At 40.8% G+C, this 141,894-nt stretch overlaps 1 protein-coding gene across 5 annotated transcripts; it reads left to right on the forward strand.

Moving 5' to 3' along the window:
• The first annotated feature begins 5,647 nt into the window (after window positions 1–5,647).
• RNF38 (ring finger protein 38) lies at window positions 5,648–116,664 on the forward strand. 5 transcript variants are annotated; one of them, XM_062018063.1, is made up of 12 exons: window positions 5,648–6,399; window positions 57,873–57,943; window positions 81,948–82,141; window positions 88,827–89,040; window positions 95,528–95,695; window positions 98,754–98,924; window positions 100,676–100,837; window positions 103,454–103,560; window positions 105,153–105,237; window positions 106,268–106,389; window positions 107,277–107,376; window positions 112,913–116,664. In XM_062018063.1, exons 1-12 carry the CDS (start codon window positions 5,904–5,906, stop codon window positions 112,973–112,975), a joined length of 1,953 nt encoding a protein of 650 aa, XP_061874047.1. In that variant the 5' UTR covers window positions 5,648–5,903; the 3' UTR covers window positions 112,976–116,664. The 5 variants fall into 5 exon arrangements, with proteins under 5 accessions (XP_061874047.1, XP_061874050.1, XP_061874049.1 ...); XM_062018064.1 differs by lacking the exons at window positions 5,648–6,399; window positions 57,873–57,943 and adding exons at window positions 64,371–64,460; window positions 65,383–65,449; XM_062018066.1 differs by lacking the exon at window positions 57,873–57,943 and having other exon boundaries at window positions 6,270–6,399.
• The last annotated feature ends 25,230 nt before the right edge of the window (window positions 116,665–141,894 follow it).

The following is a 141,894-nucleotide window of genomic DNA, read 5'->3' on the forward strand; positions in this document are numbered from 1 at the left end:
CACCACCACTTGTAGAACCTGAATTGCAGTAGGAGCTAGAGGTTTGAAGTTGGTGTCATGTGAGCTCCTGCCAAGATACTTTCCTGCAGAAACGCAGTAAAGCAAGATGTAGTGAGTTGTTTGTCCCAGTCGGACCTGAGCTGAGGACAGCTAAGAGTTTTCTACCAGGGAAACTCTAATTACTCATCTGTTACATCAGGGAAAGTGTCCCTGTCTTGCAAACCTAATAATGGCTGTACCTGTAGTTCCTTGATACTATTTTCTGGACACTGTTACAGCCTAGGATGGATAGGTTTGACAGGAGAAAGATAAGTGCTTATTGTAGGTTTTTTGACCTATCTTTTTGACAGATGGCAGTGTAACTTCACTGTGCCCCTAAAACATGTGTGACTCCTACCTGGACTGTGATGCACTTCAAAATTTCCCTTTATGTGCTTACAACATTGCAGAACCTTTTTTTCCACCCTCACTTTCTCTTTTCTTCAGCTCATTATCAGAGTTATAACATTGCATTTACAATACACAGCCTGAGATCACTGCCAGGACGAAGATTTTGATGTGCTGGTGATGTCAACTAATGTCTAGCCCCATAAGTTCATTGGGCTGATGTTGTTTTTCATGTCTTTTCTTCCTCTTTTGAGATATCTTATCTCAGTTTCTATTAAGGTAGGGATGCAAGAGTCTCAACAAATTACTTTTACTTTCCATTATCTTTGTCCCTAAAAGTTTCTGTCTCCATCATTTTGAACACTTTGAACATTTTGTGTCATGCTTGAGCATTTTATTTGTTTAGCTATCATATACACAGAAGTGACATTACATTTTGACTACTCCTTCAGGTCCAAGAAAACTATGTGTCTTTTTTTACTGCTTAACTTTCCACTGTCCCTCTATATTGAAACAATACCTTGTTGCTGTCATAAAACAGCATGAAGTGTTTTAAATTCCCTTTTTGAACTGTTACATCTATCCCTCAGTTGCTTTATAGACAAACTGAAGGAATGAAGTTTACTTCTGAGCACTAGGATACACAGAACATGTGGAGACAGATAGAAACTCTGCTTTCAGAAACTGTGCTTGTTTGAACAAGTCATAACTGTAGATCTCAAAATAACAACTTGCCATGGAACTGCTATCCACAAATCAAAAGTTCTGAGTTTCCAACACATCGTTGAGATATAGTATACAGTTCTACCATGTATGAGATATGGTAAATTAGTTCTACCTCTATTCATCTTTCCATGTTGTTCTTCCTTTTTCTTCTGCGTATTTAGATTGCACAGCTCTTCAGGACTATGGACATGTTTGTACAGCACAATGGGGTCTTTTAGCAGACTGAGTTTTCTTTAGGCTGTCACACTGCAAAGCAAGAGAATCCATAAGGTTTGACATTCTTTTATCTTTGTGGTCTATCATTTCCCCATTGCACCACCTCACTTATGCCACTCTGAGTGCTTAAGTGTTTCTTTTCTGTGTATTTTTAAAGTCTATTAAGAGTGACACACCAGTACTGATAAGATAGGAGGTAACAAGTGTGTCATGCAAGAGCTGTCAACATCTCAGTCAGTTGTCCTCATGTTCAGACAAAGCCCTTCTCATTTCACATACATTCCTTCCTCCTGTTTGTGTAGAAATACATAAGTTACTGTGCATATTCTCCTGCTATGAAGTTACAAATATGAATGCTTTTTTCCAGAGAGATATATTCCATCTTCTGCCTTTTGCACTGGGATATTGCCAACCTCAATGAAGAATGGGAAATCCCTGTAGATCCAGTCCTTAACCAGATGCTAAGTCCAGTAACTTCTGTATCTAGTAGGAGTCCTGTATCCACTAACTCCTACAGCAGAAATATAGCAACGGGCAGGATTGGCCTCATGGCAACTTGGGTTATCCCTACAGACAGTGAAAGATGCAGTGGTCATGTAGTTAGTACCAATGGAAATATTTTGTATGCCACCTCTACTGTTGTACACAATGACAAGAATTTTAAGTCCTGTTGATTTCAACATTTCTTTCTCAACTACTTAAAAGATAAATCAATGTCTGCAGGAACATCTACAGGTGAATATGTTTATTCTCCTGTGGAGTAAAGGAAACACTTTTAAAATGTGCCTATTGGCTTTCCTTTGAGAGAGGTGTCCTTAAAAAAAATCTGATGTGACTGCTGAATTAGTTTTTTCACCTAACCACCATCTTGTCAATCTTAGTTACAGCAGATCTTTTCTATATGTGCCTCTCATCATCAGGCACTCTGGCAGTACTAAGGGGTACAAAACAGAGATTAGCATCTGAAGTGGTGTTCAAGGCTTTGTGTGAGCTACATCTGTGATGGGAATCCTTCATTGTCTCTGTTTTTATGTAACCACTTCAGCTGTTACCAGCTTTTAAGGGAAGTCTTGAGCACAGTGGATAACTTGTTCAATTTTTAGTGAAAAAACGTACCTAATACCGGTGTTTTCAACACTTGGCCACTTTTATATGCTCAGCTTTGAGAATCATACCATATGACTGATTCTTGCAGACCATTTGGAGATACGGAAATCTAGACTCAAATGTTGTGTTGGTGTTTAGGCAGCATTAGTTATGAAGTTGGAAGAAACAAGCACTCGTAGTCTGCATCAGTATAAGATATTATTGTAGTGATTGTTCTGACTTAAGTCAGTAGCTTTCTGATTGCTGTACTTGGAAGTCTGTAACCTTTAAAACAATGTCACAACAGAGAAAGAGAAAAAAAATCAGTTGTTAAAACTTTTCATTATATCTGTTTGACATCAACAATGAGTCTAACTCTGGACATCCATCAGTACTTTTCTCTTTAGAAAAATGAGTTAAGATATTGATACTGTAAAAGCCAGTCTGAGTAAACTCTGCAAGACTCAGTTTAGAGTTTTAGAAAGCAGGCATTCTTTTATTCAAAGATGCAGCAACGGAGACACACAGGGATATTTTCTCTGAAGTGGAGACACACAGGGATATTTTCTCTGAAGTGCTCTGTCTTATCACACTAAAATAGCTATCTTTATTGTTGTGATGTACATATTCATTGTATTTCTCATAAAATATATGCATATTCATTTTAGTTCCAGTAATTATTTACATACTCCACACCCCTTGCTCCACAATTTGAGTTGGGGGTCTTTTGAGAGGGTTTGGTGGTTGTTTTGGAGTGTCTGCTGTTTGTCCCTGAGGTCTAATCCACATGGTTTGCCTTAAAAGGAATTGTTTTTCACAAAGACCTTGTTCACTGCTGATATATCTTTTTCCAACCTATGACCTATCCCTTCCTTTTATCTTCCCTTCCTTCTGTCTTCTGGGTTAGATTGTTAGTAGTTATTTAAGTCTTCCTACTGACTACTAGGCTCCACCATCCACACCTGTGTGATCTACATAAGCATCTTGCCTCACTTTCGCTTAACTCAAGGTCTACATGATATTCTCTACTGTTTCATTCTTGTATCAATACCAGTTGTTCTAAACCTTAGCCGGCAAATCTTGTCTATAAGTACATGAAGAACTTAAGCAGACATGAAGGTAGCATTCTGTACACTACCAAAATCTTGACTGGTTTCCAGGTGTGGTAATGACTCTAGTAAGGTAATGAGCTAAAGGTAATACATCTTCTTGTTCCACATGGGTTAAAAGACATTTGGAGTTAAAAAGATATCGGAGAAAAAAAAATCTGAATCTAGCTCTTGTAATAATGTCTTTAAAAGTCTGTCAAAATGAAGTTGCTTCTAAACAGGAAGTTCAGCTCCAGAAGTAAATGTAATGCACCAGAACTATCAGGTTATGTATCTGCAAGAGTGCTGACCAATGCTGCACAGAAAAGGCATTCCTCAACTTTCAGATAGCCTGTAGTCTGGAGTGCATTTTGAGATTAAAAGTTGAACTTCATACTGCAACAATATTTTTTCTTTGCTTATTTCTAGAAGACAATCTAGGTGCAAAAATGTTAGAAAGATTGTCTTAGTTGGAGGCCTGATGCTATCTATTATTACACTTTTTCCTCTGGTGTAAAATCCTTCAGTATTCAAGTCTTCAAAGTTTTGAGGGCTCACAAAAAAAAATAAAGTCAGTGCCACAATGCAGCGTTACATAATATCTTCAGTATTAGAGTAGTTTTAGAGTAACTTTACCCTAGAAAGTTGAGTGAAAAACGAACAATCATAAAGCAATAGTGTCTCTGCTCATCTATTTGTGCCATCTGTCTATTGCTCCAGGAAGAATCTAAGAGATGCAGACAGGGCAGAAAAGTGAAGCAGAAGATGTGAAAGGGGAAAGTACTTCAGGACCTTGTGTTCCACAAGACAGAAACTGTTGAAGTTGTTTCCTGATTCAGGGATGGAGATATGCACTGTTAGCTTTGTTGAGTTTAAGCAAACTAATTGAGAAAGACTTTAAATGGCGTTATGTAATTGCAGGGACACAGAATGATGTCAGCTGCAGGCTACAAATTCCAGAGATGCCAGTATCATGGCCACATTTTCCCATCTTTGGTGAGAATCTCAATCAAATTACATGAAGGAGCGAGGGAAAAGGGTGGCACAGTAGTGTAAGGCTGGCAAAAACAGGACTTAGGGAAGCCTTTCCCCACTGACAACAATAACAAGCAAAACGAATTCTGTCTGCACATTTAGATCTCACAAAATTGTTATTCCACTGATGACAATAAGTGCAGCCCTCTAATTCTGCTGTGTTTTTTCTTTGGCAATGTATACATCCATTTTCATATTATTTACTCTTCCTGAAAACTAAACTCAGCTGGATTGGCTCTGTTCACCTTAACACTGACACACACGCACACATGCACAAAGACACTGACACTCATTTAAGAGAAACCCTTAGCTGCATTCCATTTTCTCATGCGCGTCGATGAGCTTGAATAACGCTTACCTGTCAACAACGCAATAAACCGTCGTTCCTGTGACAAACTACAGAATTTATCGACATTTCTGTTTTTTATGTCAACAGTCAAGCGCAGGCTTCTCCACGAGCGGCCGTTACCACGCGTGCCCCGATGACGCCTTTCGAGCTGCGGGCAGTCGGGGGCGGCTCCGCGAGCTCCCGCAGGTGCCCGTGCGACCCGGGCCCGCCCGAGCGCGCCCTCTCCTGGCCACCGCTGTGACACGTCCGGGCCAAGCGCAGCCCTCGCAATCACTCGGCCATCGGATCGATCGCGGCCTTGCCTTTGCTAGCTCTCCCGGGCGCTAACCCCTCCCGCAGCGCCCTGCCGCCTAAGTAGGCGCGCGCAGAGCAGAGGGAGCCGGCTCGCCAGGGGGCCGACGAGGCCTCTGCACACCACAAACGAGAAGGGCCAATGGCTGCGCCTGTGCCGAAGCGGCCCGTAGAGACGGAACGCAGGAGGAGGCGAAGATGATTCCGTGCTCTGCACGCAGGGTCTGTTTGGGCGAGCTATGGCCCGCCGGGCCAGCTGGTCGCGGTTCGGGCTCCACTTTTCCTCCCCGCCCGTCCGAAGAGGCAACGGGGGCATCGCTACAATAAAGGGCGGCTGTCTGCCTCGCGTTTTGTGCTCTCCGCTGGTCGTCGCGCCTTGCGGCAGCGCGGTTGCGAGTGGGCTTGGCCCTGCGGGAGGCAAGCAGCCTTGGGGAGGTGCGGGGCTGCTGGCCGCACGCCGAGCGCTCCCGCCCGCTGGGGCTGGAACGGGGCGGAGGGAGGAAGCAGGTAGTGAGACTTCCTCCTCGGCAGGGAGTTCGGCAGCGGCGGTAGCTTCTCCTCTGGAGCAGCCAAGCGCAGCTTGACACCGGCCCCCTCCCCCCGCCCCGTCGTCGTCGTCGTCCATGCCGCCCACGTGCCCCCGCTAGTGCTGACGGCTCCTCTGTCTCCGCAGCAGGGCTGCTCTCGGGACGGAGGACACCACCGACTGCCCGGAGCAGGTAGCGATGCCAGTCGCCCCCCGCTCAGCGCCCTGCCAGGTGCAGTCTGACACTTGCTTCTTCGCCGCCACCCGCCGGCGGGACGGCGGCGCGGCTCTGCGCGGAGAGGAGAGCGGCGGCGAGCGACCCCAGCCCCTCCGCCAGGCCAGCGAGGCGGGCCGGCACGGCAGATGGGTGGCTTCTTCCGCCTTCCCCTTCCTGCCTGCCTTCTCCTCCGCCCCTCCGCCGCCCCCCGCCTCCTCCGTTGCCTCCTCCCCAGGTGCCGCCGCCTCTGCCTTCCTCTCGGCTGCCTGCCTCTTCCCAGCACCCCTTCGGACCCACGCTCGCTCCCGCCCCGGCTTCCCCGGACTCGCCATGAGCGGCGGTGCCGCTCGCTTACCGCCGCCGCCGCCCCACCACGGGCCGAGCCTGCCGGAGCCAGGAGCGCGCAGCCAGGGCAGGGGTAGCCCCGCCGGCCACAGCGCACCGCGCGCCGCCCCGGGCGCCAGAGGCCCGCCACCAGGTGAGCGGGAAAGGGGCACCGGGAAGAGGGAGTAGTTCCGGGCGTTCCCCCCGTTGCCGAGCAGCGCACCAGCTCGGAGCGGGCCTTGAAGTTGTCCTCCGCGGCGCCCGGACTCGCAGCCGCCACGGGAGGTCCGTTCTCGGGTGGAGGCAGGGGGACGGGATGGAGGAGAAACTCCCGCCGGTCACAGCAGAGCGAGGCAAGTCGTGGCATCTGCCGTCAGGCCATTTGTCGGCCGGCCAGCTACAAAGTGCCCGGGCATCTCTGTGCGTTGGTGGCCGGCGTGACGGTGGCTTTTTGTCCGCCGGTCGGGATGCGGCATTGTGAAGCGCGGGTGGCCCGGGGTACTGAGGCTGGTGGCAGTCATACCACTGCCAGTGCTACCCAGCCCTGCCCCCCATCTGTTGGCCGCCGGTGCAGCTGGAGGGGTTTCTCTGGGTCGGGCGTTGGGGCCCTGGTGACCGCATTTTATACGAGCCTCTGGTGTGCCGGGTTGGGCCTGGCCGGCCTCCCTTCTTCCTGCAGCCGCTGCCGGCCTACAGCCTGCCCTCAGGCTCAGCGGCGCGCCGCGCTCCTGAGAGGGGCGAGGGGTGGAAATGTGTGTGCCTGTGGTGAATGGCGTGTCCGTGTCGCTGGATCAGGCGCCGCCCCTTGCAGGCTGCCAGTATCTGTGAGAATCCATGGCTCACAGTGGCAGGTCACCTGAAGTTCTGGTGCGTAGCTCTAAATGCTTTCAAAGTCAGGCTGCCTCTGTGGGAACCGCGGTTGAGTGCTTTCGGGCCCGCTGTGCCTTGATTAACAGTTGCCACTGTCTTGAGTTTCCTGTTAGAAAGAGCCCGCAGCAGGCTTTTTCTGGGGAACTGGTTTTCAGGATGTGGTTCATTTGTCTTGGAGCTACAATGTTTTCAGGACTCTCGGACCTGAAGTTCCAACATCTGGGATGATATGCTTGTCAGACTTGAGAACTGCTTCTGAGACTGCCCTGGAGTTTCCCACATGCTTCAAATTGAACAACTGCCTGTGTGGTTTCAGGACTGGGTCCTTAAGTGTTTTCTTAAACTGCTGTTTGTGAATGGCAGCAAGAATGAAACTGTTTGTTTATTATGAAGTTAGTAATTACAAAGTGGTATGGGAGAAAATTAAAAATGAGACATAATTGACATCATTCTTTGGGCCTGAAGGGTGAAAAAATGAGTTACCTAATTAGTCTTTTCTTAGACTGTATTTTTAGTGGTGCACATGTTATGAGGACTTACTTGGAAGATTTACAGGAGTCTGCTGTATGGGTGTTTGTGCTGATGAAAATCTTGCTCTGAAAAGAAGATTTTATAGACATTTTCTCTTCAAGTTTGTGGTTGATAGCATATTAAAGGGTTACTGTACAGAAAGCTGAGGAAGAACTTGAATTTTTGCCTTTGAATTGTAGAGCATAGCTTAAAAATAGCTTTTACTCTGTGCTGAGACCACAGAGGACATGGGACATGTCAGTCTGATGTCTAGCTATTTGGGCCTTCTTAATATAGGACAACAGAACTTAGAACCTTTGTCATATAATGAATATATGTCTTTGTCTCAACTTGTAAGTTTTGTCATAGTTACTCTTCTGATTCTCTGTCCCATCCAACTGGGGAGGAGTGAGTGAGCAGCAGTTGGCTTAGTTAAGAGAGTGCACCCTCAGCAAGTTAGCTGATGACACCAAACTGAGAAGACTGGCTGATTCCCCAGAAGGCTGTGCTGCCATTCTGCAGGATCTCGGCTGGCTTGAGAGTTGGGCAGAGAGGAACCTGAGGAGGTTCAACAAGGAAAAGTGCAGAGTCCTGCGTCTGGGAAGGAACAACCCTATGCACCAGTACAGGCTGCTGGAGAGCAGCTCTCTGGAGACAGACATGGGAGACTTGATTGGCAATAAACTAAACATGAGCGAGCAATGTGCCCTTATGTCTAACAAGGCCAGTGGCATTCTGGGATGCATCAAGAAGAGTGTGCCCTGGTGAGGTCTCATCTGGACTCCTGTGTCCAGTTTTAGGCTCGTCAGCTCAAGAGGGACAGAGAACTTCTGGAGACAGTCCAGTACAGGGCAATCAAGATGATCAGGGGACTGAAGCATCTTCCTTATGAGGAATGGCTGTGGGAACTGGGACTGTTTAGTCTAGAAAAGGGAGACTGAGGGGGAATCTCATTAATATTTGTAAGTGTATAAAATGTGGATGGCAGGAGGTTAGGGCATGCCTTTTTTCTATGGTATCTAGGAACAGGACAAGGGGTAATGGGATGAAGCTGGAACACAAAAAGTTCCATTTAAACGTAAGAAAAAACTGTTTTACTGTGAGGATGAGGGAGCCCTGGCACAGGTTGCCCAGGGAAGTTGTGGAGTCTCCTTCTCTGGAGGTCTTCAAAACCTGCTTGGAGATGTTGCTGTTTGACATGATCTACGTGGACCTGCTTTGGCAGGAGGGTTGGACTAGATGATCTCTAAAGATCCCTTCCAGCCCCTACCATTCTATGATTCTGTGATAAACCATGACAGTTATGATCTTAATACATACAATGTTTTCATGTAATATGATTTCTGATTCTTCCTCTAAATTTGAGATAACATCATAAATCTGTATTGCAAGAATATTTTCCTCTTATATATTTTATTTGCCTCTACTTTTACAAGTCCCCACAATATATGCACCACTAAAAATATTAAATGAGAGAAAGAAAAAATACTAAAAATAAGACTAATTAGCTAACTTATTTCTTTACCCTTCAAGCCCAAAGCACTATGTCTTATTTTTCATTTTCTCCCATACCACTTCATAATTACTAACTTCATATATACATAAACAGTTTAATTCTTGCTGCCATTCACAAACAGCAGCTTAGGAAAACATTTAAGGCACCAATCCTGAAACCACACAGGCAGTCATTTAATTTGAAGTGTGTGGGAAACTCCAGGGCAGTCTTGGAAGCAGCTCTCAAGTTTGACAGTTAATGTATTGAAAAAATTTACAAACAAATCCAGGAGATTTTTAGATTGAGAATGAGAAATGTGTTAGGGCTTTTTCTCCAAAGGGAAAGACTGTTATTCTAACTTTGTGAAAATCCACCTGTTTAATTCATAAATTTGCCACCAGAGTTGAAAAAATGATACTCCAAACTCTGGCATCAGGGCTAAACTTCGATAGTTTTTCTGAGCATTCTCTTAGTTGTGCTCTTGAAAACAGTGATCTCTGTTGGTGATCCTGATCTATCAACTTTTGTTTAAAAAATGAGTTCTGATCTGGTCTTCAAACAGTAGGAGTTAGTGAAGTTGCTGTAATTTACAGACAATGTTTATTACTTCTTTTCCACAGCAGAAAAACATTTAGTGGTGTCTAGTTCTGGAGGGGTTTTTTTGTTGCTGTTATTTCTTTTGTATTTTTCTCCCAAACAGTGTGTGTCAACAGAAGGGAAAGTCTCTGTTTATGGCTCTCAAATTAGCGAAAGAATATTGGATGAAAAAATGCCACACTGGAGAGCAGATTCTTAGTTTCATTCAAGAAATTGAATCTGATATCAAGAGGCACTTCATCTTCCATACTTTGCCTCTACTGGGGTACATGCATCTCCATAGTGAAAAAGAGCTCACCCAGAGGCATGTTTTTCAGCTAGAAAAAGTGTGTCCTGAGTGGAAATTCTTAGACCCTTTCAGCTTCACTTTTTTTTGTAAGGTCTATATTAACATGTCCATATTTTGCATCATTTGGAAAGAAAAAACAGCTTCTGAAAGTTGTGTTGTACTTAAGATAATGACGTGATGTCTATAGCTGGTGAAAGCAGCTTTTCTCTTGAACATCTTTCTTTTGCATGTCAGCTTTTTGGATATCATCTGGTAAACTTTGCTAAATTTAAGTAATATTGCTTGCCCTACTTATGTTACAGTCCTTAGAATAAACTTTAAAATCATTGTTCAAGCTTCCCATGAAGCTAAGTGCTATCAGAAAATAGCATTAAAAGAAGTAATGAGAGGTGCTTATTTAGGCAGATAACTAGGCATCTGCTAAGTAATTTTTTTAGAAGCTGAAGCTGCTGATGAAGGGATCAATGCTAGTTGTCAAATATATGCATAACTCTAGAATGTGAGGGGATGGACTTGCTTGTAAAGGTAGTACTGATGTGTTAATATAAGTGGATTTGAAAGTTATTTTAATTCATAGTGATTCTGGTTAATGCTGTATATGCTAAACAGTTGTAATACAAGTACTAAAATTCCTTCATATCAACACATGTAAGCTTTTGTTCATTTAGCAATTGTGCATAGGCATACCATCTATACATGATATGTGTGGTTTTGTTTTCAAACTGGAAAGCAATTACTGTGCCTTTAGTGTGAGTGAGTGTCATGCTTAATGCTGGCGTGCCTGAAGATGTTAGGTTTTTCTGGTGTATGTCACAGTGATGCTTTCACAGCTTTACAACCATGTAAAATAAAACAAGATGGAAAGTAAGAGCAAGTGAAGCACATTCAGTATGTAGATAATTTTTAAGAGTTACAATTGTTTCTGAGAGATTAAAACCAAACAAACAAAATCAAAACCAGTAACTGGTATTGCAGTACCTTTTTACTTGAATTTGGTTAAAGGGCAATGTCCATAAAGTGGCTTTGTGCTACTTCTTGGTTAGAATTACCACAGTATTGTAAGGTGGTTACTGAACATGTTTGTTGAGTAGAACTGATCTGTCTTGGACACAAGGATTGTAAATACTTTCAGTATCTCAGAATTATTTATAATAATGTTGGTATGTTGTTTTTATTAGTTTTGAATTATAAGCGAATATAAATGCTTTGTTTTTTACATAAAGTAGTTGTATGATGGATGGAATGTTTATTTCAATAAGTTATAACAGAAATGATTTCCGTATTTATGGGATTAATGTGGGAATTAAATCCTAATATACTTCCTTAACAATTATTTTCAGATAATGTACATTCATTCTAAGTCCTTCTTTGTGACTATGACTTTATTTTTTATTTCAGTTTGGTGCATTAGTGTGTAGTGCTTGTGCTTATATACACAAGACACAATTTCATGGCTTGAAATTGTTCTATGCCATAAATGTACTGTGCAGTTATTTTGGACGTTTGTTTTCTAGATGTCAGCACACAGCAGCTAAAGCAAATGCTAGCAAATGTTGGTATTTCCCCTCAATGTAAGTATTTAAAGATAGCGTGAGACGGAGATAGTTTTATTTTGTTCTATTCCTTAAAATACATTTAATATGCACATCTCTTAATTGTAGTTTTTGCAGTATTAACAAGTTAATCCTTGCTCATACTGGAATATTTCAAATGTAAACTATTCAGGAGCAGACGAATGACAAACCTGCAAAGCAAATTTTGTTCTCTCTGGTTCACCTATGCTTCCAGATGGGTATAAAAACTGAGAAGTCAACATTCTTCTTAAAGTGGGTTGAGAAGTGTGTTTGTCTTGTTTCAAAAAAGTTTAAGAGAGAAATTCCTTTAAAGAATATTAATAAACATGATTGTCAACATTGTAAATTCTTGGAAAAGCTGTGCTCAATTAAAAAAGGTGCTTTTTTTCTTGTCCTTCTATATTTAGTTTTACTGCTTAGACAGCTGTTTTTTAACTACAGATTATCCTGGCAAAATGAAATTCACACATGCACAGAATTGGTGTTGGACTAGATGATCTTTTGAGGTCCCTTCCAACCCTTAAGATTCTGTGATTCTGTCCCATATTTTTTCCCTGAGAAACCCACTTTAAATCTTTTTGAATCAATAGCACTGCAGGGTTTTCTTCTTGCACCTCAAGTTTTTTAAATGGTCTTTCATGTACCGTCTGCTGCATATCAGAGGTTCAGATGGAGATGTGTCATCTAAACGTAAGAGCTGTCAATTTTAAAGTGATGCAAGATGTGGGTGGGTAACAAGGTAGAATACCAGTGTCAGAGACCATCTTATGAGATTTGTAGTGAGAGCTCCCATTGCACGAATATTCTAATATGATGGTGTTACTTTCTCTCACCTTTGTTTCTCTGGGTTTTGTTTGTTTTGTTGTAAGGGGTTTCTTTTAGTGCTGGGATTTTTTTAAACACCTTCTGACTGCACTCTTCTATACTTTTTCTGAACTATTTTTTTTTTCCTTCGTGTATGTGAGGTACAGTAAATAGCTGATTGTTAGAATTCCCCGAATGAAGAAAATATTCTCCATTCATGTAGGGAAAAATAGTGGTGTTTTTGTGCTCTGACTTAAGAAACTTCCTGAAGGAAGCTTTCTTTTGATGTGTAATGTAGAGAAAAGAATGCATATTTCACTTGATTTTGGGAAAGATGCAGGAAGTGTTTTTTGAAATAGTAAGTCATAGGCATTTTCATAAGTATGTTAAGCAAGCACAATATACAGCAATATTGTTTTCTGAGCTTCCCAAATGCACACACATGCTACAAATGTTCATTCTCAAAACACTCTTCCCTAGATGTTTCTCAATTGAGAGCCTGACATCCCAGCTCTAAGCTCCTGGTTGCTATTCCCAATTGAGCTTCTGCATCCTCCTTCTCATGCAAGCCCTTTGTAGCCATGATGTGTGAAAAAGTAGCATCTTTATCAATCTGTTTGTTGGTGGTAAAATGTGTCAAGATATTTCTTTAATTTCTCTTGTAATGACTAGAGTTCTGCATCCACACAGGTACTCTGTGTTCTTTACTGCATTGTCATATCAGCAGGTGTGGTTTTATTGGACATGGGCTGTGACAGTAACCAGCCATCAGTGGAACACTGTAGTATTACGGAGCTTACAATGCTTAGCATTTCAGAGCTTACAACGCTAAGTGTTTAGGCTTGCTCATTGGCTTCTGGGAAAATCCCAAATAAGGTCTTGAGAAGGCTGTGCTGTCATTCAGCGGGATCTTGAAGAGCTTGAGAGCTGGGCAGAGAGGAACCTCATGAGGTTCAACAAGGGCAAGTGCAGAGTCCTGCATCTGGGAAGGAACAACACCATGCACCAGTACAGGCTGGGGATTGGCCTGCTGGAGAGCAGCTCTGCAAAGAGCTGTACCTGGGAGTACTGGTTGATAATAAGCTAAACATGAGCCAGCAATGTGCCCTCGTGGCCAAGAAGGTCAATGGCATCCTGGGATGCATTAAGAAGAGTGTGTCCAGCAGGTGAAGGGAAGTTCTGCTCACCTTCTACTCTGCCCTGCTGATGCCTCATCTGGAGTCCTCTGTCCAGTTTTGGGCTCCTCAGCTCAAGAAGGACAGAAAACTTCTGGAGAGAGTCCAGTGCATGGCCATCAAGATGATCAGGGGACATCTTTTAATATAAGGAAAGGCTGTGGGAACTGGGGTTGTTTAGTCTAGAAAAGAGGAGACTGAAGGGGCATCTCATTAATATTTATAAGTATATAAATAGCGGATATCAGGAGGTTGGGGCATCCCTTTTTTCTATGGTATCTAGCAACAGGACCAAGGGTAATGAGATAAAGCTGAAACACAAAAAGTTTCACTTAAACGTAAGAAAAACCTATTTTACTATGAGGGTGAGGGAGCCCTGGCACAGGCTGCCCAGGGAGGATGTGGATTCTTCTTCTTTGAAGGTCTTCAAGACCCACCTGGACACATTCCTATGCGACCTGATCTATGTGGACCTGCTTTGGCACCGGAGTTGGACTAGATGATCTCCAAAGGCCCCTTCAAACTTCTACCATTCTATGATTAAAAGGAAATATACTCCATTACTTTAATTGAAAAAAAAAAAAAAACCCAAACCACCCAGAAAAGTTCACTGAAGTATTTCATTGAATTTCTGTTCTTTTGTATAATGCACACAACTGTAGCACAAGGGTATGCAGCCACTATCTAAAAGGACATTACTTACCCTGGTAAAGGGTTTTTGATTATGAGTAAGGGAACTGTGCTTCTTCCTGTAATACTACTGATTTGTGCTCCAGCAGAAAAAAAAAATTGCAAGGAGGACAGGAGGAAAGTTTTTAATTATATTATGTATATATTTTCTGTGAGTCTGTATATTAAGGAGTAAAGTGATAATTTTGTGTATGTTATTAAAATACTTCATAATCTACACACCTTGCAGATAGTCTGTTGGGTAGACTACCATTAAATAGTTTAAAAATTACTAAAAGCTATACACAGTATTTGTTCACATTACTTCTGTTTGTATGAGAGCCTGGGGAGTGGTTATTAAACTACAAAGTGTGGTTAATAATATTAACTGTGTTTGTAGAACAGTTTCATCTGTTGGAAAACATGGAACAGCTTTATGATAAGACCTGTAGCAAAGAACTGCAACATATAAAAACACTTGCTGCTTGTTTCTTCAACAAAACAGAAAGTTATAGCTTTTCTGTTTTGTTGCTTTGTACCTGGCATATGTTTGAATTGCAAAATGAAAACATTAAAGATTTACATTTACTGTCTGCTTGGGTTCTTGCTCTGTAAAGATTTGCATTTTTGGCACATGAATACTTCTACTTTCATTAAGAGCATGTGCAAGTGTTTGCAGGATTTGAATAGTGGTGGCCTTCTTTCTCCACCTAAAGGTAGACATAAGTTATTTTTCACTTTTCCTTAAAAGCATGTTTATCTGCCTGTTTTTAGTGTGTCCAGGCTTTCTATATAGGTCTTATGCATGGCATCACTTTTTTTCTTGTTTGTAGGTTGATGTGGCAGCAAACCAAGCGGAAGTAAGCAGTAGCTTTTGAGGAAAAAAAATCATGCAGATTTATTAGTAGGTTACCAAGCCTTTTGGTTCAGAAACACTGGGAGTTTATAATCCTTGTTGTTTGTGTGTATTTTTGATCAAGATAACATAAAGTGTTCGTGGTATCTGAAAATTGCATTTGCACATGATTTCGGTGGCTGTATACCTCTGGATACAGACTTCTGTGCAGTTTCATAAATTGCTTATGATTTTTGGAGGCTTGGAGTGAAAGGTACGTTCAAACTTAAGTTTGTGGTTGTGCATGTGAAGTAGTAAAGCAGCAAACTGTGGTACATACTTCAGTGACATAACTCAGGAAAGTGGTAAGCAAGATGTATTTGCCATATTGTTCTTCATAAATGTCTGTTGAGTGGGACTGAAAACGTGAGGGAGGCACACCTGTATAAATGTTTATTTCTTCCTTAAAACTTAATTTCATTTTTATAACATTGGCAATCTCTTGCATCCATGGGGTCTTTCCCTTGCTGACTGGGTAATATTTTGTTTGGTCATCCTTGATGTTAAGCCTTGATGATAAGTTTTACATATTTAATAGAATTAAATATGTAAAAATTCTTGCTTAAAGCAATAATCAACAATAGTTTTGGATTAATGAAATGTTAAACGGTTTTATTTGTCTCTTCCTAATTTTAAATTAGTCTAAGGGTGGGAAAATTAGGTGATCCTGAGTGACACTGAGTTTCATGGTTGAGTCAGCTACATACGCTGGAGTTCCCAGAAGAAAATATTTAGTCAGTCTGTAAACTCATAGTATGCTGTTTAGCTCATAGTCTTGGAAAAAAGGTTATTGATTAATCTCTTGTTTTTTTGGTGGAGTGGGGAGAAAGGAAGGAGGGAATAGAAAAAATCTTATTTATCCTGCTTTTATGCAGCAGGATAAAAAAAAGTGCTAATAATGAAGAACTTGAACATTATTGAGGAAGAATAGCTTAAAAGGTTTGTTATATTTTTGTCTGCTTTTCTTATAGAGGCACAAAAGGGTTTAGGAAAGAGCTATGAAACTGTTAAATATGGTAAAAATTATATTATAACATTGATGAGACTGATATATTGTGTCTTTTGCTTAGCTTTTGGAGACACGTCACATTTTTAATTCACCCAGAAAACTTCCAAAATGTTGTGGGGGTTTTGTGTCATTGGAGGCTTTTTCCACTCAGCAGAGAGAAAGTAACTTCAGGACTAACAAAGATGCAGCCATATAATTGGTTTGTCAACAGTGGTGTTCAAACTTCTTTCTGGTAAAATCTGCTTATCAACTGGCAAATCAGTGGGTCACTTATAAAATTGCTTTACTTTGTTTTTTGTAAATGCAGTACATATATTTTTATGTGTATTTTTACAAGAATATTTAAGAAGGATTACCTCTGTCTAAGACCTGTCTTGTGGTCAACCTTCCAGTAGTTGTAATATTCAGAGAAAGCAGTCACATCCATCACAAGAACAGAGGCAGCATTGGTATGTATTTTCATATAAGGGCAGAGGTCAGTGTGGTTGTAGGCATAAACAGAGACTAATAAACTTTCCCTATCTGTGAAACCACATCTCAGTAAGAACATGGGAGTTTTATGAGTAAGGAGGAGAGGGAAGTAGTTTGTACTCTTGTACTTATAAGAAAGTGTAGCTTTCCAAGTAGTATTTGCTTTGCATACCATGAAATATTTAGGAACTCATGTAAGGATCAGTTGGCATTGCTCTAGGTGACCCATCTTGTGTTAAGTCCTGTGGTGGAAAGTGAACCATTTTGAGCCTTTCCAAAGTACAGTGTCTTATCCAAGACAATCAGTGTTTTTCAAAGAAAATTTTACAAATGTTTGAAGGGATCAATTTTTCACTGGAATTAGTGGCTGTAGGATCTTTTATTGAACTCTTAGGTAGCTGGTCCCTTCAAGAATTTTTTGCCAAGATGTTGCACAGTCTATAGCTGCCAGTCAACACTAGCTGCCTCCATTGCTAGGAGTGTTTCAGTATTGGACAGTCTGTTTCATTGTATTGAGTGTGAGGCTCTAGGACCTTTGTAGCAAAACCAATGAGAAAGGTGAAATCAGGACATCATAAGCTGATTTGGTTTCTGTGTTTTGGGGATTTTTGGGGTGTTTGACAGGGATTGGTCGCAGATAAGAACAACTTTGGTCTTTTCAGACTTCATAAAGCATTTGGTTTGGTATGTGAGTGTTTTGTTTAGTTCATGAAGCTCTCAACTGGGTATCCACCCCTTTAGTAGCTATCTAGAAACAGTGTAGGGAATGTCCTAAAACCTGTGTTTCTAAGGTCATAGGTTCATGCATCTAGAATAGCAGAAAAAGCTACCCATTATCACCTGACTTTGGACCACCTTGCTCCAAAGCTGGATGAACTGATGCAATTTAACTGTAGCATTAAGTGTTAAATGAGGTAAATGCCTTGTCCTGGTTCACTGTGTACTTGGAGAAAAAGTGAATAACTTGGTATTCCAGGAAAAAAAGGTCTTCTTTTCAGTTATGTGAAGCTTAACAGCAATGCAAAGGGAAAGAAAAATTTCACAAATACAGTGGTGCCAATGTGCGTGAACTTTACTTTCATTTATATGATTTGGTGTGTTCAGGAGTCAATAGCTTGCTTCCCACTCTGTACCTGCAAATTTGAGTAATCCTTACTGTTCAAGGGGCTGAAGCTAGAGACCTCTCATTTTGAGCGTAGTGATCCTTCCTGCCTAACTCCCGGTAATGTTTCAAAGCATAAGCTTACAGGCTAGTTGATGCCACCCTCAGCTGCTGAACGTGATTTTTACCAGGGTCTGCTGTATGGTTTCCTCCTGCAACCCCAGTACTGTCCTGTGCTTACGTGTTTGGTGCTTTTTGCCTTGTGTTTGAACACTCTGATAAGATATAAACTGTGTTCAAGGTATATGATGAATATTAGATAGCTTTTCTTTCTTACCAAGTAAAAAGCAAAAAACCTGAATTGCCCTTTTCACACTAAAGCATGTTATCATTTCACAGAAGTGTATTAACCCTGTCTTACAGCTTACAGTTCATTAAAAACCATTTTAGCATCACAGTTATTTTCAACTTAGAGTTCATTCTCACAAGCTTTGTAGTATGGTTGCCAGAATTGGAGAGAAATAATTTCCTGCAAAAACTGGGAGAGTTTGCCATGCTAAGATGCTGCTTCTGTTATGAAAATAATGTAGAAAACATTGGCAGTTAGACAGATTAGGATCTGTATCTAAAAATCCAGAGCATAGCTTAGTCATTTGACTCTAGGAGAGCTAACATTAAATGGCTTACTGAAAAAAGCTGCTGATAGATAGTACTTGAGTTATAAAATCAGAATTGTACTTCTCATTCTCAGAGTAGCTCTTGAAAGGAGATCTAATCATGGAACTATTAGAAACATTAAGCAGTCTTCCAGTCTTTCTGATGTCTTCTGAGAGACTGCCTGTATTGCAAACACTTTATTTGCTGCTCTGCATTGGGTTCTTGTTAAAGGATACATTGCACCATTGGTGGAAGTGGGAATCTTTTAATATAAGACAGTTCCCAGGCTGAGGAGGTGTTTTCTCCAGTGCATTTTTCCCCAATGTTTAATATTGGCTGTACACAGTCTTGGATTGTTTCCTTGTGTCATGTTTTAGGCCCATCTATGGACAAAAGACTGTGATTAGACTTAAGTACTACAGATTTCGAACTCCCAAAGGGCAGAGAGGGCTTAATTGCTGATTATGATCCCGGACAAAGCAGACAAGGCTACTCATCTTGGGGAAGAAAACAGAAAATAATTTAATCCACCACCAACTAAAACACAACAATAAAACCCAAAAACATAACAAACAGAAAACAACACCGAGTCATAGAATCATAGAATGATAGGGGTTTGAAGGGACCTTTAGAAATCATCTAGTTCAACACCCGTACAGAAGCAAGTAAACCTAGATCAGGTCACAAAAGAATGCATCCAGGCAGGTCTTGAAGACCTCCAGAGAAGGAGACTCCACAACCCCTCTGGGCAGCCTGTGCCACTGCTCCATCATTCTCACAGTGAAATAGTTTTTTCTTACGTTTAAATGGAACTTTTTGAGTTGCAGCTACATCCCATTACCCCTTGTCCTGTTCCTAGGTACCATAGAAAAAAGGGATGTCCCAACCTCCTGACATCCATATTTTATATACTTACAAGGATTAATGAGATCCCCCCTTAATCTTCTCCTCTGTAGATTAAACAACCCCAGTTCCCACATCCTTTCCTAATAAGGAAGACGTTCCAGGCCCTTAATCATTTTGATGGCCTTGCACTGGACTGTCTCCAGAAGTTTTCTGTCCCTCTTGAGCTGGGGAGCCCAAAACTGGACACAGGACTCCAGGTGAGGTTTCACCAAGTGGAGAGTAGAGTGGGAGCAGAACCTCCGTCGACCTGCTGGCCACACTCTTCTTGATGCATCCCAGGATGCCATCGGCCTTCTTGGCCACAAGGGCACATTGCTGGCTCGTGTTTAGTTTATTGTTAACCAGGACTCCCAGGTCTCTCTCTGCAGAGCTGCTCTCCAGAGGGTCAGTCCACAGCCTGGACTGGTGTATGGGGTTGTTCCTTCCCAGGTGCAGGACTCTGCACTTGCCCTTGTTGAACCTCATCAGGTTCCTCTATGCCCAGCTCTCAAGCTGGTCAAGATTCCACTGAATGACAGCACAGCCTTCTGGGGAATCAGCCAGTCCTCCCAGTTAGTGTCATCATGAACTTGCTGAGGGTACACTCTGTCACCTCATCCAGCTCCATCAACACTCATGAATGCATCCTATCAGGACCCAGCAAGTCTTAAACCTCTTCCTCATCCACCCAGGGCAAGTCCTCCCTTGTCGAGGCCATCCCACTATCTTTGCTGGGCTGGGTTTCCCAAGGGCTGGCTTTGGCTCTAAAGACCGAATCAAACAAGGTATTCAGTAGTTCAGCCATCTCTGCATCCTCTGTCACCAGGGCACCCTCTGTGTTCAGCAATGGGCCCACATTCCCCCTAATCTTCCTTCTGCTGATGATGTACCTGAAAACCCCATTCTTGTTTTCTTTAACTTTCCTGCCTAGGTTTAATAATAAAAGCCTTCCTGGCTGCGCCTCTGCATGCTCTGGTAAAGTTCCTATACTCCTCCTAGGAAATCAGGCCCTCTCATAGATGGCTGCTTTCTCCCTGAGTTGTCCCAGCAGATCTTTGTTCATTCATAGAGGCCTCCTGCCTCCTTTTCCCACTTTTCTTCGTGTGGGGACACATTGATCCTGAGCTTGGAACAGTGGTATAATTATGAAGAGCACAACCAGCCGTGTAAGATACCTGCCCCTCACCTTTCCCCTCTTCCTGGGCACAGAGCCCTGATTCTGATGTCTTTATCACCTCCCCCCATGAATTGTTCAGGGAGGTAGGGAATGGGAGTTCCAGTCATTCTCTTCCTGATGGCTCCTGATGCTTGTCTCTCCTCCTTACCAATCCTCCCTGCTCTAGCACAGGGTTCCTCACACACCCGGCAACCTTGCACAAACCGTGCCAATGTGCATTCATCCCAAGGGCTGCAGCTCTTTTCCACCACCTGTGTGGGTCTCTGCAGCCCGCAGGCTCTCCAGCACAGCTGGTGCCATGGCCACCTTCTCACATGGTCTCCTGCCCATCTGGGCATACTTACCCGGAGCTGCTGATGGCTCTTAGTCCTGCCATTGCCCTGCATGGGTTCCAGGGGCACAGCCTGCGTTCTCACCACAAGTTGGAGAGAAGTCTCGGGTCTGTCACTCCTCCTTCCTTCCTCCTCTGACTGTGGGGTCCACATGATCACCTCCATCTTGCACTACTCTTACAGCTCCTTTTAAGCACTTCAAATTCACATCCTTAAATAGTGGTTGCAGAGGCACCAGATTGGCCCAGCTGGGCTGGAGGTCGGTCTGAACCGAAGAGCTGGCAGGAGGGGAAAGAACTGTACCAGGTCTGCGCTGCAGCCAAGCAAAACCAAGCAAAAGCAGCTCCTCGCAAAACCATGACACCATGGTACTCAAATCCTAACTCCTAATAATGTTCCCCTACATTCCAACTCTTAACCATCAATCACCTTGGGGCGTCTTGAGGAGGAAGAGAAACAAAAACATTTACAGAGGATGTATATAATATTTTGTTTACTGCTTCTATCTGAACTTCTCCAGTCCTAGGTTTATCTGCTGTTCTTTCCTGTAGTTTAAGTTTCCAAGTATCTGAGCACAGAAGGGTCTGTCATGAACTGTCAAGCAATCTAAAGAAAATGCAGAGTATTCTAGTCCTTTCCTGCTAGAAGTCAACATACGACGATTGGTTATGTTCCAGGAAAATCATAGGCTTGGTACCCACTTTCTGAACCAGGAAATAACATGCTATACTTTATTAATTTGTAGGGCAGGATCTTTTTACTTGCATTGCTGTTGTGCTTGGAGAAGCTGTATTTTGCAAAGTGCTGCAGATGGATAGTGCAAAAAGAAAAACTGGTAATCAAACAGACTACTTTCAGAGTGTGGAGAAAGTGTCATACAGGTTCTATCTGATGTGGTTCCAGGAGGTTTCTTTTGCCCTGTTGAGGTACTTAGCAGTCTGTGATAGGGCTTCTAGGACTGTGGAAAACTACCTCTGCACAGTGAGTTACATAATGTCTGTTAATTTGTTTCCTATACTGAGGGAGACTGCTGTCCGTCCTTGTCCTGCTGGTGATGCCCTGTTCTTGCAGCTTTACTTAGGCCACACAGAAGTACAGAAGCACTTTTCCAAAACCTGAAAACTTTTTACAACTGGACTTCAAATCGTGGAAGGTGAACAGTGGTTTTAGAACAAGTTATTTTTATATTGCCAGATACAAGTTAGTGTTAGGGTAGTCTAGATTGTTCTTGGTTGTTACTCGTGGTTATCAGTAGATGCTTAACAGTGGATCTAAGGCACAAACTAAGTAGTTTTTCTTATCATGTTACCCAAGCTTCAGGAAGTTCTGGCAAGAGGTTTTTTGAGCTGGAAACTGTATCGGGCACATTGTGTTCAATGGACTGGACTTTTTTTGAGGCACAATGAGGAAGTTCTCTTAAGAGTCCAGGTCTGCAAATTGTCTTCCTGCCCCAATTACTGTTCTGTGACTTTAATTACATGCTCTTAATGCAGTTTTCAAGGTACTAGCTAACTGAGTGTATGGCGTTTTCAGTCTTGTTCTGTAAGTCCTTTTCTGCAAATTCTGAATGTTCATCTCTTAATTCTATGAGAAACTTTGCAAAGATACTGTTTCCATTTAAGGTGAGGAAAGAAAAGGAAGCTTTTGGTCCATGAGTATAGCTGAGATTGTTTTTTCTTTTGTAGTTGCTGGCAATCTGTCACTTTATTTGCCCCTCACTTGTTATTGTTAAATCCTGTTAAATTATGTTATTCTGTCCTTAATTTGACCCCAAGTTGGGTATGTTACTGATCTTAATAAACTAGAAAGTAAGGCTTGCTCTGAAACTTTTAAGACCTTGTGTAGTATTACAGAACCATGCAAGACAGATGAGGATAAGCACTCCTTAGTTGATCAGCCTCACTTCAGCACATTTGCATGTCTGTGTAGAATTGGCTGGATCATGTGTTTTCTTTACTGGCAGTGTGCTACTTTGCCTGCTTCTGCACAGAGCATGTCCTGAGGAGGTTCTGGAAATATGGAGGAAATACCCTGGCAAGAGAGATGGATGTCTGCAGCAGAGGTAGCTGCCTCTGACTTCGCTCATACTTCTATCTTCTTGCTTCTGTTTCTATCTCTGCTTTTATTTATGAACTTATTTAAACCATTTTTATTCTTTAAAATGGTAAGTAAATAGATTTCTGGTCAAAAGCCTTGGGTTTAATTGCTATGAATAATTAGGAAACTTTTATAGTAACCCCTCACTGCTTCTTCAACATGATTTATAAATCTACTGATCCCTCCTTTCCCTGCTTTCTGGGAATGTGTCCACTCCACATTCCACTGCTGAGGTTGCCTTTTCTCCATGTTTTTCTTAGATAGATCCTAGTAAATAAGCTTACTGTCAAGCCAGAGTGTAATTTCACTAGTTTGATGGAGGTTGGAAGATCTTAAAATTCCTGCTCAAATCTAGTGGTTTGCTGTGAGGCATGCTTCCAGCTGTATTCCAATTTTTGTTTGTTTTTTTTACACCTAATTGTGAAGTTTGGGTTCTGTCCACTAGCTAAATCAACCTACTGCTTCCTTGAAGTTAGCAATACCAAAAGATATATCTCAAGTGTGCTGGCCTTTCTGTCTTTTAAACAAAGATTTTTTTTTTTTTCCATATGGTAATATAATTACCCTGACAGCTGTGTAAACTTATATAATAAAGTTTAAACAACAGTATGGAGGAACAATCTCCTGAATGGCTTAATAGCACACCATAGGCAGTCTCCCAGCTCCAGCAACTTTGTTTTTCAGAGGAAAACTATGTTCAGACCATGTTTTTGTGAATAAAATGACTTCTCACTGAAGCAGTGTCACAAAAGAAGGATGTACTCAGCCCTTGTGGGCTTCTGCAGTAGTGGAAATGCTGGAGATAGAATTAATGTCTTGCAGCTACAGTTGGGCTGATGGGAAGAAAAGGCAAAAGTATTCACCCTGGGGAGCTGCTGTACTTAATCAATATAGTAGTCATGCCCTTCATGTTTCCCAAAGAAACTTTCACTGGAGTTCCAAGTTCTGACACCTGCTTGCTGTCCAACATAAGAACTGTGTGAATATTTGAGTCTTCTGATAGTGTCCTCTCTGGATAACATTAATACTTTCTATTAAAAAGATTATCGTTAGCATGCTTGTTGGCCTAGGATACTGGATGGATGTTTAACTTCAAGTTACCAGTCTTGTATTATCTAGCAGTATGCCTCCAAGTAGTCAGTCAGTAATGCTCAGGCTGAAGGGAAGATGAGTGAAAGACAATTTTTTTTAAAGTAATGCAGTGAGAGAAATGGACATGTTGCTACTTGTGTTGGATGGGATCTAGTCTATAGTGGCAAAGAATTCTGGCACATGTGGGGTTAAGAGAGAAAGAAATATAGAAGAAATAAGAAAATATAACAGTTTGTCCTGGTTTCGCAAGGAGCAGCTTTTGCTTAGTAACGGGGAGCGGGTTGCAGCGAAGACCCAGTAAAGAGTTTGTGGACTCTCCCCCGGCTCCTGGGTTCACACCCACCTCCGGCCCGGCTGGGCCAATCTGGCGCCTCTGTGATCACTATTTAGGGGACGGGAATTGGAAGTGCTTGCAGGAGGTGTAAGAGTGATACAAGATGGAGGCGCCCACGCGGACCCTACAGTCAGAGAAGGAGGAAGAAAGATGACTTGCGGAATCAAACTCTATAACTCAAAGAGTTATAAAGAAGGTATGTTTATTCGGCGCCGGGCGCACGGGGGATCGCTCCACCACAAACGTGCGCACCCGACTCGGCAACTTGCTTGGCTTATATTTGTTACAAAGTTACAAAATCATATAATGAGATTATCCTCCTAGACAAAGACACAACCTGTCCCGATTTTCACATGTAAATTAGGTCTTTTCTTCCTTTCATTTGCATGATGTCTCCCGGTGATGGCCGGTGATGGTCTTTGGGGCCTTGGGAGATAAAGGCTGATAAGTCCTGAGGCTTTCTCACCCTTGATCTTCAGATATCTCTTGGCCCCTCGCAGAACCGGTTTCTGCCTTCAAGGAAATTGGAGGACTCCGGAGGTATTGTGTGGGAGATAAGCGTGACCTTTTACAGCTTGTGTGAATTTTGTCCTGTCTGAGAAATAAGCTTTATACTATTGCGATAAGTTAGGATAAGGTTTATTAGCACATGTTATTATAAAGCTCTACATCAATCCCCCCTTTTTCTATAAAATTAGTAAATTCTTTTACTATTGATACAGTGATTCCTTATTAAGGATTTTACTAAAGTACTTATTTGAATCAGGCTTGTCTTAGCTGGTGTTCTTTCCACTTAAGAGCATGCATCTCCGGTGCTGACAACAAAAGAAACATCTGATACAGATGCCAAATAGCACAATGATAACAATTATCAGACTTATTACCACAAAAGTTCTTTCAACCCAGCAAAGTTATGTAACCATGAAGTTAATTTACTTCATAACTCTTGTCACTTCTCACGCTTTTGCTGTTCTTGTGGGAAATGCCTTTGGCCAACCTGAGAAGGTGTCAGTTAGCACTAACAGGTCCCTTCTCTCTGCCAATTTGACCCATCTCTGGTTTAGGAGCGTTCTTTGGATTAGTTTGGAGGCAAAGATCGCATTGGCAAGTTACTTGTTTTACAGTACTATATAAATTCCTGGCTATAATTTGCCTGATTAGATGCCTGTGCAGAGCCTCTGCCCCCCCCAGTGTTCCTTTTTGTTCTTCGCTCACTAAAGACCATAGTAAGTAAATGGGAATGACTAATTTTCCTTGTGGGGTAACAGCCCACAATCCTTCCTCATTATATGTGCCCTCTAGATCTGTGATCAATTTCTTATCCTTTTTAGTATAGTTAGGCTTACCTTCCAGGGAGATTTGTCCATCTGGAATCAAGGCTCCCTCAAACCTTACCTTTCCTTTTGCAGCCTGTTTTGCCTCTCTGTTCGCCAACTCATTTCCTCTTTCCAACTCGGAGCTTACTTTTTGGTGCACCCTCATGCATAATAGCCACTTTCTCAGGGAGTTGTATGGCATCAAGTCCACCTGTAAACCAGCTTTCCATATTGTCCAGAGGGGTCTCCTTCAGGTCCAGGTGACTTGAATATACTGCTTCGGTGGTCTCTAAGCAATCATGCTGCACTGATTCTCCTGAGTTTCTGCTAAGAAATGAAGCTGGACTGATAATGTTAGTGACCACAATTTCCACATAATCCTGTTCCACTATTATGGCTTGATATTTTAGGAATCTTTTAGGGAGAGAGAGAGCAAGTGTCCCCCTTTTGCTTCTAAAACTGCCGATACCGTGTGAGACACCAGCACTGTCGTCTTCCAGCCCAGAGTAAATTTCTGGGCTTCTTGAATGTTTATTACAATGGCTGCAACTGCCCCCAAACATTCAGGCCAGCCTTTTGCTGCTGCATCCAGCTGTTTGGAAAAATAAGCAACTGCCCAACGATATGGGCCCAAATCCTGAGAAGAAAAAAATGGTTTACTCACATCTGGAAGTCCTAAGGCTGGGGCAGACATCAGAGCCTTCTTTATCTGATCAAAGGTCCATGCAGCTTCTTCATTCCATTGTAGATTCATCATCACATAAAGGGCATCCAGGTGAGACAGGCATCCTTTATTTTTGTTCACATACTTCAGGAGTTTTCCTTCTTCAGATGGGGCTTCCCATGGTTCGAGATCTTTGGCTAGCTGGTTGCCAAATATGGTGGGGCTATTTTTGAATCCTTCAGGCAGCACCGTCCAAGTAAGCTGAGTTTAAGCTGAGTTTTAGGTACACTTTTAGAACTTTCCCATTCAAATGCAAATACTTTCTCGCTGGCTTCATGGAGAGGGAGGCAAAAGAAGGCATCCTTTAAATCTAAAACAGTAAACCAAGTTAAGTCAGGTGTTAGCATAGTTAACAGGGTGTAAAAGTTTGCTACCTCGGGGTAGAGGTCCTCAGTTATTCTATTGACTGTCCGCAAACCTTGGACTATCTGATAAGACCCATGCAGCTTGCGGACTGGTAATATGGGAGTGTTAAAGCTGGACTCACACTCTCTTAAAAGTCCTAACTGTAAGAATTTTTCTATTATTGGTTTAATCCCCTCCCTGTCCTCCCTCCTCAAGGGATACTGTTTAGTCCTTACCGGCTGTTGTCCTTTAAGTTTTACCTCCACTGCTAGGGCATTCTTTGCCCTTCTGGGTACATCTGTGGCCCATACTCCTGGATGTACTTGGTTCATGATGTCTTCGTTAATGTTTCCTTCTGTATCGATATTAGTAACAGGCTCATAATTTGTATATAATTTTGATCATTCACCTCCAAGCTAATGTGACCATTTTCAATTTAATCGTGGCTTGCAACTGCTCCAGTAAGTCTCTTCCCAAAAGAGCTTTTGGGGCATTGGGCATATACAAAAACCTGTGAATTTTACTTGCTTTCCCCAATTTGTACTTTAAGGACTCAAAAGTATGACTTTTCACATTGAACAGTGGCTCCCATCACCATAACATAATCATTACTTTGCGGTAACAGTTTAAGGCCGAAACATTTAAGACCGAAAATGTCGCCCCTGTATCTATTAGAAATTCTACTTGTTTTTCATTTTTCCCCAGCTTTAGTGTAACCAGCGGATTTGCTAGGGTAGACTCCCCAGGTCCCCGTCAATCGTCCTCCTTTAAGTGGGCTATTGCAGGTGGGCTATCGCAGGTCTCCCTCTTCGTCCGTCATAGCTCCCCTTGAACCCCTTAGGGCATTCTTTTTTCCAGTGTCCCTTTTTTACAGTACGCACACTGATCCCTATCCAGTCTCAGTGGCTCTCTTCTTTGTGGTCTCTGTTCCAGAGCTGCCACAGTTGCTATAATTCTTTGTTCCATTCTCCTGTCCTTGTCACTTTCCCTATTCCCAAAGACCTTCCATGCTTCTTCGATTAACCTTTCTATATCCCGCACGTCTGCCCCTCTTAATTTTTGCAGTTTTCTTTGGATATCATCACATGACTGGCCTATGAACAAGGATATTAGCTGTTGCTGGCCTACTTCGGCCGACGGGTCCAGAGGAGTATATTTACGTATAGCAAGTCTTACTCTATCTAGAAATTCTGAAGGGGTTTCAGAAGGGCCTTGTCTTGTGGCATATGACATTGACCAATTTTCCAACCCATATTTTATCCACTGTTGATATTGTTGCAACTGCTGATAATCGTCATGATCATTTGGATCCCACCCTGGGTCTGTCAAAGGTATACACTGATCAACTGTCCGTCCCACTAATGTCCCTTCCGTAATTTGGGCCTGTACTTGTGTTTTCAATACCAACAGCCTTTCTGTTTTGGTTAGTGCATCCAACATAGCATCTATGTCTCCCCAGTCTGGATCTAAAGTTTTAATAATCATATCAAACCTTTTAGCAATGCCTATAGGGTCCTCTCGGTAATCTCTTACTGTTTTCTTCCAGGAATCTAAGTCATTAATGGTAAAAGGAACCTTTATTTTTGCAGGCCCCTTTGGGCTCATCTCCTGTCTCAGCGGGGCTTGAATTATTGGATCCACTTTACTCAGAGTCCTTGATGTAATGGGGCTGAAACCAGGGCCCTGTGGCTCATTTTTCACTGTTCCTTTGTCTGGTATCGGTGGTGTTCCCATATTTACAGTCCTGTCTGGTCCCACAGAAGGGCCAGGACCCATTGCAGGGCCAGGTAAAGTTCCTCTGTCATTCATATTTATACTCATTGTTGGAGGAGGGCCCTGGTTGCCAGTAGGCATGCCCATATTCACTGTCCCCTGAGGACCCATATATTCCATTCTCATTTTCTCTTTTATTACTTCTGTCCCCCTTTCATTAGGAGGGGGCATGGAGAAAAGCCTTCTAGGCTTTCTAAATCATTTGCCTGATACACCTTATCTCTATTGGTGCAGCGTTGTCCAACACTACAGGACGAACAGCACCTTTTTAGTCTTCCCCTGTTTTCTTGTTCTAGAGCTGGTACCAGGGGATCTTGGGGAGGAGTTAGCCCACAATCCTGCTGCCACTCTGGGTAATTTCTCAGAGTGAAAAAACATATCTACATAAGAAGCCTCATCCCATTTTCCTTCCCTCCTTAAAAACAACATTAACTGTAGGAGGGTATTATAATTCAGAGTTCCATTTTGAGGCCACTTCTCCCCATCGTCTAATTTATAGAGCGGCCACCATTGGTTGCAGTATTTTATAAGTGGTTTTTTTACTTTCTGTACCCCTAGTCCCCACAAGATCTTTCCAATGTGCCAATATGCATCCTAATGGGCTTTTCTCGGCTCTCACACTCTGAGTGCTTCCCATTATTTTTCTATATTCTCAAGTTACTCTTTGTAACTCTTTCTCCGAAATGTTTCTCAAAATAGGTAATCCTTACCCCCAGCCACAAAACACGGTTGTAATCTCAGCTATGTGTTCTTCACACTCTGGACACCAGCACCAATGCTTATCGTAGTCACCACCCCTTCCAATGCTGGGGATGGGAATTGGAAGTGCTTGCAGGAGGTGTAAGAGTGATACAAGATGGAGGCGCCCACGCGGACCCTACAGTCAGAGAAGGAGGAAGAAAGAAGAAGCAATAGACCAGAGACCCCTCTGCAAGCCGTAGCGACAATGCAGACTGTACCCCTGCAACCTATGGAGACCCATGGCAGGACTGAGAGCCACCAGCAGCTCCGTGTGAGTGAGCCCGGACGGGCGAGGGACTGTGTGGGGAGACGGCCATGGCCCAGGCCGTGCTGGAGAGCCTGCACGCCGCAGAACAGCCCCACACGAGAGGCAGAGAGGAGCTGCAGCCTTTGGGATAAATGCACATCGGAGCAGCCCGTGCAGGGCTGCCGTGTGTGTGAGGTACCCCATGGACTTGCAGGGAGGACTGGTGTGGAGCCCACTTGCCCCGAGGAGGGACAAACGGCAGAAGCTATCAGGAATAGACTGACTGAAACCCCCACTCCCTGCCCCCCTGAGCCGTTCAGGGTCGGAGGAGGTAAAAACATTGGGATCAGGGCTCTGAGCCCAGGAAGAGGGGAGGTGTGGCAAGAAGGTGTTCTTAAAAAGGCTGGTTGGGCTCTTCATTGTTATACTACTCTGTATTGTTTTATTTTGGTTATGTTTTGGGTTTTGGGGTAATGTTTTAGTTGATGTTGCATTAAATTATTTCCTGGTTTCTTCCCCAAGCCTAGTAGCCTGGTCTGTTTTGTCCTGAACCTTAAGTGGTTATTAAGCATTCCCTGCCCTTTGGCAATTCTCTCTTCGGTACTTGAGGCTAATCGTGGTCTTTTGTTCCCTGATGGGCCTAAAACATGACACAGTTAAAGGATAGTGTGATATTGAACCACTGCTGTGTGCTTAAAACGTGAACTTACAAGAATGCTAAAGAAGCTTCTGCGCTGTGGTTTTGATTTTACTATAGCCATAGAAATATAGCTTTCCTGTTTCTTGGTTCTGTGTAACAGCTCCTTTGTATTAAGGCAGTTGGCCCTGTAAACTCTTACCTTTTAAAACATCTTGTGTAACTTCGGAAAATGTAAGTTAAGTATTGTGATGTGCGATTATCCCAGAAATTTTTATAATCTGTTCTGATATTTGTTACATAATATTATTTAGTAATGTAAGTGTTACTGTGTGTATCTCACGGCAGATGCACTTTGTGCTTTTTCTAGTTCCTTCTGTATCAAAGCTCTTTCTGGATAACTTTTCTAAGAACTTTTGCAAAGTTACTCTCCTTAGCTTACTTTGCTTTTTCTACTGATTTGTCTGTCCTGTAATTTTCATATATATTCTTCCCTAATCACTGAATACTATTAGCTAAACATATTGCTCTTGTTTCCAACGTAATTTTTTCTGTAGCAGGTTAATTTTGTTTGTCTGTGCCTTTCATGTAATTAAACTCTGTCCTAACTGCTGAGTTCTCAGCTTTTCATAGAATGGTAGGAGTTGGACGGTACTTTTAGAGATCATCTAGTCTAACCCCCCTGCAAAAGCAGGTCGACGTAGATCAGGTCGCATAGGAACATGTCCAGGCGGGTCTTGAAGAGCTCCAAGGAGGGAGACTCCACATCCTCCCTGGGCAGCCTGTGCCAGTACTTCCTCACACTCACAGTAAAATAGTTTTTATTTGTGTTTAAATGGAACTCTTTGTGTTCACGCTTTATCCCATTACCCCTTGTCCTGTTACTAGATACCATAGAAAAAAGGAATGCCCCAACCTCCTGACAGGTTTTCTTTTTGAAACTTGTCTTTTCCTCCTGTCCAAGGAGATACGGGATGTCACATGTGGTACAGGTCAAGTCGGCATTGACAATGTTTGTACCGACTGCAAAATCTTCTGTGCAATTATGTTATTTGTACTGTCTGTTGTGTTACAAAACCATGTTTAAAAACCAGAAAAGCTGTTAACTGCTGTCTTGGTTTCAGTTTTGATACAGCCTTCTTAAAATGGCAGTTCTTGTATGTGTGTGGTATTGTTTAGTATTGGAGTAAAACACTGTTACAAGGTGCTAGGTACTAAAAACTTGCCTGCCAGCTTATCTTGTAAGAAGTGCAGGCAAAAATGTGACAGCACAGGGAAACCCTGCGGGGAGTTAACTGCAGAGGTAGTCTGTCTAGATTAATAGCAATTTCCCCTGCTTTCTCAGAGACTTTGGGGAAGTGCTGGATGGTTAACCTGTCCCCACACAAGAGAGGAATGAGGCAGAAACATTTTGCTTGGTTGTTTGTCAGAAGATGGGCTGTGCCTGCATAAGTATCACTGTCATGATGCTGTAGGCTAACAGACGTAATTGCAGTTAAGTGAATAATGTGTGCCAGTACAGCTGGCACTCCGTATTGCAAGAGTGGAACTAGTATACAGTATACAAAGTCCATTGACCCTTTTCTTCTGACTTACTTGATTGGTATACCCTTTTATAGATTTTATTTCCTTTAGAATGTCCAACTTGAATGACAACTCTTGACCTACTTATGAAAGCATCACTCCAGGAAGGCAATGCTATAGTATTTGGCCTATGTGATGGTTTTGGTGGATTGGGCACTTTGCTTTCTCTGAACTAGGTATGAATTGGATTGCCTTGGATTGTAAGCTTGAGAGTCTAAATAGGAAACACGTCATGAACTTTCACAAAACAGCAAGACATTTTGCATTCTCTTTCCCTTCTGTGAAAACTCAGTGATTTTAGTGACACTACAAAGTTCCTCATGGAATGAAGTTTCAAATTGTTACAAGAGGTGTATATTGAAGTGTGTTACTCGAGCCTGGAAAACAGGGCCAGAAGTTGCCATGTAATGAGATACAGCTTTGCAGAAGGTGCTATTGTGAGAAAGGCATGTTCTTTGTGGTGACTACCACTACTGAAGAAGCTAAGGAATTTGGGAGTAGTTATTTTGGTGGAGGAGTCAGAAAAACACTCTAGGAACAGAAATTAGGAAGTTCAAGTTGAAAGATAATGGTGAAAGGGTGGGATAAAAGGGTCCATTTGAACATGTTCTATCTGAAAGAGGATAACAATGGTAACAATGAACAACCCATGCTTTGAGAACTAATGTGTGAATTGTCCTTGAGCAGCTCTGGACTGTGAGTAAAGAAGAAAGAATGCCTACATGATACCAAGTTCAAGCAAGGAGGAGGCTGAAGCAGTATGTGAAACCGCAAGGCTTATCGCAGAAAAGTGCATCTGGCTTTTAGAGAAAGGACCAATTAGAAGTAGTATATACATGCTAGCTTTGCTGCTGATTATAAAAGTCTGATGCTTGTTAGTAAGATTTGAGTTGAGTCCCTGCCCAAGCAGGGACTGGGACAGCGCTTGAATGCAGATCGCTTAAACGCGGATCACCTAAACATGGAAAGGTTCCTGAATCTGCATCCCGGCACAGACATTTTGCAAAGGAGGCAGAACAGGGACAATTGACTCTTAAAGGCAAATTATGGGCAAATTACAGCAAGTGACAGATGATCTGAGAACACTGGACAGGAGTTGGTACTGCGAGGCAAGTGGTATGCAGGAGCTGGATGTGAGGTCACGGCTCACCTCCTCTAAGGAGGAGCTGGATGTGAGGTCATGGCTCACCCCCCCCAGCACCCAGGAATACTAGTTGAGGGATGGAGACTGACGTGGTGGTGCAGTTATTGGCTAGCATACTCTCTAAGAGAGTTGTGGCAGCCAGCAGGAAGAAACTCCATGAGTTGATTAAATGGGCAAAAGAGAGAGGATGCAAGATATACCCTTGATCTTTAGTCCAGAAGAATGGAGAGAGATGGGAAAACTTCTCAGGGAAGCCACTATTAGTGGTAATAAGGACAATAGTAAGATCAGTAGAGATTTAGGTTTCGTTTGGAGAGACGTGATAAATACTTTAAAAGAAATGCAAGCAGAACAGCGTGTGGCTATGGCTGCAGCCCAGGTGTTAGCTGCTACACTGAAGCCGAAAGAGACAGGGGAACGGACAAACTCCTGCAGGAAGTATTAAAGAAACTGGGGAGACTAGAGACCATAGAGACACAGCCCGTCGCCGTGGAAAGCCAGCCCGGTGCGTGGGCCGTCGCTGAGCTCCTCTACACAGGAGTTTTTACAAAGTCAAGGAGGCGAAAAGGCCCTGGAGCAGAGCCCCCGCGGGAGAGCTGTTTCCCAGTCGAGTCCAGCCCGCCGAGTTACCCCTGGATCGAGTTGCAGAGGGCGCGAATGGGGAATGCCGGAGTCGGGGGGGGGGGGGGGGGGGGGGGGGGGGGTGCGCCGCAGGATGATCAGGGGAGAGTGTGGGGGTGTGGCCCCGTATTAGAATGGGCACCATTGGGCACGCGAGGGGAGACAAAGAAAAAGAAAACGCCGGAGAGAGTAATACCGACTGCATTGCCGGCACGGAGTGAGCCAGACCACCACCTGGACTCATTAGTGAAGGATTTTTTTTGATCAGGAGTAAAAATGGATTTTGTCATACCGTTGATGCTTCCAATGATTGTGGTAAATGGTTTTAGGCAATTTCAACAACCCAAGCAAAACATGTGGGTTACACTGGCCAAAGCAATCAATCAGTCTACAATATGTTTATCAATGGCCACTCCAGTTAATCCTTTTTCTATCTGTTTGGTGGGAGTTCCATCAGATGTGGCACAACGACCTGTACCAAATGCATTAAAAACAAATCCCTTAGTTAGGGGTAATGGCAAAGTTGACAACTGGGATTTGATCATTTCATGGTTGCCAACAATGACAACAGAGCCACAGGAGTTAGAAATATTGGGATCTATAAACATGGATTTTTGTGTTATGTTTAATTTTAAAAGTAATACCAAAAAAAATTTAGACAGAATGTGGATCCCATCCTGGGCGTGTATAAGAACACAACATCTTGGTGCAATTATACTTCACCAAAAAGATCCAGGTCTAGTCTTGTGCCTATTCAGTTACCAAAGGGAATTTTTCTGATCTGTGGGGACCAGGCATGGCCTGGAATACCCTTGAGATCACAAAGGGGACCATGCAGTTTGGGACAACTGCCGATCTTGATGCCTAATCACACAATGATTTGGAAACATCATCATCCAAAACGATTTGTGCGTGCATTTACTAGCGAATGTGATGACCATGTTACCCTTTGGTCTCCCTCAGCAATAATAGCAACTAGTATATTTGCTCCTGGTGTGTATGAGTATCTGCTTTATTAACTCAGCTACACAAATTAGGATGCTGGCTTAGCAAACAAAGTAATGAAACCTTAACAACAGCAGAAGGCTTGATTAAGTGATGTAAGTTATATTAGACATGCAACCCTGCAAAATAGAGCTGCTATAGATTTTTGACTTTTAGCTCATGGCTATGGTTGTGAAAGGCATGTGTTGTATGAATTTCTCAGATCATTTGAAGTCGATACATGCTAGTATCCGACAGTTAAAAGACAGTGTTTTCAAAGTTCAAGAAGATAATGGAGTTTTTTTTTAAGAAATGGTTGACAGATTTATTTGGAGCAATCCCAAGATGGCTCCAAGGACTTACAAGGGAAGGCCTACGCATCTTAGTTGTAACTGTAATAATTTTGCTTGTTAGTTGTGCTTTATTTCAGTGTATCAAAGGAAGCTTACGCAAGATTGCTGACCAGACATGGGTTGCTCAAAAAGGAAAAGGGGGAATTGTGGAAGAATTTTTATCTTAAAGAGGACACGACTTGGTAACAATGAACAACCCATGCTTTGAGAACTAATGTGCGGATTGTCCTTGAGCAGCTCTGGACTGTGAGAAAAGAAGAAAGAATGCCTACATGATAACAAGCTCAAGCAAGGAGGAGGCTGAAGCAGCATGTGAAACCACAAGGCTTATCACAGAAAAGCGCATCTGGCTTTTCAAGAAAGGACCAATTAGAAGTAGTATAAACATACTAGCTTTGCTGCTGATTATAAAAGTCTGATGCTTGTTAGTAAGATTTGAGTTATGACCTAACCATATTGGTGTCCGTCATTTCTCCAGTGGTGCTCTCTCCTACAGTGTTCATTTCAAAGCATGTTTCTTGCTTCTCAGTTAAATATTGTTCATTAATTTCAGGGATGTAGTTAAGGGCATCCCTTTTTTCTATTGTAGCTAGCAACTGGACAAGGGTTATTGGGATGAAGCTGGAACACAAAAAATTTCTGTTTAAACACAAGGAAAAACGATTTCACTGTGAGGGTGACAGAGCAGTAGAACAGGCTGCCCCAGAGGGGTTGTGCAGTCTCCGTCCTTGAAGGTCTCCAAGACCCGCCTGAACATGTTCCTATTCGACCTGATCTGTGTGGACCTGCTTCTGCAGGGGAGTTAGACTAGATGATCTCTAAAAGTCCCTTCCAACCCTACCATTCTATGATTCTGTGATTCTATGATATAGTATATGTGTATATATATGTATGTGTGTATATACTTACTCTTGGTGGATAAGGAAGAGATTAAAGACTTGTTGGCCAAGCTTAACCCTCAGAAGTCAATGGCTCCAAATGGGATGCATCTGAGAGTGCTGAGGGTACTGGCTGATATGATTGCTAAGCCGCTCTCCGACATTTTCAAACAACCATGGAGGACAGGCAAGGTGCCTGAGGACTGCAGAAAGGCCAATGTCACTCCAGTCTTCAAAAAGGGCAAGAAGGATGACCCAGGAAACTACAGGCTGGTCAGCCTCACCTCCATTCCTGGAACAACTCATTCTCAATGTTGTTAATAAACATATGAAAGAAAAGATAGTTATTAGGGGCAGTCAACATGGATTTGCCAAGGGAAAATCCTGTTTGACCAACCTGATAGCCTTCTATGAGGGTGTAACTGGCTGGCTAGATGAGAGGAAAGCAGTAGATGTGATCTAGCTTGACTTCAGCAAGGTGTTTGACACCATAACATCCTCATCAGAAAGCTCAGGCAGTGTGGCTTGGATGAGTGGACAGTGAGGTGGATCAAGAACTGACTGAATGACAGAGCCCAGAGAGTGGTGATCAAAGGCACAGAATGGAGTTGGAGGCCTGTGGCCAGTGAAGTTCCACAGATGTCAGTTCTGGGGCTGTTCTTATTCAACATCTTCATCAACGACCTGGATGGGGGGACAGAGTGTACCCCCAGCAAGTTCACTTGATGACACTAAACTGGGAGGACTGGCTGATTCCCCAGAAGGCTGTGCTGCCATTCTGCAGGATCTCGACTCACTTGAGAGTTGGGCAGAGAGGAACCTGATGAGGTTCAACAAGGAAACGTGCAGAGTCCTGCGTCTGGGAAGGAACAACCCAATGCACCAGTACAGGCATTGCATTGACCTGCTGAAGAGCAGCTCTGCAGAGAGAGACCTGAGATGAGATCTTGGTTGACAATAAACTACCCATGAGCCAGCAATGTGTCCTCGTGGCTAAGAAGGCCAATGGCATCCTGGGATGCATCAAGAAGAGTGTGGCCAGCAGGTCAAGGGAGGTTCTGCTTCCCTTCTTCTCTGCTCTTGGTGAGGCCTCATCTGGAGTCCTGTGTCCAATTTTGGGCTCCCCAGCTGAAGAAGGAGAGAAAACTTCTGGAAACAGTCCACTGCAGGGCCACTAAGGTAATCAGGGGACTGGAGCATCTTCCTTAAGAGGAAAAGCTCTGGGAAGTGGGGCTGTTTAGTCTAGAAAAGAGGAGACTGACGGCAGATCTCATTAACATATGTAAATAAATGACCGATTTCAGGAGGTTGAGGCATCCCTTTTTTCTGTGGTATCTAGTAACAGGACCAAGGGTAATGAGATGAAGCTGGAACGCTAAAAGGTCCATTTAAACATAAGAAAAATTTATTTTACTGTGAGGGTGAGGGGAGTGCTGGCACAGGCTGCCCAGGGAGGGTGTGGATTCTCCTAACTTGAAGGTCTTCAAGACCCGCCTGGATGTATTCCTGTGTGATGTGATCTACGTGGACCTGCTTCTGCAGGGATGTTGGATTAGATGATCTCTAGAGTTTTCTTTGAACTCCTACCATTCTATGATAATTTGGTTCTGTGAGATATATATTTAGTATAACTCCCATTATACATTTGTAGAAAATGAACTGGAAGCACCTAGTGTAGTGGATTTCATAATTACCACTTAAATATCCAAATGCATTGTTAATTATGCTTTTCCTGAAACTATTACTGTTTTTCTCATAAATCTTGCATACTACTAGGTCTTTCTTATATGCCTTCTTTTCTATGGTCTGTCACTGGTGCTTAAAAATCTATTTACCTTTCAATTATTTAATTATTTTTAAAATTTTAATTTATTCACCACTGAAGGAAAACTACATCACTTGTAACTATCTGGGTTATAGTCAATGTTTTGTGAACATAAGATTTTGGAGAGCTGTTCTTTGGACTTTTCCCTTGAAATCATAAAGCAGTTGTCAGTTAAAGCAGAGACTGTAACACATGACTTTCCCTTACCTTTGAAGTGCTTTAAGATACCAAGATATGGAATATCTGGCTTCTTTACATATAAAGCAAATGACTACAATGTTATATACTAGATCCTCTGCATATAGTCTGTAGTTGCTACACTAAGACTAATCATTTTTTATGATTCGGAAAATATCTCCTTTAAGATTGTCAGTATTTTTTACTTTTTACTTTTTTTTTTTTAAACAGATTTTTACTACAGATTTTTTTTTTTTTTCCTGTCCCTGGACCATTTTATTGTTTGTACAGTTTTGATCTAGAGAGGTTTTTTTTTGCTTAATTTATTCAATAAATTTTTAAAGTATTATTTTTGTGGGTTTGCAGGAACATTCTGAAAATATTCTGGACCTAAAAGTCTTTCATGTTAAGCAATGGACTGCGTGTATTACATTCTTCTGTGATATATATTCCCACCCCCATTTCTGTTAAAGCATTTGTATCTTGGACATGTATTTAGTTATGAATTTAAACTTCCCCCCCAAAAAAATGTCAAGCTCTGTTCTTATCTGGAATTTAAATAAAAACAGTCACCTCTTCACAGACAAGAAATACTGTTTTGTGACTGTCTCTTGTAACATATCCAATGAATTTTATGAAGGAATATGAGAGGTATGACTTCTTTTCAATGGCTGGGTTTGTCATCCTGTTAATAACTTTTTCTTTTGAGGAAAAGCATAATCTCATTGTTACTAGGCAAATGTAGCCTAACTCTGGAAAAACTCCCATCTCCATGGAGAGACAATGAGTGATGCAAGGTTTCCTACAACGAGAGTGAGAACTACTTCTCTGGGACCAGAAACCTCTAAGGTGGCTTAGAAACCATCTAGCTTTATTGCAAAAACATCTTCTTTTGTTATGACAGTCTCTTTGAAGGCAGGGTGTGATATGCTTACTTTTGACTTCTGGGTTGTTAAGAACTAAGTTTTTCTTTGTATATATATATATATATGATATTGGCACACTTAAGAATTTTATGTATGCAGAGGTTTTTTCCCGTTCCTTATTTTTGCTCTTAAGTAACAGGAACATACTTAGATAGTAGTTACTGTGTTTGTTTGCTGCTAATCAGGGCTCTGGATCGGTTGGGCAGGGGGATGTTGGGGTTTTATGGAGGATTTTATTAATATGGAGTTTGTGAATATGGAGGAGCCTCAGGGCAGTCCTGCAGGTGGCCACAGAGACACGGTGTTGTGGTCCAGACTCCTGGAAAACCTGGCTGAGTGTCCACCAAGGAGCAGAGGATTACTATGGTGGGAGATCAAACCAAACAATTTTTTGCCAATCAACAGATTCCAATTTAAATAACACTGAATGAGATTTTTTTTCTAATCTGCTCTACTTCTAACCTTCAAATCATCCTTTTTGTTTCCCTGTCCTTATTGCTTTTCTGCTTTTTATGTGTTTAAATGGCAGTCCTCAATAGCTGATTGCTGGGACTTTGTAATAATATATGGGGGCTTTCTTTCTATGTCAGATGCAACATTTTGCAAGTCTGAAAGTATTTGCATTTTTTAATGAAGATATCTTTTTCTGAGTTGTCTCTCTGTGGGTTGTGTGTATGTGTGTTTGGTTTTGGGGTTTATTTGTTGATTTTTTTCTATTTCTATCTAGCAGCAAACAGGACAAACGCCTTTCTTGTTGCTCAGATCTTAGCAGACTCAACTCTCCTGGGCTGGCAACCCCTCGGTTTATATGTTGTTCTGAGTGCTGGCATGGCACAGGTTTATATACTCACATTAATTAGAACTCTTCTTTTTTATTAACAGGTTGCTCTGTAGGGAAACCACACTAAAAGAAAAATCTGCAGAGATTTGAATAAGCTGAGTTACCTCATCCTTTCCAAAATGGTCTTAAAAGTTAAATATACTTGACAATAGTAGTTGTGTAATTCAAAATATTGTTGATTTTTCTTTGGAGACCATGCATATGAAAAACTAGGAGAGGTCAAGTACATTTTTATTGTAACAACACAATGCTTATACAGGGAGTTCTCAATTACTACAGAGCAGCTGAGCAACTTCCCCAAGGAGTTACTAGGCAAGCTGCAGACCTGGTGTTAAGCTCTGATACTTTTTTGTTAGAAGGCTTAAATACTCCCAGAATGCCAGTAAAGCAACTTCTGCTACTTCAGGTGTATACTCTAGATGTGTACAATTCAGGACAAGACTGAATGATTGACCCCCTCTTGTCCAGAGCTAGTTAAAGCTGTGAATATATTCCCACACTCAACAGTGTCTGCTGGCCAAAAGCAGGCATTCATACCACTAAATGTGTATTGAAAAATAAAGCACGGGAAGGTCATGTTAAAGCTCTGTGTGAAACACCAAAAAAAGACACAAACCTTGCAACACCAAGAAATATCAATTCTGTGAAATTGTGGGAGGCACTGACCTGAAAGTTATAATGCAGTGCTGGGGAGACTCCTTAGCAAAATTGTTGTGCTGTTGTTTTTTTTTTTTTTTTTTCATAAGTTTACTTCTGTGATCATGCAAGTCTCATAAAACATTTATAGCCCCTCCCTTACCTTGGCTGGAGAATGAATATCTTCTTTCCCTGTGATCTGGATCTTTAATGAGCTGTGAAAAGAGACAGAACAGCAAAGAATTCCTCATTTTTGAAAATTATACTACAGTCATCTGAGTGAAATAAATCCTTATAGAAGCCATTTATGGGTACACAGAGGAGGAAAGTGGTAAATCAATCTTCATTGATCTGATTGTCCTGTCTGATTAAATGACCACATCTATGGACAATGAGAGAGTAGAGGCTGTCAACTGCCTTGCTTCTTAGCAAGGCTATTGCTATGGTCTCATGGCATCCTGGCATCCAAGTTGGAATGGCAGTCTGTATAGGTGGTGTTTTGGTGTTAAAAGAGGAAGTCTATGGGGGTCTATGGTGGTCATTTGGGAGAAGATACCCTAACTCTTTTTTCCTGTATTTGGTCTGAAACAGCTACTTTGTTAATTCTCTGGTATGCTTTGCTGGTATCAATATGAGGAAGAATTCTGAAAAACTGGACCAAGCTCAGCAGAGAACCGTGAAGCACTGCAGATGCTGGGGTGCTTGCTTGCCCTCTGTGGAGAGGCTGAGGGACCAGGATGTATTTGGCATGGAGAAAAGACAACTGTGGAGCAGAGGTATGTAGTAGCAATCTGTCTGCTCCTGTAACTCCTGTAAAGAAGTTACTTAAAAGACAGATACAAACTCTTTACTTGGATGTACAGCAGAAGAATGAGAAATGGTGATTTTTTTTTTTTTTTAAATTCTGTATCGACAAGGGAAATGCTTTTTCTTCCCAATGGGAGAAGCATCTGGTCCTCAACAAGTTCAAATATTTCGAAATACCTTTATTCATAGTCATACACTGTAGTCAACAATTTTGAGGTGATTATAGCCTTTGCCTGTAAGGTAGAGTTTAATAGGATGCCAATTTTCTTATGTTGTAGTACTAGAACCACTAAAGAGTGTAATAGGTCAAAAGTTGTCAAATATGAGGAGGCATCTGTATGAATCTCTGGAAATGAGGAGTTGGCAGTGTTACAAAGACAGAATGTAGATCTTTTATGACCTCTGCAAGTTGCATGTTTTCACACTGTATATGAACTGTTATGTGCAACATTTAAAGTGAACAAGTTTAGAAAACAACCACGAGAGTCTGGAGTATTTTTCTTAATTTATTTACTTTGAGCATATGACAATGTTTTATGTATCATTTGAGCCACACTGTCTGAGCTTTCTGATGAGGATGTTATGGTGTCAAACACCTTGCTGAAGTCAAGCTAGATGACATCAGCTGCTCTCCCCTCATCTAGCCAGCCGGTTACGCCCTCATAGAAGGCTATCAGGTTGGTCAAACAGGATTTTCCCTTGGCAAATCCATGTTGACTGCCCCTAATAACTATCTTTTCTTTCATATGTTTATTAACAACATTGAGAATGAGTTGTTCCATCACCTTTCCAGGAATGGAGGTGAGGCTGACCAGCCTGTAGTTTCCTGGGTCGTCCTTCTTGCCCTTTTTGAAGACTGGAGTGACATTGGCCTTTCTGCAGTCCTCAGGCACCTTGCCTGTCCTCCATGGTTGTTTGAAAATGACGGAGAGCGGCTTAGCAATCATATCAGCCAGTACCCTCAGCACTCTCAGATGCATCCCATTTGGAGCCATTGACTTCTGAGGGTTAAGCTTGGCCAACAAGTCTTTAACCTCTGTGTTATCTACCCAGAGCAAGTCCTCTGCTGTCCAGACCATTCTATCCTTGCTGGGCTGGGCTTCCCAAGAGCCAGCCATGGCTGTAAAGACCAAAGCAAAGAAAGCATTTAGTAGTGCACCCTTCTCTGCATCCTCTGTCACTATGGTACCCTCTGTGTTCAGCAGTGGGCCTACATTCCCCCTCATCTTCCTTCTGCTGCTGACATACCTGAAAAAACCCTTCCTGTTTTCCTTTGCTTTCCTGGCCAGGTTTAATTCTAGAAGGGCTTAGCATGCTCTGGCAATGTTCCTATACTCTTCCCAAGAAATCAGGCCGTTTCCACCTCTTATTAATAGCTACTTTCTCCTTGAGTTGTCAGATCCTGGCAGATCTTTTGTCAATCTTGTTAATTTCCTCCCCTTTATTACTAGAATTTCCATGAATTTCAATTTGTATAACACTACTCCCAGTGCTTTGTTGTCATCCTCAAGTTTGTGGCCTCAGGCCTCAGCACTGGTAAAGCTGTTCAGCTTCGGGAAGTCTCAATTCATACTGATTTTGCACAATTAATCTAACATTTTACAATCAAGTTAATTTAATTCCCAGCAATGAGATCTTGATGTTCTCTACTTCCATCTACTTCAGTAGATCTTTTCTCATGACTTACATGTGTTTCTTTCATATGTCAATAGAGAAAGGAGAATGTTTTGCTGCTTAAATGTGACCACAGGCCCTACTCAGCAGACATAGAGCAGGACAATGTAGAGATAAAATAGTAAGAGGACCTGTACAAAACTGCAGGATTGCTTGGAAGCGTTTAGTGATTTTTTTGTCTGGGCTGAAATATTGTAATGAGGAGAACTCATTAAAGACAGTTAAAGGAGAATGCAAGCCTCATCTCTCTGAGAATCCCAAGAATTACTGTCTGTCTTGTCATGCTTTGACACTAGCCAGGATGCTGGTGCTGAGTGCCTCTCAGTTCCAGATGAGTTCTTCAGAACTACCTACAGCTGCCAGAGTGAGCTTCAACAGTAATTTTCAGGAACATCTACAAGTACTCCACTGTTTAAAAAGGACATTTCTTTTTTTCCTGTTTAGAAGGTATGTTGCAGTTTGGATGTTTGTAGTTTTCACTGGTAAATGGATTGGCTTACAGTAATACTGAAGAAGGCAGAAAAGAGCTGTTTGGTTTTTTTTTTTTTTTCCAAATTACAATGAGCTATCAGGTAGCATGTTATTGTTTCCTTTTCCTTTTTTTTTTTTTAATTAAAAGAGCATTTTCTAAATACTTGAGGTTTGTCTGAGCTTCCAATGGACATTTTTCTGTTCTGCTTGCTTTAAAGCTTATGATAAAACTTGTGTCTCAAAAATAGTCTTCACTGAATATTTGCCTAATTTATTTTGTTGTCATTTATACTTTTGCTTAAAAGAAATGTTCGAAGTGAATGTAAGGTTTAGGATCTAGATTTGTACTTCCACAGCCAGCTCTTAAGTGGGGGTTTCCAAGCTTTTGACTCATGTTTATCCTCCTCTCTCATCCCTCCGTATGTTCATTCCTTAATTTCTTTTAACCACAGTTACAGATACAGGAAGTTTCATACTAATATTCTGCCTGGTGCAACAAAACAGCAATCTCACTAGCAATAGAATGAGGACAGAAGGAGCAAATGTTGACTGTTAACAGGCATATCTCAGCCTTCCTGAACTGGGTCTCCTGACATGTAAGCAAGTTCACATTTATGGTTTTGCATTCTGTTCAGCTATTACTGCAGACATAGTGCAGTGATCCCAGTGATTCAAGTAGGTGAAGTCTTTTCAAGACTTTGTTTTCTAGGGAGTTGCAGAGGTGTTGTATAACAGTTTAGCTAGTATGAGTTTACTGGTATGGATTAAGAAATCAAATCCCTAACACTATGGTAAACTGCCTCAGTCTCAAACATAAAAATTATCTTTAACCTAGGTTTGCTTTCAAAATAAGGTATTCTATTTTTCTTTTAAAGTACATGCTTAGCCGTGTTGCCACGTCCTTTTAAAAGTCAAGTAATAGTTACAATTTGTGTCACACTGTGCAAACAGCTCCCCAAGTTTTACAAACAGGTGCACATACATTTAAAGAAAGAAAGTGAGCTCTTTGTGTAGTTGTTAGGATTTTAATTCAGTTTTGCTTGTCAGCTGAAGGCACTTTGCTTTCTGCCTAATACCATAATACTCCTAGTTTTACTATTCATTTAAGTCTCCTTGTATACTAAATGGAATAGCAGTTGAAAATGTTCACTGGAAAATTTGGTGCTATGCATGTTTTGTGATTTGCAGCTGTTCGATTTGTTGTTTAAGTAATTCTTGTGATAGCTCTCTGTACAGTACATTGGTGAAGAGGGAGGAAAAAAAAGCTGGTTTGCCTGTACCAGAGAGTTGGATTGTGGCAACTTTGGTCCAAGTTGCTCCAGGTGAGACAATATTATTTACAGTTCGGCTTAGTAAAGTTAAGCCAGCTTTTCAGGTGATGACCCTATTTGGTCAGTTGGTGACTGCTGACCATGGAGTTAAGCAATGTCTGAGAAGACTGTGGATGCCTGGGAAAAAATATTTGTGCTGTAGCATGGGGAGTCACCAAGCAGGTCTGTTGGAGGCTGATGAAGGAAGGAATCAGCAAGGCCAAGGACTTTCTGTTCAAATTCTTGATCTCTCTCACCAATGTATACCCAAGTTGCTTCTGGTGATGGCTGCAAAAGAAGGTGGGAGGCAGCAAAGAAAAGTTCAGCAAGTGTCTAGCGTCAGGACTTGTATATATGTACTGGTACATAGGCATGACTATATCTGGGAGGAGGCCGATAACTGGAAAACTTCTCAATTGTCAGGCATCTACAAGTTAAACAGTTGACCAATTTAATCATTTAAAAATCTTAACAGGACCATTTTTAATAATCAATCTGTAGCCACTTAAAACTAGTTAGATTCTGATTCATAATTGCTCCTTTCAAAGATCTTTTGTTAACTGGTTGTGCTTCCAGCATCTGCCCCAATAACTAGTTAGCAATTTGTCTTACATTTCAGATAATCCAGTTAGCTTTTGCAGCTTCATACATTATAGATAAATGCTGTTGTAAAACAAAATGTAACGTCGCATACTTTGTTTTCACTTGGCAGCCGTCTGTGCTAGCGTTGCCTTGCATCTTACTGCACTGGAATTCAGAAAGTTGTGGGTGAACCTGCGCTGGACTCAGTCCGGCTCGCTGACGCCGAGGCGGAGGGTCCTGCAAGGCACCAACTCCTCGCGGCCGGCCCCACGCTGGCGAGTGGGCGGGCACCGCGCGCAGGGCGGGGACAGTGCGGACGGGTTGGGCCCGTAGCGCTAGCATTCCCAGGCGGCCGAGGGCGCCCCCTGCTGGCTGCGAGCGGCCGCGCCCGTGCTAGGCGGAGCCCTCGGCAGAGGCGGAGCTGTGCTTTGCTTTGCCGATGTGGCGGTGGGCGCACGTCCTGGTGCACAGGCAGCATCGAGCGGCGCTTACTTCATAATGGGTGGCTTTTTTCCCTGGTGTTACTGAGGATTGTTACGCTCCTGGTTGAAATTAAGATTTCTGATGCCATTGCTAAATGACCAGTAAATATTACCGAATAGAGAACAGCGTTTCAACAAGTACAAATTACTAGAGAAACACGTTAGCACCGACGAACAACTGAAGCGTTAAAAAGTAGAGGAATGAAATGAGAAGATTCCTTGTGTACATCTGACAACAAATACTACTTTGCGCATGCCTTCTATCCCCTTTTAATGTGATGGAGAAAACCCTTATACAATCACACAAAACCATCTTCACATAAAAACTAGGTTGTATTGGTTTTAATTAATTAAAATTGAACCATGTTCTTCAGTTTAACTTTGGAGCATTCAACTAAAGAAAACTTTTAATCTTACTAGTTAATAGTAAGTTAACGATATTTCCAACTGAACATAGCTTTTTACTGTATTTACTAAATTTTGTGAGGAGGGGACTTACAAAGACATCTAAGAAATTTCTGTGATAATTTCATTGGTTTACAGTTCTGTTTTAGTCTTTTGGAAAGTTGCATGAGGTTGTTAAGGTTGGGGTTTTTTTCCTCTTTAAGATTAAACTTTATTTCTTAATTAATGCTGGGCTCCTGTGGAATAGGAACATAACGAAATTAAATTTAAACAACAAATTTATTAAAACAGTCTTAAAAGGCAAATATATGTTTACCTGTCAGTATGCTGAGAATAAAAATAGCTTAGGAAAATCAAACCAAAATTATTTGAAGAAGTTGTTAATTTTTTTTCTACACAGTATTTCTAGAACTAATGATTTAGTATTCACTTGTAATTTATCTTTTTTTTTCCAATCTGTAAGAATTAAGCTACTTTCTCCTACAATTTGTAATAAATTTCCTAACTTGCAATGAGTAAGCTAATTATGCTGATAGAAATTAGTCCCGTTTCAAGTGAAAGACGGAAAAAAGGCTTCAGCTTTTGAAAGATCACCCTAAACAATTCAGACTTTGTTTGCTTAGCCAAGAACTTCCTCCAGAAGCATAACTGCTCCTAAAATTTCAGGAATAACATACACCCTTTCAAATACCCAATTGCTATTTCTTTACCTTTTGTTTTGTTTTGGGTATCAAAAGAGTGTCTCTGTTAATGTTTAATAAACTTGCTAAGTCTTGGTAGCCTGAGAAAGCAGAAAAGATAGACCAAAGAATCTCTGTGTTTTTAAAAGAGAAAATGCAACAGCATGCAAAAAATAGTGACTGACTTAACCATACTGAAAAATTTTCTAGCTGCTATTCAGTATGGTAGCACAGGGGTTTTGCTAACACTGAAAAAGCCTATTTAACCCTGGAAGCTTTTTGCCTCCATCCTAGGGTATATGATTGTTTTTTGCAGCATATATTCAGGGTGGTTTTGCTGTCTGTTAGTACTGGAGAATGTGAATTGTATTATCAGCTCCTAAAACAAAGGAAGAAATTATATGATGGGATGACGAGTCTGGAGCAGCAGGACATGGTATTTGGTAGCATGTGCCTTAAATGTTAACTGTCTTCCTTTTGTTTGATTTTTTTTTTTTTTTTAATTAGAAATCAAAGATCCTAGGAATAAGGGAGTGGTGTTCTTTGAAAATGAAGTTCTGTGTGTTGATGAAGTATATGTCTAATTCACTAACAGCTGAGCTGGTAAAAATGTAGTAGTTCCCTGAAAAACTGAGGATAGTGTTCAGTTTTTCATACTTTATTTTTCTTTTCCCAAATTGCAACATATGAAATGGAATTTTTCCAGCTCAGCATTTGAGAAGACTACAGAGGAAAAGTTCTGGAATTTCCAAGGTCCAGGACAGATAAAAATGGACTTTGGCTGGTTAGCTAAGTTTCTCAGAGTATTTCTTCATGAGAAATTTTCTAGACATGTAATGTGCTCTTGGGATTTGAAACTCAGCAGAAGGCTGGACATTTTTGCCAGCATTCAGACTTACCATCCCCATGGAAATCTATTTCAATTAAAGGAGAGCCTTTAGATATCAAAATCATAAAAGAGGAAAATAGAATTCAGAAATGACAGAAACTGAAAACAGCAAGCATAGTGTTTTCTGGGTATCTGGTGGCTGTCTGCTTTACTTATAGTTTTAACTACAGGTTATGACAATAACTGTATCTCATATTTGCACCCCAGCTAAAATTAGAGATTCTACATACTCATTGATGTAATTCCTCCTTGGTGGTGAAGAAAGAGGTTTTGCAAATGAGTATAGTGTGCACAAGAGCAAGTGGAGTCTAGATGGTGAAAGGAGCTGTGAGCTGTGGAGATGTCCAGGCAAATATAGTAAGAGGAAGTAGCTGGGAGAGGAGCGCTAAGATAGGACAACAGGTGTGGTAGTGTTTCTGGGTTTTAACAGCCAAAGGATAAAAAAAAAAAGTCAGAAGGAATTGCAGCATTTCCCCATGAGAGACACAACAGAATTGCTGTGCTGTAAAGCTTGATTTAATTTCCTTACTGAATGGTACTCCAAAACAACAGAACCTTGTTTCCCAAAGAAACATTCACCCATGTAGATACTAAATTTGCCTCTGTTTTTCTTAGAATCTTTGCCTTGCTGAATACAATGATACTACTGCTTGTGATAAAGAAAACTGAGGTTACTAGGAAGGTTTATCTCTTTGTGAAAACCGTATCAGATTGAGACATGTTATATCCAGAAAGGGAGGAAAACTGTGTTATTGTGGAGATGAAATCTCTATTACCATGTATATACAGCACTGCGATAAAAGATCTGCTGTCAACATTTTCTTCTTTTACTTCATGATTCTATGATTCCAATTAACCTGGGTGTTACCATAACCTGATTTTTTCAGAGAACTAAAATATTACTGTAAATTTTCTTTAATTTTTGAAAAAAAAACTTGGTGTGGTATCTCTGGCTGCTAATGGCTGCACTCTGCACGTATAAGAAGAAAAAGACTTTAGTAAAATAATAAACGTTAACTTGGTTCCTTCTTGGAAACACGACTGGGACAATTGCTTACTAATTGGACCAAGACCAAGAAAGACAGGAAGCTATTTAATATCCCATCAAATATAAAGTAACTTTCATTTTCTCTGGCCATGTCGCTCCTACTGATTATTAATGGACATTGCAATAGTAAGCACTTAATCATCTGCAAGGAGATGGGGGTTGCGGAAAGTTTGTACACAGTAACAAAAATAATACTTAACTGGCTTTTCTCTGAGACCATTTTTGTGTTCAGGTTTTTCCGTTTTAGCAAATAAGCTATCTTTAGAGAGAGCTTGGCCTTTCTCTTGGAATAATTTCCTACAGATGGCTTTATCATACGTCTTTAACCATGCTTTCAGCATTGGTCCTGTCTCAAACAGGATTTGCAAGGTCAGTTCCTAAATGCTGCATCGTTACCTTCTTGCTTTACAGCTAGATTGAATATACAGTGAAAATGTAAAAAAAAATAAAATTAAGGTATATTTAAAATTTTAGTTATAGGATTTCTCGGAGTTGTTTCTTGATAGAAGTAGGAAACTGGAGAAAGTTGATCGTTAAATGCACACTATGGATTGCTGTTTTCCATCTATGTTAAAGGCTGCATGAGTCAGCCAGCACTAGCAACATTTTTACCACTGAAGCTTTCTCTTCTCCAGCCTAAGTTGTGTGGGAACTTAAAGACTTTTGTTTAAAAAAAAAAAAAATCTTTGTGCAAATTAATGCTCAGTTTGATAAGTGATGCTGTAAAGAAACAGGAGAGAGGCCACAAACTATGGTTAAGCATTTAATATTGGAAGTTGTGATTCTGGCTTGGATATTTTGTTTGCGATGGTGACAACAAATTTATGTTGTAGTGATGACAATGAATTTAAGCCAAAGAGAGCATTTTATTCATTGCATCCACAAAAAACTTGCTAAACAGTTTGCATATACAGTATTTGATTTTTCAGAATCTTAAAAGAGATTCTCAAGAGAACATGAATTTCAAGAAAACCAGAGAAATACAGAAAAACAAATAGCTTGACATTTCAGGTATATTTTGTAAAATAACTTATATGCAGGAGGCTCAGAAACTCAAGACAGCTGCCTCTTCCAAACCATTAATATGAAGTCCTATAAGGATGGGAGTAAAACAATGTTAAGGGTATCTATATGCTCATACCTGGCATTTCATAGAATGATATAGAATCATAGAATTGTGGAATCACAGAATCATGCTGTGTGGGAGTGGTTACAGCAATGGAGACAAAACAACTGGCAACGATGGGGCAAACCCATCTGGGCTGCCCCAATATGGCAAGACATCACTGCTCAGCTGGAGAAGCTAGTTGGGAAGGTGTGCCATGTAGATGCCCATATACCTAAGAACAGGGCCATATACTGAAGAACAGCTGCATAACCAGCAAGTGGACAAGGCTGTAAAGATTGGAGTAGCTCAGGTAGATTTGGATTGGCAACACAAGGGGGAGTCATTTTTAGCTCGGTGGGCCGACGACATCTCAGGTCATCAAGGCAGAGATGCCACCTATAAATGGGCTCATGATCGAGGGGTGGATTTAACCTTGGACACCATTGCACAGGTTGTCCATGAGTGTCAGACATGCTGCAATCAAACAAGCCAAACAGTGGAAGTCCATATGGTATGGAGGACGATGGCAGAAATATAAATATGGAGAGGCCTGGCAGATTGATTACATCACACTGCCACAGACTCACCAAGGCAAACACCATGTGCTCACAATGGTGGAAGCGAGCACCGGCTGGTTGGAAACGTATCCTGTGTCTCATGCCACCGCCCGGAGCACCATCCAGGGCCTTGAAGAGAAAATCCTCTGGCGACATGGCACTCCAGAAAGAATTTAATCAGACAATGGGACACATTTCCGGAACAACCTCATAGATGCCTGGGCCAAAGAGCATGGCATTGAATGGGTTTATCACATCCCCTATCATGTACCAGCCTCGGGAAAAATTGAACGACACAATGGACTATTGAAGACCATACTGAGAGCAATGGGGGGTGGGACATTCAAACATTGGGATACACACTTAGAAAAGGCCACCTGGCTAGTCAGCTCCAGAGGATCTGTCAACAGAGCTGGCGCTGCCCAATCAGAACTTTTACATACTGTAGAAGGGGATAAAGTCCCTGTAGTGCACATAAAAGATCTGTTAGGGAAAGCAGTATGGGTGAGTCCTACCTTGGGTAAAGGCAAACCCATTCATGGGATTGTTTTTGCTCAGGGACCTGGGTGCACTTGGTGGGTGATGTGCAAGGATGGGGAAACCCAGTGTGTACCTCAAGGAAATTTGATTTTGGGTGAGAACAGCCTGTGAATCCCATGAATTTAATTGTATTATGTTAGTTGTTAAATAATTTTGCTGTTATATGTCACCATTATTGTAGTTACTCTATGCCATATCACTGATACTGCATTAAGAACCACCAAGATCACTGAAAGATGGACCTGGAAGAGCAAGATACAGAATGGTGGAATGTGAATTGGCGCCCAGTGATGTCCTGAAGATCAGTGCCTTCAACTTAAAGACAAGATACACCGAATAGACCAGCTGCAAACTCCTGATACTGCATGCAATGACCTGTCTCTCACACACACACCCTAAAGGGATTTACGATGAATAAGTTACGGACTAAATGGAGTTATATACTTCTCTGTGTGTGCCCATATTTGTTTCTTTTTTCAGGGTGAGGAAATGTGGTGTTTAGATGTTGTATATTGTGAAACTAGGCATGATGTAGATGGCATAGAATAAGGGGTGGAATGTCCTGGTTTGGGCTAGGATAGGGTTGACTTTGATGAGGAAGTAGGAAGGGGCACAGCATGGACAGCTGACCTGGGCTGGCCAACAGGTATTCGATACCATCCTGACGTCATGCCCAGTACATATAGGCAGGGAGCTAGTCGAGGGCGGTGCTGTGGAACCACAAGTTCGGCTGCCAGTCGGGAGCGGTCATGTCTGGTCCTGGGTGATGAGCAACTGCGGCACTCACCATTCCTTTGTATATCCCCTCATTTACTGTTATAACTGTTCTTTTTCCTGAACTTGTTTCTTCTTATTGTTGTTCTATTAAACTGTTCTTATTTCAACCTACGCTGGTTTTCTCCCCTTTTTCTCTGGTTCCCCTCCCCGTTCTGCCAGGAGGGGCAGGAGTGAGCGAGCAGTCTTGTGACTCTTTGTCCCAGGCTGGACAAAACCAAGACAGCAGGTAAGTCTCCTAACAGTCATGTAATACAGCAGCTAAGAGTAAGTATGTTTTTGTGCTCTAGCAGCAGAGGTAGTATGGTTTCAAGCTGCAGTTTAAGTTGGTGTTAATTCTTCAGAAAATAACCTCAGAAGAATTTTGTTGTGAGAGAATATCTTAAGAAGAATGACTGGTCAGAGAGGAGGAACCGATTCTTGTAGTATTCATTTGGTTCAAGTACCTGACTGCCAAGTCAAGTGCAAATAACCTCTTCTGAAACTGTACACTAGCATCATGGAAACGTTATAAGTAGAATTTCTTGTGGGAATAAGCAGATTGGCATATGTGTTAGGTGATATTTCTGAATGTCCATGGGCAGTTGAGATTATTACAATTGCTCTGTCTTTTATCAGTAAACCCACAGACACTTTACTTTTTAAATTTCTTTTGCAAATATTCTTTTTTAAAGGGTAAAACGAAGGACCTTAGGAGTTGCCAACCAGTCAACCTGACCTCCATGCCCAGTAAGATTGTAGTACAGATCTTCCTGGAAGGAGGATGATGTTGAATCATATGGAAGACAGGGAAGTGATTAGAGACAGTAGCTTCAGTAAGACTAAATTGTGCCTATCTAGTCTGATGACCTTCTGTGATGTATTGACTGCATCACTAGACAAGGAGCTATATCTGTAGCTTAACAAATTACAAGTTGCTTTAAGGTTAACAATTGCTGTATTACAGAACTGAAAAAATATTAGCACTTCCCAGCATTTAATAAATTCTTTTGATGGCAGAAGTTAAAATGAGAAATAAAAAGAAGAGTGAAGGGAAGGACAGTCCTAATATGCATGATGCATGACTGGTATAGCTGTAGCTGCTAGGCAAGGTACAACATCTTTCTTCTTCATGGGCAGATTTGTATGCCATGGGGAAAAAAAAAAAAAGCAGTTAATTTGACTCATCTCTTACTTAATTAGTCTACATAGCTTTCTCATTTCTTGAACTCATCTCTAGCTTTTTTGTTGTAGTAGTAAAATATTCTATTTACCTGTTAAGTAACTTTTTCACTGCAGTTTAAAAGGCTCTGGAATTAGAAGGAACGTCTAAAATCTAATCAGTGTGTCACAAACAGAGGAATATTTTTGACTAGCTGATGTCTGTCATCTGCAGGAGGAGTTTGCATTACCTTTTCTGGAGTCTGAGGCTCCTAAATCAGGTCCAATTTAGCCTCTTGATTCTCTTTTGCGTCTTTTCAAGTAGGCTGGCCATCTATGGCTGTATCTCAACCATAATATGTATACACTGCTTAACTCACAGGTTTTTATTTAAAGGGAGCAGTGATTAGGAGTCTTAAAATTGCTCCAATTCAGACTTTGTTTCCATGCATTTGCTACTTAGCAAACTCTATTCTGCAAAGGTAATGCTTATTCCAGACCTCTTCTGATTCATGCACGTTGGTGACACTCAACAGCATCACTCCAGATATAGTAAGTTTAATAGTACAGGTAGCATATACAAATGTTTTCGTGATCAGATTGGTGCTGAGGAGAGGAAGTCATGAGTGTAGTATTCAGTATCATTAATTTAAGCAATGAGATATTCCCAGTAGCTCTAAACTCCCACCACTTTTTCCCCTGGGCTATCACTGTGTGTTTGGATGGTTCAGTATTGACAAGCATCAATGACCTGGATGAGGGGACAGAGTGTACCTTCAGCAAGTTCGCTAATTCCCCAGAAGGCTGTGCTGCCATTCAGTGGGATCTCAACAAGGACAAGTGCAGAGTCCTGCATCTGGGGAGGAACAACCCCACGCACCAGTACGGGCTGGGGGTTGAACTTCTGAAGACCAGCTCTTAAGAGAGAGACCTGATTGAGGATAAACTAAACATGAGCCAGCAATGTGCCCTCATGGCCAAGAAGGCCAATGGCATCCTGGGGTGCGTCAAGAACAGTGTGGCGAGCAGGGAGATTCTTTTCCTCTAGTCTGCCTTGGTGAGGCCTTGTCTTGAGTCCTGTGTCCAGTTCTGGGCTCAGCTCAAGATGGACAGGGAACAGCTGGAGAGAGGCTAGTGCAGAGAGACACCAAGATGATCAGGGGACTGGAACATCTTTCATACGAGGAAAGGCTGTGGGAACTGGGGCTGTTTAGAAAAGAGGAGATTGAGGGGAGATCTTAGTAACATTTATAAATACCTAAAGGGTAGGTGTCAGGAGGTTGGGACATCCCTTTTTCTATAGTAGCTAGCAACAGGACAAGGGGTAATGGGATGAAGCTGGAACACAAAAAGTTCCACTTAAATATAAGAAAGAACTATTTCACTGTGAGGGTGATGGAACGCTGGCACAGGCTGCCCAGAGGGGTTGTGGAGTCTCCTTCCTTGGAGGTCTTCAAGACCCGCCTGGACATGTTCCTATGTGACCTGATCTAGGTGACCCTGCTTCTGCAGGAGTATTGGACTAGATGATCTCTAAAGGTCCCTTCCAACCCCTACCATTCTATGAAGCAAGCCATTCAAATCTGATACTCTCTTTTTATTACAATGCACAAGTTATGCAGAAATCATGCAATTGTGGAGATTCTTTTTGGCTGTTTAATATTTGAGTTTAGAAGGAAACCAACCTGTGCCTGTGGCAGCTGGGCAGTGTAGCACTCTTTCTGGCTTGCATATTACAAAAGAAGAGATGTTTTTCCCAGAGTTCAGTACATAATGTTAAGCAGGGTATCTCATTTTGATTTTAAAAAAGGAGTGAAGAATAATTTAACTGCAGTTTAATGGCAAACACAAGTTTCTCAACTCTTTGAGGCTTTGTGAATCTGTATTATATCTAAATATACACACATGTATATACAAGTGCATGCTATATGTGTATTATTTGAAGAGCATTACTGTGTACTCTGTCTTGATACTGATAATGCTGAAGGGGTGGCTGATCTGATGTTTCATGGATGCCAATTGTTTTTTGGAGGTGTCTCAGTATAAATTAAGACTACAGTTTCATCACATAGGTATTAAAAGCTGTGTGTGTGGGTAAACAGAATGACAAAGTGCCCTGTTACACAGCAGGGAGACTGCTTGGGGTCATGAGAGAGAGAAAGTTCAGGCTAAAATGTTGGTTAAGAATATAGTAGGCATTAGACCTAAAAGTCTTCTGAACAAGGAAATGCATTTGAAAAGGTGCTGTGGGCAGTGACTCACATGCCAGACTTGATTCCTTACACAGGAATCTTACTGTCATTTTCCCCACTCTGTAAACTTTATAGTAGAGATAAGCTTCAGTCAGAACCAAAGCCTTGCTTTTAGAAGGTGCAATTACTCTTCAGTTGCTCTGAAATACAGTTTAAGCTTGTGGATGCAAAAGTAGTTTAACGGAATTTCTCCCTACTCCCTGCAGTCAAGGCAGTGTAAATTGGCTCGTAGTTCCCTTCAGTCCTGCAGTATTGTCTGTGTTAAACGACAGTTGAAAACTGTTTGGTGATGCAGTCTAAAAAGCTGCTAGATCATCTTTGGGATTCTCTCTGTTGATCTTCCTTGCAGGTGGGTGAATGGTGATTAACATGTCGTCAGGTTTGTCTAAGTGTAATCTTTCTCAAAAAGAAAAAGCTTAAAACCCATGATAACTCAATTATTAAAATTCTCCTATTTAAAAAAAGAAAATTAAAAATAGGGAAATCCTCCAGGATTTCCTGGCTGCATAACGCAATATTATAGATTGCATTGTTGCAGAGCAAAGCTTTTAGCTGGTAATCCTCTGTTTCAGTGTCCCAGGATCTATTATCTCTGCTGGTCCCATTCAGTGGACTGCATTACCAGTGCTGTCTTTTCAAGGCTTCTTTTTGTGGGGCTGTTGGTGAGATCAACCAGCTAATTGGTGCAAAGCAGACAAGATGTCTGTAAATTTTTAGTTAAGGGTTCAAGTTTTATATCTCACTGTTGTACTGTAGGGTATTAGTAAGTAGTTGACCAGAGATTAAACAAATAGGATGTTTTTTCACCATGAAAGATATCATTTATTTTTTAAAAAAGAAAAAAAGCATCGCCATATTCTCTGCTAACTGCATTTGATTTTGTGTGTCTCTTTATAGAACATTGAGTGTGAAACATGTAGGTGAAATCCAAGCTAGCTTTTCTGCTAGTAATGTAGACATTGTCAGAATTGAAGTTAATGTCAACATGAAACCTAATGGGCTGTCTAGGTGTCTTACATTGTATTTACTAACTGAAAGCTGTACAATTGCAGCTGTGTTACTGTTGCTGGTATCCGTTATAGCTAGAATAAAGACAGCATATCACTGTGATTGTATATGTCATCGGTGTTTTTGAAAAGCCTATCTGTAAAGCTTATAATGCAGCCTGTAATGAAAAGTCCACAATTATGAGTTTGATTTGGTAGAGAACAAATTTTAGGTAATGTTGAGGTTAGGTGTAGGCTCTGCAATTTCTTTCATTATCCAAATGCATAGATTTCCAAAAGAAGTTAATATGTATTTCTTATAGTTTGGCAGAAAATTTTTCATTATCTGCTGCCTCTCTTTTTTTAATCTTGGACCAATCTAAAAGGCCATATTTTACTTTTATTATGCCTTTGGGGTAATGGGCAGAAAGCTGTCCATCCTTATCCTTAACACTGTGTTCCTTTGGACTGTTTTAGCCTGCCTATGAGCTTTAATTGATTCCAAATTTTAAGAATGCATATGGTGTGTTCCCAGTGAAAACATTTGTGTTTTGCATAAGTCTAAATTAAATGGAAAATGAATCTTTGCATGTTTGAACAAAACTGATCCTTTTTTCCCTTTCCACCTTGAATTTTCAGTGGTGTAGTGATTTCTTTTTTGCTCTCACTTCCTACAAAAATATGCAGTATGATCATGCAATACTTTTTTTTTTTTTTCCAGATCAGTACAGCCAGAGTCAATGACTCTTAACAGCAAAATAACTTTTTTCTGCCTGAAGTGGGAAGTCAGAAAGAAAATGATATATGAAATTCTGTGTTTAGAGGCAAATACTTTTCAAAGCAATAATTATCAGCTTGATTTTGCTTTTTTGAGGGGACAGGTGAGGCTTGTCCCCAAGTTGTCAGTTCTGTCCAAAGAGGTCAGCTAACTCACAATTTCATGTTTTTCATGACCATTGTTAATTTTTCTTCTCTAGGACTGAGTTTCTTCTTTCTCTTCTCAGTTCATTATTTCTTAAACTTCCCTGGCAGCTTTAAGGTAACTCTGGCTTCTCAGAAGTGCAAATTAATTCTCAAAAGTCAGAGTTCTGCTGTATCATGATCTCCAGCAAAAATTAGGGGGGAAAAAAAAAGGTTTAAACAACAGCCTATGGCTGTCTGCTTGCTTAAATTATTGTCTTCTTTGATCAGTTCTGTCCAGGTCCAAAACAACTCATGGACTGCGAAGCTTTATGACAAACATTTTGTGTGGAATTTGTTGTAAGTGTTATGTGGAATAGAGCTACTAACATTTTGAAATTATAACAGAGGACTACAAGAAACTTGTTCTATGTAGATCTGTTAGAAAGATTATGAAATGGTATACCTTTACAAATGAGGCTCTTTTTTTTCTCCTTGCCTTTTAAAAAAATTGTTCTGCTCAGTATTTGCAGAAAGAAGTCATCTTAGGGAAGCATAAATGAAACAATAGCAGTTACCTCACTTTGTGAGCAAGAAAACAGTACATTCAATAAAACTTTACAGTGTGAGTAGTTCTGTAAATCTATTTGAAAATACATATAGATACAATCAAACTTCATTTTTTTTCCTTTCCTTGGACTGAAGTCTCAGCATGAGTCTTCCTAGAGGTGTGCTTTTTATCTTTTTATCCTTTTATCCTAGGCATAAAGAAACCTGTGGAAAGACATTAAGGAGGCAGAAATTCCGCTACAAAAAAAAAAAAAAAAAGAGAAGGATATTATTAATCGTTTTCTGCCTTGACCTTGGATTTTTCTGTGTTATATTACTGGAAAGAGACAGCTGTTTCATGGCTAAGGTGCTGAAAAATTTCTGTATTAAAGGATATGGGAAGGACTACACTGCTTAAACCTGAAGTGTGTAGCTTCTTATTTATATGTGTGTGTATGTACTTCACTGCATATGTTTAGTTTGCTCTGGATTGGTGAAATAATTCAAATTGTATTGGTTTTAAATGTACAGAAAAAAAATGCATGAAGACTTGGCACACTTGCCAAATGTCTTTCTGATGCTTATTCTGTTATCAGAATTAAATGCATGACTTGTCAGACATAGCTATGTGACAACTAAATCATTTTAACTTTTTTTTTCCCCTCTCCCTGACCCCTTCTTTTGTAGGTAGCATTGGTACATCCTTTCAATGCCACTCAATCCATCAAGATCACATTTGTAATGATGACAGTGACAAGGTGAGGCTTACATAAATGTTTCCTTCACAAGGTGCATATGCATTGGAGTTTTTTATGTATTGCTTTTACTATACAAAGGTGGTTTGTTTTGCAAGTGTAGCAATCCATTTTCAGAGTTACTTTTTGAAGAGTCTCTAGCATATTAAGAAATATATACATTACTCAAGAATCTTTTAGTCGGTTAAGAACTTTTGTCTTTAGTACTGTGTTCTTGTACATATTCCTTTGCTATTCTAAACACCTGTGATTTGCCATATTGACACCCTTAGTTAGCAAAGAACAACATTTTCACTAATTGTTAGGTAACCCAGGGTGTCTTATTGCTCTGACTTAAGAGTTTAGAGCGTATGTAGAAGTGTTCAAAGCATTTTTGCAGTAGTTGCATTTTCCCATTTTGGAGCTGGGAACTTAAGGTTTTACAGACAGGATGCCTCTGTTCAGTGCTGCAGCTTTAAAATACCTGCCTGTCTAGTAGTGTACATATATATTCCTAACCTTTTTTTGACACGTTCTCAGATTAGCTTGCTTTAAGTCAGTAGAGTGCAGGATGTTAAATGATATATGATCATTGGATCAAGTAGTACAAGTGTGGCATACAGAGAGAAAAGGTTTTACATTTAATTGCTTGTGAGACATGAAGTTCCTATTACTGCTGACGGTTACCTTAAGCTTTATTGTCTGCAAATAATGCAAATTGATTAAAATTCAATGTGTAACATGTATTGCATTGTTTCTAAGTATGACACTTGAGACTAAACTAACCTTTTGGCTTGACATTCCAGGAAAAATTGTGTTGGACAAATGATCTTTATTAGAAAGTAGAATGCAACCTGCATGGCAGTACCTTGACAAGTGCTGATCCTAGAGCTAGATTTGTTTTCAATGCAAGTTTCTTTTACTGCTCTATCGCCTTATCTTCTTTTTTTCCCCTGCTCAGTCTTTTTTCCACTCCTATTATTTAAAATGTTGTTTTTAGGTACCACCTTGATTTGGGGCCTGGTTTAACCTCTGTAGATGCTATCCAGAATAGGGAAAAATATTTTAAGTTTCCAGTTGATTACTGGTTAACTGTTTTCAATAGTATTCACTGTTTTGGTTTTTGGTCTTTATGCATTTTATTCCTGGAAGATTCTTGGGTGTGGAGAAGGTGAGGGAAATTTACTTCCAGAGGCACCTTAGTGCACCAACTTAACATTGGCATTCCCTTTAAACATCATTCCTTTTCTGTCATTAGATGGAAGACACCTCTGTGTCATAGATGTCTTAGTTTTGTTTTGTATCAAGGTAATCAAAAAGATTTAAGTTTTGCTGGAAATTGTTTATTAGGTGCTTCACAGTTTTGAGGGGAGGGAGTAAGAAAGGGTGTGGCAGCTTACCTGGTTTAAAGAGTGCTTAGCCATTTGAGTTTTTTGACATGACATCTGCCTCCAAATTAATAAAGGAACAGCTTTACTTCCTTGAGTATTTCAGGATGATGGCAGAAAACAATCTTTCTCATTGGCATTAATTCTGGATCAAATGAGAACTCCAACTTGTAAAAGCTGACTAAAGTAAAATTATTATAAAAAGCACAAAGGCTGTGTTTTAGGTGTATTTCAAAGGTATGTTTTCTCTTCAATGTCAGTTTTGCTTTGTAGGAGGTTTGATTTTTCTGTGACAATACATGAAGCTGTTTTATAGGAAATTCTAGTTGATCCTTAATAAAAATCACCACTTCTTTGGAAAAAAAAGTGAACAATCTTTGAAACAGACATCTGTGCTCTTCTCAGATGTCCCACTGAACTTTGTGCTCTTGTTTTAAAAGAGAAGGTAGAGTACTAATGATCAGTTAGAGTCACTGAAGGTATAGGCTGATTGGATGTCTTTTGTACTGTTTTAAAAATTTTTTGAAGAGCTTGTGTATATTGAATATAACTTTTTAAAAAACCTAAGTAGTGCTTCCTAAGGGTACAAGTGCAATTCTTTACTACTCTCTGCTTGTACTTCACCATATGCCTCCCATAACATCCTCATCGGAAAGCTCAAGCAGTGTGGCTTGGATGAGTGGACAGTGAGGTGGATCAAGAACTGGCTGAATGACAGAGCCCAGAGGGTGGTGATCAATGGCACAGAGTCGAGTTGGAGGCCTGTGGCCAGTGGAGTTCCACAAGGATCGATTCTGGGGCCAGTCTTGTTCAACATCTTCATCAACCACCTGGATGAGGGGACAGAGTGTACCCTCAGCAAGTTGGCTGCTGACACCAAACTGGGAGGACTGGCTGATTCCCCAGAAGGCTGTGCTGCCATTCAGTGGCATCTCAACTGGCTTGAGAGTTAGGCAGAGAGGAACCTGATGAGGTTCAACAAGGACAGGTGCAGAGTCCTGGATCTGGGAAGGAACAACCCCATGCACCAGTACAGGCTGAGGGTCAAACTGCTGAAGAGCAGCTCTACAGAGAGAGACCTGGGAGTCCTGATTGATAGTAAACTAAATATGAGCCAGCCATGTGCCCTCATTGCCAAGAAGGCCAATGGCACCCTGGGATGCATCAGGAAGAGTGTGGCCAGCAGGTCAAGGGAGGTTCTTCTCGCTCTTTACTCTGCCCTGGTGAGACCTCATCTGGAGTCCTGTGCCCAGTTCTGAGCTCCTCAGCTCAAGAGGGACAGGGAAGTGCTGGAGAGAGTCCAGCGCAGGGCCACCAAGATGATCAGGAGACTGGAACATCTTTCATACGAGGAAAGGCTGCGAGAACTGGAGCTGTTTAGTCTGGAGAAGATGAGATTGAGGGGAGATCTTATTAACATTTATAAATATCTAAAGGGTGGATGTCAGGAGGTTGGGACATCCCTTTTTTCTACAGTAGACAGTAACAGGACAAGGGGTAATGGGATGAAGCTGGAACACAAAAAGTTCCACTTAAATATAAGAAAAAACTATTTCACTGTGAGGGTGATGGAGCAGTGGAACAGGCTGCCCAGAGGGGTTGTGGAGTCTCCTTCCTTGGAGGTCTTCAAGACCCGCCTGGACATGTTCCTATGCAACCTGATCTAGGTGAACCTGCTTCTGCAGGGGGTTTGGACTAGATGATCTCTAAAGGTCCCTTCCAACCCCTACCATTCTATGATTCTATGGTTCTATACCTATAATTTTGTGTCATTTTTTGAACTGGTGTGTGAATTCCAGTGTGAATTACTTAAAAATGAGAATTCCGATTTATTCTGCCATGAATAATAGACAGCACCTTTTCATTTTAGTGGAAATATAACTTAAAGATAAAATGCAGGATTTAATGGATTTATCTAAATAATTTAGATAGTCATTGGACCTTTCGTATTCAATCTAGAAACTTTGAGAAGCATGCCTTCAAAATAGTTTGATATGTCTTTGGTTAGTCAATATGCATGTTTCAGTGAAATAATTTACTACTCTGTGCTTGACCATGTGTAACTAGTTTCTGCATTACAGGAGAAATGTAACGAATAGTATTTGACTGGCAATATACATGTATTTTAAAGTAGGTTCTCCACAAGCCCAGTCTGGATAACAGCATGAGAAAAGTTCTACACCACAAGCCAAAGGAATGTTGCTGTCTTACTGAAAACAATTCCCAGGCTTCCATGCTAGTTACTTGATTTTGTTGACTTGGCCTATGAGAATCTTGGATTCGTGTTCACTGACATCAGCAAGAAACCGAAGTCTTAAGAGTTTTCACATATGACCTCACTGCATTAAGAAACATGTGTGATTGATAAGAGTATTATTGATAGTACTAAGAACTTCTTTAATTTCATAGCACCAGAAACAACGCTTTGCCTCCTATCTTGGAAAAAGGTCTAGTGTAGCATAGTTACAGAGTACCTTTCCAATTTACTTGCTGTTGCAGACGTTATAATTGAGAAACATCTTAAAATAATTGTTGCTTTAGAGGTGAGAGCTTTAAGCCTCAGTACAGGAGTCAGGGGACCTTTCATGTTTGTAATTTATTTGATTTTGCTCTGAAGTATAACATGTATATGTTTAATACACATGATTTTTAAATTAATTAGTTACTTAAAGCTGGAATTTAAGAATTGTCATTCTTAAAATATGAAATTACAGAATTCAATATATTTCTTTACTGAGCATGACATTTTAAGGAAAGGTATTTCTAACTATTGTTCACTGGAATGTTCCTTTGCTTTAATGCCCAAGCATTGGTTTTCTCCTACTGTTAAACAGAGAGATGGATGCAAGTGTATTATCCTAGAGAGCTTTTCAGTCATATTCAGTGTAAATATTTGAGTTATTGTTTCACCAGTGGTGTACTTCCATTAAAGGATGCTTGCTCAATTTGAAAAGAAAAGAAAACGTAAAGATGCAACTCAACTACTTTTGGGACATCTCTTTTTGGGGATCTCATCAAGTTACATAATTTTTAGTTCAGATGCAGTTATTAACTAAATTGACTACTCAGTAATAATGAAAAAAAAAAAAAAGCACCATGGGAGCAATCCAGTGGAATTTTTTCACTGCCACTAAGGGACTGGAAATTATTTCCAAATATTTACATTGCTTTACTCCTTTTAAAAAATTTTGTTTTCATAATATTACACCTTATCAGACTTGCTTTCTTATAGTAAGGACTTTCTTTTTTCTTGATAATACTTAGGACCAAACACCAGAGTACATTATTTAATTCTAACCTTTACATTTCACAGTTGTGGTTAGTACATCTTCCATTTCTTTAGAATTGTATTGTTCCTGAATTTACTCTCTTTTCTCTTGATGGGCCCTCAGTCCTCAGTCTATAATCCAGAGGGCTATCAACTCTTTAAAAACATGTTTTTCACAAGAAAGGAAGTAGTGTTTCTAGTTCTGAGCTCCCAGTGACAGGACTAGGGAACACAAAAAGTTCCACTTAAACACAAAGGAAAACTACATTATTGTAAGGGTGAGGCACACTTTTTTTTTCTTTCTTTTTTTCTTTTTTTTTTTTTTTTAAATTTATTGTAAGAGTCCTTGCACAGGCTGCCCAGGATGGGTGTGGAGTCCCTTTCTCTGAAGGCTTTCAAAACATGCCTGAATACATTCCTGTGTGACTTGATTGAAGTGAACCTGTTTTAGCAAGGATTTGGACTAGATAATCTCTAGAGGTCCCTTCCAACCCCTACTATTCTGTGAGAATGATTTTTCAAGCTCTAAGAAAAAAATACCCACTTGTTTTCCTCTTTGGTTGGTACAAGGTAGAATTAGCCTAACAGACCCATCCATAGCTGAACTAGAAATTGTTCAGGTATTTTACAGTAAATCCATTTATCCATAAAATAAGACTGTATGCATCTCTTGTGGAGAATGTGTGTAGGGCAATACAAAGAAAAACAGGAATAATAATGTCTTTCTTTTGTCCCCTCAAATTTAAAAACTGGAAAACATACTTCCTGTCCAATGGGGATAGCACTAATTCATTCATGTCAGTATGTCATCTGCCCACCATGCCCTCCAGTTAATTCTGCTTGTTCTTACTCAGTAGTTTCATTACTTTTTCATTTCACATCTGGCAGCTACAAGGATGTAATTTACTGATTTTAAACCACTTGTTTTAGAGCATTAACTCTGTGTCTACAGCAAGGCTGTTTTCCTGGATCAGCTTTGGAGAACTTTTAATTAGACTGAAGTATAGAGAATGGAATAAGGTTTGAAAGATGAAAATAGTTAGAGTGATGGTGTCTTATTTAAGGAGAGTACCTTGTACAAACAAGCTCAAGCTTGTTTCTCTGATACCTCATTTATTGACTTTGTTGAGCAGTTCTGCATCAAGAGCTAATTTCCCCACGACACTGGTAGCTAAAGGCTAATGATGATTCTCAGTGATTCGTCAACAGGTGACGTTTGCTCCCGTAGGTTTTGTTGTCTTTTTTCTTGTCAGTCTTACTTCTTAACGGGTATCAGGAAAGCAGGAGGAAAACCAGGGCCCATACATTGGAGCAGATTGGGGGGGACGAAACCGAAACTAAAGGAGCGCTGGGGCTGCGCCTGCGTGCGCCGGCAAGGCGGGGAGCGGCTTCTCCGCTATGCGCAGGCGCCAAGCGTCTCCGCTGCCCTCCTCGCGAGCGCGGGGATTGGCTGCCTCCTTTCCGGCCTGGTGCTGCCGCGCCGGGTATAAACAAAAGACAGCGCTTGTTTCGGCCCCGCCCTTCTCAGGGCTTGCCCGGCTGAAGGTTGGCGTCACCGGCCCCTGGCGACGGCGGGCAGCGCGAGGGTTCCCCGGTGGAGCGAAACATGGCGGGTGGAAGCGGTCGTGGGCCACGGGAGCGAGCCACAGGGGCGCGGGCGCGGAACGAGAGAGAGGCACGTGTGGCACCCGCCCTGTGATGGGTGGAGGAGGCCGAGGAGACGCTCCCGGAAGCGATCGCGCAGGCAGACGGCTTAGGCGTGGCCCAGGCGACAGCAGCAGGGCTACCGGCCAACGGGACAGGCGGTGGCGCAGGAGCCTTAAGGGGGACTGCGAGGCGCGCGGAGGAGGCGGGGACGCGGCCCTGCCGTGCCCCGCAGCCGCAGGTACCGGCGTAGGGACATCAAGTAGCGGTGGAGGAGGGCAGCGAGCCCGCTTTGGGACGTGGCCTCGCCGGCACCGCCCTGTGGCCCTGACTTGCCAGCATTGAGCCCGGCAGTTGAGGGGGTGAAGGGGGTGATCTCCCGGGCAGTAGAGCAGCGGGCGCACCATGGCGGCTTCGCGCCCGGCCCGACTCTGTTTCGCTTCGATTCCTAAAGGTACAGAGCGAAGCAGATGGTGCAGCCTGGGCCTGGCGGCCCTGTGCATGTGCATGGAAGCCATGCTTCCACATGAGGCGGCTTTCAAGGTCAACGACAGCTCACCGAAGTTATTTCAGAAAACATAAGCATTTGATCCTGCTAAAATGCATTATTTTGCTTTAGCAAAATGTAGAACTGAAACCTGAGAGTCGTCAGACTTTCCAGAACTGAATTGGTGTGTGATGTCCTCAAGAAGACAAGCAGGTTCAATGTGCTGCATGCAAGGAGGCACCAAGTATTTCTCAAGCACCAAACAGTTGACTGTTCTCTCATTCTTACAGTAAAATAAAGTTTCAAAGTGTCTTTAGTCCTCGCAAATTAGTTGAGAAAGAACAGCAGTTCAAGGAAATGTTCGTATAAGCAAGCATACATTTTGGGCATTTTGTTAGTATTTTTCAGTATATTTAATTTATTTTCCTGTATAACAGGAGTTATATTTATTTTCCTGTATAACATGCAGGGGTTTTTTTCATACTTAGACCAGAAAGATGCTTCTTCTTTCCTCCAGAAATGTATTTTAAAACCAGTAATGTATTGAGATGTTTCTGTAGACATCCTCTTTAAGTTGTACTTGTTTATAACAAGTAATGTAGTTATTGATACAGAAATTCTTTGAACTGTAAGTCATAAGTATGTTTATGAATGTGTATCATTTACATTTTGAAAGGGATTTTCGAGAGCATTTGGAGCAAATACATTCTGATAAATTCTTCAGATGTGTCACAACTGGAATGGTAAGGTGAACATGACTACTAATTGTCTCTCTTATTCAAATATTGCTTACTACTTCAATAGATGTTAGTGCTGCTGTTGCTAAGGCAACTACTTTGTTTTCAGTTGCTAAATTTGTGGTGTTTACCCACATCCTGAGGATTTTGCTCTTTGCTGGCCCAGCAGACTACTGAACTGTTTTACAGCACTTCGTGAATGAAAAACAGCTTTGTTTTCCTTCAAGGACATATTGCAGCAGGGGTATTAAAGATTGACTGTTCTGAGAAAGAGAGGGGAAAAAGTCCATTTGAATGCTTACATCTGCAGTAGAGAGAGTGCAGTCATTACAGGATTAAGCAAATAGGTCATGGTGTATTTAATGGCTAGTGAAAGTGAATAATGTTGTTGATTTTCTGTAATCACTAAAAATCCCCATGCATGTGTTGAATAACAATGTGAAGAAGGTTTCCAAGGGTTTTTACCAGGATATAGTACATTTTAAGAGCAGTATTTGTGAGAAGTGGTGTATTAAAAAAGGGGCATATAAATTAAGGATCTCAAGGTGTTCCAGTGTGAAACTTACTTTGTCATTTCTCTGACTTACAGAACAGGTTAAACATAATTTAATTCACATCTGATTCACTTCCATTTTTAAAATAAAGTATAATAAATACTAAATTGAAGTTGCAGGTTGATCAGTCCTTGCTTTGTACCCATAGTGGTATGGCAGTCGCCTTACATAATAATATTTCCTTCTGAAAGGTACAGTTTTGTCTCAGAAGCTTACATCAGTGCTGTTGTGATTTGTGAAGTTTATGCTAATCACTTATCTAAATATATTATTTCAATGTATTTTATTAACATTATAATTAAAGATCATTTATATAATTGAATATTATGTTAATGATGATGCCAAGTTAATTTTTCAACTATTTACCAAGAAAGTCTTTAAGAATTAAATTATTTCTCTGCAAGCTCAAAACTGGTGCAGTTAGGAAGACAAGTTACTTCTTTGGGGTTTATATTGAATTTAAACTTAAGTTGTCATCTTATTTAATTTCAAAGCTGTCATATATGTTTGTCTAGGAAAGCTATGTGAGATCTGATGAGAATTTGTACAGAGCAGGTCTTAGGCTTCCAAACGTTTTCTCACAGTCTTTATTTGTAGCTCCATCACCTGCAGCCCTCTGTGCCTGCCCAGAGGGATTTGAAAGGCAGGAATAAGAGTGTGGATATATAAAACTTCCGCTTTCCTATTTTTAGTCAGAGAGTTGTTTTGACTGTGGAGGACTGGTTCTTGAAACTTCTGGGAAAATACAGATCTGATGTAACCAGTTTGTGCAGAAATAACAACTTCTGGTTTCCTTCTCTGTATAAGCATCTCTTATCAACTTAAATAATCTAATACAGCGTATTACAACTCTGTTGTGGGTAAAACTTGTCTAGACGTGTGATTTAACAATCATTTTTTTTCGTGATTGTTACTCTTTAGCTTTGCTTAGATCAAGGGAAGTTCATTTGCTTTTTGGTGCCCTCTACTGGTTTCTGCTTGTGAGAAGATCAGAATCTACTCTTGTCTTTAACAGCAGTAAAATGCTGACAGCAGCAGTTGTTTAAAAAGAAATGAAAAGAAAAAAAAAGCAGCACTTCTGCACCATAAATATTTTCCTGATTGCCGTTCAGCCAGTTTGTCTAGATTGCAATGAAATTTTTCCTCTACTGTTAGAAAAATAATTAAAAACTGCAAGTCTGCCTCACATAGTGTCTTTTATAGGCATTCCAGCTGTAAAAAGACTGATGCCTTTCCACTTCCCTACCAGAAAAATAGAGACTTTCTCTCTTTCTTGTCCACAGTTTCTGTTTCTCAGTGAGCACATTTCAGATTTGCTGTCCTAGAACTTTTTACCTCCTGGTTCACTTCCAATAACAATCTTTTTTGTATTTTGCACTATGACCGCAGATGCTATAAAAAAGTGTGGAGCTTTGTATGAGTGCCAATACATAGGCTATATTTTACTCGCTTTCTGTTTAAGTAGCCCTTTCATCTTGTCAGTCTTGCAGTTTTGTTCCTATCCCTGAAATCTGTGAACACTTTTGTCCTACACAAATTCTGCAATTGCACTCCTCTCTCTAGAACCTATTATCTTAGCCCTGTTGTCTCCATTGCCAGCTCTGTTTCTGACAGAACTGGCCAGTTTTTCCTTTCACTTTTCATGTAGTAAATAATGTGAGCAGGGATGAGAGCATTCATCAGTGCTCCTCTGTCTGACAATCTTTGTCAAAATTATAGGAACAGCTTTCCCTGTAGACAGGAATTAAGAACTTTTTGTCTTCAGGTTTTTTTTTTTCTTTACATGATGTATGTTGGGGTTGCTTTTTAAAAAAGCTGTGATGTGCTGAGTATTTTTTGTGAGCTGCATTTTCAAAATCTTATGAATCAATCTCTTGAAAAGACATTTTATTTTTTTTTTAATACTTTTTTTTTTTTTTTACAAGTACAGAGGGAGGGCATTTTTGGTTTTATATCCTCTGTTTGTAAGTCAGTTGGGAAACCATTGTAACTGAATGTAAACCTGAGGAGAAATTAAAAAATTGAACACATAAAAGAACAGGAACAGGTACTCATATTAAATGATCTTGTGAAATGAACTTGTGAAGATGAATAGCAAAATTGCAAATGGGAAAGTATGCATTTGAGAAAAATCATCAGACATGAACACATGTAATTTTGTCTTTTCAGAGGTGAATCTCTGCTGTTCCCTTATTGTACCAGAGAACAGCTACAGCACTTCAGATACAGAGACTTAGTATAGTCTGTGTATTCTCTGTCTCTGCTGTCAATATGTGGGTATTTGCATTATCTGTAGTTGAAACGTGACTTAACAGTTCATAGCTGCAATGATGACTTTGTTCAACGTAGAACAGAGCTTAAGACTATTAAAAAGTATACATTTCACTAAATTTCTTCTAGGCTTTAATTTCTCATGTCTTTTTCTTTTCTCCTTAGTAAAAATGAGAGGTGAATTTGAGAATTTGTAAACTGTGCTTGTTTGAGTGCATTTGGGGAGTGAGGTTTCCTTTCCTTCACACATAATCTAAAATGTATCATGAGATTTGGTTGTGTTTTTTAACAAAATCTGCTCTGACTTTACATGAAAATGCTTCTGTTTTCTAAAATAAATGGAAAGATCTACACATGTATTAGCTGTTTCTTGAAGCTGAGGACCTGGAGTGTTTTCTCATATTCCTCTCTTAGGTTAACTTAGCTTAAAATACCAATTCTTTCTTGGTATTGGTGTCTCCCATAATTTGTCACTTACATTAAGAGGGCTCAGTTCTCCATTACATCCCAGTATAAAATTATAACTATGTCTAGATGACCTTTGTTAGATGACAGCCTCCCAAAGTGTGTATTTTGTAGGGGTAGAGGAACCAGCTGCTGTTGCAGCAGTTAGTACGTTCACGGGGCCTGTGGTGTGGCTGATGCATGCAAAAACAAAGTTCTACAAGCTGCTGAGAGCAAAAGATTTGTCCAAATCTCAACTAATGGAGAACTTTTCTTTTTTTCCAAAGCCTTTTAAAACAACTCTATTAACTTATACAAGCTGTTAGTGAAAATGAAATGGCCTGTGTAGGATTCAAATAAGTACTGTGTAATAAGTAGTGCATAACCTAAGTATGATGAACTTGTCTTGTCTTTCATTACTGGGGAGAAGAGACAGACCCTCACATCGCCATGACCTCCTTTCAGGTCGTTGTTCAGAGTGATCAGGTCTTCCCTAGGCCTTGTTTTCTCCAGATTAAAAAACCTCAGTTGTGTCAGCCACTCCTCATCAGACTTGTTCTCTAGACCCTTCCCCAGCTACAGTGTCTGTCTGTCTTTGGATGCACTTCAACGTCTCATTGTCTTTCTTGCAGTGAGGGGTGCAAAACTGAGCTCGATATTTGAGATGCGGCCTCACCAAGTACAGGAGGACAATCACTCCTTTGTCCTTCTGGCCACACTGTTTCTAACAAAAGCCAGAATGCTGTTGGCCATCCTGACCACTTGTACACACTGCTGGCTCATGTTCAGGCAGCTATTTACCAACATCTCCAGGTCTTTTTCTACAGGACAGCTTTCCGGGCTCTCTTCCCTAAGCCTGTAGCACTGCATGGCGTTCTTGTGACCCAGGTGCAGGACCCAGCACTTGGCCTTGTTGAACGTCATAGAGTTGGCGTCAGCCTATCACTCTAGGCTGTCCAGATCCCTCCTTCTTCCCCTCAAGCATGTTTATTAGCACTCACACTTAACTTAGTCATCTACAAACTGACTGAGGGTGCCCTTGATTCCCTCACCCAGATCTTTGGTAAAGATACCACAGGATCACAGGATGGTAAGGGTTGAAAGGGAGCTCAAGTAATCATCTAGTCCATCTAGATCAGGTTGCACAGGAGTCTGTGTCCAGCTGGGTTTAAAAACCTTCAGAGGAGGAAGCTCCACAACTTCCCTGGGCAGCCTGTTCCAAAGTTATTTAAATAACTTAAGGTTGACTTCTACTGAAAGTAATCAGTCCTAGAACAAAAAAACTGGCATGACAGCATTTTTTAAAAAAAAATCTTTTAATCTTATAATGGAATTCCATTTTCAGTATTTGTTGCAGGGAAGCTGAAGCAGGAGATGCAGCTCTCTCACTCTCACAGTAAAGAAGTTTCTCCTCACATTCAAGAAGAACTTCCTGTGTTCCAGCTTGTGCCTGTTACGTCTTGTCCTTTTGCTGGGCACTAGAGAAAAAAGACTGGACCCGTCATCTTGTCACCTGCTCTTTAGGTATTTGTAACTGTTGATAAGGTCCTCCTCTCCAACCTAAACAGCCTCAGGTCTTGTAGCCATTACTCATAAAAGAGATCTTTCATCTTAGTAGCCATCTGCTATACACTCTCTAGAAGTTCTCTATCAGACCTGAACACAGTACTTGAGATGTTGCCTTAAGGCAGAATAGAGGTGGAAGAGAAGCTCCCTTGATCTGCTAGCCATGCTTTTCTTGGTGCACCCCAGAATGCCTTTGACCATCTTCACCACGAGGGCACATTGCTGGCTTGTGTTTATTTGCTCTCAACCAGAACTCCTAGGTCTCTCTCTGCAGAGCTGCTCTCCAGCAGGTCAACTCCTAGCCTGTACTGGTGCATGGGTTTGTTACTCCCCAGCTGCAGGATACTTTGTTTGCCCTTGCTGAACTTCATTGAACCTCATAAGGTTCCTCTCTGCCCAGCTCTCAAGCTGGTTGAGATCCCGCTGAATGGCAGCACAGCCTTCTGGGGAATCAGCCAATACTCCCAGTTTGGTGTCATCAGCCAACTTGCTAAGGGTACACTCTGTCCCCTCATCCAGGCCGTTGATGAAGATGTTGAGTTAAAATTGGCCTCAGAATCAACCCATGTGGAGCTCCACTGGCCAGCTCCATAGGCCTCCAGTTTGAATCTGTACCATTGATCACCACCCTCTGAGTTCTGTCGTTCAGACAGTTCTTGATCCACCTCCATCTACTCATCCAAGCCACACTGCCTGAGAGCTTTTTAATGAGGATGTTATGGGAAATGGTGCCAAAAGCCTTGCTGAAGTCAAGGTAGATGACATCCACTGCTCTCTCCTCATGTAGCCAGCCAGTTATACCCTGATAGGTAGCTATCAGGTTGTTCAAGCAGGATTTGCTCTTGTTGAATCCATGTTGACTCACCCTGATAACCATCTTTTCCTATGTATGTTTTTAGAGACAACATCCAGGATGAGCTGTTCCATTATGTCTGCAGGCTGACTGGCCTGTAGTTTCCTGGTTCATCCTTCTTGCCCTTTTTGAAGACTCAGGCACCTCAGCTGTGCTCCATGATCTTTCAAAAATGATGGAGAGTGGCTTAACAGCCACTTCAGTCAACCCTCTCAGTACTCATAGGTATATGCCATCAGGACCAATGGATTTGTGAGTGTACAGCTTGCCTAGTAGATCCCTAACCCAAACCAAGGAAAAGTCTTTCGTTCTCCAGACTGTACTACTCCAGAGACTGGACTTCCCAAGAGCCAGCTTTGGCAGTGAAAACTGAAGCAAAGAAGGCATTCAGTAGTTCAGCCTTCTCTGTATCCTCTGTCACCAGGACACGCTCCTTGTCCATCAGCAGGTTCACATTCTCCTTAATCTTCCTCTTGCTGCTGATGGATTTGAAAAACCCCTCCTCGTTTTCCTTTACATCCCTTGACAGATTTCATTTCAAAAGGGCTTTGGCCTTCTTGTTTTAATCCCTACATATTCTGGCAATGTTCCTGTACTCTTCCCAAACAACCAGGCCATTTTTCCACCTCCCATAGACTTATTTCTTCTCCTTGCGTAGTGATGGTAGTTCTTTCTTTATCCATGCAGGCCTCTTGTCTCCTTTTCCTGCTTTTCTACTTGTGAGGACACACCAGTCTTGGGCTTGGAGGAGGTGAAGCTTGACCATCAACAATTCTGTCCCATGAGATCCCTCCAAGAAGGTCTTTAAAGAGGCCAAAGTCAGCTGCCCTGAAATCCAGGGTCACAACCCTGCTTGGTCTTCTGCTTCTTCCACACAGGATCTTGAACTCCACCATCTCACGGTCACTGAAACCAAGGTTGCCTCCAACCTTCACATCCCCAGCCAGATGTTCTGTAGTCAGCACAAGCTCCAGCAGCACACTGCTCCTCATTTGTTCCTCAACCACCTGTGACAGCAAGTTGTCATCAACATTCTGTAGGAACCGTCTGGACTGTGTGTGCTTTGCTGAGTGGCTTTGCCAGTAAGTATCAGGGTCGTTGAAGTCCCCCATGAGGACCAGGGATTGTGATTGTGAGACAGGTCTCAGCTGTTTGTAGAAGGCCTCATCCACTTTTTCCTGATCAGGTGGCCTGTAATAAACTCCCACAATAGTATCACCCACACTACCCTGCCCCTTAGTTCTCACCCATAAACACTCAACCCTCCTCTCATACCTGGCCAGGCAGAGCTCAGTGCACTCTAATTGCTTTCTCACATAAAGAGCAACTCAACCCCCTCGCCTCATTTGCCTTTCTCTCTTTGATAACACATACCCATTCATGGCTGAGTTGCAGCCACGGGAACTGTCCCACCATGTCTCTGTAATTGCAATGAGATCGTGGCCCTATATCCTCACCCACATCTCTAGCTCCACTTGCACATTCCCCAAGCTGCGTGCGTTGGTGTAGAGGCAACGTAGGGGCTAACTCGAGCACACAGGTTTCCCTGGGTGGGTGCAGGAGGATCCTCCATCATTTGCCATTCTCTCAGGGCAGTCAGCCTTCTGCTTCTCATCTTGGTGTGCAGCTGAGGAGCACTCACCATTGCATTTCCTACCCTGAGCTGTTTCCTAGTTGGTTAAGATAGCACATACTTTGCCATTTTGCACCCTGCCCCTCAAATCCTCCTATTTAAAGCCCTCTTAATCAAGTTGGCCAGTGTATTCTCAAATATTCCAATGCCCCTGTGAGACAAATGTATTGTATCCTGCACTATCAGATTGCAGTCATCGAAGTAGGTCCTGTTGTCATCAAAACTGAAACCTTGTTGGCACCAACCTCTAAGCCAGGAGTTAACCTGTTAGTGACTGCCTCCTTTGCTCTGGTAGTCAGATAACTTGGGGCCTCCCAAGTTATCCTCCTAACCTTCACTTGTTTCCCTAAGGTTTTTTTAATCCTCCTTGATTTTGACTCTCTACATCAGTCATACTGACAGGAAAGAGGAGTAGGGGATAGTAGCCCTCATCCATGAGAACATGCCCTCTCAGCCCTTCTCAGACCTTGACTCCTGGCAGGCAGTATACGTGAGGCAACTCTGTGTCCAGTCAACAGATGGGTCTCTCGGTGCCTTTTAGCGTTAAGTCTCACACAACAAGCACTTGTCGCTTTGTTTTACAGTACCTGCTGCCTGTTGCCAGTGAAGCAGTTGGTGGTGGATTGGTCAGTGAGGGTTCCCCATCTGGACCTTGCTTGTCCATGTCTTCTGTTATTAATGCTTCATAATTGTTTTTGATTGAAATAGTGAAGGAGGGGTTGCAGATCCCTACTGTTTTGTGTCACCAGGGTTGAAGGCATTTCATGTTCAGTGGTTTATGGTGCCTGGTTTTGGAACCATCTGTAAATCTCTAGCTCTGCTCCCCTAATATTTGAAGCCTACTAATGGTTTCTTGCAGCTTTTTTAGCTGATGCTGCAGCTCTTGGACATGAAAGCACCTGTCTCAAATACTTAGCTTAGCAAGAGGTGTACCTAAACACCCACTGCAGTCTACCTGCAATGAAGCATCCTTGCTACCCATCTCCATCTGGGTGGATACATCCATCTTCTGCAGGACATTCTCTTTCTGAGCCCTGGCTTAGCTTGCAGGCAAGTCCTCTCCATCTTGTCAGTTTGAGACCAGAGCGCTCCCCCGGGTTGTGGCTCTCTGGGTAGCAGATTGTTCCCTGCTCATCCTGCCTGTGCAGACTGGCTGTGGCAACTGTAACCCTGTGCTCCTGGTCACAATCCCTGGGTGCATTTAAGTCCCCAGTGGTGGCCTCTGCTCCGCCTCCCAGCAGGGCTATCCACTGTGAGAGCTGCTGGCTCCTGACTGGTCTCCTTGCTGTTCCTCCACTTTCCCTGCTCCGGGAACCCCTTGCTTGCCTCAATCAGTTGCTCAGTTGCAAAAACTGAGCCTTATCACTGCTTTGTGTCTCACCAACTGAACAAGAAGTTGTCTTGTATATGTAACCCAGCCAGCCATGTTTCCAAGTTGTCCCTTGGTCACAGCTCTGAAGTTAAAGCTTGGCTGGAAAGAAATGGCTCTGAATATTCATGGTGGTGATGTTTTTTGGTAAAATCTGAATGGGACTTGGAAAAGATCTTTATGTATTGTTTTTATCAATTGTCTTGAATGTTTACATTCTAGAGTTTCTATTTGATGCCCGGAGGATGGAAGGTGTGGACAGCTACGTTAGAATTTTTATTTTCTCACTATGTACCCACCTTACCTTCACTTTACCACTTTGTTGTACCAGTTTGTATTTGTTATTTAAATTTATTTTTTCCAGTTTTTAATAGGGAAGTTATGGTGTCTGTTCCAGACAATCTGTTATTCATGAGAACAGGTAAAATGGTGATGTGAATGGTGGTAGGCTGAAGCAGAAGTTCCTGAATACTGCTTAACGCTGCAGAAACCGAGCAAGCAGTGTTTTGTGTTCCAGCTGAACTGGCACACAGTTGGCAAGGTGAAGAAGATTGCTAAAATAACCGATGTGAGTAAACCAGCACAATTCTTTATACTGATAAGATTCTTACCCCTGATGTTTATTCTGTTAGTCAAAGTTACTCTAAAGAGCATTTGCTATGGAAAGCTCTGTGTCATCTTGGTATGATTCTGCTAGAAGATCTTTATGCATAGACGAGTCCTTTTTCCTGCAGCCATGTATCCAACTGGATAATCTTTGTTTATTTTGTCTTGGAAGAAGCACAGCAATTAGGCTTGGGAGTAGACTATCCATAAAATCTAATTTTTTTTGTCACCCATGGCACATATTTGCTTCTTTTTAGTAGAACTGTTATGGATTTATTTAAAGCTAGAATTTTAAGAGTATATTTACAAGAAATGCCAAGCTTTATGTATAAACTTCAAGAGCTTTCAGTCTGTCTTTTAACACTTATTATGATCACACTTTTTTTTCTCCTGTTTCTTTTTTTCCACCTTTACACAACACACAGGTGTAGGTCCTGCAGGGACTAGGTACAATGCTCAGCAAGTGAAAGCTTTGGCTTTAAGGATAGCCTAGCATTACCACAATGGGAATCCCAGGACACCAGTGCACATCAAACAGGGGATCCAATGCAGTGGAGCCCTGGTGAGGAGTGAAACTCAAGGGAAGGCCACCACAGGGGGGGATAATAAAACTTGTGCTGATATGCATATATTGTATACATGCAATGTGAGAATTATGCTTTGACTATCATCAAGCTGGACCAGCTGGAGAGTAGCAGGGCACTGGGACCAGGCTGGGCTATCAGGCAGACCAAGGATCCAAGCTAGTATTCTGGGGAAACTGCGAGTGTAGTGCACCTGTGGGACAAGTGTGAATGCTGTGTGTCTGCAGTGAGCAGCAAGCTGGACTAGACAGTGAGTCAGGGACCCGTTGGACAGGTAAGGGGACCTGGGATTGCCACAGGAGTGCCAGACAGGCAAACAGGCCATGATGGTATGTGGGATACCACAAATGTTATGGTCCTTGTGAACCTCGAGAATATTATGTGCTGGATTAGTGACCTTCTGTCTCAGCCCATGTGGAGGAGGAGAGGTGGCTGTCTCTGCTTGTGTTTATGTGGATGCTGTTGAAGGCAGCATCTTCTCCATGGCAGTGTGTATGACCAGCCATGTCAATGCCCTTTGTGTTATGTGTCGTTAGATACATGCTGAGTTTTGCCACTGATTGAATCTGCAAAGAGGAAAACAGCAGCTTTGACCCTCATCTAGGGATGTTAGCAGGAGAATCACTTGTCTTGACCTACTGGTCATGCTTGTTTTGATGCAGCCCACGATATAGCTGGCTTTCTGAGCTACAGGCACACACTGGTAACTCATGTCCAGTTATTCATCAGTGCTCCCAAGTCTTCCTCAGGGCTGCTCTCAGTTGGTTTGTGAAAAAATGTCCACCTTTATTATTCACAGCTTTTTAATATAGAAATATCTGTGGGTGTCACTGCACAGTTTTTAGGACTAATACAGGCAAAAACCGGTCCACTATAGTCCATTCTACATGTACCTATGCAATCTATGATATGTTTCAAGGACTAAGATAATGAAATGTCAAAGTGTGAGGTAATTAGTTACTATAGTGGGTGTGGCTGTCACAACATCTGAGTAGGTAAGAATTGTTATAGTTTATTGGATTGATTACAGCATATTACTGAGCAAACTCTTAACTGCTCTGAGTGATATTTTAGGTGAGATTTTGAGAAGAACAGAGTATTGAGTGTTTACTGAAATGCAGATGTGGGCATTTGTTATGTTTACTTTATCTGTTTTTATCATTGCTGTTTTTTAACAGGTAAAAAAACATCAAGTTTTGGTTTGGAAATCCTAGGTAAATATAGAAATACATAGAATTATATATTTATATATATAGAAGATGCTCTTAGCCTGTGAGCTGAGTTTATGCAGAGGACTTTAACAGGAGAATTGAAGTACAGTAATTGTGTGGAAATACACTGCTGTTGTTCATGCAGCAGAAATAAAACATCTTTGGAAACAAGACTCTAGTGCCTTTACAGCTTGATCTGTACTCCCACTTCTCTGATATATAGACTACAGTAAAGACCCATTAGAGACCAATAACTCTAATGTCTATCCGGGATTAGTTTATAATTGCATGTACATTTTTGTCATTATGAAACTTTTTGTGTTATGTTAGAATAACATTTGGTTTTTTAGACATTGACCATTGGAGTCAGCTCATGGATTCATGAAGTTTTGTGGGAGACAGATTGTTCATGGGATGATATCTTTCATATTTCTTAATTGTTGAGGGTGATGGCAGATTAGGTGAAGAGTTAGATTAGACATTGGGAAAAAACATGTTACCCAGGCCATACTGTTGTGCAGAGACACTTGACAAAAAATCTGAACTGCACTGCACAGTTCAGTTGCAAGAGCAGTAAGGTTAGTTAAATACAGCTCTGCACTGAACTGGGTTGAATGCTCTACCTTGTAACACCACACCTGAGTTTAAACTTCTGTCTGCTGCTGACTAGGGTTGAGATGGAGGAACACAATAATGCTTACAATACAGTCTGGACTCTCATGGCTCTATCCAATCACATAAGAGACTTTATTTTGTCTTGATTCTAGGGTTACGGGGCACAGCTGTTCCCAGAGCTTACTAGATCTGACCTAGATAATATGCTTTAAATGAGCTTGGTCATTACCTGTGAATAAGCCACTACATTTGGACACAAGTGTTCAGCCCATGAGATGGTAGAGTTCAAGATCCTGTGTGGAAGAGGCAGGACACAAAGCAGGATTGTGACCCTGGAGTTCAGGCGAGCCGACTTTGGCCTCTTCAAAGACCTACTTGGACGGATCTCATGGGATATGATTTTAGAAGACAGAAGAGGCCATGAGAGCTGGTCAGTCTTCAAGCACCACTTCCTCCAAGCCCAAGATCAGTGTGTCCCAGTGCACAAGAAAGGAGGAAAAGGAGGTAGGAGGCCTCCATGGATGAGCAAGGATCTGCTGGGACAACTCAGGCAGAAAGCAGCCATCTATGAGAGGTGGAAACAGGGGCTGGCTTCTTGGGAAGAGTATAGGAACATTGCCAGGGCATGCAGGGGTGCAACTAGGAAGGCTAGAGCCCTTCTAGAATTAAATTTAGCCAGGGAAGTTAAGGACAGCAATAAGGCACTTTTCAAGTACATCAGCAGCAGAAGGATGGTAAGGGATAATGTGGGCCCACTGCTGAACGCAGAGGGTGCCCTGGTGTCTGAGAATGCAGAGAAGGCCGAAGTACTGAATGCCGCCTTTGCTTCAGTCTTTAAGGCCAAGGCTGACGCTTGCGAAGCCCAGTCCGGCAAAATAACAGGATGGCCAGGACAGCAGAGGACTTGCCCTGGGTGGAAGATGAGGAGGTTAAAGACTTGTTGGCCAAGCTTAAGTCTCATAAGTCAATGAGTCCTGATGGGATACATCCTAGAGTGCTGAGGGAGCTGGCCGATGTGATGTCTCTCTCCATCATTTTTGAACAATCATGGAGGACAGGTGAGGTGCCTGAGGACTGGAGAAAGGCCAGTGTCACTCCAGTCTTCAAAAAGGGCAAGAAGGACGACCCAGGAAACTACAGACTGGTCAGCCTTACCTTCATCCCTGGAAAGGTGATGGAACAACTCATTCTGAATATTATCACTAAACATATGAAGGACAAGATGGTTACCAGGGGGAGTAAACATGGCTTCACCAAGGGGAAATACTGTTTAACCAACCTGATAGCTTTCTAACCGGCTGGCTAGATGAGGGGAGAGCAGTGGATGTCATCTCCCTTGACTTCAACAAGGCTTTTGACACTGTGTCCCATAACATCCTCATCAGAAAGCTCAAGCACTGTGGTTTGGATGAGTATACAGTGAGGTGGATTGAGACCTGGCTGAATGACAGAGATCAGAGGGTGGTGATCAATGGCACAGAGTCGAGTTGGAGGCCTGTGGCCAGTGGAGTTCCACAGGGATCGATTCTGGGGTCAGTCTTGTTCAACATCTTTCATAAATGACCTGGATGAGGGGACAGAGTGTACCCTCAGCAAGTTGGCTGCTTACACCAAACTGGGAGTACTGGCTGATTCCCCAGAAGGCTGTGCTGCCATTCAGTGGGATCTCAACTGGCTTGAGAGTTAGGCAGAGAGGAACCTGATGAGGTTCAACAAGGGCAAGTGCAGAGTCCTGCATCTGGGAAGGAACAACTCCATGCACCAGTACAGGCTCGGGGTTGAACTGCTGAAGAGCAGGTTCTGCAGAGAGAAAGCTGGGAGTCCTGATTGATAATAAACTAAATACGAGTCAGCAATGTGCCCTCGTGGCCAAGGCCAATGGCATCCTGGGATGCATCAAGAAGAATGTGGCCAGCAGGTCAAGGGAGGTTCTTCTCCCCATCTACTCTGCCCTGCTGAGGCCTCATCTGGAGTCCTGTGTCCAGTTCTGGGCTCCTCAGCTCAAGAGGGACAGGGAAGTGCTGGAGAGAGTCCAACGCAGGGCCACCAAGATGATCGTGGGACTGGAACATCTTTCATATGGGGAAAGGCTGTGGGAACTGGGGCTGTTTAGTCTGGAGAAGATGAGATTGAGGGAGATCTTAGTAACATTTATAAATGTCTAAATGGTGGTTGTCAGGAGGTTGGGACATCTCTTTTTTTCTATAGTATCTAGCAACAGGACAAGGGGTAATGGGACGAAGCTGTAGCACAAAAAGTTCCACTTAAATATAAGAAAAAACTATTTCACCGTGAGGGTGAGTGAGCAGTGGCACAGGCTGCCCAGAGGGGTTGTGGAGTCTCCTTCCTTGGAGGTCTTCAAGACCCGCCTGGACATGTTCCTATGTGACCTGGTCTAGGTGACCCTGCTTCTGCAGGGGGGTTGGACTAGATGGTCTCTCAAGGTCCCTTCCAACCCCTACCATTCTATGATTCTGTGATTCTATGTCTGAAAATACTCTTCAAATATTAGTTTACCTTTAAAATAAAGGTCTTCATGAAGTACAGGATACATGTAGGTTATTCCCTAAATTTGACATTGAAGAGACAAAGTCATTTCTTGTTCTATTTCCTAGGACCATTAAGTGGAGCATTGGAGGAGAGAGTGATTTTCAGATATTGGCAGCAATTGTTTTGGATGTAATTCTCATCTATAGTGGTTGATCATCACTGTATGTGCAGTCTTTATAATGTGACTGGAAAAAGAGAATGAGAAAGAAACATCTTAAGGATCTTGTGGCAAATACCTAGTCTTTCTCAAATGAAATAGAACAGCATTTACGTAAAACATTCAAAAAATTTCTACAAGTAACATATGCAGAACTATAGCAAACAATTTTATATGTAGTTTTTGTAGTGTGTTTCCTTTAAAGGATGTCTTACCAATGGATATGCTCTTTCATTACCTTCGTTACCAGCAGACAGTAAGAGTTTACAGGACATACAGATGAGAATGGGTCAAAAGTGTACTAGGGATCTCTGTGAAATGCCAACTTTTAGGGATGCTATTGTAAGTTTTAGTGTCCTGAAGTACATTGCTTTGTTTACTTGTAGCAAACTGATGCCGTTATCCTGATATTGTTACTGTTAAATATGAAGTAATCTATGTTTCTGCTCATCATGCTGTTTTTGTTGAAATAATATTTAAACTAAGGTAGTGGTTTTACCTGGTTAGTTAAAAGCTAGATACAATGTTCTTGATAGATACCAGACGTCTTATTGCCTGTTGGGCAGGAGAAAAATACATAGCGTAATGGCTGTAAAAAGCAGCAGCAGTCCCAGAGAATGTTTTGAATATTGGCAAGATGCAACTAGAGTGGTTCAGGTTTGGGGGATTTACTGTCATTACTGAAGTTCTCATAGTCCAGGAATAAACTATTGAACTTAATGACCAATAACAATGTAGATTACAAAATGATACTGGCAAGATGTACTTATTATACATGATAGTTGAAATTGACATGGAAACAAATCTTAAATTATACAGGGTATGTTTCTCTCCCATGTGCTAGTATTACCTTGTTACACTCATAATGTGATAATCGATGTCTTAATAAAAATGAAGATAAAACACTAAGTCTTTGCATTTCTATTGGGTTTGGGGTTTTTTTTATGACATTTATTTGCAAGTAGGTTTGGCTTAGCTTCAGTTTATTTCTTTTTCAGTACAGAAAAAGACAGTTAAATTTTAAATCTTTCCTTGTGTGTAGTTCCAAAAATTATTTTATCTTTATTTTCTTTCTAATGAGAAACAATTTTGAGTGAAAATACTGTTGCTTGGCACACATGGAAATTAACACTTGTTATGGAGTTTGAAATAGCTGTATGATGTAGAAATTTGGAGTGATGATGCAGGCTGAAGACTTAGAAGTTTGCTTTTAGTTTTTGTAATTTCAGTTGGTGAGATCTGGAGTAGAACTTGTATTTTTCTACATTTTCAGTTGTACTTGTTAACTTGAAGAGGCAAAGTAGTTAACTTGTGTTTTGAAACAACCACGAGAATATTACTTCCATGGGACACGGCCTACTTTAGCTATAGTGATATAGGAGAATGTTACTTGGAGGTGAATGGCCCTCATATCACTAGCATTGAAAGCTTTAGGTACTATGTAGTCCCTGCAGAATTTTAGTGAATTACACAGAATGAACTAAAGGTTGTTGGTTGTTTTTCAGATTATGTATAAGTATTTTTCTATGACCATTACTGTCCTAATAAGTACAAGGATGAAGCACCTCTGTGCTGAGCTAGCAGAATTAAAATAGGCTGCAAAACAGAGCAAATACCAGATTATCTGTGTAAGTACAAATCTGATAGAAAGGGATGCAATGCAGAGTGCAAGCTGTGTTTGACATCTCCTTACTGACAAGTACAAATTACATTGTTGTGAAGACTGTTTATACATGTTTTCCTGCTTCTGTAGCCTATATATGCTAGAGCAGGAGGGATATAAAACAGTTTATGCCTTGTTTTCCTCAATTTATTCTCTTATATAAGTTTGGTTTTGCATGAATGTTAGAATTTTTATCTTTTAACGTAGCTAAAATATAATTTATTAGTAATTCTTTTAAGCATTAGGGAGCCAACAAAAATCTGTGTTAAAAAGGTATATCAGCAACTACTTGCAGGTGTTGAATTTTGTGGTATTTTAGTGCAATCTTCAGTAAGTCATTCCTAATGGTAGCTGCAAAGCAACACTGAAGTGTGATTCCTAATTCACTTATCTGGAGGTGGATTTTGTTTTGTTTTGCACTGACATAGAGCGAAGACAGTCCTAGTCCCAAGCGGCAGCGCCTTTCCCATTCAGTCTTTGACTATACAGCAGCATCACCAGCCCCATCACCACCAATGCGACCATGGGAGATGACATCAAATAGGCAGCCTCCTTTGGCTCGGCCCAACCAACACCAGTACTCAGGGGAACGATGCAATACACCTGCACGAAACAGGAGGAGGTAAGCAAGCTGTGTGGATTGGGAAACAATTTATTCCAGATTTCAGCTCAAGGAGCTTGTATTTCAGGCAACATTCTAGATCACACATGGAAAACATATTTACATTTGCTTTGAGCTATAAGTTATTATAGTTGTAACTGAAAAGCTGCTGGAAGTAATTCAGATACGTGCATCATCCCATAATTTTTGTGAATAATCAACTTGATAAAAGGCATACAAATTAGCATTCTTAATTATGAGCCTGATTTTCTTCCAGTTTGCACTGGAACAATAGGCATTTATAAAAATTCAAAGAAAAATATTTTATGTCATGGTACTTTTAAAGATACTAAGAGTTATTGTTGTAGTACAGTAATTTTCACTGCAGTCACAATTATTTTCTTATATAAACTAATCTGAAAAAAATTGGGAGATACTGACTGGAAAGGGTGAGGAGATTAGCATAATTTTAAATGATCCCTGTGGTGGGTAATTCACAGATAACAGAAGTTAGAGTTCCGTGTTGGTTCTAGCTTGTGCCTCATTAACCTCTTAAAACAGGTTTTTGGAAGAAGACCCAGAAGTCATGGTAGAGATTGGTATGGCCAGGTTGAACTGGTACCTGGATGGATGATAATACAGGCAACTGTAAAAACACAGACTTCTTTACTATCCTAGTTAAACTAATTATCAAAAATAAAAGCTTTCATTGCTTCACATTCTGCTTCAAAAATGCTACAGTGTCCCTCTGTTCTCTTCCGAGAAGTATTGCGGCTTGGATTTACTAAAATTAAACCGTCTATGCTTTTTCATTATATAAAATATTAGACTTAAGAAATATAGAACTGATTTTTTTTCTGATGCCACAAATCAAATTTGTCAACCATGAGCAATCAGACTTTAACATATGCTGGTTTCGTGTCTTTGTTTCAAGTACATGAATCTGAAAGCTTTCAGTCAGTGGCATTCAAAATATACAGCTCCCAAAACAGGTTGTAAAACTTAAGAGGTTGAATTGTGAACGTGCAAGGTTATTGTGAAGACATGTCATGGTTTGGCCCAGCTAGCACAGCAGCACCACGACAGTCTCTTACTCAGTGCCCCCATTCACCCCCACCCTCATTAGGATGGCAGAGGCCCCAGCAAAATGGGAGTAAAAAGATAAGCAAGGTTGTTGTGATTGAGACAAGGGCAGGGAGGACTCGCTGCCAATTACAGTTCTGGGCAAAACAGACTCCAGTACTCGACTTAGAGAGGAAAGTAGGAAAGTTTATTCTACAAGAAACAGAATGGAATAAAAGTAAAAAGGGAGTAGGATGATGAGAAAATTACAACCAGCACTTTAAGATCTCCCTCCCCCATCCCTCCTTTCTTCCCAGGCCCAGCTCACTGCTCCCGATATCTCTACCTCCTCCTCCCTCAATGGCTCAGGGGGGCAGGGAATGGGGAATGTTGTCAGTCTCTCACAGATGGGCCCTGCTGCTTCTGTCTTCTCAGATGAGGAAGACTCCTGGCATTCTTCCCCTGCTCCGACACGGGGTTCCTCCCCTGGGACATAGTCCTTAATGAACTTCTCTGGTGTGGGTTGTTCCAAGCAGTTGCGACTTCTTCCGGTACAGAGTCCCTCACACGGGACACAGTCCTTGGTGACTATCTCTGGCGTGGATTCTTCACCGCGGTTGCAGTTTCTGCAGTTGCAGGGTCCCTCTCTTGGGACAAGGCCTCTTCTGGCATAAGTTTAATGAGCTGCTTTGTCATGGGTTCCTTCCCACAGTTACAGCTGTGGATATTGGGTCCCTTCCATGGGACACGGCCTACTCCAGCTATAGTGATTAAGGGTCTCTCGTTCGGGACGCAGCCTCTTCCAGCCATAGTTTTAATGAAGAAAATCTCTGCCCCTGATTCAGTGTCTGTAGTGAAGTGATTGCATCCCTCCCATGGGACACAGCCTCCTCCGGCCATAGTCACTGCCCCTGGCTCGGGGCCTTTAATGAAGTGACTCCCTGCCTCTGGTTCGGGGCCAGCTTTAGCAAAATGAGTCTCTGCCCCTGATCTGGGCTCATTATCAAAATGAGTCTCTACCACTGATGCAGGGTCTTTAAGGAAATGCAAATAAATCTCAGCTTCACCAGTTCTCTCCATAGAATGCAGGAGAATCTCTGCTCCAGCACACCTCCTCCTCTCTTTCATCACTGACCTTGTTTTTCCCACTGTTCCTACTCCTTGCACCACCACCAGCCAGAAGAAGAAGAGGCAGAAGAAGGAAGAAACAGGAAGAAGAAGCCTCCTCTTCCAGCTTCTTCTTAAAAAGTGATTGTGGAGGTGTCTAATTGGCTCGGCCCTAGAAGTGGGTCTGGCTCAGAGCTGGGGAAAGTTTTGAGCAACTTCTTACAGGAGCCATCTTTACAGCCCCTTCCCCCTTATCAGAAAAGGCTGTCATGTCAAACCATGACAAGACAGAAGATGAGGTCTTCTGTATGATTTGGTACAGGGATGCGCTACAGAGGCATTTGGTCCACAAAGTTTGTTTAACCTTAAAATGGTTTTGTTTGGTGTCCGGACAGCCTACACAGATATCTTTGCAATGTCCATTAACATCTTCTGCAAAGTAGAATGCTTTACAAGCTAAAGGCCAGTTTGGATGTGCCTTGGGGTGAAGGAGATGAATATGCGTGGGACAAGTGGCTGAGTTTCAAATGCAGTCAGGTTTTACAGGTGTGCTGTGGCTTGCAAGTAAACCATGTTACAAGCCATCTTCAGACTGACAGGAGTTACAGACACAAAGGATTACTCTTTGTAGGGCCATGTCACCTACTCTTGAGTAATAACAGCTGGGTTTTTTTTCTAGTCAGAGACATTTGAATGTGTCAGTACTTTGCCTCCTTGAACTTGAGTCAGGGCATTTTTTAGCCTGAGTTCACTGATGCATTTGAGCGTGCTCTGTGTCAGTTCTACAGTAGTACCCCACCCCATCTCCTCTCCTAGAACAGGATCACTAGAGTGGACAATATATATGTGTCACTTATTTTGCAGGAGGCTTTCTGAGGCTTAGAATGCCCTGGAGACATTTCAGAACCAATAACCACTCTTGTGGATCAAATCTGGATTGCTTAAAAATCAATCAAATCTTGATTGGCATCCTGGGATGCATCAAGAAGAATGTGGCCAGCAGGTCAAGGGAGGTTCTTCTCCCCATCTACTCTGTCCTGCTGAGGCCTCATTTGGAGTCCTGTGTCCAGTTCTGGGCTCCTCAGTTCAAGAGGGACAGGGAAGTGCTGGAGAGAGTCCAACGCAGGGCCACCAAGATGATCGTGGGACTGGAACATCTTTCATACGAGGAAAGGCTGCGGGAACTGGGGCTGTTTAGTCTGGAGGAGAGTGAGGGGAGATCTTATTAACATTTATAAATGTCTAAATGGTGGGTGTCAGGAGTTTGGGACATCGCTTTTTTCTACAGTAGCTAGCAACAAGACAAGGGGTAATGGGATGAAGCTGGAACAAAAAAAGTTCCACTTAAATATAAGAAAAAACTATTTCACCGTGAGGGTGACGGAGCAGTGACACAGGCTGCCCAGTGGTTTTGGATTGTGGAGTGTCCTTCCTTGGAGGTCCAAGACCCGCCTGGACATGTTCCTATGCAACCTGATCTAGGAGAACCTACTTCTGCAGGGGTATTGGACTAAATGATCTCTAAAGGTCCCTTCCAACCCCTACCATTCTATGATTCTATGATTGTGAGTGGATCTGTTATTAATGCTTTAGATGAGGTTATGCATGTGCTTTTGAAGCCAGTTTCCTGCTTTCCCTGCATTGGTTTCTCTTTTCCCATGGCAGAGTGGTTTCAGAGTTCATGAAGTGCACTCATGAAAGGTGCACTCCAGTTGCAAATGGTCATTCAACTCAGGGAAACACAGTAGAGCAAATGAAAGCAAAATCTCTGAAGGTTGTGCAGCATGGACATCACTCTTGACTCATCATCATCAACTTTAACTCTTTTGTCTTACCAGGTCACTCCTGTTGGTCAGCAAAGGCTGTGTTGGTTTTATTCTGAGTTATCGAGTTACTGTTTAGACCTTTTTTCTTTTATCGTATCTTGTACTGTGTCTGGCACAACCGTGTAGTTTCTTTCAGATTCATTGCAACCAAATAAATTATGTGTTTAGAAAGATAGCCTCCTGGTGTGAATTTAGAGAAAGATGATATTGTTGTCCAGCTACTTTGGTAAAACCATAATGCATGTATATATGAAGCATAGAAGGCTGTTTAAATTTGTCTTTACCAGTCATTGTGAAGTCAGGAGATCGGTACCAATACCTCACCCATATTCTGTGTTTCTTTTTATCCTTTTCTCCTTTTCTTGAGTGTAATTCTGAACTAATTGACCTTATTAGAAAATACTAAAATCTACAAATACTAACTCTGAAGTTCTGGATAGCTTTTGATGGCGATTCCTACTCAAGGGTAGGAATTCCTGCAGTTTTTTGACCACTTCATCTTGTATCTTTGTTTTAACTGGGCATTTACCATGTTAATACTATGCATGTAGAACTATAGGATTTTTTTTCTGGATGTTTCTTAGACTTCAAGCACAGATTAATTAACTCATATTAAATAATAGTTTAGACTCATACCTTGAAAATTATTCTGAAATAATGCCCAATATTTCAGAAAGCACATAGTTAAGTATCTGGATGCTTTGAATTTTGCTGAATTAAAAGTATAGTTTCTTTATAGCTCTGCATAGAAAAATGTTCAGTTTTGCTTTTTCCAGAGAATAGTACTGCATTCATTTTAAAAAAACAGTCCAGGAATTTTGCCAGCTTTCACTGGCTATGCTCTCTCATAAATCTTTGTTCATAGAAAAGTAAAGCCAGATCGTTTAATAAAGATGAAGTACAAATAATTTTATGAGACGCTATATTGTCTAAATTAGATAATTTCTGGTATTCTTCTTCCAAAGCAGTGACATTGTCTTTTGTAACTTTCTTCTGTTCCTGCAGCTTTTCCAAACAGAAATTCTCGCATAGACATTTTCTGTTCAAGTATTCAGAGCATTTCCATTTTATAGTAGGAAACAGCAACTTGAAAGCAACCTTAGTACTCAAAAAATATAATATCATTGCATTAATAGGTCAATGGTTAGAAGTCATGTATATCAGTTTTATCTAATGACAATGTAATAGGTGTATCATACTAGTAACGTAGGGATGGAGGATGCAACCAAAAGTCTGGGAAGGGAAACTGAAATGAGACAAATGCATTAGTAAAACTGTAAGTTTAGATTCTCAGTGCTTAGGAGAAAACAACAGCTTGTATGTTCTGCCATGGTAACTTGTAAAGATAAAGAAGGCTATATGTTTTCTCAGTTGGGGGTTTTGTGTTTGTTTTAAGAATGCTATGTATTAATATGGTGTTATGCTTTCTCTCTGAGATGTCTGAATTAGCATTTTTTTCAGTTCTAAGAAAGGCAATAATGGTATAACATTATTTTGAAGCAGGGCAGAAAAAGAGTGGCTTGAGATACTGTACCATATACTCACAGTAGTACCTGAATAGCTGGTAGTAATCTCTCTCATCCCAAGAGTCTGAGTTGGACTCAGCTTGAGAAATGTCCTTGGATTTGCCAGCAGGTTTCAGGTTTATTTGATTTTATGTGGTATTAACAATGGGAACAGTGACAATGAAGAATTGGAAATTCTCTTTGCTCCATTGCTGGAGAAAATATGTTCTAATGGTTACAGACCCTTCTTGTCTTTGCTCTGCAGTTTGGTTGCTTTGGCTTTTTCCATTAGTGGGAAACCATTCCATTCCATGTAGCTTAATTTTCTATTGCCTTTGGGACCTGTAATTTATGTGTTGCCAAGGTGGGAAGGCATATATTGGAAGTACTAAAGAATGGTTTTGTTCTTTCAGTTCTTTCCACTTCCAAATAAATGAAGTTATTTGATTGAAACTACTAATAGTGAGTCTGTTACTTGTGTGTGAGTGATTTTCTGAATATTGAACCAGAGACTCTGGTCTCTGATTTATAGAAGTCTTGGTTCAAGATAGTAGGAGCTCTGCTCAGAGCTTGCACACAATTATATGCAAATCTTACACCTGCAGAATAGTCACTTAAAAGAAGTGATTGCTCTGGTCTAAATTGATCTGTACAACAAATGTGCACTCTGTAAAAGAAAGATGACCACAATCACAGTTTCCTGTCGTCTTTTGAAGAGAATTCTGTGGAGCACTCAGTTACATAGTGAATACGTGAGAGCTGAAAACTTTGTTTCTTCAGAGAAATCTTCTGCTTTGTCTGCCATTGCTAAGTGAGGAAGCGTTCTTTGACCTGGTTGAAGCAAGGACCCTGGGGAAATGTAATGTAGGATTTTTACCTAGAATAAATGCATGGAAATTTCTTGAAGTTTGCTGTCTTGACTTTGAAGCACTTGCCTTGGCAATCCAAATACCATTTTTTTAACAGGCTAGTATTTACAGTGTTCTGGTATGCTCTGTTAAGCACTTTTATGCTGAAAAAAGAGTCGTCTCTAAGGCTTCTAGCAGTTTTGTTGGTAAGAAGTTTTATTCCAATGAAATAAACCTATTCTAGTAAAATTTTCCAGTGTAGAAAAACTTCTTGTTACTTGATTCTGTTGTGGTTTTAGTTATGAAGAGGGATTTGTATAATTTGTATAATCTCTAATTTTTTTTAATATGTTTCCAGTCCTCCTGTTCGACGTCAGAGGACAAGGAGAGATCGTTTGTCTAGGCATAATTCAATTAGCCAGGATGAAAACTATCACCATCTCTCCTATGGACAGCAGCAAGCAATAGAAGAGCCCAGAGCCTTTCACCCACCAAATGTATCTCCTCGTATGTTGCACCCAGCTGCTCATCCACCACAGCAGAATGCAGTGATGGTTGACATTCATGATCAGGTAAGAGTTTTAGACTACAAACAAATGGACATTGAAAATGTGGGTTTTAGTTTTTTGATGATTTTTGCATTTGTTTTCCAGATCTTCAAAATCCCTCTGCTCCTCAAAATAGTTGGTAATGAAAGTCACACAAAACACTAAATTTTATTTGCCCTCTCACAGAGGATTTTTCCTTTTGAATATCATTGGTGCGTGGAACACTGCAGTAGGCAGTAAAAAAAAAAAATAAAGTCAGACTTCTAATGAAGTCATAACAATTTGTTGATGCATATGTTGGCACAGTTCTATAGGCCTCTGGCTCAAATCTTTGAAATTGTCATGGTTTTGGCTGAGATGGGAACAAAGAACCACAGGCAGCTGTTTGCTCACTCCTCCCACTCCCAGCAAGATGAGGAAAAGTAACAAAGTGCCTTTGGAACTCTCTGAGGACAAGGAGGACTCACTTGCCACTTACAGTCACAGGCAAAAGAGAAGGAACTACTCAACTTGGGGAAGAAAACAAAACTATTTAATCCACCACCAAGCAAAAAGATAACAAACAGAAGATATAACCATCAAAAAGCAATACAGAGTAGGGTAATAATGAAGGGTGCAACCAGTCCTGCAAGATCTCTTTCTCCCCACCTATTCCCTCTTCTCAGGCTCAGGCACCTGTTCCCGGTGTCTTTACCTCCTCCATCACTGAGTTTTGCAGGAGGCAAGGAATGGGAGGAGTGCAGTCCCTCATGCTCTGATGGCCCCTGCATCTTGTATCTTCTCAAGGCAGGAGGACTCTTCACTGGTTATCCCTGCTCCAGCACAGGGTCTCTCACATGCCAGGTAGTCCTGCATGGGCTGCTCTAATGCGTGTTCATCCAGAGGACCGTAGCTCCTCTCAACTTCCTGTGTCATGGGATCCTCCACAATCATCACCATCTGGCACAAGATCTTCCTGGAGCTGCTGGTGGCTCTCAGTCATGGAATTGCCCTCCATGCATTGCAGGGGACAACTGCAACCTTGGGTTGCAGGGGTGTCTCTAGTCTGACACTTCACCTCTTCCTCTCTTGCTGACTGCAGGGTCTACATGGTCATAGAGTCACAGAATCACTTAGGTCAGAAAAGGCCTTTAAGATCATCAAGTCCAACCATTAACCCAACACTGCTAAGTTTCACTAAACCATGTCCCTCATTGCTTTATCTACATGTCTTCTAAATACTTGCAGGGGTGATGACTCAACAACTTCACTGCGCAGCCTGTTCCGATGTGTGATAACCTGGTTGATGAAAAAAATTTTCCTAATAGCCAATTTTACCTCACCCTCCTGGCACTACTTGAGGCCTTTTGTTCATGTCCTGTTATTTGTAACTTGAGAGAGGAGACTGACCACCACTTTGACACAACCTCCTTTCAGCTAGTTGTAGAGTCTCCCCTCAGCCTCCTCTTCTCCAGGATAAACAACTCCAGTTCCTTCAGCTTCTCCTCATAGGACTTGCTTTCCATACCCTTCACCAGCTTCATGGCCTCTCTGGGCACACTCCAACACTTCAGTGTCCTTCTTGCAGGGAGGGGCCCAGAACTCAGCACAGTACTTGAGGTGTGGCCTCACCAGCACCGCGTACGAGGGGATAATCACTTCCCTGGTCCAGTTGGGCACACTATTTCTGATATGAGCCATAATACTTGTAGCCTTGGCCATCTGGCCTTGCTGAACCTTACACAATTGACCTCTGCCCATCGCTGCAGCCTCTCCAGGTCCCTCTGAAGAGCCTTCCTGCCTTCAAGCAGATCCACACTCTAACCCAATATTAGTGTCATCTGCAAACTCACTGAGTCCATCCAGATTGTTGACAAAGGTATAAACTAGAACTGGACCCATCAGTGAGCCTCAGGGAACCCCCCTAGTGACTGAGGTCAGGCTGACAGGCTATACTTCCCCAGATTCTTCTTCTGTCCCTTCTTGGAAATGGACATCCCATTTTAACTCCAAGTCAACTGGGACCTCCCCAGTTAATTGGGACTCAATGTAAAAAATTGAAAGTGGATGGCGAGCTCTTCAGTAGCTCACTCAGGACCCTCAGGTAGATCTCATCTGGCCCTATAGACTTATTTGTGTCTAAGTGGTGTAGCCATTAACCATTTCTCCTTGGATTATGGGGGCTTCATTCTACTCCTTGTTCCTGTATTTCAGCTCAGCATGCTGGGTACCCTAAGAACAACTGGTCTTACTATTAAAGACTGAGGCAAAGAAGGCATTAAGTAGCTCACCCTATTCCTGATCCTTTGTCACTACATTTGCCCCTGCATCCAGTAAGGGATGGAGATTCTCCTTCACCTTCATTTTATTGCTTATCTTTTTGCTGCAGCATCTTTTTATTGTCTTTTTACAGCTGTACCTGTAAGTTCTGTTTGGACTTTGGACCTTCTGATTTTCTCTCTACGTTCTTTCAAAGGTCATAGACTTTCCTTTTTCTTCCTAGCTCTAAGCAAAACTCTCTGTTCAGACAGGCTGGTCTTTGCCACTAATTTATCTTTCACAACATGAAGACGACCTGCTCCTGTGACTTTCAGATTTCCTTCTTAAAGAATGTCCAGCCTCCGTGGATACCTCTGCCCTTCAGGATTGCCTCCAAGGGACTCTGTGATATGGTCTTCTCAACAGGTCGAAGTCTGCCTTCCAGAAGTTTATTTTCATTTAATATATATGTATTCACAGACATGTAATATATGTAGTCACTTCCATCTTGCCCCACTCTTCAACCTCCTCCTACACGCTACAAATTTCCATTCTTAAATGGTGATGGCAGAGGCACCAGATTGGCCCAGTGCGGCTGGAGATGGGTCCAGCTCAGAACTAGGGGAAAGTTCTGCAAACTGCTTGTGGGGCCAGTACTGCAGACCCTGTTCCTGTTGCCAAGGAAATAGCGGCTGCACACAAACCCATCACAGACATGTAGTTATTTTGCTTCTGAAGTTGATGTGGTAACTATGTGATATAATAATGAAAAATATATTCTCTTTCATGTGAAATACTTCCTTAGCTCAGGAGTCTAAATACATTATTTGGAAACAGAATTCACAATACTTGTAACTAGTGGACTCTACTGGTCATCGTCTTGGGCAAGTCAGGCTTGACTACTTGACTTACAGAAGAAAACAAAATCAATTTAATCTGCCACCAATCAAAAGCAGAACAAAGAGAAAACAATACAGAGTAGTATGATGAGAAAAATACAACTACACCTTTAAGACTTCCTTCCTCCATGCCTGCCCTCTACCCAGACTCAAATTCCTGTTCCCAGTTTGTTTGCCTCCCCCCACTTCAGTTGCACAGGACACAGAGAATGGAGATTGTGATCAGTCCCTCACAGATGGCTACAGAATCACAGAATGGTAAGGGTTGGAGGGGACCTTTAGAAATCATCTAGTCCAACCTCCGTGCAGAAGCAGGTCCACTTAGATCAGGTCACACAGGAATGTGTCCAGGCGGGTCTTGAAGACCTCCAGGGAAGGAGACTCCACACTCTCCCTGGGCAACCTGTGCCAGCGCTCCATCACCCTCACAGTGAAATAATTTTTTCTTATGTTTAAATGGAACTTTTTGTGTTCCAGCTTCATCCCATTACCCCTTGTCCTGTTGCTAGGTACAATACAAAAAAGGGATGCCCTTAACTAAACCCCTGAAATTAATGAACAATGTTTAACTGGGAAAAAAGGGATGTCCCAACCTCGTGACATCCACCATTTATATACTTGTAAATATTAATGAGATCCCCCCTCAGTCTTCTCTTCTCTAGACTGAACAGTCCCAATTCCCACAGCCTTTCCTCGTAAGGAAGTTGCTTCAGTCCCGTGATCATCTTGGTGGCCCTGCGCTGAACCCTCTCCAGAAGTTCTCTGTCCCCCTTGAGCTGGACATAGGACTCCAGATGAGTCCTCACCAGAGTAGAGTAGTGGAGGAGCAGAACTTCGCTTGACCTGCTGGCCACACGCTTCTTGATGCATCCCAGGATGTCATTGGCCTTCTTGGCCACAAGGGCACATTGCTGGCTTTATTGTCAACCAGGATTCCCAGGTCTCTCTTTGCAGAGCTGCTCTCCAGCAGGTCAATGCCCAGCCTGTACTGGTGCATGGGGTTGTTCCTTCCCAATGCAGGACTCTGCACTTGTCCTTGTTGAACCTCATCAGGTTCCTCTCTGCCTAACTCTCAAGCGAGTCGAGATCCCACTGAATGGCAGCACAGCCTTCTGGGGAATCAGCCAGTCTTCCCAGTTTGGTGTCAGCAGCCAACTTACTGAGGTTACACTCTGTCCCCTCATCCAGTTCATTGATGAAAGATGTTGAACAAGACTGGCCCCAGAATCGATCGCTGTGGAACTCCACTGGCCACTGGCCTCCAACTTGATTCTGTGCCATTGATCACCACCCTCTGGGCTCTGTCATTCAGCCAGTTCTTGATCCACCTCACTGTCCACTCATCCAAACCACACTGTCTGAGCTTTCTGATGGGGATGTTGTGGGAGACAGTGTCAAAAGCCTTGCTGAAGGCATTCTCTGCCACTTTTTCCTCCTCAGTGCAGGATTACTTCTCACACTCTGCTCCAACTTGAGGTCCTTCGCGCTGGACAGTCTTTACTGAACCTCTGTGACATTAAGTCTGTCTTCCCATCTCACTACAGGTTGCAGGGAGGTCCTCCCCTCCTTCACTGACTTCAGTGTCTGAATAGTCTGTTCCTGCTTGTCCCACTCCTTCAACTTCCTCCTCCCACTGCACATTTATCCTTCTTAAATAGTGTTTGCAAAGGTGCCCAATTGGTCTCGCCTTGGCCAGAGGTGGATCCAACTTAAAGCCAGGGGAAGTTTTCAGCAACTTCTCACAGAGGCCACCACTGCAGCCCCTCTCTCTAAGACAAAAGTGGGGAAAAAAAAAGACTGCTCACAAACTCAACACATGACATTTGTTAAATCAGCATGCTGCAGCATAAATACATTGGTTGCTGTGTAGTCATGAACTGGGAAATTAGAATGGGTTATCCAGATGTTCACTTCTCAAACTGCACATGCATAGAATTCAGCTCTTAATATCTGCTTAAAAACTGTTTTGCATTCAGTGCAGCTGCATACTACTGGTGTGTGCAGAGCAGTTCTCAGTAGGGAAGTGTTTGCATTTGGGACCAAGTGCGAGTGTGAAAGCTAATGCCCCCTAGCCATCTTAGAACCTTACATTTTGATTAACAACTTTACAAAAATTCGATTCATACTCTTGCTTTATGTTGCAAGATTACGTCAAGCCAAGACTGGATGAACAGTTGTCCCATCCCACTGCCTGTAACTTCTGCACACTATCTATGATCAGATCTCAGTGTTTCCAGACTAATTGAGGTGTTCCGTGGTGATGTTTTATACTGTGGTGACCTAAACATATTTTATTGTGGTTATTTTTTTAATTACTCTGAGTGTTAAATATTTCAGAATCACACTCAACATTGCACTCACTGTATGCTCAGCTTTTGTACCTGAGCCAAATTCCTGAGGTCAAATTCAGCGTCTCTCCTGAGACTGGTTTCTTTTACTAATGATACACAGATTGGGATTTTAAGTCCTGTTCAGTGACCTGTGTTCTGTTTTGGCATCTGCGTCTGACTATGCACTACCAGTTCAGCAGGTTAGCTGTCTTTATTCATTCTCACCTTCCTAATGAGCTGTTCTTGTTAGAGTTTAAGCAAGCGAGTTCTAGATCATGATTAAGAGGGTACTTCATTGAAATAATTACTTTGTATTAGTCCATGTTCCTTGATGTTTCTTTTCAGTTTTATTAGGGCCTCAGAGGTTTCCTGTTTAGTGGTAAAAAAAACACAAGAGAAACCTACCACAAAACTCCCTAATAGTTTATAGGTTCAGAATACGTTTGAGTCTTAGATGGGTGAATAAATTCTGGTGAACCTAGAAAACTATTATATTAGTCTACTCCTTAATGTAAATGTGGATGCTTAGAATCTTCTGTCTCATATAGTCAAGTTTACGTTTCGTTTTGACCTTTCCAATTAGCTATTCTATTACATTTAGGTTTGGAGATGTAGTGTGTATGTTGTTCTGAGAAAAAATCAAGAGAATGTTCATGTTCTTTAAAGGTTCAAGTCTCTGAATTACCATTGAATCAGTTCCTTCAAAGCTGAAAAGGTTTAGCTACTTGTACATTAGCTTTTATTTGAGAGTTACTGCAGCCTGATAGAGTCTGTCAACGCTAAGATGCCTTTGAAGTTTTAACATTTTAAACTGAGAGAGAACCTTCTTGGCCTGACCCATAAACTGCTGATTAGTAAGTAACATTCCATTGAGAAAAATATTTTAATGAACAGGAATTACAAACATATGCCTCCGTGTACACCTTCATTGTGAATATATATTTTTTCTGATATGTAAGTAAAAGCTTGTTATCTTACTCAGTGTGCTTTGCAACACTAAGAGTTTACAGTAAGAGGGGTTTTTTTTTTTTCCTTTTGCTGCAGATCCATCAGGGAACAGTTCCTGTCTCATACACAGTAACAACAGTGGCTCCACATGGGATACCACTTTGCACAAGCCAGCACATCCCAGCTTGTAGCACACAGCAGGTCCCAGGATGCTCAGTGGTTTTCAGTGGGCAGCACCTTCCAGTTTGCAGTGTGCCTCCCCCGGTGAGTCTCTGTAATTACACCAGCTTCAATCCCAGGCACGTGAGTGACACCTTGGAGCCTCAGTATCTGTATGGCGTTAATTTTGTTGGAAATAGCATTTCATTCCCACTGATAAATTACAGTGGCATAGCATTGCAGAACTTAGAGCTGGTGAGCACCTGGTACTTACCTACTATCTTCATAGAGTACGGCTGTATAGAGTCCTTATGGTCTTTAATTCAGTGCTAGTTTATGAACTTCTTATAAGCAGGTATTCTGTATACTTTCAGATAGTAAGAGAAAGTTTTCTAAGGGTTTTATTAGGCAGCTTACCTAGAAAAAAATCTTCCTTAGTAGAAAACTTATTCAGGGATTGGTTGTATACAAAAACGTTTGATGTTCCACAGTTAGTTTTCTTCTGAGAACTAATAAGATCCTGAAAGATCAGTAAAAGCTGGGAAGGTCTTTCTGTCTCAAAAGGCTCTCATGAAATGAATCAAAATATTCCAAAATTTTTATGTATCAGCTTGGAGATAGCACTTTCCAGATCATAGTGTCTTGATGCTACCATTGTTGGGAAATTTCATTATTAAGTGTTAACAGGCACCAGAACTCGTTTCAGCTGTACAAATGAAGGTTACAGAACCTGCTGGAAGAGTCATAGCATTTTTTCCCCTCCTTTTTCTAGCATAAATCTGTGATGTCATGCATAAATACTGTAGGTAGTGTCTAGTAACCACTTATAATGTTGATATAAGCATTGATCTCTTGCCAGCCTTATGTAACTTTTTCCTTTGTATATTCTGTGACCTGAGGGCATAAACAAGCTTATGACAATGAAACAAAACCCTCTACATGACCACCTGTTTCTTTAAGATGCTTATTGAACAGTGAGGGTAATTTGTATTCATCTTGTCCAAGCACCGTTTATTCCCATGAAGACAGCAAGGTCTACAGCATAGTGTTGGCCCATCTGAAATATTTGTGGGCAGTATTTCCACTTATTTTCAAACTGGTGAAAATCTGTTACATGAATCAGTGCATATCCCTGAGGCAGGATGAAAGACAACTTTTTTAATCTATTAGTAATGATCTTAATATAAAAAAGCCATCTCAAACTGGGTACCCAGAGATTGGAACAATACTTGCATAGTAAATCCACCAAAGTAAGAAAGCAACATGTCTTGAGAAATAACAACAGAGAAAAAGCTAAAACTATACTGGGGCTTAGGGAAAGCCAAACAACAGATTCTAATAATCTTACTGTCTGCTTTGAACAGGTATATTATCTTTGAAATTCATAAAATGTTTTATAATTCAACAATGCATCTGTCCTTTAAGTATATACAGAACTAAAGCTCTGACAGGTTGTTTGGACTGGATATACAATAGTTAATCGTGTCTGTTGAGGGAATGACTGCAATCCTCTACAAGTGGATATAAAGAGTAATGGTTGAGTTTAAGTAATATCAGGACGCAGACTTTATACTTTCTTCTATTATGTCACAGAATTAAAGACTAGTGCAAGTTAAGAGGAGCTCTGAAGATCCCCTGTTAAGAGCAGTACTAGTTTCCATGGATGGAAGTGGAGATTTCACAACCCCTCTAAAGCCTCTCCTTCAGTCATTGACAATCCTTGTGGTAAAGAATTTCTTCAGTATGGCTGATAGAATTTTCTTTACTGCAACTTGGTCCTTTTGGTCCTTGCCCTTTCACTTTGCCCCTAGAGGAAGTGTCAGATTCTGCCTGTCTACTCTCATGAAGTAGCTGAAGACGGAAGTAAGGTTTTTGTTCAGTTTCCTCTTTTTAAGGCAGAAGAATCCACTTCTGCAGCCTACTATTGTATGCAGTGTGCTCCAAGTCTCCAAGTTGTCATATTCAGTGGACTCATTTCAGTATGTCAGTGTCTTTCTTTGGCACTGGAGAGGCCAAACCTGGACATAGGACTTGAGATACAGTTTCACGAGTTCCAAATAAAAGGATGTAATCACTTCACCACACCCAATTACGTTCCTAGTAATGCAACCCATTGTGCAGTAGGTGTTTTTAACTCAGGAGTACACTATGACCTTTGATGTGTCCACCAGAACCCGATTTTTTTTGCAGCTCTACTCTGCAACTAGGCAGTCTCAAAATGTCTTGTTCTGTGGAGCTTTTCTCTCCCAGTGCCAGACTTCACATTGCCTTTGTTGAATTTCATGCTGTTCCTGCACATGGTCAGCCTATGAAAGTGCATCTGGAGGGTAGCACTGCCCTCCAGTGTGCCAGCCTGCTCGCCAGCTTCATTTTTTAACTTCCCAGTATCCTTTTGTTATTTTCACAATATTTGTCTCTCCCACTCTGTAAAATAAACAAATGTCATTTATTGAATATCAGTTTTAAAACTTCTTGGACCATATGTTTAAACAGCAGAAGTTTTCCAAAAGCTCAAATGAATAAATTCTGTTTTTAATTTCTCTCCACTTGAAAGATAATGCAGCCTCATTTTCTCCAACTTAAAAAGTGCTATGGACATGGCATAGATTGTTCCAAATACACATTGAAGCTATGGTTATTATTACTATACAATCTTGGGATGAAACCTGTTTTAATATGTTCCCCACAGTATCTCGTGTTTTAAGGAACACCAATGTTCTAACTGCAAATTTATCTTCTACTATTTGAGAGATCAGTTTTCAATGTAGTAAAATGCAATTTGAAAGCATATTTTAACAATAGAAGCACTCATCTGTTGTATTTCTTTTTTAGAAAAATGATGTAGCTGCTGAGGGTGAAGAGTAATTAATATTTTTAAAAAATAACATCAAAATTATCTGCTTCTGTTTCAGTGCACGTAAAGATTTATGTTTAGTTCATGATCACAGTAAATAGAGGTGATTGTTCCTCCTGACCTACTGTAATTTGATTTTAAATTAGGTGCCTTTACCATTTTATACCATTGTAGTATGTTTTGGAGGCTCTTCCAAAGAGGCAAGAGACCTACTTTGTTTTAACACTATCTTTCCGTCATAAATATAGAATGTTCTATAGGGAATGTTTGTGCTAGAAACAAAAATATGTTGTTTTAATTTTATTTCAGATGCTTCAGACGTGCTCAGTCCAGCACCTACCTGTACCATATGCAGCATTTCCACCCCTCATTTCTAGTGATCCATTCCTTTTGCATCCTTCTCATATCTCTCCACACCACCCTTCTCACTTGCCTCCTCCAGGACAGTTCGTTCCTCTCCAAGCTCAGCAGTCACGGTCGGTAAGTAATGCTTCTTACATTCCTCTCTGTAGAATTGGTGGGCCTGGATGAGCAACTAGTGCTAATACCTGATGGAGGAAACAGAAGGATTTTGTTTAAAGTATAGTTTTTTGCACTTGTGCTTCCTTAGGAGGTCTCTAATCACTTTGTGTGAAGATGAAAAAAATCTAATGTTCACTGTTTCTCTTCAGATTTAGCTGTTGTTTCTGCTGCTTCTACATGAGCCTTTAGTTCTGTCAAAGAGATGTATGTTTGCTTCACCACCTTTAGGTGTTACTTTCCCAGGAAGCAGAAGCAAATCCAGAAGAGGTTGTGTAGTTCTGTAATGATCTCAGAGAAAATTTTAGCAGAGAGAAGAAAGCACAGTTCATTATATGCTTCTTTTATATTTTCAGTTAGTTTTTAAATGACTAGTGCTTTTCCTAGGACATAATGATCTTCAGTCATCCAGACATATCCAGTAGCCTACAGTCTCCCTTTCTCTCTCTCTCTTCTTTTTCACATATTAAAGTTATTGATTCCTTCTGCTTAAGCATGCTTGGCATAGTGGAAAGATACTATAAACACAGGAAAATGTAACCCTGTTTTGGATTTGGGAGAAAATTGTATTTTCAGGTCAGCTTACAGCACTTCCTGTAGAATTCTCTGTATAGTTGTGTCCTTTTGTTTGCCCCTCTGTCTAGAGGATGTCAGTATTTCACAATGCAGAAATAGAAAATGATGTTATGTACAAACATTGCTGAGGCTTCTCCAAGTCGCTTCTCAGGTGTGGATAGGGTTTTAATCACTTCACTGTGATGATATGAGAACAGCTGGGAAAACATGTGTTAGTGGTAATCTATGTAAGACTTTGCTTTAGAAAGTGTATGGGCTTGGGTTTTAGCTTGGGTTGCTTACTTAGGTTATTGACTAGGCTTTTCTGGCAACTTTCAGCTCTGGCAAAATGTTTGTATCTTAGTGGTTTAAGAATAACTTGTGTTTAACATTTGTTCTGCATAACAGGGAAACAGAATGTTCTTTTGGTTCCACAATGTTGCTTTCTTAGATGAATGTCTTGAAATGGTAGAATACCGTGTCAGAAACAGAAATGTATATTAATGAAACAATGACAATTCCTGGTTATTTCTTGAGCACTTTGGGGCCTGACTGATGTACTGAAGTTGATTAGATTACAATACTGAATGGGAAACTGATGATTTTGAAACTTTTGGACTGTGTATTCTTGGTAGGACTGCTTGCTTAGGAGAGCAATCTGCTTGATTACTGATTATCATTAGCAGTTTAATCTACTGGAGTTGCCATGTTTCCTCTTCAGATTTTCTGGCACAATTTCAGTTCTTGTCTATGGTTGTTTATTTTTTTCTCTTGCATAGTTGTACAGTGAGAACAGCCTGGCAAGAAGGAGAGCAAATATTTGTCCTGAAAAATGCAAGACACAGGAAATTGCAGCCACTCCTATATTTGCTAGATCGCATAAATTCCTGGTCTATAAGCATGGCTAGCTGGAAAAGGTGAATTTATATAAAATGTGTAGTGTTGTCTTTGCTTTTTGGTAGTGTTAATGACACAGGAATTGTTGACAGAGTTACTATGTGAAACTGAGTACAATTATACCGGTAATTCTATTTTCGTTTTTTACCCTATAAAATTGACCACAGCAGATCAGAATATGCAGCTGGGATTGCAGTTCTTTATTGGGGAGAAAATGCACCTCTATTACTGCAACAAAGTCTATGTCTTTTCTTTTTTAGCCACTTCAAAGAATAGAAAATGAAGTAGAACTTCTCGGAGAACATCTTCCTGTAGGAGGTTTTACATACCCTTCCTCAGCCCATCCTCCAACATTGCCTCCCTCAGCTCCTCTCCAGTTCTTAACTCATGATCCTTTACACCAGGAGGTGTCATTTGGTGTAGTAAGTATTGTTTTCTGTGCTACATTCTCATTCAAGTTTCACGAAAATTCTTGACCTTATTCTATAGTATGCTTGTTGAAAAGTGACACTTCTTGCTGTTGTGTTCTATTATTGACTATAGTTGTGTATCATGGTATTTTCTTTAAGCTTGTTTTAATCGAGAGTAACTTAATTATATCAGCAAATTATTTCTGATATCTGCAATGTTGCAGCAGTTACACCTTCCTGGACTTCTACTGCAGAAACTAATTAGTACAGTTTAGAAAAGCTGCTGTCACCTTTAGCTAATTCTTCATCATATATTGACTTTCCACAAGTCAGGAAATCTAGAATGCTTTAAAAATCATTCTCCTCCAGATTGTTTGCAGTATGCCAGCAAGCAGGTATGTAGAGTGCTTCCGTAATTCAGACTGCACCATGTTATAAAGCCAAGCTTGTTTTAAGCCATCTTTCTACAGGCAGTTAAACTGGTGCAGCATAAAAAAAACCAGCCCTGGTGCAGGGGTTAAATTATGTGCTGAATTTTGTGCTTTTGTGATGTGTCCAGTTTCTGTGCTACCTCTAGAATCTTTGTGGTGCACTTTAATCTGCAATTGTATTAGTCCTGAGATTGGGTTTTTTGCTGTTGTTTGTGTGAGTAAAAAAGTTCTCACCCTTTTAAAAAACCATTCAGCTCATCATTAAACTATAACTATATAGATTCTCAGTTAATGTTTTAGTTACTATGGTTACTCTGTAGACAAAGACACTTAAAAACTTCCATAAACTACTTGTATTTTATTCAGTATCCTTGTTAAATGAATTACAGCAGCATCACAGACATTTTGGTTTGAATGAGGCTCTCTTGATTTCCAAGTTCAGTCTTTAAACTAGTTAAGGAACAAAATAACATTTTTTTTGCAGATTACACAGCCTTTGTTATCTCTGATGTTTCAGTTCTGAGTATATATATTGCTGTGAAGTGGAACAGGAGTGTATTACAACTAATGATACAGAGTCATAAAATCATTTCAACTGGAAGAGACCTTTAAGATGAAATATGGGGCATGTAAAGCAATCCTTAATCTTTATAGTATTTTATTTATATTAAAATTATAATGGCATAGGTACATTTCTGATTCTTTTCCATTCACTGAACTTAAAAGTTTCTAATTATACTTTCGGGTACAGAATTTACAAAGCACTAAAATTGGTATTTGTTATGTCTAGTTTGAGATCTTACTTTCAAGAAAAAGACTCAATCTCTTTTGCGTTGTGTTTATATTAATATATAAATTTTATATGTGATCATGGCCACCTATTAATAATGTTACCATTGTAAAGCTAGGGGGTTGTAGGTTAGTCGTCAGTGGTGTTTTCAAAGATGGCTGAGGAAAAACATGCTAGAAAGTCTGAGTGTTCTTCATTTCAAAAGAAGTCTCAAGGCCTTTAAATACGAATTCAGTAGTAGTATATTAATTTCAGTTTTTAAAATTGCTTTTAAAAAACAGTACTTCTGGAATATTTGTGGGAAAAGAACAAATAAAGATCTTAGCATGCACATGAAAAAAGCCCTCATTTACCATGGAAAGAATACTTCAAAGCTTTCAACTTGACTGTCTCTTCCGACGTGGTCCACCTGCAGAAATTGTACTGACATAATGTACATGCACTTGAAAGGCTTAAAACCTTCTTCAACATAAATGTGAATATATACTACTGCTTTAAAGTTGGGGTTTTTTTTCTAAAAAGAGATAGTTTAAAAAAATTTTTTTTAAGATTTTTTTTAAAGGCTTCTTTGCTCAACCACTTGTGCACAAACTTGCATAATAGCCTCAGGTAGGCTTTTATATATACAAGAGACTCAGCAGTTCATGTCCTGTTTCCCAAACTGGCATGTAGGCTAAACACAAAAGGGTTGGAAAGGATTTATTACGTGTTACTAATTTTTCACATGGAATGGTATGATTGTGTGTTATTGATGAGAATTGTTTCAAATTGAGGCTAAGCGGCTTTTGAATTTGAGCAGAGGCCAGATTTTTTAAATAATGCTTTATTGACAGTGGGTTTCATTATTCAGATTTAAATTTCATTTCATTATTAAGAAAACAGAACATTGAATCACGAACTCACAGACTGGATGATGTTGGAGGGGAGGTCATCAGGTCCAATCCCCTGCTCAAGCAGGGTCACGTAAAGCTTGTTGCCCAGGACAGTCAGCTTGTGAGTATCTCCAAGGAGGTAGACTCCACCACCTCTCTGGGCAATCTATGCCAGTGCTCAGTCACCCTTACAGTAAAGAAGTATTACCTGATGTTCAAATGGAGCCTTCCGTGTTTAAGTTTGTACCTGCTGCCTCTGGTCTTGTCCCTTGGCATCACTGAAAAGAGCCTGGCTCCGTCTTCTTTGCACCCTCCCTTCAAGTGTTTATTGATAAGATTCCCCTCGTAGCCTTCTCTTCTGCAGGCTGAGTAGTCCCAGCTCTCTCAGCCTTACCTCATATATGAGATGCTCCAGTCTCCTTCGCTGGACTTTCTCCAGTATGTCTGTGTCTGTGTTGTGCTGAGGAGCCCAGAACTGGACACAAGTTCCAGTTCCACAAGTTCCAGTTGAAGTTTATTTTCTTATTTCTTTCAGACTTACCCACCTTTTATTACTCGAAGACTCACAGGGCGCAGCAGATACCGATCGCAACAGCCGATACCACCACACCCTTACCATCCCAGCCTATTACCTTATGTGCTGTAAGTTCAAAGTACATATGCTTCTGTGTAGGCTATTATGAAGTCGTGTGACTTTTAACAAGCATCTCAGTGCTTTTTATTATTGGACTCTAGCTGAGAACAGGTTTAATTCAGCTGTTCCAGAGAGGAGGAGAACTTACACTTCTGGAAATTCTCGGCCTATTTTGACTATTAATAGTAAACACTTGAAAAATATAAGTGAACAGTTTTCTCCAATATAGTTGTATAGGTTTTTTGAGGCATGTTAGCCTGCATTGTTTTGAAGTCTTCATAAAATTTTCAACAAATTTTAAATCTTGGTTTTTGGATACTCTTACAGAAGCATGATTACACTGTAGGATAAAGTTCTATGAGCCTTCATTTATGGAATAAAATCATTTGGTTTAGTTCTTAATTTATAAAACACAAAGGTGGGAGCTTTCTGCAAGATGTCACTCTATTGGCTGAACTGCTAATCTGTTATGGCTGTTGAATTTATGTTCTGCCTCTGATTTGCTGTTTCTGGAAAAGATGTGGAAGACTTAACATTTGGGAATTATCTGTAGTGTGTTATGGTAGACTCTCTCTGGGAGACTTCAGGTGTATAACAAGATTTTTGCTCTTCTACGTTATGTTTTGGAAATAAGTATGAAATGCTTGGGAAACAAAGATTATTTTCTGGTAGCAGGGGTGAACTTGACAAGGAAATAATCAAACGGCATCAGATTGATAGTTGCTCTCTGTACAATTTCAGATGTGACATGAAAATAGAACCAGTGAAGTTGTTCAATTTTGCATCTTGCAGTCAATGTCAGAGTTTCTTACTTGTCCATGGAGGACATAATGCAGCACCGTAATTCTTGATGACTTTAGTGGGATTTTAGTATGTTTTAGTAGTGAAAATTTTTTATTTCTGTGTCTGTGCATTTAGTTTTAACCCATAGAACACTTATTGAATATAGAACCAGAAAACTATCTCTCCCCTCTCTGTTCTAAGAAATTACACTTTAACCAGTGTCACAGTATGTAAGAAAGTGAATTTGTCCTTTCCTGCAGTATGGAAGATGGTCCAGTAGCCTATCCTATTTATATTCACGTGGTTTTTAGGCTTAGAAAAGATGCAAGACTTTGGTATTGGAGAGATAAGTGAACATAGGATTCCTTTTGTTTGTTGATACACTTAAAGAAATAAAACAATGAATTTAACAGAACGTCAGTTTATTGTTAGTTTTAGTTCTGCATAATCTGTGATAATCAATAGATTAGTTTTTGTAATAATGCTGAGCCTGGTTAGAGGTATCAGTTGAGACATGCATGTAAAGTATGAAAGCAGCACTCCCGGAATTTAAATCTGGCAGTGTTAGAATCATAGAGTCATAGAATGGTAGGGTTGGAAGAGACCTTTAGAGATCATCTAGTCCAACCCCCCTGCAGAAGCTTTCTCTTTTCCCTTGACTCTTTCATTTCAGATGTTTGTTCTTGGCTTCAAACTTAATGTTTTTACTAGTTCTAAGACCTTGATGATTTGAGAGGGATCAATAAGGTGACTTTACCTCTTCTGTGCATTTTTTCAGCAAGATGCTGAACGTTATCATTGTTTGCTTTCATGGTAGATCAATGCTTCCAGTGCCACCTGCAATTGGACCAGCTTTCAGCTTTGAATTGGATGTGGAAGACGGAGAGGTAGAAAACTATGAGGTTGGTGTGTGAACTGCAGTACTTTTAAAGAACTGACATTAGCTCAAGAAATACACAAACTTTTATTATTTTTCACTTTTAATCCTGCTTCTGCATTTCAAACAAACGTAGTGACTGTGAAGGAAGGATCTAGAAACCATCCTTACAGGGTTCTTTTTTCTAACACTGGATATTAGAAATGCTTAACTTTGTTTTTTGTCTATTGCTCTTACCTAGAGCCCACTCTTTCAGACTAGTAACTATTAAGTAGTTCAGCTTTTATGTTCCACATGCTACTCTCCTCTTTTTGAATTTTTATTGATTTTAAATGTTAAACAGAAATGAAGCACTTTAAAAAGAACAGGGTAAATTACTGGGTTTATATATATAACTTTGCAGAAGAGCATTAATACAGAATAATGTTAGTGTCATAGGATTAATTAATCTCAATGTAATGTTTCTAAAACTACCTTACTGCCTTTTCTTCTTGGCCCTGAGGAGGGTACAGTAATTCACATCTCTAGATGTTGAACCTTCTTTAATATTCTAGATAATTTTGGGGCAGTCCCAGCTGTTTTGTCTTTGCTGGTTCTGAGACTGTGGGATTCCGTTTGATTCCATGTGGAGTGGAAATCAGAACCTGCCCCATTAAATTTCTGGTTTTTCTCACAAAATCAGACTCTCATTTCTTAGGAAGCAAATTTGTTGACAATTTTTTCTGGTTGATAGCACTATTAATTTCATAGTGGAATCCTTCAGAAGCAAAATACTTGTTAAGCTGTGCATGCAGCCACAGGAGTAATTGGAACTTAGGTCCTGGAGATTTTGAGATCAGAAAGATAACATCTTACATAATTAGAAAGGTGATTGAATCATGAAAGATTTTACAGGGGTTTGTGTCATAGGAAAGAACTAAGGTTATAAACATTCTAAAGAAAGGTCTTTGTGCTACCAGCTGGAGTAGTGATGTGTAGTGGCAGCCTCACCACTAGTGGAACCATAGGCTGTTTAAGCAGTGAATTTTTAAATGTCCAGTTTCCACATTTTGCAGGCACTGCTGAACTTGGCGGAACGTCTAGGGGAAGCCAAACCACGAGGACTGACAAAAGCGGACATTGAACAGCTTCCATCCTACCGATTCAATCCAAACAACCACCAGTCAGAACAGACATTGTAAGTATATTGGTCTCTTTCAAAGGAACATAATTTAGGTGGCTATATTTTTGTTTAACTTGTGGCCTAAGCTAAACCAGAAAGGCTTTAAAAGCAGTCATGTCAGTAAACAGTTTAATTTTCCCTTTTTTTCTTGGATTGCTTTCCAGATCAAATACTGTTTATCCTTACTTTAAAGCCTCTATCTAGTCTCGTATCATTTAGCTGTGTTTCAGTTTAGTTCCTCAGCATTTAAAAAACTAAAATGAAAAAAAGGTGACCTAGGTTTTTGTACAGCATACTAGACTTGAAAGTGGCAATGTCAAGTTGGAATCCAGCCTATGTTAAAAGAGCTTCAAACACTGAAGTTTGAAGTGCTCCTGATAGTTTGATCAGTGGTTTGAGTGCATCTTCTTATTTTTAAAATCTGTCAACTTTGAAAGATCTGCACAACCAAGTGGAAAGGGCAGAATAGATGTGAAGGTAGTTAAAGTGATTTAGTACCAAATACTGTCTAACGTTTGAACTTCAGTGTACAGATTTTTTTCTGATATTCAAGTTTCAGTGACCTTCATTGTAACTTACTAGTACCAGTAGGGAGTGAGCTTTGCAGATCATTATCTGCAGTGTTTTGAATTTTGATTAAACATCTGTTCTATTGTTTGAGTCTGCACACCTGTAAGCAGGAACACTTGGTTTGTGGTTTGAAAACACAGGGCCAGAATAACGCCCGCAAAGCAATTACGGTTTACCTATCACACAGAGATTTATATCTGTGGCTCAAGATAACTGTAGCTACCCAAGGAGTAAAAGAGCTACCATGTTGCAGTCATACTTGTACAATGTATGGAATTTTTGTATGGAATATGTACATAAGAGATACATTTGAGCTTTATTGTCTTTTTTAGGTGTGTGGTGTGCATGTGTGATTTTGAGTCAAGGCAGCTACTTAGAGTCTTACCCTGTAACCACGAGTTCCATGCCAAGTGTGTTGATAAATGGCTAAAGGTAATAAATAAATAAATAACATTTTAAAGTATTATGTTACAGGAAAATTATTATGTAGTTTGTGGGTTTTTTACAATTCCAAATCATTTCATCATGTTTCACGTTTCTGATACTTAGGCTAAAAATACCAACAGAGTGGAAGCACTGCCTACTTATGATATTTTTCTAAAAACTGATGAAAGACACTTCTTTATAATCTTTGGCACAAGGAAAAATGAAAATGATAATGATTTTCATTGGCAGATCTTATTATATTTTTTCATTTTCACAAAACAAGGACCTTGAATTTAAGTAATACATGAAATTAAATAAGACTTGAAAACAAAAATTAATATAATAATGTAGGAAGTATGAATTAAGAGTTTCTGTGTTGATGGTAGCAGGAAAGAGAAATTCAGCACCATTGGTACAAACATATGAGGCAGCCTCCATCACAGGCTGGAGGCCTCCAGAAAGAACTCCAGCTTCCCAATGAGATCAGGTAACGTCCAGAGAAGGAGGTAGCCTGGAAATACAGACCTCTAATCGTCCTCCTTTCACATTCAAAATTTTTAATAGTACCAAAATATTTGCTAGTATTGAGATAGTTATTGTGATTCCAATAACTTGCAAGATTCAATCAGTGTTTCTCATCACTAATATGTTTTTTTTTTGCATTGTCAAATGAAAAGTGTACTTACTAATGGATAGAAAATTTACACTTATGTGTGTCAATTAGTATGTGTTTATGCTTCTATCTTTTGTTCTGCTCAGTTCCAACAATAGTTGCAGACTCAATGGGTGCAAACTATTGGAACATATGAAGATACTACCTATAATATTTACCAGTAACTTCTCCAATATTTTCTTGTCTGACTCACTTTTTTTATGTCATGTAGCATACGAGGAAAGCCTGCAGGAACTGGGGCTGTTTAGGCTAGAGAAGAGGATACTGAGGGGGAATCTTATAAATATTTACAAATATCTAAAGGGTGGGTGTCAGGAGGTTGGGACATCCCTTTTTTCTATGGTATCTAGCAACAGGACAAGGAGTAATGGGATGAAGCTGGAACACAAGAAGTTCCCCGTAAACATAAGAAAAAGCTATTTCACTGTGAGGGTGAGGGAGCAGTGGAACAGGCTGCTCAGAGCAGTTGTGAAGTCTCCTTCCTTGGAGGTCTTCAAGACCCACCTGGACATGTTCCTATGCGACCTGATCTAGGTTGACCTGCTTCTGCAGGGGGTTTGGACTAGATGATCTCTAAAGGTCCCTTCCAACCCCTACCTTCCAAATCTAGGAGATTCTGGGGCAAATAAAATGTTATGTGTGTACATATATGTGTATGCATATATACATACAAAGAGAAATTTAATTTATACAAATGGAAATTGTAGTTCTGCAAAATTGTGATTTACCTTTCCAAGAGAATTTGAGCAGTAAAAAAGAGGATCTAGAATCAGGGAAGCCCAGTAAGAGGACAGATTAAATAGCAGCAGTACAGAATGTGTGAAGAACATGAAGTACAAAAAAGTAGATGATGATACACAGTCATCTCTACAAGCTGCATTAGCCACATCTACTTCCAACAAGGTGTTGATCCCCATCTTGCCTCACCTTTTTTCAATATTTTATTCTATTCAGCTTTAGTTTAATCTCTGTGTAGTCTGTTGTGTAGAACATTTGAAACTGCAATGATCCTATGTTAATACAAAATGCAGTCCTTAGAAAATTAGAGATTCCAGAAAATGTGTATCTATAATCATACACTAAAATATTCAGTGCAGAGAATGAAAGAATCAAGTTAATATTGACAGCATTCTTTTGGCTAACGGGTTACCAAGAATAATGAGAAGGTTTTTAAAAGCTGGGGTGTAAAATAATCATGGTACCCATGGCCATCTAAAGCTGCTACAGAATCTAAGGCCAGTGTAAATGTTTCTACAACAGTGCTCATAACTTTCATTAGAACTGATGTCCTTCAGTATCTGAATCCATGTACAATCTTGAGAATCTACAAAAGTAAACACGTAGCTGATTTATTATCAGATCGAAAAGCCATATACACACACTCCACACACAAAATGTTATTAGTATATCTATGCTAAGTATATGATGGTTTTTTTAGTAGCTGCAAATTAAGAGTAGATTAATCTCCATTGTCACTCTACTTCTCTCAAGCAGTGTTCACACAGCCTGTGAGACAGTGGATACCGTAGGCCTATATAAATACATTTTGTTGCCTTTCTTTTTTTTTTAAGTCAGCTTCTTCCAGGCTATTAATGCAAAAAAACCCCAAATCTGTGATTCATAGAGCCCCTGATCAACAGATTGCTGGAAGTTAGAAGAACATGTGAGAGAAGTATTATGCATGCTTATCCTGTTCTTACTGTCTTTCGTACCTGATGTTGGTTTCAGGAGTCAGACAAGCAAAAATCAGATTTGATCTTCATTTTGACAATTGTAGACACACTGTTGTAGTAGTGAAGCAGCTTTTTTCCTAATTTTCCTGTCCCAGTTTAGAAACTATGTGTTTTCCAACAGGTCTTCAAGTTTATTATTTTCTAAAGATTGTCTTACCAAAGAAAACCTCTGAAATTTAGAGTGTCAGCTACGTGAGGGAATGAAGTGAAAGGTATGAAATCCAAACCTAAAGAGGATGCAGTTATACCCACCTAAAACATATTGATATCATATATCCCAGAGCAGGATGTTTGCATAAGCTAGACATGCTTGAAGCATCGTAGTGTAGGATTGCTAAGGCAATAAATTCACACCATGTAGGTTTAGTCACACTTGTACAAAGATATGTTTACAATATTATTTTGCTTTGCAAACTGCAACAAATTACTTATAACATTAGCCTGTTTTAGTTACCCTCTCTTTACTTGGTTAGTTAGGAAACAAACATCTGGAAGTAAGTGTAACTGGAGGATACTTGTGCTTTTTTTTTAAATTCTGTCCACCCCTTTATGTATTTGACAATTTGTTCCACATGTTGATAATATAATTAAGTCCACATCCACTTAATTCACATCATCGAGCCAACATCATGCTGATAAGTTCTGCAAGGGAAGGTAAAAATTGTAGGTTTGAGTACTTGTAACTTTTCCACAAGGTGAAAAGAGGAAAAAAGTTACCAGTTTTTCCCTATGCTTTACTCATTTAATCATGCCTGTTTGAAGAAAGTATTTGCTATCTAGGACTATTTCTAGAACTATAGAGTCAAGTTGATTCTCCTAATTTTCACCATGTTATCAGTGAAAGATCTAAGTAATTTGATTTTTTTAAAAAAAATATTGTTATTTCATTGCTTGTTGGTGACAAAGGAGCAAAAAAACAGTGTCTAAGAAAGTTTTGTGACTTGTCTATGCATGAAAGGTTTGATCTGTTTGGTGATGTAGTGCTGTGTGTTTCCATCTTTTTAGGAAGCATAAGCAGGTAAGAAGAAATGTTCTTTTACAATGCATTAGGTTGCCCACTTTAATTTGTACTTCCCTGATTAAGCCAAGTTAAAAATTTGTGAAAGAAGATGTAATACAATGGAGGAAAAAAAATCCATGGAGGAAGGTTATCCTTTTACTTTTCACAGTATTGTCAACTCTCATATTTCACAGTATTTAGTTATGTTGTAATATACTAAGCTCTTTAGTAAAATACGAATACATGAGACATCTGTTCTTTTGTCAAGAAAGGGTTAAGAGTCATAACTGCAAAGGACAGCTTGTGAACATGATTTGTCTTTGCCATGAGGGTTTAGAATAAGTTCAACTTGCCTTTAACTTCCTGATACTAAGTTCTGTATTATGTATGAGAAAAGACAAACAGTTTCTATAGTTTAACTTGATTCTGATGGACTAATAGCAAAGTAGTGCAGTGCTTTTTAGAGGATTCTAGGAGCCTTAGAGATTCATTATTCTAAATGCAGTTCACCTCAGCTATAAATTTTTTAAAATATGTAAAAATAAATAGGTTAATTCGTTGTGCAGCTCTCTTTCCTAACAGTACAAAAAGTAAGTTTACGTAAAAGAGTGGATAGCTAGGTCAATATTATGTGCACCTTAATTCTCTTTTTGCACCAAAGAATCATGTTAAATACTGGGATGGGAGAATGAAAAAGCCACAAGGATGCAACTAAATTTAAAACAAATTTCATGTAGGATCTTGAAAAATTAATTGAAAAGCAGTGCTAGAGTGTTCATGAGTACTAATTTTATCGTGGCAGAGTGGATTTATTTCTGCAATTCCTATCAGAAAATTACTCTCATTGAATGCGTTTTCATGCTGCAAATTTCATTATTTATCCAACTGAGTACTTCTTGATTCATTAATCCATTTAACTTTGAAGAATGTTCCCTTTTATTTAGAAAAATTACATTAGATGACATATCTAATTCAAACACAAAGTAGTTAACAAGCAATGGTATTGTCCTCAACTAATTTCAAAGTTGTTGAGCTTTGGTGAAAGAGCAAGAAATAATTTTTTTTACTGATTCCTGAATCCATATTTTACAAAACTATGAAGCAATAACAACTATGGTGTAAAATATAAAACAGTAATAACAGTAGTAGTTCACAGGAAAAAATTACTCTTCTATTACTAAATATGTTTTTCAGTAATAACGTAGCTTTTATTGGTATTTATTGTTTGGATTTTAAAGTTTATGACAACTGTTATTCTGAACTCTGGCCTTCAGAGCCACATTCTTGGTACCCTCACTTGTATTTTCATTGAAAAATTGACTACCTTGAGCTGACAGTGGTTGGTCCTGCAATTATTGGAAAATACTAAATACAAAATTTGGGGCAAGGGAGAGTTCTTTTCACTTTCTCCTTTGCAAAGGAAATGTTTTATCACAGATGTTACATGTTTGTTTTGGGCTTTTCCTAATGATTTGCTGAAACAAAATTAGCCTTTATTTCAAAAGAGGAGTGAGAAACCAGAAATACCTTCCCTGTAGCTTAAGGAATATTAATTCTCATCTGTCTTTCTTTTTTAAGGAAACTATAAAAGTGTCACAGGACATATTTTCAGGAAGTGCATTACTGAAGGGCTAAATTTAGACCTAAATTTCTGTGTGTTACTTGAATACCTATTTTGGGTTTGTCTCAACTGAGATTTACCACCATCCCACCCACCCACCCTTTACTAAAACTCCTTCACTTTTTCCCTCTTCTGCTTTCATTATTGACCAAGTCTATGTGATGGGTTTCTGTAGGAATAACTGGATAAACAGAGTATGAAGAGATGGGATCAGTGATCAGTAAGGCTTGTGACAACCTGACAGCATTTGTATAGGATGTATATTTGCAGCCCAAGGTTGCTAGTCTGTTTTTGGTCAGTTTCTCTGCAGCCCATATTCCAAGTTTTTAGTTGTATCCACCTGATTGCTGTAAACTGTACTTATGAATTTGCATTAATAAAACCACATAACAAAACAAAATAAAAATAGGTATAAGCGCACTTTGTCTTCTCTTGTTTTGACTGTTCTTGAATTGCTTTTCAGTACTCAGATATGTCTCAGTACAGTAAACATTCTTTTGTTTCTGGTTTTACAGGCAAATCGTACCTGCCCAATTTGTAGAGCTGATGCTTCAGAAGTGCATCGTGATTCAGAATGACCAATCTAAGAGCACAAATCTGGTTTGAGTGTTCCTGGTCACATGTGTCTATGAACTATCTATTGAACTTACCCATATGACTTCCAGCCTGCCCTATATACACAAGGGTCAATAGACCTTACTTTGCACTGTGTGATTTACTCAATTATAAAGCTTGTAACTAGTCTTCACAGTTATGGGATTGTTATACTAACAGTGTGATTGGAACTCCAAAGATTTTTTTGAAGCTTGATTTTGTGTGTGCACTAATATTCGCTGGTTTTTGTGTGACCATTCTGAGTGTTACTGCGAGATTACTGTGGACATGATCTTTTAGCATGTGCTTTTATATAAAAGAAAAAGGAAAAAAAAGTGGTAGCTGCAAACAATATAGCAATCTACCTTATATAGAGCCTTCAGATACCGTCATTGGGGATGACTGGTGCGAATGTGTTTGTGAGAGGATGTATGAAGTGTGCTTGTGACTGAGCGTGCCTGTGTGTTTGAGAACCTGTATACCAGCATGTACTGAGAATGTATGTGTGTAGTAATAATTATGCTGCAATGTATAATCTTATGTGTTATTTAAACAGTACTAATACTGTACACTGGTTTCTTTCCTTGTGTTTGCAGTTGCACACTGAATGCAATGGGTGCAACAGTTACAGATGTTTAGTATTTCCTCTTCAATATACTTACAGGTGTAAAGATCTTTCTGCCTACTATTCAAGCAGCTGTTATGCTTCCCCTTCATTGAGGTTTTAAATGGGTAGCACTAAAGAGTGCATTGATTGTTCATACATGAGTAACCTTGGGGTTCTGAGCATATGTTACAAAGACTATATTTTTAAATGGATGACTTACAAGTTATTTTAGTAATGTACATTTGCAGTATTGCACAAATAATTTAGAAGTTAACATTTTCAATTGCTAATACGAAGATCAATGCTTTTCTGTTCTCTTTTTAAATTTTTCTAGCTGGATTTGCCAGTTAGGTGCTTCTTCCATGAAAAGAAGCAGAAAGGAACTAAGGGTCCTGTGGAATTTTCACTTTTGGCCATTGTACTTGCTATGGACATCATCTTTCAGCTCATAAACATTGGCTTTAATCACCTGTGTACCTTAGCATGTACAAGGGAGTATATATATAACTAAAATAACTTGTAAAAGGTTATTTTTTTCTTGCAAGTTCATTAATAAAATTTAAGTTTTAGCATTTTCTCTGAAAATTAAAACTTCTGATTTTTTTCCATTATATCACCAGAAAAGGTAACTTTGGTCACTGATTGCAGAATTCAGTTGCCCTGATGCTGCTTATGGACCTTCCTTGTTTCATTATTAGTATAGTATGACAAAGAAACTTCATTGGTTTTTGCAATTGGGTTTCCAGAGGTCTCTGCTATATGAGAAAATTAGAACACCTTAGAGAACATTGCTGTGAAATAAGAGGTCATAACCTCTATTCAGGTGCTCTGACTAATGTTTTATTTGGTCTACTGAAAAAAGAAATAGCTGAATTTATAACATTCAGACTGTTAACATCTTTCATATGTTCTAGCATATGTTCTACATATACCATAAGTTATTCGAAGAATTTTGCAACATTTTTCTTCTACATTAAGTGTCATTACTCAGGTTGCAGTAGCACAAGTGGCACAATCAGCAATATTGCTGCAACAGGCTACAAATCGCAGCTTTAAGTTTGTTCTTTGTCATTTCTGCTGCTTTTGTACACTGTTATGCTTTAGTTTCAGTTGTAATTTCAAACAGTGTTAGATGTTACCCATACTTATTTCTCGTACTGAAGTTTCTACAGACTCGTTACAGCTCTTGATGCAAATAAAATAAAAGCACAATTTTGCCCTATTTCAGATGCCTTTCACTCTGTTAAGTTATGCAGGTAGTTCTCAAAAACAGTGAGTCTTTCCATAGTGATCCGTACTTAAGAATGCTGAGTAAATAAAAATGCTGTTACATCATCTTCAAACTATTAGAATTTCTTCTCTTTAATATTGTTTTAAAAGTATACACTATATGTCTTAGAAAACTTAGGCTTTTCTGTATAACAGTGAAATACGTAATTCCACTTACAGATTTGAACATATCTAATGCTACTGGGCTCAGGATTTAGTTTGAGCATGGAAAGAGGGTACTTTTTCTAAGCTAGATAAAAATGAACAAGTGTCATTCTTCTGAAGCCATGGGAAAGTAGTCTTCTTTCTGGAATTGGAGAAATCTTGACGTATAATGTCCTTTTTCTCCAGTAAAACTCTGTGAGGCAGTGAGAGATCTAGGAGATGAAGGGTCTAAGTTGGTAAAATCCTGAAAATAATTGTTACAACTCTTACAGTTCATCTCTTCTGGAATGGTTCTTTAGTTTGCATGGGACTCTTGCAGATATATGTGGATTTAGCTTCTGTAGTTAGTGTGTATAAACAGCAGACATGCATATGTTCTGAGTCAGCTCAGAAAAGCTACAGCCAAGTCCTCTGTGTTGTGGCTGTCAAGAGAAGGGGATTCATGTTTAGCTGTTAACTGCCACGTGTTATGCACGTTTGTGTGTAATTCCACAGCCTGCCATGGTGCCTGGCAGCACCTGAATTCAGCAACTTTTTTTTTATATTCATTGCCTTTCTGCCATCACCTGGCTCCTTCTTCTCCAAAAAAACCCAGCAAACCTGTAATATGTTTACTGCTCTGGGGTTTTTGCATAAACTGTCAATTTAATTTGACATTTTAATGAGTAACAAGGCCTACAGACAATTCCAATGTCTCATTTTGTGACTTTCTTTACAAAAAGAATAATGTCTGTCATTGTATGCCATTTTGTACAGGCTTTGAATGTGATTTCACTGCTGTTAATACATTGTGTAATGCTTGGGATGAGATTTACCAACCTTTTTACTTTTAATTGCAGAGAGCACATTTTTAACTGAGCTATCTTTGGGCCTAGGTGAAAGCTGTGGGTTTTTTCGTTTGGTACCTTGTTACCTCATTTTGCTACTTATGTTTCAGATTTGCTTATGATTTAACTGTAGGTTTTGTTGGAATCTTTCTGTCAAGTGTTTTTTTTAAATCATATGCTGTTGTATCATTTAACATGTAGTTTTAAATGTATTATAAATACCTGTAACCAAATCATTTGAAGGCTTGATAAATTTTTAACAAAATTTGTACATTTTTATGAGAGTTACTAGTAATGCTTTACTAGGTAGTGCAATGAATTTTTAATTTTAATCCCTGTCCCCAATTTTGGAGTTAAGAGAGTTGTTCAATAATAAATGTATGATGTACACTTACATAATTTTGTCCTATTCTTTCTCTTAGATAGAAGTGCCTTGTTTCCTTTCATTACTGTGCATATTTCTGTGCATGATCATGCAACTCTATATATTGACAACAGACACTTGTGTTGTAGGGATAGTTTTACCACCTTATTTGTAGATCATGACAAACTTTTTTAAGCTACTTTGAGACATCGTAAGAAAGTTATATTAAGTGCTGTGTATATTTTGAAATTGTAAATTAACTACAATACCTGAAATATCAGCTTTCCAAACATGTTAGTCAAAATTTGCAGGGAAGGAGGTGCCCCTTAGACATACCATTTTCCACTGTGTGTCTGCTGAAGATGTGTTACACTTTGCAGTCCCCTAACTAGTAAAAAAATGCATCCTGAGTTTAAGAGTGAAAGTGAATTATAAGTTTGATTGGCCAGAGTCACACAAGAATCTGATAAAATAAACAAACAAACAAAAGTGTTGTTGGTTTTGTTTTTTATGCAAATGTTCTAGATACTCAAGCGTATTTGAAAATCCATTGTTGCTTTGAGAACCCTTATGCAAAGTTTTGTATACATGTCTTTTGGATTTGTAAACCTGGATAGCAACTGGTTTGCCTTCTTTCATACATGAGGTGTTAATTATTAATTATACTGTTGAAAATGGATAGTGTTACCAGTAGTACTTACAGAGCTAAGGTACTGTCTAGCTTCAGTGAAGAGAAGGGAGCTTGGAAATACTTCTGACTGGCTTAGAGCATGTACCAGCAAGGCCCTGAGAGCAGAGCAGGGTTTCCCAGTAAAGGTGATAGAATATTGCAAGTTGGAAGGGACCCATAAGGATTATCAAGTTTCACACTGTGCTTCTTGCAGGACTATCTGAAGCTAAACCAAATGCCTAAGACTGTCATTTCTTGAACTGTGACAGACTTGGTTCCATGACGACTTCCCCAAGGAACCTGTTTCAGTGACCAAGCATGGCAGCCACTCACTGAAGAACCTTTTCTTATGTCCAGTCTGAACTTCCCCTGACACAATTTCATTCCATTTCCTCATGTCCTGCCACTGGTCACCAGAGAGGAGATCAATACCTCCCCTGCTGCTGCCCTCCTTGAGGAAGCTGTGAGATGACAATGAGGTCACCTCGCAGCCTTCTCTTCTCCAAGCTGAACAAACCAAGTTACCTCAGTTGCTCTTCCCCCCAAGATCTTTCAATATCTTGTTCACAGTCCTCAGACCACTACCTAATGGTTTCATGTCCTTGAATTGAGGTTCTCAAAACTGCACACAATATGTTGTGCACCGGTACAGTGGAGAATGGGACCATCACCTCTCTCAATGGGGAGGTACTTCATGCACTTCGGAACACAGTTCACTGTCAGGACAGACACACTGTTGACTCATACTCAATTTGCCATTAACACAAACACCTAGATCTCTTTCTGTGGGATGGCTACTCTCCAGCCTTTTATCCCCCAGTTTGTATGTATAAGTAGGATTACCGCTTCCCAAGTGGAGAATCTGGCACAAGATCATGTTAAATGTCACACAGTTGATGACTGCTGATATGTCTGTAAGGCCTCTACAGTCAGAGGCTGCAACTCTTCCTAATTTGATATCACTGGTGAACTTAATGTACATTTGATTCCTGTACTTACATAACTTATAAATAGATTGAAGAGTACTGGCCCTGAAATTGAGCCCTGCAGAGCCCCACTGGTGACAGGATGAACCTAAGCAAAGGTAATACAAGCTTAGCTGCTGCTTCTGTATCAAGATTTTGTCCATTTCCATCTGGGCAGTTTCTTGCCAACACCAACAAGCGTACATATACTACAAACAGCTCTGAGGTGCAGCACCAACCTGTGTGAGATTCTGAGTACTAGGTTATACCCAGGCAGCAGCCAGATCTGCAATTCACGTGAGCTCTGATGAATTAGGCAGTGTTGCCAGCAACTAGTCTTTGCAGCAGTTATCTGAACTCACTGCACACGATGTATACAGGTTGTGCCATAACAGGGACATGTTTTATAGTATGTTACAGTGTTTATACAACATGAAGACCTTTGGCAAAGTCAGCTGATTCCCTGGGCAGTTTCCTCCTGTAGCTTTCCATGCAAAAGAAAGGATGATGTTTGATTGGAAGCTTCTGTGTGAGACAGTAAGGCTCAAAAAACATAGTTCCTAACTGTTAGGCAAAGGGCCAAGCCTATTTTCCTTGCAAGACATTTTTCATGCTACCAGATCTAGATTTTTCTGCCTTTGTTTCCTGTTGAGTATGCCGCTTTTCTGCAGTCCCCAGCACAACCACTTCCAAAGTCTAAATCCATTATACTTGAAACAGATACCAAGCCAAATTCCAGCCATTCTATAAATCCATGAGTAGCACGAACCTTGTAACCCAGTGAAGTTAACTTTGTCCACCAGTGAAGTTCTCTTATTTCTCCACTTCTCTCTGTTTGCTTTCTTGGAATACATAGAACACCCAATTCCTTTCACATGTAGTGTTTATGAATGTATGTCCATGATACTTCATACAATACTTTATTGGAAGCAATCTCTCAATTTCTTGTAAGTTAGCTAGCTTGTGGCCTCAGTAACCTCCATGAGTCTAGTCTTACTGTCTTTGCAGATAGAATAAGCAGAAAAGCACTCATCAGAAGCTACTATATAGTATCTCATCCATGCAGCTACTGAACTCTTAGGTGTAGGCTGATGAAGCATGTGTCTGTTTGAAAAATACTATGTATTCTCTGTCGTGTATGTGCTATGTTGCAGGCTTGTTGCTCTGCATCGTTAAAGGAAGATTTTTTGAGTTGGAACATTTATTCAATCCTCTTGTAGCAAGGTCAGCAAAAATAAGGGCTGTCTAGCAGCCTGTCTCAATTGTTAACAAAGCTAGACCCTGCAAGCTATTATCAAGAGCTTTCTGTATCAAACTATGGGCAATAATTGCTTAGTAACATTGGTAGATCTCAAGTGTTGGTTTCATTGTTAAGCTTTTTGCTTCTGGCATCAGCCTACTTACTGGCTCTTTACCTTTTTGTTTTAACTTTCAGATTACTGAGGAGGATTCAAGAATGCTCTAAACTTTCCTAAGCGAACAGCCTCTCTTCTGTAGAGCAGCTTTCTGCCATCTGCTTTCTGCCATCTGCCAACATCAGGTTATGCAGGAGAACAATAGCAAGGCAGAGAGGCAACTGGTGATGGGATTGTACAAGAAAGTTGTAGAAAGGTGTGGAGGAAAGATTGCCTTTTTGGTCCCACAGTGTGGAGAAATACTGTTCTGCCTGCACACAGTTCCTTTGTCTGCCTCACTTCAGTGCCAAGTAAGGTGATGGAACAGTTCCTCCTGGAAATTCCATCAAAACATGTCGATTATGTGTGATTAGAGACAGCTAACATGGCTTCACCAAGGGCAAATTGTGCCTGACTGATGTAGTGTTCTTCTGTGATGAAATGATTGCATCAGAGGACAAGGGAAGAGCTACAGATGTTGTCTACCTGGACTTCTATAAAGCTTTTGATACAGTCCCACACAACATTCTTGCTGCTAAATTAGAGAAATAAAGATTTAATGGATATGTTATTTGATGGAGATTGTGTTGGCTGGGTAGTCACCTCCACTTTACCTTACACAGAAAAATAATCTGATCAAAGCCCAACATTGGGGACAAATTGAGAGAGATACTAAAACAGAGTACTGATACTTGGACAGGGACTTCTGCAGCAGTACAACTTGTTCTGGGAATCCAAAGTTTCCTATTGCCAGGACTAATGGCTCTAGAAAATTGTGTACAGATAGAAAATTTTACTTGGCAAGTAGAAACTTTGTCAAGAGCCACTCAAAAGTGATTCCAAATCATTAAAAAACAGATCCAAGCTTTCTTTTTCCAAGTGTTCTAAAATGACTTCACAAAATAGGCTAGAACAATGAGTGAATATCTTGTTAGACCAAGAACACTGCTGTGTCCACATCCCAATTATTACTGATAGTTATCATTGCAAAAATGATTAGACAAAATGAGAAAAATAAAAGACAGTAGAGCAATCAGGGATGCAGCAGAAAATAATTGGCTCAACAGAATAATCCAAGCATTAGGTGGATGGTCTCTAAAAGGATGATTTGCCAAATTATTGGAAGGAATAGTTTATGTAGTTATAGCTATTATAGGAATCTGCATTATATGTGGTTATAGGAATCTGCATAGGTTGTACTAAGAGAACCATTATGAGAAATATATGGAAGTAGTAAGAAAATATAAATACCTCCAAAGGGAGGAATTAATACCAAAGGTACAAAATCACACACCCATTTTGGCAGATAAAATAATCAAATATCTGAAAGAACCCCTTTTGCATACTTAGTATATGAAATGGAGGGAAGACCCCATTTGTGTAAACTTTGCACAAGCAAGATAAGCAAGTCTACAGGCCAAAAGACAGTTTGGGTGCTCATCAATACTGAGCATCCTGGTTCTACTGACTAAGCTACAAAAGCAGAAATTGCAGAGGTCACAGAAATTGAAAAGTTGTGAGTTCTGTCCAAAGTCTACCTCAAACAACCACCAGAGACCTTTACCCAAATTCAGTACCCTTGCATGGAGACAATTTTGTGATATATTAGCATACGTATTATTTTTTATTAATATTCATTTTCTTCCTGTATATAATGAGTTTGATTCAGTATGCATGTTAGGAGGAGAGATCCCTTCGATCTCCCGGGTGTTCCCTTTGTCTGTAAAGGTACAGTCCTCTGCTATTATTATAGAGTGAGCTACAAATTTTTCCCCCTTGATTTGAAACTAAATGTCTTTGAACCACATATGAGACTATTCTTCTAAAGATACCACACAAACATGCTGTGTCCGGCCTCCTGAAGACAGATTAATACTGTAAAAGCTGGTCTGAGTAAACTCTGTAAGACTCAGTCTGGAGTTTTAGAAAGCAGGCATTCTTTTATTCAAAGATGCAGCGATGTAGACACACAGGGATTTTTTCTCAGAAGTGCATCTGTCTTACCACACTAACACAGCTATCTTTATTGTTAAGTGATAAACATATTCATTATATTTCTCATAAAATACATACATATTCATTTTAGTTCCAGGTAATTATTTTCATACTCCCCACCCCTTGCATATGTTCCATGATTTCAATCAGGGGCCTTTTGGGGGTCTCTGGTGGTATCTAGTGGCTGTTTTAGATTGTCTGCTGCTTGACCCTAAGGTAGTTAATCCATATGGTTTGTCTTAAAAAGAATTGTTTTTAACAAAGTCCTTGTTAGTTGCAGGTGTATTCACAAAGATCTTGTTAGCTGCTGATGTCTCTTCTAAGTTTATTTATTACCTCCTCCCCTTATCTTCTCTTCATCTTCTGGATAAGCTCATTAGTACTTATTTATGTCTTCCTACTGACTACATCATTTCCACTATCTAGACCTGTGCACACTAAATAAGCATCTTGCCTCAATTTCTCTTAATTCCAGGTCTGCATGACATTCTTTACTGTTTAATTCTTATATCAATCTTTTATTTTATTTTGAGTATATTAACTTTTAAGTCTTCTCCTCACTTCCAAATTTTTCTTCTGCTTTTTTAGAGGTTCTTCTTGTTCAGGTAATTAAACAACGTAACAAAACATAGATAGATACAAAAATTCCCACTAACATTAAGATAATAGTAATCAGTCTTCTGATCCATTGGAGTAGGTTTTGGAACCAGGAAGTGATTTCTTCCCATAAATTTTGGAAAGCCCATGAGGTGTTATTATCTTGTGCCTTGTGTATGATATGCACTTGTTCCCAGATAGCCTCCGGATCAGTTTCCACCTGTTGTGTTTCACCAACATACAAACAGAAACTACTATTAAGCATGGTACACACTCCTCCTTTGGGATGGAGGCATTTGATTTTGCATAGCTACTGTCCCTATTTCCAGTGCTTCCCATTTTATATTTTTAAGATATGTGCAGTATTATTTCAAATTACTTCAGTCAAGGCTGAGATATTAATTCTTTTTTCTAATTCACTAACTCCTAGTCAAGCAAGAAACCATTAAGCAAAGGGGTGAAAAGTTTTGAATTATGGTAATGGTTGGTACTATAACTCCCAAGGTACGGGTTTTTTTCCAAACTGGGGGAAGCACTTCACATGACTCTGTTCCACACAGCCAATACCATCCTTTTCCTTGTGACATTCCAGTATCCTATCTGATTCTTCTGAGGCATTTATTGCATATTCCATTCACATTTTGGATAATGTCTTACTTCTCTTTGTATTAATCCAGGTATTGTTAAGTTAGCTATGATACATTAAGTATCACTAATCTTTGGAACAAATATTTCTCATATTTGGAAATTGGTGTCTGAAGGATCTGTATACTGAGGATTAATCCACAGATCATTCCAGGAAGTGTTAAATGGGATAGATGTTCCTGACAACTTTATTCCTTTTTCACTGTATTCTGACTGGACGGTACATATCCAACAGTCGCTTAAGTTTGTGCCCTTTGTCGCCTCCTTCATTAATTTCACATGCAAACAATGATTTCCCAGTCCTGTTCTCAACCGAATCATTAGACCTAGCCTAGCTAGCATAATTAGGTTCAGGATAAAAAGCATCATATTGGTTTGAATATTGACATGTAAAAATCAATCCCACTATAAAATTAACCCTATTGTCACATAACTCTGTTCTCAGGTTATTTCCCAATAGTCCACAAAGTTTTTCCAGGTACAACTCTCCATGGAGTTCAGTTACCTTTGTTTTAAAGGTAAAAAAGGCTTTAAGTTTTAAAGAATGTATTTACTTTACTGTCCATGAAAAAGCAGATTTCTTGATTTTGGTATAGTGAATCCATGGCCACTTATCCTTGAGCTTGATGGCCAATAGGACCTGGTCTGTTTCAACTTCCCATTTAACAGTTCAGAGTTCCAGGATTTGAGGTAGAACCAATCCCTACCTGGATTGAAAGGGATGGAAGGGACCTTTGATCCTCAGCAGTTTGTCTGCTGAAGCTTATTTTTGCAAATCCTGTAACACTTTCCTAAAGAAACCAGACAGTTACTCATAGCTAATATGCATAATATTTGGAATATGTGGCATTTGGTAAAGTCACCCATACATTGCTAAAGGCAAAGCCTGCACCAAGGTTAATGAAGTCTCGACTTTTTTTTTTTTTCAATTTTTCCAATCTGTAATTTTAAGGTGTAATTCATTCATCCCACTTTTCCACTGGAGTGCAGATTATAGATTGTGTTGAGGCCTCAGGTTATTCCCAAAATCCTGCTCAGATTTTTTGTAACTTTAGCAGCATGAGGTCTGTTGTGGTTTGGCCCAACTAACAATGAAGCACCATGACAGTCTCTCGCTTGGTGACGTCCATTCACGCTACCCTCCTTGGGATTGCAGAGGCCTCAGCAAAGTGGGAGGAAGAAGATAACCAAGGATGCTGTGGATTGAGACAAGGGCAGGGAGGGTTCACTGCCAATTACAATTCCAATTAAAATAGACTCCAGGACTCGACTTAAGAGAGGAAAGTAAGGAAAGTTTATTCTACAGTCTACAAGAAACAGAACAGAACCAAATGCAAAAAGGGAGTAGGATGACTGAGAAAATTACAACCAGCACTTTAAGGTCTCCCTCCCCCATCTCTCCTTTCTTACCAGGCCCAGTTCACTGCTTCCAATATCTCTACCTCTTCCCTCCTCAATGGCTCAAGGGGGCAGAGAATGGGGGATGTGGTCAGTCTCTCACAGATGGGCTCTGCCGCTTCTCTCTTCTCAGAGGAGGACAACTGCTGGCATTCTTCCCCTGCTCTGATACAGAGTCCCTCCCATAGGTCACAGTCCTTAACTAACTTCTCTCATGTGGGTTGTTCCTAACAGCTACGGCTTCTGCAAATACAGGACCCCTCACACAGGATGTGGTCCTTAATGAACTTCTCTGGGCGTAGTCACTACCCCTGCCACGGGGTCTTTTATAAAGTGTAAACAACTCTTTACCTCACCAGTCCTCTCCACAGGATGCAGGGTCTCCGCTGCAGCACACCTCTCTTTCCTCACTGACCTTGAGGTCTGCATGGTCACATCTCTCTCTCTCTCAACTCCTTGCACCACCACCAGCCAGAAAAGAAAGGTCTGTTCTTCTTTCTCCCTATTGCACCATTATAATAGACACAGTTTGTTTACTTAAATAATCTTTGTAAGTGTTTAAAATTGAATGTAGCTCTAGTATCTACTAAAATTTTCACTTTCTCACTCCCCAGCTTTCGGTTAGATTATTCACAATTGCTTCAGCTCAAATTCTTCCTCAAGGTTTTCATATTCATTCTTGACCATCTTCTTTATGGTGGTTATATGTCCAATAATTCCTTTGTTGAGGTTTTTTTCCTTTTTTTTCCCGCCTTTTCTTAAGGTTTTTCTTTCGCTCTTTTGAGTGCTAGACAGTTGGGGTTTTTTACACACAAATATAGAATCATAGAATGGTAGGGGTTGGAAGGGACCTTTAGAGATCATCTAGTCCAACCCCCCTGCAGAAGAAGGGTCACCTAGATCAGGTCGCATAGGGACATGTCCAGGTGGGTCTTCAAGACCTCCAAGGAAGGAGACTGCACAAGCCCTCTGGGCAGCCTGTGCCACTGCTCCCTCATCCTCACGGTAAAACAGTTTTTTCTTATGTTTAAGTGTTTTTTGTGTTCCAGCTTCATCCCATTACCCCTTGTCCTGTTGCTAGCTACTATAGAAAAAAGGGATGTCCCAACCTCCTGACACCCACCCTTTAGATATTTGTAAATAAGATCACCCCTCAGTCACCTCTTTTCTAGACTAAACAGCACCAGTTCCTGCAGCCTTTCCTCATACGAAAGATGCCCCAGTCCCCTGATCATCTTAATGGCCCTGTGCTGAACTCTCTCCAGCACTTCCCTGTCCCTCTTGAGCTGAGGAGCCCAGAACTGGACACAGGACACCAGATGAGGCCTCACCAGGGCAGAGGAGAGAGGGAGAAGAACCTCCCTCAACCTGCTGGACACACTCTTCTTGATTCATCCCAGGGTGCCATTGGCCTTCTTGGCCACGAGGACACATTGCTGGCTCATGGTTAGTTTATTATAAATCAGGACTCCCAGGTCTCTCTCTGCAGAGATGCTCTTCAGCAGGTCAATCCCCAGCCTGTACTGGTGCATGGGGTTGTTCCTTCCCAGATGCAGGACTCTGCACTTGCCCTTGTTGAACCTCGTGAGGTTCCTCTCTGCCCAACTCTCAAGCCAGTTGAGATCCTGCTGAATGGCAGCACAGCCTTCTGGGGAATCAGCCAGTCCTCCCAGTTTGGTGTCAGCAGCCAACTTGCTGAGGGTACACTCTGTCCCCTCATCCAGGTGGTTGATGAAGATGTTGAACAAGACTGGCCCCAGAATCGATCCTTGTGGAACCCCACTGGCTGCAGGCCTCCAACTCGACTCTGTGCCATTGATCACCACTCTTTGGGCTCTGTCATTCAGCCAGCTCCCGATCCACCTCACTGTCCACTCATCCAAGCCACACTGCCTGAGCTTTCTGATGAGGATGTTATGGGAGACAGTGTGAAAAACCTTGCTGAAGTCAAGCTAGATGACATCTGCTGCATAAGCATGAATTGCAATATAGTACTATCTTTTACACCTTTTCTCAAGAACAACATTAAATGACGTATTTAATTAGCTTCTCCTGGGTTACTACTCCAGTTGAGGGCTCGCTTGTTTGCTTCTAATGTTTAAAAATGCATCCCAGGGAGGATTTATTTAAGATTTTGCCTTGAGACTTCTCAGACCCCATTCTAATCAAATCCAAATCATTAAGAAGGCAAGGCAATTTGGCAGAAAATGAACTGCCTTGCGTTCCACTTTGTCCTCAAATATCAGAGGGGCTGGAGGTGGCTGGGCTTAGATTCTGAGTGTTTATCCAATTCAGTATTATTAGTTTGGTCATATTGAAACTATAAATAAAGTTCAGTACAAATCACTACATGAAAACAGTAATCAATATACCAAGATAATAACCATAATCAGAATATGATTTGTTAAAAAGCCAAATTATCAAATGAGATTTGAAATTAATTACCAAATAAGGGACTGTTGAAGACTCAAACCCCTGATTTAAACGGGGGACTTGAGCCCCTTAAGTACCTTTATAGCCTGACCCTGTGCAGCTTTTGCCCATGTCTCATGGGCAGGCAGTGGGACTCAAACTCAGTTTCTCAGGGGGACTTGAACCTTCCTCCAGGTGCCCTTTACAGGTCTTTTGGGAATATCTGCTGGTCTCTAGTGGCTGTTTTGGAGTGTCTGCTGCTTGACCCTAAGGTAGTTAATCCATACAATTTGCCTTAAAAGTAACTGTTTTTCACACTAACTAACTAACTTTGTTAGTTGCTGATGTATCTTTTTCTAAGTGTATTTACCTCCTCCTTTTATCTTCTTTCTTCTGGATTAGCTCATTAATACTTATTTATGTCTTCCTCCTGACTACATAGTTTCCACTATTTTTAACTGTGCACACTCAATTAGCATCTTGCAGATCAGTAAAACACATATGCCAAGACCTGAATATTCATGCTTTAATGTATCAAATGAGTATACTTCTGTCTTGTGGCATGCACGATTGGCAGAAGGAACCCCTTGCATCCAGCACCGCATTAAAGAATACCTGCTTAATAACAACCCCATTGTTACTGAGTCTTTCTGAATCCTTATCTAGCTGCACCTGACTTCCTACTCTCAGTGAGGAATGTTAGAAAGCAAGGGGGGTTGGTAGCTCCGACTTTGAATCAATTTCAAGGGGAATGTCTAGTCTGTTCCAGACTCTCAACAGAGGAGTACTGGGGTTATCTTGAGATTGTTATCTTGATTTTCCTGCATTCCCTTCCCAGAGTCATCATTCCAGGATTTAAGATTCTCTCTCCATCTTCAGTCACTGCTCTCCTTGGGCATTTTTTTGTCTTTGCTCCAGGGATTCCCCATATACCAGCCAAACAGGCAACTTGAACCACTGCTTTTAAAGTGATCTCCCTCAAGTTGAGTCCCCTTGACTCTCACTCCCCTGACCCGACCTGAACTGCCTGCAACAGAGGAAACTCAAACCTCCCCAACCTGATCCGTTCTGCCTGCTGCAGAAGAGACTCGAACCTGCCTGACTTTGCCTGCAGAGCGGACTCAAACCACACCCCATCCCCCCAATGCAGAGGGGACTTTCACTCCCCTGTTTTACTCACCAGTGAGATTTTCAAAGGTCTTCATTTGCCGACCTCATCACTGACCAACTTGATCCACCACTCATCTGTTTCCTGAACAGTCTTGGGTACAAAGTTGCAAAGCCCAAATGAGGCCTGCTAAGCCACTTCTCTGCGATGCTCAGATGAGGGCTTCTAAGCTATGTTGTTCACCTCCTTCTTTGTCAAAACACTCCTGTCCATTTTACTATCAGTTCTATTTAAATTAGCATGCTTGCTCCCAACGCGTATGAGGGGGCAAGTCTTTCTGGAATTGAGTTGGTGGTTACAGTATTCCCCTGCCACCTTTAGCTTCCCCCAGTTACTGCACGTTTCTTGACGTCCTGGTTTGTGGGCGAATATCCAGCCTTCGAGGCCTTCTGAGACAGGTTCCCTCGTTATCATTTCCTCCAGGATACAAAGAAGTCATGTTCACACATTTAAGCTACTGTTTAATGGTTATCTTAACCTAACCAATGTTTCTATGGCCGAGGCATTTACCTTGTCTTCTAACCACCAGATACTGTTTTGCAAGATACTGGGCTTCTTGTTCGTTTCTATAAAGAGGAGCTTGGATTCCCTGGAGGACTTGTTTTCATCTCCAGACTAGAAGTACCTTTGACAGAAACATGGATATGCAGGTGAGAGGGAATGGTTGTTTCCATTTATCACCTTCATCCATTGCTGTAGCTTGCTAGAGTCCCCTGGCACTGAATCTGTTCACTGACAGCTCCTTAAGAATATGGGGAAACAAAGTTTGCTATGTTAACTCCTATATGCAGCTAAGCACCACACAGCTACTTACTTACTCCACCTCCCTTGCCCAGGGGGACAGGGAAAAAGAACAGAAAGAGTAAAACCAAGAGAACTTGTGAGCTGAGATTAAAAAAAAAAAGTTTAATGAGTGAAGAAGTGGAAGAAGAAAGAGAACAGAACAAAACTCATCACCTCCCACTGGCAGCCAATTCCTGACCAAAATATGGCTAACTCACCTAAACCCCCTGATGTAGAGCTTTATACTAACATGTGCTAATAAACCTTATACTAACTTATCACAATAGTATAAAGCTTATTTTTCAGACAGGACAAAATTCACACAAGCTGTGAAAGGTCACGCTTATCTCCTCACACAATACCTCCGAGGTCCTCCAATTTCCTTGAAGGCAGAAACCGGTTCTGCGAGGGGCCAAGCGATATCTGAAGATCAGGGTTGAGAAAGCCTCAGGACTTATCAGCCTTCATCTCCCAAGGCCCCAGAGACCATCACCGGCCATCACCGGGAGACATCACGCAAATGAAAGGAAGAAAAGACCTAATTTACATGAGAAATCGGGGACAGGTTGTGTCTTTGTCTAGGCGGATAATGTCATCATATGATTTTGTAACTTTGTAATAAATATAAGTCAAGCAAGTTGCCGAGTCGGGTGCGCACGTTTGTGGTGGAGCGATCCCCCATGCGCCCGGCGCCCAATAAACATACCTTCTTTATAACTCTTTGAGTTATAGAGTTTGACCCCTCATCTCTATTTGGTTTCTGAGCATGATGTTATATGTCATGGAATACCTCTTTGGTCAGTTTGGGTCATCTCCCTACTTGTGTGTCCTCCCAGTCTCTTGCACACTCAAGTCTCAGCTAACACATATGAGCATCTATGAGGAAGCGACAAGTTCTGGTTCTCTGAGGGTCTGTTGAAAACGGGGGAGCAGATATTGCTTATAACTAGTAATTTGTGCCAAAACAGGAAGCAAGCAGGAGAGAAACTTGAGTCCCTGTGTGACACTTTGTCCCTAGGAAGACTCTGCTGACATCTACTGTGGAGAAACAAATGAGGGAGCATGGACATGGATCGCCGGGTATAGGCCCGTTGGGGCAAGGCAGCCTGGGCTCTAGTTGTATGGATTTGGTGTGTGAGAAATATTGATGCTGCTTTTGCAGAATTAGAAAGAAATTAGGACAAGGAATTTTGACTGCTGTCTGCCTCTGTGTAATGTAGATCAGTGGACTGACCATGACTGTTATCTGCCTCTGTATAATGTAAATCAGTGGACTGACCATAAGACTTGTTGTCTGTTTGTTTGTAATGTTAACCAGAGTTTTAAGTCTCAGGACTATGGGGAATGGGTGATAATATACAAATAACAGACATCCCCTGGGGGGATCATAGGTGCCTCGAGAAGTTGTAAATCTTGGAGTACCTAATCAATGGGGAAACAAGGGAGGGACCTTGCGGCCGGGACAGGGAATAAAAAGCCAAATGTTGTACCTGTCAGGTGTGCCTACTAGCTAGGACACCCGCTCTTGCAAGAACGCTTAATAAAAGTGCTTCACTGCAGAGTCTGACCTGAGTCTTTCGCGAGAAAGCTTGTTTTGTTTCTCACAGTTGGGGGCTCGTCCGGGATATGAAGTTGTCTTCCTGGGGGACCTCTGTCGCTGAAGGAGGGGAAGACGCGTCCTGTTGATTTCAATGGTCCCGTGAATCATCGACAGGGATTCCAGAGGAGACCGACCGGATCCTGAGACCAAGTTTTAAAGGCAGACCCAGTGAACCACAGGGGGGAAGGATAGGAATAGCAGGCACAATCATATCGACCAGGAAACTCTGTGCACGGACCAAGGTAAGAAATTGAAAGTATTACTTTGGTGGTCGGGTATCCAGGGTAAGAAAATTGACTATTAAGTATTACCTGGATGGGGCATTCTGAGAGACTTTCTATGTGCGTGTGTGTGCTTGAGACGTACCACAGGTATGAAGTGAGTGCGGAGTCCGGATCCGCGGTTCTGTTGTTCCGCTAGGAAAAGAGCTGTGAAAGGATTAAGCAAAAGCACAGAGTGACAGTAAAAGTCTTGGGAAGTCAGAATGGGAAATAAAAGTGCCAGGACTGAGAGAAATAAAAGGGACGAGGAAAAGGGTCCCAGGAACATTCCTCCAGATAGTCCGTTGGGAGGATGTTGAAAGCTGAGAAGACACGTCGGGTACTCAGGATACAGTACTGTTGCTTTACGTGGTCTAAAGAGATGAGGAAACAAGTTTTGGCAGCATGAGTGCTTGTGGACCTTAGATTTTGTTGCCTCGAAGCATCCAATTATTGACATCGAGTGAGCTCACCTGAAAACTTTCGTAATATATAAATGATTACGTGTGTTGTTTTGTTTTGTCATTTTGTTTTGGTTTTTGTTGTTGTTGTTGCTCAGAGTGTAGTGGACTTTTTGTGGTGGCTGAATGCATTGTCTTGTTTTCTGTGACATTTTGACGTAGAGAGTAAGGTGGGACTGATCTTTTTGTTGATGTCTGCGTCTTTCTCATTGTCCCTGTCATTTGACAAAATAAATGTAGTGTCACAGAGAGAATTGTTTTATAAACTAAACGCATCAGTTCAACTTAATGTTCCTGAATGAGGAAAAAAAGAAAAATTAAAATTGTCTATTGAAATAGAAAAGGATCTTGTGGGCTGGGGAAGATAAGAATTGATTTTGTTAACAGCATAGTGAAACCAGCTCCAACAAAAGGAGAAGATGTTATTAAAACACTCATAGAATGACAATATGATTTGTAAAGTCAAAGTGTAACATCACAATATCAAAGCAAATTGTTTGCTGATAAGTTAAACACTTATCAGACTGTAGCCAAAAAGGCTGCAGTTCAGGTTGTATACTATAAACATTAGAGGAAAAAGAAAAAAAATAAACTGCAGCAATTGTGTGTGTGCTCTTAACTAAAGGCACCTGCAGAGCCGGTCTCTGCACTGTATGTATAAAGAGTGTGTTTATGTAAAATGTTTTGCAATCAGTGAGTGAGTTTTTGTGGAAGGTTTTAATCCCTTGATATGTTATGTATGTGTGAGGAAGTCAGTGTGTGTTATTTTTTTTATGTTCAGGATATAATCTAAAGTTGATGTGAAACTTATTTTGTTTGAAGAGAAAGAACAGATAATTGACAGGAATGTGGGATGAAATTTTAATTTAGCCTCAGAATGACTTTAGACTGGGATTATGGAAGTTGAGCAAATGGATAGATTTTGTTGGATAATGGTTGGAAATTTGATGTTTGTGATTGGAATGTGAAGGAAGACAGGAGTGTATTGAATGGAACAAACAAAGAGGCAGGAAAGGAGTCAGGGGAAGAACTGTTGGTGGAAGGTAAAGGACAGCCTGGTCAGGCAATGTAAATTGTTTCCTCTCCAGCGAGATGTTGGGTGTGGGGAAGCGGGGCACTTTGAGAGACAATGCCCCAAGTCGAAGGAAAAAGAAAAGGTGATGTCATTACTGGCTTTTGGAGATACTGAATAGAATTCCCATTGGCAGCCCTTGATAAATCTAAAGGTGGGATCCCAGGAAGAAGAAGTGGTCCTCTTGGTTGGCATGAGAGCTGCCAGAATCTCATTAAACTTTATACCCTATGGGGCAAAGTTATCAACAAATAAAACTCTCGGGAGTTAAAGGAGAGAGATTTTCTTTCCTTATGTTTAAACTGATGTTATTAAGAAAGAATATAAGTACAAATAAGATCTAATAGTCCTTCTGATATTATTTTACTTCAGTATATAGATGACTTTTCCATTTTGGGGAAAGAACAATGTGGTAAAAGAAGACACAGATATTTTTTTTTGTTGATTACTAAACTTTTTAGGAGAGCAGGAAGTATCAAAATCCAAATTGCAATCTGTCAAAAAGGAAATTAGATATTTTGAGCATTTTATTTGTGAAGGGAAACACAGAATGAATCCAGAGAGAATAAAGGGAGTTGTGGAATTGCCCTTCTTGCAAATAAACAAATAAAAAGGAATTAAGAAAGTGTTTGTGATTAACTGACTATGGCCCTCTGTGAGTAAACTTTTATGCACAGAAAACAAATGTGTTAGATTCAAAATTGCTAAATGAAGAGCCAAATGTTTCAACTTGGACAGAAGGAGAAGAAAAGCTAATCCAGGAATCTAAACAAAATGTAATCACCACTCCTGTGTTAGCACTGTCATCCTTAGGTAAACCACTTGTTTTGCTTGTCACGGTAGATAAGGGAGTGTTAACTCAACAATGGTGGGGGGTGAATGACAACCAATAGAACATACATATCCAGCCTTCTGGATCCCATATTGAGGGGATGATCAGAATATGTACAGGCAAAAGCTGCCACTGCCCTCTTAGTAGAGGAAAGCAGAAAACTAAAGTTTGGCATGATATTAGTAATAAATACCTCCCAATAAGTCAAAACTATTTGAACTCGAAAAGCTGAAAAGTGGCTAACCCATTCTAGAATATTGATATAAAAGACAATGTTCTCAACTTGAATCTTGACTCCCAGCCCATGCCTTAATCCATCCACTTCCCTATGAAAGGGAGTCATGAAATGTGAAAACTTTCAACACAATTGTTAAGATATAATAGAGTATCAGTGTGACCTGAATGGAAAGAAATAACTTTACATACAGGCCCTTGAGAGTAATTCAAGGCAAAAGGCATAATGGCTATGCAATTATTGAAGGAATGAGTCAAAAGCCAAAAGAAGCAGGGCGATCACCAAATACCCGGTCAGCCCAGACATACAAATTATATGCTTTAAACAGAACCTTACAACTGTGAGAAGGAAAAGATGAACATTTTATATTGATTCAAGGTATGGCTCTGAAGTGGTATAAACTTTTGGAAAGGCATGAGAAGAAGTTTACTCAATAGCAAGGGAAAAGTATTAGTACATAGAGAAGTAATTAAACAAGTATTAAAGAATTTATCACTTCCAAATGAGATTGCAGTGGTCCATGTGAATGGGCATAAAAAATGGGCCAGAGGAAACAGATTGGCCAATGAAGCAGCCAGAGAGGCAACATTAAGCCATGAGATTGTGAGTATGTATAATCTCACTTCCTACGTATCTGCACCAAAGGCAGCTCCTATGTTTACAGAAAAAGAGATGTTAAATGAACAAGCTATGAGGGAAATAATGGCTATTTTACATCAAGGAAGTCACTGGGGTATGCAAGCAAAGTGTGATTTAGCTTTAAAAAAATATGTATGTGTAGGAATGTACACAGTTGCCAAACAGATTTGTGAATGATGTGTGATTTGTAAGGAAAAAAAAAAAGGTCCTGAGGAAATAACCCCCAGGAAGTAGAGAACCTGGCCTAAGGCCCTTTAAACCAAAAATATTAAAATATTAAAAGAATTAGATACTGGGGTTTTATTTTGTCTTTCCTCAGGAAAAAAGGCTTTTGGCCCAAACAACACCCTCGAGTTTGCAGCCCACACCATCCAGCCTGAAGGGCAGATCCTGATCAAGTCCTGAAAAGGAACCAAACTACAACCCGAATGGCAAGGCCTGTTCCAGGTGTTACTGACCACTGAGACAGCAGTAAGAACAACTGAAAAAAAAAGGACTGGACTTATTACATCAGACTCAGAGGACTAATGGGACTCTCTACTTGAGGATGGACAGTGGCACGTATGTCAGACTACAAACCCCTTGTGTCTTAAACTAAAGAAGCAATAAGAATCCAATGGAAACAAGGACACTCATTAATGTTACTAACTGATGAGGTGATAGTAATAGAAATGTCATTAATTGTTGAAAATGAGGGAGATCATTGTAATCATGGGCTATTGTTTGTTCGAAATCCAGGGGACAGCATCACGGGGACAAAGTAGTATTTGGTTAAACTATGGATAAATGTAACTAACAGGGAGGCTCCACAAACTATACAGTTTAATGCTTGTCAGATAGAACCTATGAGCTTGGAGCAGATATAAATGGAAGGAATTCAGGATTGTAGTGTAGAAATCAAAGAGGGGACTGAGCCGAAGGATAGCAACTCCTACTAAATTACCTAAAATAAAACCATGAGACCCACCAAATGACCCAAAGATTGTAACTATAACTGAATAATTTAACGTAAACATTTGAGACTGAAGCAAGATATGGAGATGCAAATGCTTGGATTGAAGGGTTTAAATATACAGTGTAAAGCCTGAATCATAGTAATTGCTATGCATGTGCCTCGTGAAGACCTACTGCACAAGTGGTTCCCTTTCCTTTAGGATAGAGTAAAGAACCACAGGGAACGAGATGTATTACTGCCCTATACCAAGAAAAGACTGCATGGGGAAAAGAGAGCTGCGAGTCTCCCTCACTGTTATTCTCTGCTCTGCAGAGCAAAGACATCAAAGTATCTCCTGTTTTCTCTACAGTGGCCAGTAACCACACAGCTTGTCTCTCATGACAGGGTGGAGGGGCTACTGGGTATCTCGGAGACCTGGAAATGTGCACTGAGTCACTGAACGTGACTGAGGATAAAGCAGGAAATTACTCGGCTGTGAGTATCCCCAGGGCAGATCTGTGGTGGTATTGTGGAGGAAAAATCCTGAGGCCTGTGCTCCCTCCAAATTGGAAAGGCATATGTGCCCTTGTTCAATTGGCTATTCCATTTACCCTGGCATTTGAAAGAGAAACATATATTTCGGGGAAAAGAATGAAAAGAAATCTGGGGGTGTCATTAGATGACAGGATCTATACTGATTCAATTGGAGTTCCTTGGAGTACCTAATCAATGGGGAAATATTGGAGGGGAGGGAGGGGCCTTGCGGCCGGGATAGGGAATAAAAAGCCAAATGTTGTACCTGCCAGGTGTGCCTATTAGCTAGGACACTCGCTCTTGCAAGAACGCTTAATAAAAGTGCTTCACTGCAGAGTCTGACCTGAGTCTTTCGCGAGAAAGCTTGTTTTGTTTCTCACAGGTGCACAATCAAGACCAGAGTCAGAGCCATGGTTAAAGTAGTTGCTGTCACATAGACAGCAGGCCGTTTTCTGTTCCCTCAAGATCAGACTGTTCTTGGCTAAAGGTGGTAGATAACTTCAAGGAAAAACAAGATGTAAAAAAAAAGAGGGAGCTTGCTTATTGCAGAAAGCGCAAGTAGGATAAACATGAAAATGTAACCTATCAGCTGCTGTTGCTGAGCTAGCTTGAAGCCTGCAGTATATATAAGTTAGAGCCTGCTTTCAGTAAAGTGAAGATTTCTGCTATCACTCATATTGAGTAGGACTGGATTTCTTCCCACCCAGCTGAGGAAGGGACCCTAGGCTAAGAGCCGCAAAACTTCCCAACAATCTACTGGCTTCGGGCTGGGCTAGAGAAGTTTCAAGCACAAATGATCAAGAATAGGTGTAGCCTAAGGGAAGGTAATTTGATTTGGTGGCATTCTGTGCAGCCCTTCTAACATGACATCAGACAAGCAGCATTTGAGAGCCTCTTCAGTGCTTCTAGCACATCCTAGCTGAGGATACTAAGAAGAGATGAGAACCATTGTGCCATGTCCATCAACTGGTTTATCCCTGGATCTAAGGATGTATGTCATCTGAAAGGACATGCCTGAATGCAGTATAAAAGATCAGTGTGTTGTGTGATCGACTGTGACCCTGACTGGATCTAGAAGACCCATCTCAGAAATTCTTGCTTTTACAGTGTTACACTTGAGTGAATTGAGGCATCCAGGCAATCCTTAAAGGAATGTTATTGGAGTTGTTTCCTGATAGTTAGTTACATGGGTTGCCTGCCAGTGTGGCAGACACAGTGGCTCCACTGCTAGGAAGCAGCTCTCATTCACCTCTGTAAAAGAAAGTAATGCTTAATCAGAAATTGGCGTAAGTATTTACATATTATCACATATATTATATTTACAAAATATATCATGTTATTATATATTTTAACAGCAGACAGGGAAGACTGGATTTTACTTTGTAGTCTTTGTCTGTCTCTGAGGAATTGAATGAGGTCTAGGCTGTAAAATGAATTGAGGAAATCATACCTGATAATGTCACTGGAAACGGGAATAAAACTCCTTAACATCAGTGTAGCATTAAGAAGCAGGCACTCATTGCAGCACTGGGTGCACAGGGGATTGTTCCACCTAGCATGCATGCTGCATGTTGCATGAGTTAAAGCTTATATTATCCAGTCACATGGTTATTACACATTCTCTTCCCTGGGATTAATCATCATAGGGAACAGCCTCTTTATGCATACCAGTAGTCATGGTGGTATTGACTTGCGGAATCAAACTCTGTAACTCAAAGAGTTACAAAGAAGGTATGTTTATTCGGCGCCGGGCGCACGGGGGATCGCTCCACCACAAACGTGCGCACCCGACTCGGCAACTTGCTTGACTTATATTTGTTACAAAGTTACAAAATCATATGATAACATTATCCGCCTAGACAAAGACACAACCTGTCCCGATTTTCACATGTAAATTAGGTCTTTTCTTCCTTTCGTTTGCGTGATATCTCCCGGTGATGGCTGGTGATGGTCTTTGGGGTCTTGGGAGATGAAGGCTGATAAGTCCTGAGGCTTTCTCACCCCTGATCTTCAGATATCCCTTGGCCCCTCGCAGAACCGGTTTCTGCCGTCTAGGAAGTTGCAGGACCCCGGGGGTATTGTGTAAGGAGATGAGCAGGACCTTTTCCAGCTTGTATGTGAATTTTGTCCTGTCTGAAAAATAAGCTTTATACTATTGTGATAAGTTAGTATAAGGTTTATTAGCACATGTTAGTATAAAGCTCTACATCATCTGTGCCCAGAGGGGCCATGACTCTATGGCATTGGAGCAGAATGTGCTTGGAGTTCTGCTGCTGAGGAGACCCGTGGGGAGGAGTCTATGAGGAGCTGCAGCCCATGCTGCTGGACTCATGCCAGAGAGATTCATTAAGGACTCTATCCCATGGGAGGGACCCTGCGTTGGAGCAGGAGAAGAGTGTGAGAAGTCTTTCTCTGAGCAGCAGAGACCATCTGTGAGAGACTGATTGCAATTCGTGTTCCCTGCCCCCCGTGCTGCTGAGTGGGGAGGAGTTAGAGATATCAGGAGCCCAGGAGCTGAGCCCAGAAATAAGGCAGGGTTGGGGCGAAGAAAGCCTTGAAGGGCTGGTTGTATTTTTCTCACTATCCTTATCTGCTTTTGTTTTCTGTCTGTTCTAGTTGTTAGTGGATTCAACTGCTCATGTTTTCCTCTGTAAGTCAAGGAGTTGAGTTTGGTTTGCTTTGAACCATAATTGGCAGTGAGTCCTCCTTGCCTGTATCTAGATCCACAAGGCCTTTGGTTTATTTCTTGCTGGGTTCTCCACCATCCTACTGGGGGTGGGGGAGTGAGGGCATGTGTGTGTGAGTGAGCAACTGTGCGGGTTACTGGCTAGGCTTAAACCACAACAGTGTTGTTCTGCTTTAGCAAGTAGCAACTTTTGCATGGTAAGAGGGGGAGCGAGTTGCAGTGAAGACCCGGTAAAGAGTTTGTGGACTCTTCCCCCCACCCCCCGCTCCTGGGTTCACACCCACCTCCGGCCCGGCTGGGCCAATCTGGCGCCTCTGTGATCACTATTTAGGGGACAGGAATTTGAAGTGCTGGCAGGAGGTGTAAGAGTGATACAAGATGGAGGGGACCACGTGGATCCTTCAGCCAGAGAAGGAGGAAAGAAGGAGAAGCAATAGACCCGAGATCCCTCTGCAAGCCGTAGCGACAATGCAGGCTGTGCCCCTGCAACCTATGGAGACCCATGGCAGGACAGAGCCACCAGCAGCTCCATGTGAGTGAGCCCGGACGGGCGAGGGACTGTGTGGGGAGACGGCCATGGCCCAGGCCGTGCTGGAGAGCCTGCGCGCTGCAGAAAGGAGCTGCAGCCTTTGGGATAAATGCACATCGGAGCCACCTATGCAGGGCTGCCGTGTGTGTGAGGTACCCCACGGACTTGCAGGGAGGTTGGGTGCAGAGCCCACCCGTCCTGAGGAGGGACAAAAGGCAGAAGCTATTGGGAATAGATTGACTGAAACCCTCACTTCCTGCCCCCAGAACCGTTCAAGGGGGGGAGGAGGTAAAAACCCCGGGATCTCTGCAACTCGCTCTGAGCCCGGGAAGAGGGGAGGAGTGGGGAGAAAGGCTGGTGGAACTCTTCATTGTTATACCACTCTATGTTGTTTTATTTTGGTTATGTTTTGGGGTTTTATGGTTATATTTTAGTTGATGTTGCATTGAATTATTTTCTGTTTTCTTCCCCAAGCTGAGTAGCCTGGTCTGTTTTGTCCTGAACCTTAAGCAGCAATTAAGCACTCCCTGCCCTTTGGCAATTCTCAGCCTCTTCGGTACTTGAGGCTAATCGTGGTCTTTTGTTCCCTGATGGGCTTAAACCAGGAGAAGTGTGTATGCAGATACGTGTGACTGGGTTCCAGCTGCAGAACAGGACACTGGTAAGGACTGCAGCTCTGGGACTAGTGTGTGTGAGAGAGGCTCTATTATAACACTATTGCACTGTGAGTATGGGGGATCTTCCATGGTACTGAAAAAATACTGTATCACCAAATGCAGCAGGACTGTTCAACCTGCTGGACAGAGGACAGACAATTTCAGAGGGATTCAGGTAGAAAATGTGGGTCTAGGCACAAAGAACATTAACTGTACTGATAGTGTTTGCAGATACAAGATTATTTTAGTCAATAACCTAACACCACACTAACTTGTTAAGCACTTGCTAATAATTTAATTAACTAGTTAAGCACTTGCAAATACTTTAATCACCTAAGGACTATGTAAGGACTCTTGCAAAAACTGCAAGAGTTGCAAAAAAGTGGTCTTTCTTAATTTTCTTCATAGTGTTTGCCAGGTGGCCCTTCATGGTCTGATTCCTTTGTCATAGTTACACGACCTTTAGCAGTGATGTGCGTGGCAAACTATGAAACAAGTGGTTAATACAATAACCATTGTTACTTTAGTTTTTTCTATAACTACTGATTTATACTTCATATAATCACAAGATACCTGGTGCAGGTGTTTGTTAGGAAAAAACTTGTCTGTTGCCAAGGCAGGTGGATGGGGCGAGTGGACTGATATCTTTCTGTTAGTGTTTAACCAATCACTATGATATTGTGAAATGTTATTATACTTAAGAACCAATCAATATAAAGAGCAAATTAAAAGATGGACATTTAATGCAAGCTTTTGTTAGCAAATGTAGCTCTTTGTTTAGAATGTATAAAACCCTTGAAAATTGTAACTAACACGGGAGCACAGTTGGAGGAGATATCCTCTCTGTTCCTCAGTGCTGCGTAATAAAGAAGTGCCTGCTTCTCTGCATTCCTGTGTAGATAAGTTAATTTGTGATTGCTATACACTAGTATTTGGTGTTTTTTGCAGGCACTCAGACTGCAGCATGGCTTCAATAATAGTGAGGTATTTCTGACTGGTCTTTTTACACTGGGAAGCATCCTGAACATTCACTAGATTTTTACTCTAGACAAAGCCTCCCACCAGTTCTCTGAATAAAAGTACTTGGTTACCAGTCCTTCAGCTGCTAAATGCATGAGCCTATAGTTTTGCAATGTGCAGTGACATAGACTTAAAGATTATTTTTTTTTTCCACCATAAATTTCCCAATTCATTATGGATGTGCACAGCTCTCCACATTTTTCCAGTATAACCAGTAGAAGCAGGTGAAATGTTGAAATCCTTATATTTTTGTCACTACTGACTTCAATAAGCAAGCTGCTAATTATCTGAATATAAAGCATGGTTTGCTCTCCACTGAATGATCACCTTCCAGGAAGAGATGTTTGCTTTCTTTATAGCTATTCAAAGACATAGGCAGCTACTGATTTTCAGAAAAAGAGTATATTCTCTGTATTCATCATAACGTATTAGTATTAAAGGGAGAGAAATGAAGAGAGTTTCCAAAGACATCCCTCTTTCCATGACCAGTAAACACCTCTTGAAGAACAATACTGAAATTTTTGTGCAGAGGCATAGTAAATAGCCTCAGCTGCATATGTTATTCTGGCTTTAGTACTGTATGTTACATTACATGGAGCTCTGTTATTGAATATTCTGACTCCAGAGCTAAGTAAACACTAGAAAGGCTCTGTTTATTCTGTTTTAAGACTGGGAATGTATGCTAAGCCTCACCTCATTTATAGAGCATGAAAAGGCTTTCACTTTAAGGATCATCTCTGAGCGTCTCTGTTACAGAAATATCAGTAAGAGCTGGAGGGACTCGTGCAGAGGTTTGGAACACTGTGGTTTGATGTCACTTCATTTTCGAGGCTTTCTTTTCTAAGTAGTTCCCTGTCCCTAGCTTGCGTTAAAAACAGGTGAAGTGTTGCTACTGAAGGACAGCTAGTTACTACTTGATACTGTTACAGTCCAGCTAAACCCAATGTCATCTGCACAAATAAGCATCTTGGACTCTGCCCTCAAACTTTTCCACCCAGGACAGCAGCAGGTAAATTCTGTCTGCACTCCCTTAAGGAGTAAATACTTATTTCTCAAAAGATGCATCAAGTCGGTAAAAGTAAACTGAAATATGAAATTGAAAGCCTGGGAGAGAAATGCTGGAAATTGTTACTGTCTGTTGAGTATGGTTCACCTGTAGGTACATACCATTATGACCAAAAGAGAGCTGTCAGACAAAGTGACTGAGCTACAGTTACTACTTCAGCAAGAGGAGAATTTGGCAAAAAAAAAAATTAATTGATGAAAAAACTCAGCAAGCCCTGAAAATATGTGATCAGTAGTTGGAATCTTGTTGAAAGGCTTGCAGCCTTAGAGAACAATATTCAGTTGCTGTAGGTAATACTGTATGGTTTCTTTCTACCTCTTATCACAGTCCTTGTAAGCTGCTCTAGTAATCTCTGTGGATCCTTCTGTATATAAGTAGTGTCTTTCACCTTGTATTTTAGTCTTCTTTTTGTTGCTATTTTGGTGAACCAGTTTGGTTCCTGATTTTTTAACTGTTAGGTGTTCTTGCTATGGCATTACTTTCAAGTCTGCATGAAATTCTTGTTAGTTTTAAGCATATATGGAACGGAGTTACTGATGTCTCTTGATCTTGAAAACAGGTCTTCCCTTGTGAAACGTAACATGAATGCCTGAGGAAATGCAGACCTCTTGGGAACCTTAGGAGGAAGGGTAAAGTGTCTCACTTTAATCACAAGAGATCCTAATCACACTGAGCAATAGCCATAATTTTACTGGAGAGAGAAGTTTTTCTTTTTTCCTGCAGGTTAGCAGCAGCTTATCTTTCCTGATTGTCTTCTTCACCTTCCTGGGGAAGGGTGTATTGCCATGCACTTATGCCCTGACACGAGCCAAAATATGCCATTTTTCAGTGGGAAGTCCTGTAGTGCATTTGTACATCCTTGCAACTTAGCAGATTTGGGAGTTTTCATTGTTGTGAGTGATATGATCCTGCCATTCTGCTGTGTGTGCTAGCAACATCCTTTCACATGGGAATCCACTCTTCATGGCTTTGAAGAGATTTTTTTCAGGAAAGGTTGCATTTTATTCTTTAGATCTATCTTAAGAATTAGTGATTCAACTTTCTCATTATTGGGTTTTCCCACAAAGGATCTTAGCAACGTAAAACTCATTCCCATCTTGCAGTGTCCTAGTGGGCCCTG

This window comes from Colius striatus, chromosome Z, assembly GCF_028858725.1.
Source record: "Colius striatus isolate bColStr4 chromosome Z, bColStr4.1.hap1, whole genome shotgun sequence".
NCBI lineage: Eukaryota > Metazoa > Chordata > Aves > Coliiformes > Coliidae > Colius > Colius striatus.

What these genes read in the sequence shown, in the direction of transcription:
- RNF38 (XM_062018063.1), top strand. Translation starts at nt 5,904, where the DNA reads ATGCCAGTCGCCCCCCGCTCAGCGCCCTGCCAGGTGCAGTCTGACACT. An exon ending in TGGTTGACATTCATGATCAG is followed by an intron (nt 89,041 to 95,527) that starts GTAAGAGTTTTA and finishes CTTTTGCTGCAG; the next exon opens with ATCCATCAGGGAACAGTTCC. An exon ending in CACCAGTCAGAACAGACATT is followed by an intron (nt 106,390 to 107,276) that starts GTAAGTATATTG and finishes TGTCTTTTTTAG; the next exon opens with GTGTGTGGTGTGCATGTGTG.